Raw genomic sequence first — 121,896 nt, 5'->3', positions numbered from 1 at the left:
GCCAGGAGAGAGAGCCTCACAATGTCAGCCAAAGTGTGTCCAATGTCAGTGTTTCACTAAGAAAGAGAAGCTTTTGGTGATGGCACAAATCTAACAGTTACCTGCTTTTCAGTAGGATGGTAATGAATGTCTTTTTCACCAGCACTCATTAGAAAATCCTATTAAAAGTAACCACACATTTTATTTCTGTCAAACAAAAGAAATCTTAATATTTCAAAATATTACCAAACCACAAGTGACAGAGGAGGATTTGCATTTCTTATTTATACGTTTCAAAGCAAAAGCCTGCTCTGTTTAATTTTATGGCTGTGCCTGTAGGACAATTTGATCATTCTGGTGATTTTTAATTAACAATCCTAAGATAAATGTGTGTCCTCTGCTCCTGTTTGTAATGAGACAGGCCTTGGAAATGAGAGAGAGAGTCTGTGCGAGCCGGCGACACTGCTCTTGATTTATACATGAACGCGGTCTGTGGGACATGAGGAAGGGTGCAGCAGCTTTGGAGAGTGGGTACAGCTCCCCCTCTCCACAGCCGCAATGCAGTGCAATAACTCGCAGCGTTTACCTTTTGGCATCGCACCTCGTAGAATTTCTCTTGACACTTTATTAATCTTCACTTTAATGAGCTGCAGATTTCTGCATACATGAAGAAAAGCCGCCAAGCCTTGTGTGCTTCATTTTTCATTCTTTATTTTTGTGTTTCATATTGCATATTCTCAGCAGTTTATACAGAGCACAGTCATCATTGTCCTAACACTGCAGACTAGAAGAGTGAGACACTCCAGTTCACCCGTAAGGAGAAGCTGCATTAAGGTGCACAACAAGCAAAATTCAAGTCTTCCTTATTTATTCATTTGTAAATATAAGTTTTCATATTCAATATCTGTGACAATCTTTAGCTAGACATTGGTTTGACATCTCTACCCTTGAAGGCTTGCGTAGGTGCAGCAGGGTCCTCCTGCCCCCATCAGCGGGAATCCTGTTTAAATGCACTTGATATTGATTAAGGGCAGTTGTCACATTCTGATAAAGAGTTTAAGAGCATTCTGTATTCACTACAGTCATACATCAGAAGCATCAGGGGCATATAATGGCCATACGTAGGGAGCGGGGGGGTATTTGCTACAGAAATCACTATTGCTTACATACTGTTACCTGCTTGGCTTTGGGCATTTTATTGCCCATCTGAACTGCTGGGTACATCCAGCTTCTCTTTCTCTTCAGTCACTTTTTGCCCTTTCCTCACCTCACCTCCCTCCATCACAGATCTTTGGCATCTCCTCCTCTAGCCCTGAAACGCAGCATTTTTGTCTTACTTCTTGGGTTTCTCCTCCTTGCTTTCCTTTGACTCAGTGCCAGAAGATTTCTCAGCCTTCTCCATCTTTGCTCCTTCCTTCACCTCTTTACTAGCCTCCTTTTTCTCCTCTGGCTTCTTCTCCTCTTTCTTGCTATCTTTTTTCTCAGGCTCTGCTTTAGGCTTCTCTTCTGGCTTCTTCTCCTCTGTTTTTTTCTCCTCTGGTTTCTTCTCCTCTGGCTTCTTCTCCTCCTTCTTGCTCTCTGTTTTCTCAGGCTCTGCTTTAGCAGCTGGCTTTGCCTCAGGTTCGGCCTTCTCTGATTTAGGAGCAGAGGGCTTCTCCTCCTCCTTGGCAGGGGGAGTACTCTCTTTAGCCTCAGACTTGGGGGCTGGCTTGTCCTCAGCAGGCTTGCTGGGAGTTACAGGTTTTGAAGCCTCTTCCTTTTTTGGTGTTTCCTCTTCTTTGCTTTCTTTCTTTGTTTCAGGTTTGTCCACCTTCTCTGGTTCTTTCTCTTTGGGTTCCTGCTTCTTCTCCTCCTTCACAGGCTGCTCTTTCTCCTTCTTTTCCTCTTTGACAGGCTGAGGCTTCTCTTTTTTCTCCTCTTTTTCCTCCTTTTTAGGGGTGTCTTTGGCAGAAAATGGTTTGGCCTTCTCCTTCTCTGGAGACTTTGGTTCAGGGCTCTTGGGAGGAGGAGATTTGGACTCAGGAGACTTGCTGGGTGGGGATTTGGACACGGGTGACTTTGACTCATCTCCTGCAGGAGACTTGGCTGCAGGGGATTTGGCTGCTGGTGATTTGGCTTCTGGTGATTTTTGTGGCGATTTAGATTCTGGTGATTTGACAGTAGGAGATTTAGATTGAGGAGATTTTGAAGGAGGGGAAGCAGCTTTTTCTGGAGATTTGGACTTTTCTTCTTCTTCACCTGCCTTTTCTTCCTCTCCTTTCTCCTCTTCCTCTCCCTCTTCTTCCTTTTCCTCCTCTTTTTCTTCCTCTCCCTCTCCTTCCTGCTTCTCATCTCCTTTTTCCTCACCTTCTTCTTCACCCTCTTCTTCTTTGGTTTCTTCACCCTCTCCTTCCTCTGCTTCTTCTTCATCTTCTTCTTTCTTTTCCTCCTCATCTTCATCTGCTTCCTCTGTCACCTCCGTCACCTGTGTTTCATCTGTCTGTTCCTCTACAATGACTGTATCAGAGATCTCTTCTCCTTTTACTTTCAAGTGGGCAGAGATTCTGCTTTCCAGGTAGGAGTATGGGCCTCCACCTGACACAAAGCGATTCTCCTCTCCCTCCAGTAGTTTCCTGTTTGGAAGACAAGAACACAGAGAATGAAAGTGTTAATCACTTTTAGCATAAAGAAACCAATTTAAAGTTACATTTTTTAGATCCCAACTAACCTGTAAGCAGCAATTTCGATATCCAGAGCCATCTTCACATTCAGAAGCTCCTGGTAATCTTTTAGCTGGCTAGCCATCTCCCATTTTGTAGTTTTTAACTCGTTGTCGAGCTGATTGATGGTTTCCTGCAAAACAAACATAAACATCCTCTCTGGTCACATATCATTCATCAAGTGTCTGAAAAGAGATTTGCAGTATTGGTGCATTTCTGCTTTTTCTGCATGTCTGTGCTGATGCCTTGCCTGTAGTGAGTTGAGGTCGTCTTGGTGTCTGTCTTCACTCTCTATACGCTGCCTCTCCAGTGACTCCTTGGTTCCTCGAAGAGTCTCCAGCTCAATGGTGCGGCTCTGGAGCTTGCGGCGGTATTCTGCAATCTCTTCCTGGGTTCCACGGATTGCATCCTGGTTAGACCGAGCAGCCTCGGACAGATGCTCCATGCGCACTGTGGAAAAAAACGAATTTTAAAAAGTACATGACATGTTTAGAAATCACTTTTAATTAAGATAATCGCCTGAAATATGACACATATGCATACTTTTAAAAGAAAGGGGAACATTTTGAGTCTAAAGACGTAGGCCTTTTTTTTAACTGAAAATATTTAACCAGTCCTGCTTTAGAGAACAGACAGTTACTACAAAGATCCTCTGTAACCTTGACACTGTCCAGCTGCCAGTCAATAGTCTGACTCAGCTCCCTCCTGCATCCAAGCATGAATAAACCACTGCTGCAGTCAGCTGGACTCAAAGAAGGTCAATTTGTTTGTACCTTTTACTAGCTGTACCAGGTCAAAATGTACACCTACTGAGAGGGATTGGGTATAGACCAATATGTCCTTTGACATACCCAAAACTACAATGCGCAGGAAACCCTTCTGGGCCTTCAAAGTTGTCAGCAGTGTGTTTATGTAGCACCATAAAAGTCAGCAGTGCTGTGTCTAAGTGCTGCTCACAGTGGCTGTAAGATCATGTCTCACTTATTGCTTTGCTAGTAATTCTATGCATCAGATCTACGTCCAGGTGCTTTTATTAATCACATCAGCCAGGAGAAGATGGCTGTAAAAAGCACGACCGACTGATGAAACATTATCAGCCCGCCGCGACCTTGAAAGGTACTTTTCTACTCGTGGAAGTCCAGGGTCAGATCCATCAGCACAGCAAAAAGAGAAACAGGTAGTGAACACCCACTGCTAGTCGGCAAGAGTGCAAATTAATCGTAGTCTCTTCGCTGTGTGCCACCTCACCTCTGCAGGGCTGGCCTTTAATTTTTTTAAATATTCTTTTAAAAGGTCACTATGCCGCAACTGCGCAGTCATAGAAAAGGGCACCAACTAAGATAAAAGGCAAATTATTGATATTATTTAAGTGATTATTATTATTTTCTGTATTTATTTGCGCATTTCCAAACTGGTTACCTTGCTTCTTTCGCGTAATTCGTCACTTGTAATTTAACCTCTAAAGTTTTCGATGTGATAGATTAATAAATGTTATCAACCAACATTCCAACGTAACAGTCGGAGACGCCTCAAATAAATCCCGATCTGGATCCATGAGGCACACTTCAGCACCACGGACAGCGGACAAACGTGACTTTACGCACGGAGACTTTTGATCGTTTCAATAAACTTTCCTCCTCTTTTTTGATCGGACTCACCTTTGAACCACTCCTCGGCGTGCACTGAGGTCTTGGATGCGTGACTGTCCAGCTGCGAGCGGATCTCGCGCAGTGCGGTGGTGACATCCGCCTTCAGGGTGTCCCGCATGTCGAAGCTCACCTGCGCGCTCTGAATCTGCTCCAAGAGCTCCGCCACTTCTTCCTCGTGGTTCTTTTTAAGAAAAGCGGCCTCCTCTTCCAGCGCACGGAGCTTCTTGTCTAGCTCCAGGCGTACCAGCCGGCACTCCTCGACATACTTTTTCATAGCGCGAGCGGCAGCCTCCAACTCTTCCCGGTTCCGCGCTTCATCCTCCAGCCTGACCCGCAGGTGCTGGATGTCCTCTTCCAAGTGCTCGTGCTCCACAGCCGCGCGGGCCTTCTCTCCGGTCAGCTGCTGCAGGAGACCCCTGAGGTCACCCAGTTCCCTCTCGTAGTGCTCCCCGACCGAGGCGCGCCCGGCTTGGTTCTGCCGCAGCGCCGCCGCTTCCGCCTCCAGGTTGCGGTTGTGCATCTCCAGGTTGCGCACCTTGTCGATGTAGCCGGCAAACCGGTCGTTCAGAGCTTGCAGGATTTCTTTCTCGCTCTTCCGAGTCATGTCGCCGTTAAAGGTCTCCAAGCTGTCGATTGAGGATGGCTGGCTGTAGGTGAGGCGACGGCGCTGGGAGTGAAAGCCGCTGGAGGACACGGAGGCGGGCCGAGCCTTGCGGTACGAGCTCGGGCCCATGAAGTGATGCTCTACCGTGAAACTCATGTTGGCTGGGCCGGTGAGAACTGACTGCAGTAGGAGGGAGAGCGATCAGCTTTTATAGGAGGGAGGGAAAAGACAGTAGTCAGCACCAAGACACGCTCGTTTTTAAAGAGATACCTTTTCCTCAGAAAACTACCGGCTGCGCAGGAATGGCAAGACGATACTCGCTCCCGTTAGTGTAGGATCCTGATGATAAGTATGTATTTTGAAGGTATTAGAGGTGTTGATGAGGGGATACTTTACTGACGGAACAATCCTAAATATTGGGACTATAACATGCGATATGTTTTTTAAGCATCCAAAACTGCACTTGGAAATATCTAGGCGATGTTTCAAAACAAGATTGTAATATAAATAATTTTAATCATATTCACAAATGCCTGCTTCTGGGTTTCTTTACGCAGTTTAAAAAATATATATTTAAAAACACATGGGAATACTGTGGGCATAGATGTGGCTAAAGTCCTGGTGGACCTTCTTTCTAATATGTTTCTTTAATAGGGACAACTCATCTTAATAATAAATACCACTTTAAAATGTAACAAACTGTAAATGATTTTAGCAAATTTGCTCATTTCCATCTGTGACTGATTGTGTGGGTGTCCACTGTGTTCTGCTGATGCTCTCTGTAGCTTCACTGCTGCAGTGTGAGTTTGCAGATCCACAGCCATACCCCCTGGGACTCAACTCAACTGCTGGGCCATTGACAGACTCCTTCTTTTAGTACAGGCACACACACAAAGAGTATTTCCTTCTTTCCCCTTTTCAGAAAGCAGCTTCCCATCACTTAGTTTCTGCTTCTTTTTGAGAGAGCAATTTTAACATGTGCAGAATCTGATTGCAGGTTGAGTGTGTGATGCACACAAATGACACAGAAACCAAAAACAGCAGCATGAGTTACACTGATACAGCATTCACAGAAACCCCAAACAGCTGTCTCTGCTGATCTAAAGAGATGTCTGCTCTGAGAAGAGGAGCAGTTCTGAAGAGCACATACAGCACCTATTGATCACTCAGGGTGAGTGAGTTTATTCTACCTTAAAGGGAAACTGTAGGCCTCGCCTTTAATATGAGCAAATATTTGGAAGAATCCACCATTTAGCAGACAGCAGCGATTTCTCATTTTCAGCCATTCTTTGTTATTGTAACATTAATGTCATCAGCTCAGTGACACCCATAGATGTGTGACACTTAAGTGCTCTATAGCAGATGCGCTACATTTGTAATGAAACACGCAAAAGTCTCTGTGTGCTTTGCATCACGTCTCACACGTTTGGGGTGGGGTGGTGGGGGTGGGGGTTCTCCAGCATAGGAATTACATGCGTCACAGCCCCTCCATCCACTGGCTGCATGTTTTATAGATGAGGATAATGCAACAGAGATGACAGGATTCTGCTGTGAAAGGCACTTTCTGTAGCGCATGTCAAAATGTAAGTGCACATGAAATATAAGCAGCAGGCCAGATCTGAGGTTTATCAGCAGTTATTGCAGTAACTCAAAACAGGCTGGCCTGAAAGCACGAGTATCTGTTACTTGAAACCAAAAATCTTGTAACAGCCAAACTAAGATATATTGCTTGGAATATGACCTCCAAATAACAGGTCACCTGCAGTCTGTCTCCTGCTTTTGCTTCTCAGAATTAACATAATCCTCTCTCCTGTGCTGTCATAGGTGAATTAATCAGTCACATTTTTCAATATAGCTGAAAGCTTGATGACTGCCACTGCAAAGGCTTTTGATAGAAGAGCACAAAGGATGTTGCCATGTAGCGGCCTTGTCCTTGAAGCGATGGATGGACAGACAGCAGCAGAGTGAGACAGATACAGAGATGGAAAATAGCAGAATCGATGCAGAGGAAAACGTCAGAAAAAAGTGAAACGTGTCCCAGAGGAATGATATCTTGCATTTGCAGGTGCACTGAGTTTAGGCTGTGGAGTTTCCCTTGTTTCAGAGGGGTATATTTAGACATTTCAGTGATTTGAGACTATCAGAGAACAGAAGAGCTGCAAGGCTGTGTTGGAAGGCAGACAACGAAGAACACAGTCGTCAGGGAACAAGTGGATGCACTGAAGGAGGGATGACAGGGTGTGACTGGAACTGGGGGACAAAACAGGGAGTCACCTTGGGAATGACATCCAGAAAAATGGTAGTCCGAAGTCTAACGGATGAATCAGCTGTAATTCAATTAAGGTTTAGATAGTGTTTCCTTACATTAGACTTCTGTGTGTTTGAGTATGTGTGCATGCATGTTTATACATGTAACTGAGGCTGATGCTTTTTTTTTCAGAACTACACAGCAGTCATGCAGATAATAAAAAATAGCTTTGTAACTGTGGAAATTTACTGACCATAGAGAAGTAGCTCACAGCTTGATCATGGCTCTGCCAGACCCAGAGATTGAACTTTCTAGAAAGCATCTAAACTTGACTCCGTTACAGCACCACCTGCTGGTCAGTCAGCAGAATGCCGGTGTCATCCCCACATGTGTCCACAGGGGGCAGCAGAGCCCCGCTGCCACTCAGCCTGTAACGTTTTATTTCCTGTGTTGCTCGCTTCTCTTTCACAAACGAGGGAAAGTTCAAACGAAACCACTCCAGCTTTTTCACCAAACACCGATGTGATGTGTGGTTAAAATGTATCAGCCGCCCTCTTTACTCGAGAAGTGGAGTCAGGAGAACAACGAGTTGGTAAATAAGTGTAAGGTGGGTAAGGCCGGCTAGCAGGTCTACATTTAATCACAGCTCTGCGATTAATTAGCAATACTAACATCAAATAAAACTGTAACTGCGAATAGATTAGATGACCAAAAATCTCATAGTTTAATTCATGTGCTAAAATGTAAAACAGAGCCAGTTTTTCTCCTGACAGACTGAAGTCCTTCTGTGCTGTCTTTTTCTTCAATGATTGTATATTAGCCTCCCTACCGTAACATAATACAGAAATAGAAGAGGTTTGCGTATGTATTAAGGTGTTATACAATTATGTAAAATACTCTACCTGGAGAACAAGTCATGAAGTCTTCTTTATGATATTGTTTTGGATTATTATTGGAGATGTAGAACAGCGTTAAGTTACACAAAGCCACTTATACCAAACATAAGAAAGGAGTAGGGGGTATCCCTCATGATGGTAGTTTGCAATGTGAAGTGCTCTCAAAAATACTCTCATGAAGGTATCTGACATAAATTTATCCAACACTGTGGTACATCCTGATCATGGTGTCATTTTGCTTTCACTTGATTGTTTCAGCAGCAGGAGGCAGCTGGAGGTGCTGTGAGCCGAGACCACAGGCAGTCCAGCCTGAGGTGGTGTTCCTCTGAATTTCACAAACTTTTGAGGAAAATCCAAGGTACTATGTGATATATTTGTCACATTTTATTTTTCAAATCATCACAAATGTTAATATTAGACACAGATAATTTGAGTAAATACAAAAAAGCATTTTTTAAATGTAAATGATTAGTTCATTTATTAAGAGCTATTCAATAAAAAAAGCTATCCAAACCTACCCACCTCGGAAAGCTGAGAATAGGTTCACTAGCCACACCCAGGTCTGATTACTGCCAGACCAGCTGAATCAAGAAATCTCTTAAATTAAAACAGTCTGACAAAGTGAAAAGTTCTCAAAAAGCAACACATCATGCCACGACCCAAAGAACCACCCGAGAAACAAATTCACTGACATCCTTCAGTCCGGAAAGGGCTACAAAGAAATTTCCTATGGCTTTAGGATTCCAGTGAACCACAGTAAGAGCCATCATACACAAATGGAGAAAAACTTGGAACAGTGGGGAAACTTCTCAGGAGTGACCAGGAGGCCAAAATTACTCCAAGAGTGCAGCGACGACTCATCCAGGAGGTCAGAAAATACCCCAGAACAACATTAAAGAACTGCAGACTTCATACGTCAGTTAAGGTCAGAGTTGATGATTCAATAATAAGAAAGAGACTGGGCAACAATGGCATCCATAGGAGAGTTCAAGGAGAAAACCACTGCTCAAACACAAAGACTTCTCGATCCCCAAGACAGGAGAATATTTTGTAGGCTGATGAAATGAAAGGTTGAACTTTTTGAAGGTTTAATAAAAAAAATTTCTGATTTACTCAGTTTATCTTTGTCTAATATTGAAATTAGTTTAATGATCTGAAACATGCAAGTGTGACAAATATATATTTAAAAAAGGAAGTCATGACACCGTATAATTTACCTCAATGCAGCTTCTTTCTACGCGTCTCTCTTCTGCAGGTATTCCTCCTCATGTAGATCACTCGCAGCTGGAGTTGGCATTGGTGTATAATACGTGTGTATGCTTTACTGCTCAGTCTCAATTTTCAGAAGCTGAGCTGCTCCTCAAAGAAGCCACTGAGCGAGGTAGGCCTCTATGTGAAAAAATGGCCATATATGATACGATTCAGGAACTAATGCCACAAATCCAAGTTTTTGTAAGTTCAGAGATTCTCAAGTGTGAATTTTACAGCCTGCCATTCTTCTTTACAGTGTTACAGGTGACAGGAAATAACGCTGATACTTCTGATCCGCTTGTGCTGTGGAGAGCAGGGCTTAAATCAGCGGGAAACACAGCTTTGCATCCTCATGTTTTGTACCTCCTCTGTCTGCAGTGGGCACTATGGCTGGCCAAATGCCAGCTAGAAAATATAGGGGAATTACAGGTAAGATGATTTTTAGGTTATGTCCACGCCTTTCTACTTTCTTTTTAGTTTTAAACAAACTATAGGATCTATGCATTGATTAGCCACATGAGATGCCTGTTTAACTGCTTTATATGGGAAAAATCACTGTGCTGATTTTGACTTGTTCTTTGTCACCTGACACAGAGTTGGTAGAAACTATTTTCCCACAGTTATTTGTTGGATTCATGCTATCCCAGTGTTTTCTGTCACTGCATGTAATACAAACTACATTGATGATACTCCACAGTGTATAAGCATTTAAAGACCTGTGTGCAGTCCCCATCTGTCGAGTGGAGATGGAAGTTTGATCTTGGATTTGTTTTTGTTCTTGTTTAAAATGATTCAGTTATTGTATTTTTTCATGTCATGCAGGAGCAGATGTCTTCTCTTTGTGAGATAGTATGTGATGGAGTTGGGGATTGCAGTCCAAGCGAGGCAAAAGGAAGGTTGTCAAAGAGTCCTCTGTTGGTGATGGAACCGAAAAGGCTTACCGAATTATTACAGATCTGCACTTCCATTGCTCAAGGTTGGCTACATTCATGCTTTTTAGCAATGTATTTTTGAGGCTCAGTTATAGTTGTTTCTGCTCATGCTACCATAATTAATAAGGCATAAGTCATAGTGTAGATTTCTCCTCTCTGCTTTGCAAATTAACATTTCACCTCGGTGATCCCTTGTCAGCAAACTATTATTACATGCTTCCAAAATCAGTATTTGTGACATGTTTAAAGGTTTGTGTGTTGCTAACAGAGACGGGCAGTTACTGTAATCCGATTACTTTTTTCAAGTAACGAGTAAAGTATGGGATTACTATTGCAAAAACGGTAACTAGATTACCGTTACTTTCCCGTAGGAACGCTGCGTTACTGCGTTACTAAAACCGTGATTTTTTTTTGCGAGAGTGTCTCATGACAGTGACATAAGCGAGTGCGACGTTCGTGGCAGCAGCTGTGTGCAGATCAACAATGGATCATATATCGAGTACGGGAGAGAGTATGAGCGTGCAGCGTTTAAAGCGTGGAAGCACTGACCTTACTTTGAGTTTGATTCCATAAAAAGTGACAAAAACATTAATGTCCGTTGTGCGTGGGAAGAAAACTTCTTTTTACAGCGAAAAAAAACCCTAAACTTCCAAGCAAGCACCGAGTGCGCTATGACGTAATGTGAAACTCACAGAGAAACTCGCGGATTCTTCCACTGACCGCTGCGGCACACCTGCACCAGGGTAAACCTCCGCCTACCCAACTCCTGCTTTACAGGTGAAAATAGAGCAAAAGGACCGCTAGTCTTTGACTTTATTTATTTTCTGCTGTGTTTTACTTGCATCTATTTGAAAGAGTGAGTGTAAACACACACAAAAAAAATTATTTTATGTGCTGGAATGTGCACAAAATAGGTTTAAATATTAAACAAATTTCTTCCAGTCAGAGAATGTTGCATTTAATTAAATTTTTGCTTGATGCATAAAGTTAAAAGATTAAAACTAATAAAACAAGTTTTAAAAAGGGACTTTTCCATTTGATTACATTTTGTATGATGGATTATGTAGAAAAAGTAGAATTGGGCTGAAAGATCTATCGCTTTATCACCTATTCAGGTTGTAAATCGTGTTTTTAAAAAGTAACTAAGTAATTAATTACTTTTGAAAATAAGTAATCAGTAAAGTAACGGGATTACTTTTTTGGGGAAGTAATCAGTAATTAGTTACTGATTACTTTTTTCAAGTAACTTGACCAACACTGGTTGCTAATGTGTCTTTTTACACTAGCGACAGCTATGAACACTGATGATGGTGAAATATGACTGTGATGTATTCATAGACTTCCTCTGTGTGACTCCACATGTTTAAAAAAGGTGCAGAAAAGCTGAATGAGGGTCGGAGTTCAGAAGCGTTGTCTGATCTACAGGCGGCTTCTGCCCTGCCAGCTACCAGGGCTCTAGTGGCATATACACACCTTCTTTCAGGCTCCTGCCTCGCTCATATGGTATACACATGCACTGTAATCATATAAACAAAAGAGCAGCCTTTAAGCAGTTGTCTTAAGTTAATGTTTGTCTTTCCGATTGTCTCTAGAACCGCCCACAGATGGCACTGCAGTGTTACAAGAGGGCACTCGAGACAGACTCCCGTTGTGTGTGTGCTCTGTACCGAAGCATGCTCATCTATAGACAGCTGGGAAACACACAGGCTGAGATACAGGCTCTTCGCCTACTGCACTCAGTGAGTGATGCACATACACTCTCCACATAAAGGCCATACATGCAGACGAGAGAAAGGATGCCGGTAATCCCTGCATGTACATATATTTTTAAGTTAGAAGCCTCACAGATGAAGATAAAGAAGTTTATTTTGATCACTGACATATTTTCAGTTAAATTCAGGCCTGCATCAAACATCAGACCTATCTTTTCCCACAGACTTTGATGTTGCCCCCTGCTACAGAGCCCGTTCTGGGAGGTATCCAACCCCTCTCTCCGTCCTTACTCCTCAGTAGCCAATCACTAAGCAGGCTGCTTTCAGTCCCGTCTGCCCTAAGTGTCCTTTACAGCCTTGCCCTCAAATGTGTGCTCAGTGGCAGGTAAGAAGAGCAGCAGGGATGCTTGCTGACCTCTACTCCAAAACAGAAAATGCCAATAGAGAGGAGGACAAAAGTATACTTGTATTAACAGTGGAGTGTTGCTGATGTTTCTGCAGGGTTACTGAGGGTGTTGAACATTATCTGGATCTGCTGGCTGCTCTTCACTCAGAGGATCAACATGCAGTAAGAGTGAAAATAATAACAAACAAAATCACAATTCAATTCTCCTTAATGGGTTCAATGACATGTATTTGTTTGCCTCAGGTTGATGCTGAGGTTTCTGTCCTACCCAGGATGCCGGAGCTTTACCTGGAGGCTGGCACTGCCTTGCTCTTTACCCGGCGTCCTGCAGATTGTATGGCGTTCTGCAATGAAGTCATCAGCACGACACTGGAGCTGGTACCAGAGAAAGTGGTGTTGGAAGAGCCAGAGGAAGGAATTGGAGGAGACGCGAGGGGTCTGAGTGTGGAGGGTGAAGATAAAGTGGCGATGCTCCTCTGGGCTGCAGCTGCCTACCTCGTCCAGGGTCACTGCCACGCTCACTTGAAGGACTGGAAACAAGCTGTGACTCATTACACGAGGTGTGAGAGATGAAAGTAATTTTACTTGTTTCAGCGTAATTCAGTTATTAAAACAAAACAAAACACTGCATTCTGTATTACAGGTGCATCAACCTGCTGGTGAAGGTGCACTTAAAAAACAGAGGTGAATACCTTAATGAGTTTATAAATACTTGGGAGACTTTTGCCTTTTTTTCTGTCTTTCTGTTATTTTCTGTATTTTATGGTCGATTACAGATTTCCAACCACAGATCCCTGCTGCAGATGTGAATGTTAAGCATGGGAAAGATCTCTGCACCCTGCAAAGAATGAAGGGGCTTTCACTAGCATGGAGGGGTATCAGCTTCACCCAGATGGACCAGCTGAGAGAGGCGCTGAGGGACCTCCAGCTCAGCCTGCAGGCCTTCCCAGGTATACACGCCACAGCTGTAACTTAATCCTGTGAATAGCAGAAGTTGAAGCTATTTCTGACATTTGATATATCAGCAGTACTCTGTCATTGTAGCTAGCTGGTCATACAAAGAGAAAATAATATAAGTCATAGACTCCTAATCTTATACATCAGTGTATTTAATACTTTTTTTCTTATATGTAACATTTATCACATTGTTCTTCACTATTGGCCCACACTCAGTGACAAATAGGGGACACAAGACAAGTTGTATTGCTCATCATTGTTTTATTTACCATAAAGAAAACTAATAAACATGAGGTATGAGGAGTCAGAAGTATCAGTCATTACATGGATGCACGGATGAGCATTACATGTATGTGCTGATGTTGGCATCGGTGTGAAAGAGGAAACAAAAACAAAATCTGGAGGTGTCATTCCTAGGAGCTCAGGCCTGCTTAAACCATGTGGAATATGCTACACATGTGTAAACCAGTTATCCCAATGACCCTCTCCACTACTGTCCTCTGCAGGAGGAAACCCTGCAGAGACAAAAAGGGGAGGGGCCATAACACTGTAGACCACAGGATTGTATTGAGTGTGGATTTGATTTACATGGTATTGTGCTATAACACGTTGTTGTGCTGTATGTGTTGTCTCAGATTATACAGGAGCTGGGCTGTGGTGCGGTGAGGTGCTATGGAGGCTTGGCAGGAAGCACGAGGCAGCAGCTTGCTGGGAAAAGACCTGGAGCCTCACGACTCAGACCTCAGTGGAGTAAGGCTTTCATTCTTGTATTGTTAAATGCCGTCGCTACATTTGAAGTTTATAATGTTAACTGCTGTACGTCATACTGTAGAAGATATTTGATCCTATGGTGACTGGAACTCCGGGACACAGTTGGGGAGCATGATAAGGTCAAGGTTAGAGGTCAAGTTTTCTGAATATCTTGTGAACACAACAGCTCGAAAAGGATGTCACCTAGGTTTTTTGGTTTTTTTTCTTAAAACTGGGTCATTGATGTTTTTATCCAGGAAGGATGTCATACTGGCCTCTCATACTGATATCTTAGCTGCATCTACTGACAGGCACTCACACCTTGGAATTTGGCAAGTTTTATACAATTCATGCATTTTTATTTTTATTTTGCAGGTTTCTCAATACCACAGTATAATATGTAGCTATACCAGTGCCACTGTTTCAGTCTTTTGATAAAGTCACATTCAAAGCTTTTCCTCAATTTGCATTCAGTGAATTTTCATAATGTTAATAACCCTTCTGCTGTCAGATTGCTGTAACCACATAGATTTCCAGGCTAGGGCACAACTCGATAGCAGAATCATTTCAACATTAATTTCAATAGATGTGGACATCTTTTAACTCCTATTCACAGCAATATTTATAAAGCATTAGATGTGCTTTATATATCCCATAAGTTGGGAAATTCCTGAGTTACAACAGCCTTCAGTATTTCAAGAAAATCTGAATAATGCATTAAGGTAGAAATGATAGAAAGTTAAATAAAGATAAAGAGAAAAAAAGAAACTCGGTAGGTAAAAATATAACTCGAAAGAAATTTAAATAGTACAAATGTAAAATGCTTATTATAACAATAATAACAATACAACATCACACAATTGCACCACACAATAATAAAATGGATCAAAATCAATAAAATAAAATGAACCAGTAATGGTGTAAATGTAGTAAGTACATCAAATGTCAGACAGTGTAAAATATGGTGGACGGTTAGATCAGCTAGTCAGATGTATTGTGATCTGGAGATACTGGGTGAGCTTTAAAGATTTCCTTTATCTGTGTTTATGGCGAGGACCTACATTAGCCTGTTTGGATAAGGTTTTCAGCTGCATGTCCTGTAAATTCTGCAGGGGTGGTCAGGATTATCCGTGGTGGATCACAGTTTGTTCAATAACCTTCTCTACAGCACAGTTTCAGATGTGTCCAAAATACTGCTGTGCCATTTTTTTGTTGCTAGTATACACAAAAAAATGTTACCAGGTAATATAAGGTCAAATGTGTATTAAAGAGTTAGCCTTAACATTGCCATCGCTAGTCCTCTGTGGTTCAGTCAATTTCTCTCGCTATGTGCAAATGTTTTCCGGCTGTTTGTATATTCCTTCCACTCTCATGAAAGCAATTTCTCTCAAATGCCTTGAGGAGATTTCTTCAACTTAGACACAAACGTTTAGTTAGGGTCAAGGACGAGCTAAATAAATCAGGAATTTGTGCTGTAGCTACACGGTGCAGTTTCTCAATAAATTGCACAGGGATTGACACTCCTTCAGGTGTTGGTCTGTAGCTTATTGCTAAAAAAAGTTGGAGACAAATAAAGTGGCTTAGAAAGCTTAAAGATGAATTAAAATTAAGTGATTACATCTTATGGCTTAATAGAGCATGAATGAAACAGCAACTTCATTGTTGTTGGTTGACAGTCAGTCACAAGGTGACAATTTGTTTGTTCTCGCTCTTGTTGTTTTTTGTTGGAAATTGCATGTAAATAAGAACAAGCACTCAAAAGGGATTTGAGATCATTTCTAATTACACACACAAAGTGGAGTTTGATTTAGCTGGATTGCCAAGCAGGAGTTTAACATACTTGGCCCGACCAGGATGTTATTCCAGTGGTTATCAGAGGTCAGCACTGTCACCTCACAAAATACAAGCTGACAGTTTGCAGGCTCTCTCTCTGGGTATTCTGGCTTCCTCCCACAGACACACATGTTATGTTAATTTGTGATGAAACTACGTGGAAGGTTGTCTGACCTCACCAGGGTCTTCCCTGCCTCTTTCCCTAGGATTGATAGTTTAATCACTTCTCTATATGCAGATACATTAGCTATGCAATGATGACTCTAATCTTTGTCTGTGTTGCAGAAAACTGCCTTTGTACCTACAGGATCCTCAGTCTGGCCCTTTGTTGGACTCTGTGGAGTTGCGCTTTAGAATACAGGAACTTGGCCTTACCTAATCAGACTGGAGACAAAAGAAGAATTACTTGTGACTTAATGAGCTGGATCGATTTTGCTATGGGTTTCATTTCACACGCCATACAAACATGGACCTACAGGGACAATAAAATAAAGCTTACTGTAAGCATTTGAAACTAAGGATGGGCACAGTGTATGTGTATTGTATGCATGAAATGATGGAAGATTAGGGCATGCATTGTTTGGAGTTGCTGAACTGCCTTTAAGAAAGAAAAGTCTGGTGAGGTGATCTAGCCAATAAAGTTCTCTCTACATCAGCAAACCTTTAATATGCTGTACATGCACTGTCAGCTGAATTTTCAAAAACGGTTAAGCAAAAAAAACTACGAGCTACACTGCAGTCCCCCCTCCACACACCATACAGGGAAAAGTATCTGTCATGCCAGTTCCTCCAGTATAATACTCAGCTTAGTTACCATACCACACTCTAGCTGACAACGGTTCCATCAGCATCTCCATTAAGATAAACTGGACATTGATCATTACATGATGGACTGCCTTGATAAATGATGTATACCATATATCAGACTGTGTGATGGCTGGTGTTAAAAAAGTTTGGAATGAGGTGTTGTGGATGGGTTAGCCGACAATCCATTAAGGGAACATAATTTACTTAGGATGTCTTTGATCAAATTTCAAGCTACAAAAATGTATTGCTATCTAACATCTTGTCTCATTTTTTTTTTTTAATTGAATAAATGAAGTATATCCTGTTGTTTTTCTTGGAAAAAATGCATTATTTACCTTGAAAGTGTGTGTATACATGTGTTATCTGTCTTCCATAAATTTAATCTTACACATTTGCTGTTACCAACAGAAAGAGTCAATTTCATATTTTGGTGATTATTCTATATCAACGCGGTGAAAGTTAATTGGGTGGCTGAATTCAGTCGAAGGACCAATAAGAAGAAAAACCTTCGTCCAAAAGACTCGGTAACAACAAACTCCAATTTTTTGATTGGTTGATGGGTTTGACAGACAACCGCTAGCCAATCAGAATGAAGGATGCATCCAGTTCATGGTATAAGTGTAAAGAAAGCACGGAAACCGCTGCTCTTTCGCGTGAAATCACAGAGAAGGTTGAGCAGAGAACCGGTTAAGCTTCTTAAACATTTAGCTAGAATTTATTTATTAATTGTAATCCAGGTTGGACGACCATGGCTTCGGGAGGGGAGTGAGTATAATTATCATAGTGTATTCAGACAATGTTTATTTCGAAAAAAAGACCAACCAACAAATCCCTTTTAATTACCTAATGTAAGTTAAAATACGTTAGTTTATTAAAGTTAGCTGGAATGCTAATACATTGCTAACAGGGTAGCTAATGGGGTCAGTCACTTCATCCTCCGCACTTTTGTCCGTTGGTTAACGTAACAGTGTAGTTCTCACAATTGTACAATTCCCTATGATTGTTGACATTTGTCTAACTGTTGTCATTCAGGCCGTTGTCGTTGACCGGTTAACGGTGCTGAGCGTTAGCCAGCTGTGTGACAAAGCGCAGTCATCGCTGTCGTGTTTGAATGCTAACATTAGCTTAGCAGCACTGGCAAGGCCACAGCCATCCACCATCACACATCATACCGACACAGTGGCCTACCCACCGGTGAATGGCCCGTTTTTAGATTGGTTATCAGATTTTCATTACAGCGAATATAAATGAGCTCAGTAAATGGCATAAACCCATGTTACCTGTTAAAGGCTTTAGTAAAGAAAACGCTAGGCAGCTAAATGGCTATCTTTAAAGCTATAGCTGCACAGTACAAACAAGCTAGCAGGCTAACAGTGTTGGACACTCATTTCAAATGCCTCTCAGTTTAGTTGGATTCTATTTGCCGTTAGCTGAACAGTAATGAAATAATACATGTAAGCAATATGTACCCCACGATTACGTTGGTAGCTAACGTCTGAAAACTCACGCTACATTTGTAGCATGAGTGCTTAGGGAGGACCTAGCTAACAAAGTTTTTCTAATTCTTTTGCTGTGTCATCTGGGCTCGCTTACTCGCCAGTGTGTTAGCGCAAAAGCTACGGTTAGCGTGCTAACAACATGAAAGAGAAACCATATAAACTGTCCCGGACTTTTACAGAATCATATTGGTGATATTATACCCATATATTTTATTTTAATATTTTGAATGTACGAATGATGGCGTGAATTATCCGTATGTAGCACTGAATCACAATCGGCGAGTTGTGTAAACGACCTGTTTGCACTGAATACCTCAAAGTTGGTCATAAGTGCTTAATTACAAGAGTTAATGTAGAAACATGGGCATGGAATATAAAATGGGGGTTTCTGCCACATCCTGTAAATTACATTTATAATACTTATTTCTGTGGGTCATTATAAAAGTCTACAAACAATACACTGACGTACACAACTTAAGCATTTGCAGTAACAACACAAGGTACCAAAATTTTATTGTACAAGAACTCCCATTTGAGTACTAGACATGCCAGTGTGGTTTTTACAGTGTTGCACAAGCAACTTTTGAAGGAGTTCACATTATTGACTCCATTATTAAAGTTTCTTTCAAAACAGGGTAGAAAAAAGTGCTTTGCATTTCCCCAAAGACAAAGCCAGAAACTGTTACAAGTTTCACAGTGTGCACAGTAATTTTTGAGCCAGTTTCATCAACTTTATTAATGATGTTACTACACTTAAAATTGACTTGTTCTATGACATGGTAATGATAACATTTGACTGTTTTTATTTACTAGTTTTCCTTTTCTATTTATTGTAATGTATATAATATGCGTGGGCTTGAAAAAAAATTGCCAGGCAAAGCGTCGTTAACATTTCAATTGATTATCTCAGAAAAAAATCAAGATTTTGAGATGGTAACCTCAAATTTTGACTTGGTCAGCACTTTTTTTTCCTTCAGTGGTGGAAACTACACATGAGACCTTAAAGGTACTGAAATATTGTGTTTGACCTTTTTATTTTGCGTTCCTCATAGATCCAAAAATGATGATCTTGCAACTGCAATTCTGAAACAGAAGAACAGACCCAACAGACTGATTGTTGATGAATCCATCAATGAAGACAACAGCGTGGTCTCCCTCTCTCAGGTAAATAGTTGGAATGGTTTATCGCTTTATTAACAAGTTCAAGACTTTGATTTGTCATGAAAGGTAGTAACACTGATATTCACAAAATAATGGTTTAATGTGTTTAAAGACCAAAATGGATGAGCTGCAGCTCTTCCGTGGAGACACAGTGCTGATGAAAGGAAAGAAGAGGCGCGAGACTGTGTGTATTGTGCTGTCTGATGACACCTGTTCTGACGAAAAAGTTCGCATGAACAGGGTGGTCCGCAACAATCTGAGGGTCCGCCTGGGTGACGTCATCAGGTATGTAAAAGCACACAACTTTATAAAAAAAATTTAACAACTTTTGAAAAATTTGTGTTTTTAAGGCTATTATCTCCCTCAGCATTCAGCCATGTCCTGATGTGAAGTATGGAAAGAGGATTCATGTTCTTCCAATAGATGACACAGTAGAAGGAATTACTGGCAACCTGTTTGAGGTCTACCTGAAGCCATATTTCTTGGAGGCTTACAGGCCAATCCGCAAAGGTGAGTACCAGTTTCTTTTGTCAGACCAGAGGTTTTATTTGCATATTTTATCTCTTTCAGGGTACACCAGCTTACCACTCTATTGAAACTGTATGTTTTCAACTTTTACCTTGTCAAGGTGACATTTTCCTGGTCAGAGGAGGAATGCGTGCTGTGGAGTTCAAGGTGGTAGAGACTGACCCATCCCCTTACTGCATCGTTGCTCCTGATACTGTCATTCACTGTGAGGGAGAGCCAATTCGGAGAGAGGTAGGTAGCAGCAACTGTGTGTGGTTTAACTTGTACCGAAAAGAAATGGAAAAAATCAACTGCACAAAAATGTGAACAGCTTGTGTTTGAACATGCAGGATGAGGAAGAGTCCCTGAATGAAGTGGGCTACGATGACATTGGAGGAGTAAGGAAGCAGTTGGCTCAGATCAAAGAGATGGTGGAACTGCCACTCAGGCACCCAGCCCTGTTTAAGGCCATAGGAGTCAAGGTGAGACTGCTGGGGCTATTTCTTTCTTTCTTTTTTTTAAGTTAACTTAAAAAAATGTAAATTGAAAATCCGGTTTAGCTTTCTTCTAGAATTGTAAAGTAAGAATTTTAACTGTATTTTTGGAAAAAAATGAGGCCAATTTTCCCACTCAGCTAAACAATTTATACAGCCTAGAGATCCTAATCTGTTCCAGTAAAAGTATACCTGTGCAGGAATGACCTGTGGAAAATACCTACTGGTAATGACACGGACTTTTAGAGTATTCTTCATCTGTGTGTATGTGTGTTGTTGTTTTTTTTTCTGTTTGTTTGTTTTATTTTTTGTTCTTTTTTTTTTGGGCTGCTGTGCTATGCTTATCATATCTAGTATGCATTTCTAGTATTTCATCAAAGTATAGTAAGAGTGCTTTCTATATTTTGTTTGAGTTTCAGTTTGTTTCATGTAATGGTTGACTAGAGGTTCAAAGTTCAAAGAGATTCAGTCTGCCGCCTTTATATCAGTCATAAAATACTTTCAATTTAAGAGAAAAAAAAATCTTGTCTTAAATTTGATTTCATTCCTCACCCCCCTTATTTACAGCCACCGCGTGGAATTCTGCTTTACGGACCCCCTGGAACTGGAAAAACTTTGATTGCCAGAGCTGTGGCCAATGAAACGGGAGCTTTCTTCTTTCTGATTAATGGTGTGAACGTTAATTTATTTCTTCTATACCTACGTAATCCTAGTTAGGACTGTTTGATGCTGGAGTGGATTTAGATAGGGTTTGCTGTTTTTGTTTTTTAATGTCTGTGATTGATTTAAATGAGTATTTATGAGAGTCCTATCAGTAGCTGATACTATGGGTGGGGTTGCTTTTCAAACTGTTTGCCCGTGTCTTAGGCCCTGAGATCATGAGTAAGCTGGCTGGAGAAAGTGAGAGTAACCTGAGAAAGGCCTTTGAGGAAGCTGAAAAGAATGCTCCTGCCATCATCTTTATCGATGAGCTTGATGCAATTGCTCCAAAGAGAGAAAAGGTAAACAAGATCATGGAACTGAATAGGTGGCTAAATACACACACACACACACACACACATACACACACACACAGAGTCAGTTTTATTATGTGACTCTTGTGAAATAAATGCAAAAGTTTATAGACCTTGGAAATGAAAACAAAATGTTTAGCAATTATTTATGTATTTATTGAAGTTTATTTTTTACTGTGTTAAAAATCTAGCAGCTGCGACCTGAACCAAAACTCTGTCGTATTGATGACTACCTGATTAAGTACTCTAATTCAGTCAGCACTCTAATTTCTACATGGGATTTAAAATGTCCTGTTTTGTTTTTTTTTTTAAATAGACTCATGGAGAGGTGGAGAGGCGCATTGTTTCTCAGCTTCTGACTCTTATGGATGGCCTGAAACAGAGAGCTCATGTCATTGTCATGGCTGCCACCAACAGACCCAACAGCATTGATCCGGCTCTCAGGAGATTTGGTAAACTGTATTTAAAGCATGTCTTTAATTTACTTTATGGGCCAAAACCTAAAGAAACATCCACTTTGTGTGTGTCTGTTTGTCATAAAATGTTAAGTCAGCAACACACCAGCAATTTAATTTATAACATCTCACCATTTCACTACAAATTTGTGTGAAGAGTAATTTTAAACAATATTTAGGCTTAAATTTAAGACTTTAATCATTTATTTATGTATTTATTTTTGCATAATATTCAGCAGTGTCAGAATATGTTCGTTACAGCTTCTCTTCAGGCAAATTAAAATATAATTTTTCAAGTTAAATCATTACTTGAACAGATTCGTGCACATGAAGTTGTTAGATTTTTAGATAACATGAAGAGTACTGTTTGAATGCCTAAAACCTTGTCGTTGCAGTTTTAAAACTGCTGGTGTGTTGATTTTGTGGGGTCTGCAGTTTAATTGTGGGTCACTTTCTCACAACTCTGCACTTCAGTTTGTCAAAGCTGTCAGAAACATCCTAACAAAGGCTTTTCAAAGAGTTAGACATGGATGTTTTCTGAACATTCAAATATGAATGCTGTTAAATGGAATGATTTATGCTGGTCTTCATACTAAAATACTTCTGTAACATCAGCAGATAGTGTTGTACTTCTCTGTTAGCGAGGCGCTAAACATGGGGTGTAAATGTTTTATTTATTTATTTATTTTAACAATGTTCAGTGAACTATGATGGGGGGATGCATCAGCTGCAATATGTGCTCAACAGGAAGTTAAGATGGGTTGTTACTGTGCAAACACATCAGTCATGAATTCCCACACCATGTTTCCACATTCCTGAAACATGGTGTATGCACCAATGCAAAAAACCAATTTTTCTTGTTTGTATTTAAATAAACAGCTAGTTTTACTTTTGAGTTTACTCTTGGACTTTAATAATCTTATTCATGTAACGGTTTCTCATTAAAACTAATACTTGGGTTTAATCTTTGTCACTTTCAGGGCGTTTTGACAGGGAAGTTGACATTGGTATCCCTGATGCTACTGGAAGGTTGGAGATTCTCCAGATTCACACCAAGAACATGAAGCTGGCTGATGATGTTGACTTGGAACAGGTTTGTACACATAACTCCTTTCTTGTAATTGGTGTGGTTTAAAGATACAACACACGGATTCCTTGAACGATGGGTATAGCCATATGGTTATTATTGCCTGAGACTAAGAAGTAAAATTGTACTACATGTTTTAAGTAATTATATGTAACTATTGTTAATCTGCTGTTATACTATCTAATGAAGAGCTACTTTCACATTACTCAGTTCCCAAGCTAACCTTAGTGACTGTACTTGGCCTGGCATTCAGTGTATTATAATTGTTCCTTGTGACACAGTCATCCATTATCAAGTAGCTGAGTTGCATAAAGCTACAGATGTAGGTCTTTGTCACATGTAAGGCACATTGCTTGGAAACCTAGGGAAGAATTCCTAAGTGTTGAGCTCTCTGTTTCCAATTTTAGGTAGCCAATGAGACTCACGGGCATGTGGGTGCAGATCTGGCAGCTCTGTGCTCTGAGGCTGCTCTGCAGGCCATTAGGAAGAAGATGGACCTGATTGACCTGGAGGATGAGACCATTGATGCTGAAGTCATGAACTCTCTTGCTGTCACCATGGATGACTTCAAGGTAAGCAATCTGATACTCCTTCGTTAACTGGGGTTACTGTTACATACAGGGTTGCTGTCATGGTAGGGACAGTACTATGTATCTGAGTCTGGAGTTGGCTTGATGCAAATTTCATTAGGGGCTATGCCAGGTTCTGTGTTCAAGAAAGTGCATGTCTGATGTCTTCAGCAGTTCCGGCCTAAGATGGTATTCACATAGCCAGTAGTTGCCTTTTGGCGTCAATACTAACACGATCAACTCTGTTATCCAGTGGGCTCTGAGCCAGAGCAACCCATCAGCCCTGAGAGAGACTGTTGTTGAGGTTCCCAACATTACCTGGGAGGATATTGGTGGTCTGGATGATGTCAAGAGGGAGCTGCAAGAGTTGGTGCAGGTATGAGCCTCATTTAGAAATGTCTGAAACAACTGATACATTGTAAACTGAAGGCTTAGTGTTGTCTCTAACTGTTTCCCCCCTTACTTGTACTTAATTTAGTACCCAGTGGAGCACCCAGACAAGTTCCTCAAGTTTGGCATGACCCCATCCAAGGGTGTGCTATTCTATGGTCCCCCTGGATGTGGTAAGACTCTGTTGGCCAAAGCCATTGCCAACGAGTGCCAGGCAAACTTCATATCTATCAAAGGACCTGAGCTGCTCACTATGTGGTTTGGAGAGTCTGAGGCTAATGTCAGAGAGATCTTCGACAAGGTGAGACTTTGTAGGATATCTGTCGTTACATTTGGATGTCAGAGAATTTGAATGTTGTTAAATCAGAGTTGTCACATTTAACAGTTTGGTGCTGGATAGGACAGATTTCTTTGTATATTTGATGTGTGTGCTCATCTTCTACATGTAGGCTCGTCAAGCAGCCCCATGCGTTCTCTTCTTTGATGAGCTGGACTCCATAGCCAAGGCCCGTGGTGGCAACGTGGGAGATGGCGGTGGAGCCGCAGACCGCGTCATCAACCAGATCCTGACTGAGATGGATGGAATGTCAAGCAAGAAAAACGTCTTTATCATTGGAGCCACAAACAGACCAGACATCATCGACCCTGCCATCCTGAGACCTGGCCGTCTGGATCAGCTCATCTACATCCCCCTGCCTGACGAGAAGAGCAGGGTCAGCATCCTGAAGGCCAACCTCCGCAAGAGTCCCATCAGCAAGGTGACAAAGCTGCTACTTACTCACACAACTGACATACCCACTTAACTCTTGTGTTGTTTTTTTGTTTGTTTTTTTCTTGGTGTAGTTACTGTAGCATAAAGTAGCATACAAACAGTTGATGCTGAATTCCTGTAAAATGTTGTCATTTTGTTAAAAATTTAAAATTTGCTTCTAATTACTTCAGGATTGTTTATTAGAACAATGATAGATGTTAAGAAATGGTCTTACAAGCAATTTAGAACATTAATAGAAATGTCCCCTTTGAGGTTTCATCAGGAGTGGCATCTGGTGTAAAAACTGCCAAATGAAACCTCAGCAGAGATGCCCAATATGATGGCCCTCTTGTGACAAGGGGAGCAGCCAAAAGTAGCTAACAAAAAATGTGACTTACTAATTGTAACTGAATAGAAGTTAAAATTTGACATTGTCTCCGTTTGATAGGATGTGGACTTGGACTTCCTGGCTAAGATGACCAACGGCTTCTCTGGAGCTGATCTCACAGAGATCTGCCAGCGGGCGTGTAAACTGGCCATCAGGGAGAGCATTGAAAACGAGATCCGCAGAGAGAGGGAGAGGCAGACCAACCCATCAGCTATGGTCAGCACTTGTTTTATCTCCGTGTTCACTTTTTCATATCAGGATGAGCATCTTCAAACTATTGCAATGCTGCTGCCTCTGATCTCTCATGTATAAAATGTTGATTTCATAGGAGGTAGAAGAGGATGATCCTGTACCGGAGATCAGGAAGGACCACTTTGAAGAGGCAATGCGATTTGCTCGCCGCTCCGTCAGTGACAATGACATTCGCAAATACGAGATGTTCGCTCAGACACTGCAGCAGAGCCGTGGCTTTGGCAGCTTCAGGTACTTTCATTTCATACTAAATTTTGAAAGTCATGTAGTTTTAAGTTTTGCAGAAAAGAACCATTAATGTGGATGCTATTCCTTCTAAGTTCTCATTGATTGTACTGTAATTAGAGCTGGGCGATAGAACAATATGTATTGCGAAATAACTTTTTCTCGATAGAAAAATGAAACTAGAGATTGTCGAAAGGAAAGGCCAGAGAAATTCCGTAGTGTGGAGGTATTTCGGCTATTTGAAGTCTGACCAAAAAAACAGAGTAACACGCACTGTAAATTGCGCCAAAAGCATGTTCCCACAAAGTCTGGAAATACAACAAACCTTTTTTATCAACTGAAGCAGTGTCACCCACTAGAGCACGCTCAATCTCTGACTGAAAGCGCTAATTCGTCATCGAAAACAACCAGGGGAATCCCTGCGAAGCAGCAACAGTCAATTAAGTCTGCTTTCTCCAGCGTCTTACCATATGACAAAAAAGCTGAGAGACATAACGAATGCCACAGCTTACTGTCTTGCTAAAGACATGCTACCAATAAACACGGTCGAAAATGAAGGATTCAAGCAGCTAATTAAGGTAATGGATCCTTGTTACCAACTCCGTTGACATAAACATTTATCTCAGACAGCACTTCCAAAGCAATATTATATAAGTTAGTCAATTTTGTCTCTTCTTCTGTAAAATAAACTAAGATTAATTTTTAGAATTAATATTTTGTTTCTAAGTGACAATTTAGTAGTCTTTTTGTTTGTTCTATTTTGAAACTTAAATGCTTTAGTGGCTCATATCATGATATGAAAAAATCTTATATCGCCCAGCTCTAACTGTAATATGACTATTTTGAATAGAGTAGATTCTTTAATACACTCAAAAGCTGAAACCAGCTGTGTATTTAAAGGATATCTGGAGAAGTTTCCTCTGAATGTAAGAATAAAGAATAAATAAAAATGTTTCCTTTCAGGTTTCCCTCCAGTGCTGCAGGCGGCAGTGGTCCAAGCCATGGTTCTGGTGGAACTGGCACCGGTCCAGTGTTCAATGAAGATAATGATGATGACCTGTATGGATAAACATACACTGCCCCACAGTGGTCAGTACTGGGATCACACCTGTACAAATCTCACCAGATTCCACATTTTTAGGACTTTGTGCTTCTTTCATGTGTTCCTTTTTTTTCTTTTGTATGGTTTGTTTTTTTTCCCCTCTTTTTTTCTTTTTTCTTTTTTTTTCCCCCCTTGGAGAAAGCATGTAGCTGCTTGGTTTGCCCTGGCTTTGATGTGGGTGGGGTAAGGGGATGTTGGAATTGGAAGGTGGAAAAACTGACTGTGGATTTCTTTTTCCTGGGGTGGGGGGTGATGTTTGAGTGGCCTCATTCTCAGTATATCACAACCAACATGAATGACTATAGTGATGGAATTCTATGCTAGAAAGAAAAGAGAAAAAAAACACAAACATATTGCTAATGACTTCCTTTTTTTGTTTTGTTTTTTTAAATAAACAGTAGCATATAATGTATTACAAATTTGTCAAGGTTATGTTGTTGGAAAATAAAATCTCACGAAACAGAACTGTTGTCAGTTTCTATTAAGCTTTTTTATTGCTTGTATATTAGGCATTACAAAATTAAGTTAAACAGATACTTGATTCATCAGAGTGAGGTTAAATCATCTGCATTTATGGTACCTGGTATTATTTGCCATTTATCTGCCTGTTTGACAGAGATGTAAATCTTGCAGAAAGACGGCATGTAACAAAGTTTTTGTTTGGTTCACCCCCCTCCCCCCCCCTCCTACTTCTTCTACCAGACACTAAAACTCTTTACAGGGCAGTTTGTAGTTGATGAGATCTGTCTGTTCTCTGCTGCCAGCAGAGTGAAAGTATAAAGACGTGATCAGTAGTGCTGTCACTGGGCTAAGATACTGTTCAGTTTCTGTCCACACAGTGTCACTGTAACTGTGAGAGAAACACTGCTGCTTGGATTTTTTTTCTTTTTCTTTCTTTTTTTCTTCCCCCATACTGAAAATGTAACGGGGGTGAAAATTGATCAAAATTACTGAACTAAAATTGCTATGAAATTAATCATAGTGACAACTCTTCTTAAAAAGTATACATCGACTTTGCTAGAGACTCAGTAAGCATCATGGAAGGGGAAATGAGGATGTTCAGCATCTCTCCACACTCTCTCTCTGTAGAAACAAATGCAAATTGTAGTTAGTGGTTTATTTTAATAATTTGCCTATTAATGTACTACTATACCCAACTAACTCCAAACACTTCTGAGAAACTGTTTAAAATCCAAGACCTACTGAAATCACCAGCTGTGAGCCTTCTCCAGAGGGAGACTACAATAGTTCATGCTTTGGTATATAAACATCTAAATATTTAGGCTCTGGGGGAAGAAGCAGTTCAGAATTGTTTTTAGGTGCCAAGGAGACTTGGTGACTTACCTCGACTGTTGGAGCGATGAAACGCTTGTTGTGATTGAAGGATTCAATGCTCTTCGTGTCCTCTTCTGACAAGGAAAAGTCAAACACGTTCAAGTTCTGCTGGATTCTGGAAGGCGTCACGCTTTTGGGAATACACACAACACCCCTCTGAATGTGCCACCTGCAAATGAGTCATTGAGTCATGTGATTAGTCAAATAAATGGAGGACACCGTTAAAGGGATTAGTGGTGATTGTATTACTTTGAGTTTTCCTGGGCCGGTGTCTTCTTGTATCTTTGGGCTATGGCTCCCAGTCAAGGATCTGCTAGCAGACTTGGTTCATTAGCGGAGGCCCAGGGTCTGTCTCCACTGCCCAGAGGACTGTAAGCTGTCACACAAACTCCCACTGAGCTGAGATGGAGGTGTGAAACCTGTTACTTTGACATATTAATCTCAGAAAGGATGACTGCCAGTTTGAATGTTAAACAATCATTAAACTGACCGACAGTGTGAGAGGAGATCTGCTTGAGACAAATATGGATGGCATTCAACCTGTAACACAGACACACAATTATTAGTTACAGTTTACTGACTTGTTTGAACAGAGCTGAAAAAATGTAGCTGCACGTGGTTTACTACAGGTTTGTGTCTGGCCATGCTTATGATGTCATCAGTCTGCCTGGCATTGAAGTTGGACAGACCTATAGCCTTGACTAGCCCTCTATCTATGAGGCTCTCCATGGCAGTCCAAGTATCCCTGTATTGTGTGTCAGAATAACAAATGCTTCCATCTTCCTTTCGAGGCATCAGTTCCTTCCCCCTCCTGAAACGCCCACACCTGAATAGCTGCTTCAGGTAAAGTGACAATTCAATCTCTGCTCAGTTACAGCCAGATGGAGACGTATTAACATTACTGAGTGTGTGTAGTCACTCACTGAAATGCAATGGGCCAGTGCATGAGGTAAAGGTCCAGGTAGGAGAGACCCAGATCTGCTAAACTGGTCCTGCATGCCTCTTCAACATCCTGGGGGTCATGTTTGGTGTTCCACAGTTTGGAAGTCACAAACACTTCTTCACGCTGCAGAGCCTGGAGCGGAAAGTATGACACGGATACAAACCAATGACTGCTCTGAATACAGGGAAACACTTGAACAGGGCACATTACAGACAGTGACAAGTTTGAGCCTGATGGTAGTGAACTGCAGACTTGAACCTATGTTAAAACCAATCTTCATCTACATGTTTTGGCTTACAGACCAAATATTAACCACTTCTTCAAAACCATTTGCTGACACAGTGATTTGTATACACTCTTTGGACTCTTCTTTAAAGAAACATTATGTTATTTGGGTTTCTGAAATTTATTTGAAAAAAACAAACAAAAAGCAACAAAAAACCCACGAGAGAAGTATAGATGAAAAAACATCTTGGCAGAGCTTCCTAACCTCAGAAATATAACTAAAACTGTCATACATCTCTCACCCTGCAGTGGCCCTCAGGTTTAATAAACAACAGCAACAATCAACAGAAAAACACTTCACAGGTAAGATAAGGAGCAGATATCTTGTTTGTTTATGTGACTAAACTGAAAATATTTATCCGTTTTTTATCTGAATGTCAGTAGATTTATCAGTTAACACTGTAAAGCCTGAAACATGAAATAACTGCCAGGAAATTCTATTTAATTGTAAATAAATAAATAAATAATAATAATAATAATAATAATTAATTTGCTCACAGTAGCACTGCATGTGTCTGATAGGCTACCCTATTACATGGTCCAGCAGATAGCTCCTACAATTCTTAATATCATTCTAAAGCTCACTTTTAAAGCTCTGAGTCAAGAAAGCATGTGGACTGCTTTGAAAAGTTCGGCTAAATATTTGTAGTTTTTACTTTTGTATGTATTTTTATGGCACATGTCCACACCAGCCTACTGATGTGGCTGACGTGAAGAGAATAAAGGCACCTGGAGCTGATTAAAAGACCACCAAAGCTCACCTTTCCTGGACCCACCCAGAGAGCCAGAGCCTCTCCAACCTCCTTTTCATTCTCATAAGCAGCAGCACAATCAAAGTGCCTGTATCCACACTCTAAAGCTGTATGCACCGCCTGCTTCACCTGAGAACACACAGAGACAGACGTAAGCTTTAAAATTCCACCATGTCCAAAAACATTTGTTGGACCTGCTAACTCTGTGTGAGTGTTTATGTCCCTGCCTGTCCCGAGGTACTTTTCCATGTGCCGAGTCCAATCACGGGCATCCTCTGCCGTGTCGAGAGAGTCACAAAGGTGTTCATCCTCCAACTCTGAGAACCCGGCGGAGAAAAGACAAAGAGGAGTGTGTGAGGTCTTCACTCGCGAGCTTATATGAGGCTTAGTTGTCTGGTCATCATGACCAAGTCCTAACACTGAGTTACTGATTAAAACACATATGAGTTCATGATCTGCACTACAGCTGGGGTCATGTGTATGAATCATATACTCTACATATGCAAATTCCTTTAACAAGCAATCGTCTTGCTTGCTGACCCACTTTTCTGTTATTAGCTGTTCTTTTGCCATTTGAGCTTAAAACTGTGTTTCGGTGAAAATATAAACTCTTTGTGAACTCAGCCCCGTCGCAAGAAATGGCTGATGCGGCTAGATGCCATTCGTCACAGTGCAGAGTTACTGGAGCACATCTCAGGCAGCCTTTCCATGGTTCACTAATTGCCTGTTTTATCCTCAACATGTGGGGCGCACACACAGACTTTGCTCATCAGGCACTGCAGTTGTTTCGCGTGATCTCCCAGCACAGATCACCTTCCCTTTGCTCTGCCCAGGGTGCAGGAGAAAACATTTAAACCAGTAACCATCAAACACAACCAGCATTTGAATAAAAAGTCTTTCTTCTCGTACCTGGAATTGCTTCAGAAGATGAACCAGTGATCAGTTGAAGGTTGAGTCCATCAGAATTTTAGCACGCTGAGGTCAGTCTGTCTTCATATGTTTATCTGTAACTACGGCTGATGGAAAATGTCCAAATTCCACCATGCACACTGTTAAACATTCATGACCAGGGTCACAAGGCAGATTTATTTGTTTAGAGGTGCTGGTGGCTGCTCAATTTTTACTTCCATATTACTTTCAGAATTTGGAGTCTTATTCCAGTTTTGATCTTGCTAACCTTAAATGCCCAATCAAATCAATAATCTATCCATCTATCTACGTCTGAGAAGATGAATGCAGCAGGGAAGATGAAAAAATAGTTTTGATACAGAGATTTGTTTACATTCTTTTGACTATTTTCTCTAAAGAAATGTCGGATAATTTAGTCTTCAAACATGAAGTTAAACAAAACCATGACTGAAGATTACACGAACAAATCTTGATGGATCTTGTTAACCTTACAACTGTAATAAAAACTGTCAGATAAATGTATTACAGTGGCCTTCATGCGCAAAGCAAAAATACAAATACACAAAACCCAACAATTTTAACTTTGCAAGCAAGGTAAGGACAGGCAGGTGTCACGGTGGTAAAGTGGTTAACAAGACAGTTACTGGTTCATGTTGGATGGCTGGGGCCTTTCTGTGTGGAGCTTGCATGTTTTCCCTGTGCCTGCATGGTACTCCTGAGGGTCCGAATAACATTCGTCAAACTTAAGTAACGATTCTAAATTGGTCATACCCGTGAATGTCTTTCTATGCTGTCCACTCTTGCCTCTGTACGCAACCACAGAAGATTTCAGATCAAACAGAACTCGAACAGTGTGACTGAAGTGCAAATTTTTAGCTTTAACTCAAAGCATTTTACAAAAGTATTGCATTAACTTTTAAGAAATTACAGCCATTTATAGTCTCCCATTTTCCAATACTTAAAAATTATCGTCTGACACGCAGTTTCATGGCCAGGTGAGATCTGTTCCTTTGTTATTTAATGATAAATGGTGCAGATAGAAGATATGGAGTTGGAATGGACTCCAAGTGATGAACTTGCTTGAGGTACCACAGGAGACAAATATGGTGCTCAAAGACAGAATTGTGTGCATGGTTAAGAGAAACAACATCTAACAAAGTCAAGAACACTCTCTGGTAGGCCTATTCTTCAAACGTCTACATTTGATTATGAAAATAAATACAGAAGGTCTACAACACAGTGAAAACTACTCGTATTTGGTTTTTCAGTCTTATGGCATCCTCCTTCATTTCCATCAATATATCCTTGGATCTCATATTACGGTTTATCCTGGAATAATGAGAAAACAGGCCTCAGTTGGACATGAAACTGGTTGTCAGCCAATGGTCATAATTGTTAAGCAGTGAATGGAGGTGTTTTGTAAAACCCCTTTAATGAAATCAGAGAATCTGCACTTCAAACATCTTTATGCCTGGTTTAAACTCCACTGTGGTGGTGTAAAAGAGGCAAAATTAACAGGTTAAGGTATGTTTGTTGTTGCTGTTGTGCGCTGAGAAAGGTTTTAATCTTATATAATGTTGCATGTTGGTCTTTTCTCCTCCCCCCTCCTTGAGGTTTTCTTCTTTCCCACTGTTGCCAAGTGCTTGCTCATAGGAGTTCTGAGATTATCAGTTTTTCTTAGACTGTAAAGCACTTTGAGGTGAATGTTATTAGGAACTGGTACTTGTTCTCAAGCAGCAATAAATGAAAATGAAGCAAACTTCACACATTTGGTTTATTTGTTTTCATTTTGAAAAATTCATAGATATTGGCATATGCACAATAAGCAGTGTAAGTGAGTCTTTGATTAGCAGCAGCAGCACTTGTTAAGCCTGGTTGTTGCCACAGGACCATCACACAAGTCATTCAAGTCTCTCCCCAAAGAGAAAAAACAACAACATATCTTATAGTTTTGTCTTTCACAATATAAAAGAGAATTTATCAAACACGAAGCATTCAAATATTTTCCTGTACACCTCATTTATTCGACCTACTAGGACTGTCAGCATAACCCACACATATTCTCACCACTGCTGCAAATTACAGCGAGGAAGAGCTCAAGGGCGTCCCCTGCAGCTGAGACAGAGAACAGTTTTTCTATTTGCACTACGTACAGTTTGTAACGTTTGATGTACAGCTGTTAGGGAACAGAGGCATTTATCACATCGGAAACTGAGGACTCCATGTAACCAAAAAAGTAGACAACAATGCGGTCTACTTTTTGGCATTGCTCACAGTAGCACCGAGACATGGCCTTCAAATGCCACAAGAGAAAGCAGAATATCCCACAACAAAGCTGGCTTTCCCACAGGAATCGGTCTAACGTCACGCTTGCATTCCTCTGGGAAATCCAGCAATTACTTGTATGGCACTTTACAAAGACGAATTGGCAAAAATCATCAGTCTTGTATCAAATCACTTCCTATAAATGATCCTTCTTACATACAGTACAGTAAGGTGAATTACTTTACATAGCTTGCTTACCGTTTTTTTAAAATTACCAGGTCCTGGTGGTAACGCCTAACACAGCATAGGGCATCATGTGTTGTGTTCATGGCTATTTGTCTTTATTATAGTGTGACCTGTATGTGTGTTCACATATGTGGTGTGACACCGGGCTAAGGCACCTAAATGTCCCTCAGATATTGAGCCAGGCTATTCAGTTCACAGCTCAGAAGGGAAAGCACCGATATTATGTGCAGATATCTAAACTTACACTGCTGTTACAGTTACGTGATTGTCATTCCCAGATTCTTCCATTGCAGCTAAACTATGCTAATATTATTGGAGTAATGCAAGAGTTTTTAGAGCTCTGTGGCACTGCACGTCTAGGGATATTTTAGGGGAGACAGATCATACTAATGGCCTACAGATTTTCAAGCATAATTCTTTATTAGATTGAAAGCATGGGGGAGAAAAAAGAAGAAAAACTCTGGCATGTGCCAAAGGAAAGGCTATGCTAAAAACCACTGAAGCTGCTGGTACACTTAATGTAAACATTAAGCAATCCTTTTTTGACATGTTTGGAAAACAAAATCCTGTTCTTGTTATAAAATATTTCACGCTTTATCCTATCACAAAAAGACGAGGATCAGAGTCGGACGGCATATAAAACCACTGATAAATCCGTATAAAACAGTTAAGAAAAGAGGTTCCCTTAAAAACCAGAATCGTGCTGAGCCCATCCTCAGCACCGCTCTGCTGCTCAGGGTGCTTGTGTGTATGTATTTGTGGGTCTGTGTGTGTCTGTGTGCGCGCGCGTTTGGGCTGAAAGACAAAATAAATATGAGTACTTTACATCCTGATACTGCCATTCTTCCTTTTGTGAAGTCCCTAAATTATCACAGCACATGTTCAAAGCTGTATTCATTCACAGGGACATGAGGGTAACTACAAACAAAGAAGGAGTAGATGAAGGAGTGTAGTTTTTTTCCTCAGGTTTAGTCTGGAGTTTGTGGTGGAGGAGTTAGAGATGTGTCTTTCTAGGACTGGGGGAGGTGTTGTCTGATAATTTCTCTGGACTGAGGGGGGATCCTGTCGGGAAAACGGACCGAAAACTCCACGATGAGGTCACCACGCTGTGAAGGGTTCTTTGGAAAAGGCAGGCCTTCGCCTCTGAGTCGTTTCACCGTCCCTGGCTTGATGATGTCGTGACAAGGGAGGGAGATAACGCGGTTTTCCAGCGTGGGAATGCTAACTGTGCAGCCACACAACGCCTGGAGAAGAGAGGAGATTGAAAGGGTTAATATCATTAATAGGAATAAAATGCCAAATCCATGAATATCTCGGTGATGTAATGTTTCGTTAAAGTCTGCAGTGTTCATATCTTCCCCCAGTACGCTATCGGGAGGCAGTATTTGTTGTGCTTTCGGTGTGGTGTGTGTAAAAGTATGTGAAGAAAAGAAGTTGTACTGACAGCACTGCGGGGGTCGAAAGAGCAGTATTTGGAACAGGAACATTTAGGAAAACATGACTTGGCAGTGGGAAAGTTTTCTAGTCTTTGTTTGCAAGTGTGTGTGTGTGTGTGTGTGTGTGTGTGTGTGCGCATGTGTGTTAGGGAGTGTGTGTAAGTGTGTCAGCATTGCAGGGCCCCACATTGCACAGGGGACTAATTTTAGCAACGGTCTCATAGCTGGGACTAATGAAGTGAGGCAGGAATCGGCTGAGCTCGTAAATAGTTGGAGGGCCTGTCAGATCCCCACATGCACACAAACACACACATGCACAGACGCACACTCACTCACATGCCTCACCTCCTTATCACAGTGCCTGATGCATCCAGTCCGTGTAGAGAGCGCTAAACTAAACACAGAGACTTTCCGGTTATCACGACTTCACAGGCTTTCCAGTGAGCATCATTCACCAGATTTGCACTTAATGGAAAGAACTATTTAAATCCACAACAGTGTGAATGGACTTCCCTTTTCTTTTTTCTTTAAATATAACACTTGAAAAATACATCACTACAAATAAAACAGTAAATAAATACTATAAAAAAGTGTGGAAAAGAGAGAGAAAACCAGTGAGAATGACCAGCAGTAGAATTCACTGTGAGCTAAAGGGTTAGGTTAAATAATGAAGACGGGGAGACAGAAGCTTAATTTGGAGATTCCTCAAACTACTCTAAGACAAAGAAAGATATAGAAATTAAAATTAAACATTTTAAAGTTGTTAAAGGGTCGGCTTTCTTATGCCATTTGTTACTGGCTCCATTAACCTTTAGCCGAGGAGATAAAAAAATGTTACTGTTCATCAGGTATAGACCAATTTTAACAGCATGTTGCTATTGTTACTGTGCTACTTTTAAATGCATTTACAGCTAAGGCTGATGAAATACACTCACCAGCCACTTTATTAGATATGGCAGCAACTCAATGCATTTGCAGTTCAAACAGAGCATCAGAATGAGGAAGAAATGTGATTTAAATGACTCTGAACGTGACACGTGGTTGTTGCTGTCAGACAGGCTGGTCTGAATATTTCAGAAACTGCTGATCTACTGGGATTTTCCAACACAACCATCCCTAGTGTTTACAGGCCGTGTTCCAAAAAAGAGAAAATATCCAGTGAGTGTCAGTTTTCTGAGTGAAAATGTCTTGTCGAAGCCAGAGATCAGCAGAGAAGTGCTTTGATCTAATAAGAAGGAAAAAACAACTCAAATAACCACGCATTACAAATAAGGTATGCAAGAGAGCATCTCTGAATGCACAACGCATTGTACCTTGAAGCAGATGGGCTACAGCAGCAGGAACACCACACTCATGTCAGCTAAGAACAAAAAACTAAAGCTACAATTTACAAGGGCTCACCAAAATTGAACAATAGAAGAATGGAAAAACATTCAGTCTGATAAATCTCTATTTATGGCACGATATTCACATGGTAGGGTCCAAATTTGGCATGAACAACATGAAAGCATGGATTCATCCTTCCTTTTATTAACCGTTCACGCTGCTGGTGTGGGAGATATTTTCCTGGCACACTTTGGGCTTGTACCCACTGAGCATCACTTAAACCACAGCCATCCCTTTATGACCACAGTATGCCCGTCTTCTGATGGCTGCTTCCAGCAGGATAACACACCATGTCACAAAGCTCAAATAATCTAATACAGGATTCTTAAACACTGTACTCAAATGGCTTTCTCAATCCAACATAGTGGCTCTGGGATGTTGTGGAACTGGATTTCATATCATGGATGTGCAGCTGACAAATCTGCAGTATCTGTCTGATGCTGTCATGTCAATATGGACTAAAATCTCCAGCACCTCTGTTTCCAGCAGACTTATAGCAAACCAAAAGCGTGTCCAATCCAGTACTACATACCTACCTAATAAAGCAGTGAGTGTGCATCTAGTACAGGTAACTATAGTGGTGCTAGATATAAAAAGGGAGATCACTTATATCACCTGGGTATCATAAAAGATCAAATCCCTGAAGGATTAAGATACTCAATAGCTAGAGATGTATAAATTCTATCCCCTTCTGGTGTAATTGTGATTTTTGCCCAGAATAATAGCTCCAAGATCCAATCCATGCGCTTAGACACTATTGTACTAATTGGAAGATTTTCAGGCTGTGCCTGTTTCTTTGAAAAGAAACTGGGGTGTAAATGTGGCCTGGAGAGCAGCTGCTTCACAGGACCAAGTTTTCCAGCCATGACATCATCATCATCCTTTAACCCATCACATACATTAGAGGGTGATTTCTTTGACTGCAGTGGAGAGCAGTGGCTCATCCTTCAGTTATGGACAGCTCCATTGACTAACACACGTCTCGCACACAGACAGGTTGCCATGACGCTCAACACACATTGCCAGCTGATCCGAGGGCCCACTGATTGCGTAAGCCTCAGCACAGACAAGGCTTTAGAAACTGACACAGACACACAGTCACTTTTTGCTATATTTGAAAGAACATTTTCTAGACTTGTATTACTGAGGGCCATATGCTAATGTTAACTTTCACTGTTAAAACCCAACAGTTTTGTTACATTTAGCTGTCAGAGCCAGCTTAAGGCGTGCTCATAGTCCGAAGTGTCCTTACAAGTGTGGGCCGCCTGTCACAGAGCCTGTCCTGAAATACTGGTTGCTAATGCTACACACAACAGATGCTGCAAAATGCAAATGCTGTCTTACTCCCATAGATTCAGCAGTTATTTGCCAGAGAGCTGCAAAAAAGCTGTCCACGCTGCCTTCAGAGCCCAGCAGCTACAGTTGTCCTGGATGTGGATTTTACAGCAATGACAGGAGCTAGACAACTCAGAGGCTTCATTATTGCCATAGAGCCTACCTACAGATCCCAATATAGACTGGTTTCAGGGAAGCCAGTGTGTCATATTTGAGGTAAACTCTCAAATTGCTTCTGACTGTAACTGTGAAAAGACAGCGGGGCTGAATGTTACCTCTGCTAATGTCTCCCAGGAGTTTATAGCATAGCCAAACAAACTTGGAGACACTAAACTGAGCCGCTGATCAGGGCATGCTTCAGGCAGAAAGCAAAACTGAACAGCCAAATATCTGGAGACTCATACAGCAGCCAAAAATATGACTAAATAGAGATACCTGCTTCAGAAAGGCGATTGCAAATATCAGCATGCCTCAGTCTCACCCCTTTTGGTTTTTACTTTGTAATGAGCACTTGCAGAGATTTTTGCTAATATAATCAATCATCTGATTCGTGAAGCTATATTCTCTACTGAAGAACTGGATAACATTTGCCACATTATGCGTGGTAGGTTTTCTAGCATGCGGCATGCATCTGGTGCTGTGATTTTACTGCAGTATTTAGCATCACATCTTCAAGAGAGCAGTGGAATATGAGCTCTTATTTGCTTTGGATACTGAATCATCTGACCCACTTCCCTAATATTCCCTAGATACCCCCCCGACACACATCCCAGCCACAGTTCCCCTTCGCTTCCTCATCTCAACTTTAGCTGCGTCAGAAATTAAGTCTCTTATCTGGCTGCTGTGGGAGCAGAGGGTTTTAGCTGTGGGAGTTCTGCAGTGCAAACCTAATCACTGTGCTGGTTTGATCAAGTACCATCCCCTGCTTAATGTGACTCAACAAACTCTAATGTGCTCTCGTCAACTTAGGCTTCATTGTCTTTCCGTGTGCAGACGCACTTATTTTCCAGCGCATTAACTGCACGGTGCGAGAGTCAGTGCTGCTTTTAGAGGAAACCTGCTAAAAAAACAAAACAAAAAAAAAAACAAAAAACACAGGCCCGAGTTGAGTAAAAACAACATCTCCCCTGACATCTCCAGCTATTTGAGAACACCTGCCATTAAGCAGCAGATCACGTCGAGAGCAGGCCAGTGAGTGGCAACGCTATTAGAAACATTAAAGTTTGTCTAATATAGAGCCAGAGCAGAGCTGGTGCTGGACTCTCTGCCCTCTAATTAAATGTCCTGCCAGTCACAGTAATAACAGCCTGGATCATCACCAATGTCACACTGCAATCCGTCTTTAACGGAGTGTGTTGGCAAATACGCTTGAAGATGGAGAGTGTGTGCACACACACTTGCTTGTGTGCAGCTTTGTGCTTGTGTGTCTATTTATGTATTGATGCATATGTTTTCATACAGTGTGCAGAACAAGTGAGGATAATGGCTTTGTGCCAGTCGCACAAATACACCACATTCTGGCTTCCTCTATCACATTGCAGTGGCAGAGACTCTGATGCACACACTCTCCCACCTTGGTATGTTTGATATGACCACCCACCCAGCACTGTTAAATTACAGACACACCTCTCTGGGCTGAATGACATGAATAATTTGTATTTTTAGTTCAAACTTTGCACATCTTCATTAAAAATTAACCTGGGACTGCTCCACTGGGAATCAACATCAGAAGCTTGGCAGCATTATCTACAACTACATGTAGAACAGCAACAAAGAGAGTTCAACTGGTGACAGAGGGAAAATCAGAAGACAAGACAGATGAGAGAGGGAGGTTAAATCGAAGGAGACAGGCGCACCTCTTTTAGGCTGATCTTGCAGTTATAGATTATGTTGGAACCGTCTCTTTTGAAGTGGGCGTGCCCTTTGTCTTTAAGCACAAACGCTATGTCGGCGGGAATGTTCTCAGGGGTCTCGTCCCCTTCCTTTGGGAAAGTAATCTTGGTCCCCTCCTTCCAGCCTTTCTTGATGACAATGTTGAGGATCTTGTCCTCCGTCCTCATGCTCCGTCCGTCTGGGTTCAACCTGCGGCGCGTGATCTTCATGCGCTTGGTGCAGCCGTGGAAGATCTCTTCCAGCGAGACCTTCAGCTCGTGGACGACCGGAGGATCCTGCTGCTTTCGGTTGGTCCCGAGGCGCTCTGATGGTACGCCTCTCCTCCTGCGGCCTTCCCCTGGGAAGCCATTGTTCATCCCCCCCGGAAAGCCAAACTGCCTCCCAAAATGGGTAAAGGGATCATCCTCGTCCATTTCCGCGTCCTGCTCCGTGTCATTGCTGTGGTCGTTGTGGAAGGAAAAGCCGTTGGAGCGACTGTGACTGCGGTTGGAGCCGAAAAACATATCAAAGGGGTTGGAGCCACCGAAGAAGGAGGCAAAGGTGGCATGGGGATCTCCATGAAAAGTGTAGTGGTACGATGAACTTCCGGGAGGACCCGAAGAGCTGCTGCCTCCTGTTTTTAAGCCTGAGAGATTTAAAAAAAAGAGAGTGAGAGAAAGAGAACAAGAACGTGAGACCTCACATGCACACACTCAAACACCCACCAGCCAAAATACACACAATAATATGAATTCAGATACCAGACGTAGGACCTAAACACAAAGTGTGGGTAACAGTAGAGAGAAGAGTGGTGCCCGCGTAGGTGGGAAAAATCCCACAGCATCACCGGTCTTCCAAAAGCACTGCTGTTGGAGAAACTCAGGTCACTCCATCCAACACACTCGCACAGAAACACACACTTACACGCACACGTTTTCAGCAGAGACACATGCACAGAACACCCACAAATGCAAACTACAGCAGTCGCTGCTATTCATATCTGAACCACGTAATAGTCTTATGCCATCTGTCTGTCATCTAGCACACCACACAGACACGCACACAGAGTTACATACACACTCTACGGGCAGCTGAGGTAGACTATAAGGTATTAGAGCTGGTAAGTGTTGTTGACACCGAAGACAACAACAGAAAATTAAACATGTGCCAGCACATAAACATGAAAACATGGAAGAGACGGCATTATTACTTCAGTGACTGAAACCCACCAAGCTGCGATATGAGATGGTTCCTGAGCTATTTCAATAACAACTTAATCCATCATAACCCCGGCTTAATAAGGCTTCACTAACAAAGCCTGCACTCTCTGACCCCTTGCACTCAAATGATCCAGAACACCCTCTCCTTACCTTCCTCTCCCAGCTGATCATAGACCACCCTCTTCTTGGGGTCACTCAGCACCTCATAGGCTTCTGCGATCTCCTTGAACTTCTCCTCTGCGCTAGGATCCTTGTTCTTGTCTGGGTGAAAGCGGAGCGCCATGCGCCGGTAGGCCTTCTTGATTTCCTCCTCGTTGGAGCCCTTGGGGATGCCCAAGGTCTTGTAGTAGTCCTTCCCCATGTTGGCACTCTCAGGAATGGGACCCCCTCTTCAGCTCAGGCTGTTGTCAGTCACTGGTGAGATACAAGACTACTTTAGAGTCTTAAGATGGATACTACGCTGAAGGAGAGGTTATATTTGAGTTGGCAAAGGTGCAGAGTGGACTGCATCCATTAGGGTTTTACTGTGAACACTATTTAATGATGCTGTAGCTGGAAATAGAAGGTGCTGCTTTCACTGCTGAAAAATCAAGAGTGCCGAGGAATCCCCCTTCATCTAATTCATCACAGGGCTTCTGGCGACCAGCTCAGCCTGTTAGGCAGGGTATAGATAATACTTTAATAATAATGGTGATGATTATCTGCCTCCATCCCAGTTTTGTTTAACCATCCGGGCATAAAAACCCAAATGGACAGGCAGAAGCGCTTCGCCGAAGCACTGCGGTGGACACAGCGGGAGCGCACACGGCAGGGGGAAAGCCTGGTTTCATCTGTAACACTAAAACACCCTGACTATCTGCTGCTACAGAAACCGTTCGCTATTACAGTAAAGCCCACTCCCACGGGAAAAAAAAAAACCCTTTAGCGTGACAATTTCAGCTTTATTTGTGCCACTGTAAAAACCAACAGCGGGTTTAATCTGATTCACATTCCGACAGAAAGGAAAAGCCTAAAAAATAAAAAACGAATAAATGGACAGTGAGAAGAAATACAAGCAAAATCCTACCAGGAAGCTTTGCAATTAATGAAGAATCAGAACAGCATGGCCCGGCTTCTCCCCGTCTCTCTGTCTTTCTTCCCTTCAGCCCCTGCTGTCTGCCTGCCTGCTGCTCTGATGCTGCTGGGTCCTTATAAATTGACGTCAGGACGCCGGGAGGATCACTGGCTCTGAAATAACCGGTGACCAAACACCGAGATCCCCCTGACGTTTCTCTGAAAAATCTCGGACAAATGTCCGTGAACCTTCGAGTCCACATCCACCATGGGTAATAATAATAATACTAATATATATTTTTTAAAAGCAGGGTACCGTTCTCTAAAAAATGGATTAAAGCATGGGTGCGCAAGGAATCTATGAAAAAGTTACTAAGTGATTGTAACTTCTTTGATACGGGGCTGTGTTCGGTTTTTAATAACTCCTTTCACTCTGGTGATGGTTGATAAACCTAACCCCGCTTCTCGTCCGCAGTCGTGTTCTTTTCTGGTCCACCCGACTTTGAAATTTGCGCAAATATAGAAAGCTTTTCCTTAAAAAGCGTCAAAACATTTCCTTACCGAGCCTGCTCCTCCTGCTGCTGCTGCTGCCTTGTTTCCGATTCTGGTCCTGTGTCTGAAAATTGCAGCCGGGAGAGCAGACCCAACCCTCTGTCAGCCAGCAGCGCTCTTTGTTCAGGGTCTGCTCACATACACACAAACAGCACAGGCTGATTTCTATTTAGGATTAAGTTAAATTAGTGGCATTGGTTTAACTTTTTGATTTATGGGCAGTCGAAGCTGGCAGGTCTGGGGCTTGGGTGGACATATTTGGACAGGCGTCGTCCTGATACCTTTCTTTAATTTTTTTTCTTTTTAAAGGAAAAAGAAAGCGGTGTGTGTTAATGCGTGTGATCCTGCAGTCGTGCCTGGATTTAATCGGTATAAACACTGACTGCTGAGTCATGTGATGACTCCCCTCTTCCCCACACACGCATTTTCATCTTCTATCTTTGTGAAAAGTTAACATCTATTCACAGTCACATCCTACTTTCTCAACACCAAACCTCAACTTTCACGCTTTCCCATCCCTCAAAAACCCATTACATCCTCAACCCAAATCTTATTTTTAATATTTTCACTTTTACACTTAACCTCACCCCCAACACAGATTACCTTTTTCCCTCCCAACCTTTAAGCCTTTCACCTATTATTATAAATCCAAGTTTAGCCATTTCCAAAATAATCCATCTGACCCCAAACCTTGACCCAGAGCTGCTTGGAGATTGTTGGAGAGTGAAAATGGCTCCATCAAGGTTGATGTTTGGTAGAGATTCAACACATACACAGCTTCTAAATAATGTCTTATTAGAATAAGTATATAAGTATATATAATAAGTCTTAATTTGAACAAATCAGTAAGCAATAAGCATCCACATTTAGGCCTTCATCAGGTTACGTGCTTTACTAGTGAGGATTCCCAAACAAATAGTTAAACTTACCCAAACCTGTTGACAAATGGTCTTAAAGCTCAGAGTGACCCCTAGACTGTCCTTGTGTACAAGTGAACCTGATATTACAAGATTTCACATCTTGTAATATGTGAAATCTATTAATCTTCACATTAATATGAACTCAGATACCAGATGTAGGACCTAAAGACAAAGTGTGGGTAACAGTAGAGAAGAGTGGTGGCCACGTGCTTAAAATCCCCAGAGATACATTAAATAGATCTTGTTCAATAAAATTTACCTTATTTGGAGTTTTTTTTTCCGTCTTTCACTGCAGGGAGATTTCATTCCACACATCACATCTCAAAGGAGAAATATTCCTTTGTGCAGATCAGATCAAGGAGCAGCCTACCTAGCTTTAAAAAAAAAAAAAGTAGAAGAAAATTGCATGTAATGTGGAGGTCTGAGTCATTATTGATGACTTTTAGCATTAAGTGCACAGGAAAGTACACCCAGCAGGGTGAAACGCTTCTTGTCGAATTGAGACGGGGAGAGATAATGAGAGAGAAATAAAGGCTCATTTAGGTTTGAGTCATCACTCCCCACTGGACTGGCGAGGAGGTGCGAGAAAAGTGGGCGTCTCAATGGAGGAGTCTGTCTGACACACGCTTAACATTCAAAATAAAGCAAGCACGAAGAGAACTGGCGTATAGCTGTGCAGGGCACTGGGGAGACATTCCTGTGCGTCTCGATAGGTGTGTGTGTTTTGGCAGTGGGGAGGGACTTTGAGCCATTGCAGCTGTCCCACAAGAACAACTGGTTAGTGGTGGAGTGCTATTCGTGCTTGGGAATGTGACTGCCACTGAAACATGTTGAAGCTGACTGCAATGCAACATCCGGTTAGGTGAAGATCTGCATCTGTCTGTATCAAATCACTGAACTGGTTACACAATCGACTATTCTTATTCATTACAGGCAGGAGGTCTTGCATAACTGGTGAGCTTTCAGAGAACAGAGTCACATTTCTGCTGCCGTGCACCATGTGTGTGTTTGTTTGCAAACTAATAGCCATTGATGACTGCCTGGGAGCTCATCCACGTGCTCCTCTGATGCTGAGTGTGCACCGAAACGGGGTGATGCTGGGTTTCCATGGTGACACAGGGATCTGCCAGACAGTGATGTGTCTGCTAAGAATATCAGCAACGGGTCCCGCCGAGCATGTGCATGTGTATGCGGGTCGGATGGGATGGAGGACACGGTGAATGGGTTTGGGAGGAGAAATTTTATGAGGCTAATGTTTCCAGAGCAAACTCTCTCACATTAGTACCGACCACTCCACAGCACTTCACCACCTGAGCTGAGAGACGGGAGAACAGAAGGTCGAATTAGACGGTGAGAGACAAACACACACGGCTTCACAGAACGCACCGAAGGCCGTTTTTGAGAGCCAAGAGGAGACGGTGAGTGTCTGCAAGCATCTCCCACCTCCCCTTCTTTTCTCCCGTCGTCTCCACCTCCTCTCTCACTTCCACCCTTCCAGTAACCATAGAGACCACAGTTGCCCGAAGAGAGGTTTTTCTCTGAGACAGAAGTGGTGGTGTCAAATGCTGGATGTATGCATGCACACAAAAGCTCATTTTCAACACCCCCTGCTTTTTAAAGGCTCTATTTATAGGGGAAGAGTACTTTTTTCAAAACATTTTTTTAGTGGTGGGCATGTACTGTTACTTTGTGCATATGAAGAGAATAGGAGGATGTGGCTGTCCATGAAAATCAGTCCACAATAGGTTCTGTCATAACTGCCTTCTTTGACGAGGAAGATGCAGTTTAAGTCTATCCGTCGGGAGCATTATGAGCAGAATGTGAAGATAAAGACAACTTTGTTTTGTTGTAGAGGCTGAACAATGCATTGTACCTCTAATTGCTGTCTGGACCGGTCCTGTTTGTGCTTTCAGCGGCTCCATGTGCAACATCTGGTCCCAGATTGCTGCGTTATATTGATAAATACCAGCTGTGAGGTGTTCAGTTCCCTTTATTGAGCAGTCATGTCTCTTTTGTTCTGCTTGGCTACGGAGTACACCTCCTGCAGCAGTCCTTACAGACCCATTCCTGATCACTGACTCATAAAAAAGAAACGCTTTTGACATTAACAGTCACCACATAATACCAGCGATAAGGCGAGCTGCAGGCTGCTGAAGTGCAGCTCGATGATTACTGAGATGGCACAGAGCAACAGAAGTGGTGAGTTGACAGGAGTAATTAAAGTAAGAAAGCTGTCCAGTTCTGTTCTAGCTTCAACAGCATTAAAACCTCCTTATACCATTAGCAATTTGAATAACACTGTACATACAATTCTACAAGGAAGACAAGTTGTACTTCGCTTTTCCAGACTGTAGTTTTGGACTTAACGGACACTGATGACACAACCAGAGATCACGGTTAAGGAGGTTTAAGTAGCTAAGCAGATGAAAATAACATCTCTTTGGCAGAACAAGGAAAGCACTTTTGGCTGGAAATGAACATAATACTGGCAAATGTGCTGTTACTAGACATGATCACCTCCTACTGTATACAGCACCTTGGATTGAAATATTTCAGACTGCGGATCATGGATATGCAAGCATCAGCAGCAAAAAACAAGACTTGTGTTAAGCAATGAACCCCAACTACCAGCATTCCTGGTATGTCCCACACCCTATTTTAAGAAGGTACTACCAAACCTATAGGTCTATTAAATGAGTCCTTTAACATCCTCTAAATAATCTGTGGACCCTTCATCTTTTTTTCCTGTTAGATTCCATGTACAGGTGTGAAACTCACACCCACAGAGCCTGCTGCTGAATTCTGATTCATGAGTTCTACTTCAATAAATACATGCAACATCCTCTCAAATCAAGAACAGAACCGATGGAGCTGAAAATCAACAGGCAACTTATGCAAAAAGCAACAAGGCATGAACATCAGAAGAAAATAAAGTGCCTAAATGTCAAAGATTAGCACACATGATTGCTTAAACTTCTGACGGTCTGTGTTCCTTCACTGTACTCTAGCAGTCAAGAGGTTTGTTCCTCACAAATGTTCAGTCAGCTTTAATGAGTAAGTTTCTGTCACACAAGTCCCCCGCTGACACAATAAAAAGGCAATTCAGAACAAGTGTCTTCATCACTTAAAACTTTTGTGCTCCTTCAGGATTTTTGACTCTATTGAACAATTGTTTACTCTCAGGTAGAAGGTGAGTTCACAGTCAGCGGATAATGTGCAGGTATCTGAGGTCGGGGTATAGGAGGTTAGCTAGGAGGGCCAGCAGCCGGGGTCCATCTTTGAGACAATGTCCTGGGTAGCGAATGAACTGGACGGCTTTATTCACAGAGTCCTCTAACTCGGCGTACTGCTTATTACTGGGCATGGCTTCCAGCGTCCCCAACATCTGAAACCATCGGAAAGGAAAAAAAAGAAGTTATTTTTAGGTGATAATTACAAACTAGAAAATGAAACACTTCAAGTTTTTGCATACTTGCTGTGCTTTTGCAGAGAGCTGCAAGTCAGTGGTGGGTTGAAGTCGAAGCTCGCTCTCTGATGGCACTTGAATGGACAGAAAAGCTGCCAGACTGCGTACCACCACCCTGAACCTAAAGCATTGTATACATAAACAGTTAGGTTATGAACATTTGTGAATTTGTTTTTACACATTTTTTACTCTTTATGGACTACAGGTGTTTTGATTTACTAATAATGTGCAAGCCAGCTCACCTATTAGAGACAGGAGACCTTTTTCCAAGGCCTATAGCTCCGAGCAGGCCGGAGTTCAGTCTTTCTTCTCCCAGTTGAAGCAGCCTAGTTTGAAACCTCATCAGGCCCAAGACCACACCTGATACTTCAGTCAAGCCTGCCTGTGGCTGTAGCTGCTCCGCTGAAAGATTCAGGGATTTGTGCCACCACAGAAACAGCTTGGCTTCATCAGCCGGACCGCTAGAGACAAATGAAACATGTTCATATCTTTACAGCTCACAGAGGACAAACGCTACATGCTACACAAGAGCGAGTGAAAGGGACAAACCTGGGAAAGACCTGATTGGTCCAAGTGTTAATTAGAGCCAGAGTCCTCCTCTCATTGGCTGCTGTGTATTCACTGTTGAGACGCTGCAGAATAAAGGCGTAGAGCGTCAGGAAACTGCCTCCTGATTGGCTCTCAGAAAGGAAGTCATCTACTGTGAGCTCGGGCACCTGCAGCGATGCCAACACAGGTCCCCACCTTACAGACTCTTCCTCGGCTGAATTGAAATCACGGATGTGGAAAAAAAAAATTAGCCAATTTTCGGACATCCTTCAAATGTTTTGAAAAGAAAAGGACTAAACCAACTTTCAGGGGAAATGGTAGCACTGAAGTAGCATACCCTAAACTGCTACTTACCATGGTTGAAGTACCCTGTAATGCATGCCTCCATGATGCGTGTCATGTGTCGCACTGATGCAAGGCAACGGGAGCAGGCTGTGAGAAGGGGAAGAGTTGGAAAGCCCCTCCCTTTCCTGTCCAGCCAGGTAATGACATGGGCAGCGAGTGCCTCGCCTGTTGAGACGCCCACGCCGTTGAGCAAAGCCAAAGCATCACTGAAGAGACTGCAGAACGCCATGTGCCTCTGCTCCAAATCCACCTCTGAAAGGGAACAGGAAGGAGTAGAAATAAGGCTGTAGAAATGGAGTGTCAAACATAAGGCCCAGGGCCAGAATTGGCCTGGCAAGGACTCCAATTCGGCCCAGCATTGAAAAAAAGAAGGAGGGCATACAGTTTGGACTTTTAACTGTATTTTTATAAGTTTAGCAGCTTCTCCTACTGATAAAGACCTCCCCCGTGACCAATCATACTACACCAAAGTAATTAAGCAATACAATAAAAAAAAAAACAATTAAAATCACAGAAAGGTTCCTGTTTTGTTTTGTTTGTTTGTTTGTTTTTAACAATTCTTTACAATAGAAAGTTCTGTTTTAATAAAAAAGCTTCAGAGTAAAAAGCAAAGGGATATTTTCTGCAAGCTAACAGACTCTTTCTTTCTTTTACTGAAATTTTACACATTTATTTCTTCCAATTACATTTACTACATTCACTGCACTTCTTTTTCTTATATTTAGATATTTGAGAGATTAAATGCTCAGTTAAACTTTCTTACGCTGACAGAAAGGAGAGTTTCACTGGTCTGGCCCACTTAGCATCAAAGTGGGCTGTATATGTGGCCCACCACGTAAAATGAGTTTGACATCTCTGTTATAGAAGACTGTTTTTACTGATGGTTGAAGCTTTTGATTAGCAAGATGGTGAGGACAATTCACCTGGTGGGTTGAAGGTTATGATACTCTCCAAAAGTGTTTCCAGTTGAGCCTCCAGGCTGGTGAGGGTGATGCTGCCTCCTTGCTCCAGAGTCACCAGAGATTGCACACACCAGCAAATGTAGGCTCCAGCCTTTAGCGTCTCTTCCTGATATGAAAAACAAACAAACAAAAAACGAAAGAAATTGTAGGGTTTTTTCATATTTTTTTATTTGTTGTTATACTATTGACTATAAAATATATATCAGTTCTCTGTAAACTAAAGGTTCCTGACTGCTAAAACAGATGAAACACTTTAAATGAATTCAGGCCGAAAATGGACGTGATTATTTTACATCATTAACTCCTATTCTTGTTTTTTTTTTTAAGTTATTAAAGATGCTGTACAATCATTCCACCCTTGGAAAATTACTGTTTAAAGAAAATTGTTAAAAGCCCCAAATTACCAAGCCCACAATAAATGGAAGTAAACGACCGCATTTTGTCAAAAATTAGACTATTTTTTAGACTAGTGAGGAACTGTTTATTGCTCCTTACTGTGAGAGGAAAACCTTGTAGATAATAAGTAAAATATGTCTGTTTTAAATTTACAGTGAGTTTCATGCTTTATGTTAAATGTATTCTTCTTTTCCACAGCTTTTGCCACGTATTTCTGTTAGATCCTGAAACAGTCGTATGTAAAGTTAGAAGGATTGTACAGAGCTTGCCAATATATTTTTTTGGACATTGGATATTTTGGGAAAAATATCACATGATGTATAAAATGTCGTACTGCAAACATACATCTAAAGCAGCTACACAGATTGAGTGTTATTGACAGCACAGTGGCTCTGTGGTAGGATTCTGGGTCAAGGAGCTCTGCCATGAAACACGCGAGTTTTCCTGTCAATCTGCCCCAGACCAAGGCTCTGACTTACATCCTGAGTTCCCCGAACGCAGCAACTGCTTACGTTTAAGTTTCATGTGTATGTTCCAAACCTTGCACTTTTATAGCAGGCATGCCAGTTTAGTGAACTCAAGATGCTGACAGAAATAGAAGTTGTTCAAAAATTCCTATATTCTTCAACACAAGCCATATATTTTATACAGCATAATACTATTCTAATAATTATATTTTATAATTTTCTGTCATTGGTTTGATCAAGTCAAAAGCAAGAGTTGAAACGTTCTCAGAGTAATCCATTTGCTGGTTTAACCTGCCTTAAGAGATTTACGCCACCTTAACAAATCTGATGCAGAAAACAAACAGGATTGTAACGTCTCACCTGGTGTGGAGCTTCACCGGGGCAGGGGTGGAGCCCAGCAGCACTACGGAGTGATTTCAGCAGCAGCTGAGGTGCAGAATCAGCACTGAGAAGCAAAGAGGGAGGGTAGTGGGTGCTAACGTATCCCAGAATGCTCTGGTACGAGGACAGGTCCAGTTTGTGCCAGGGTAGAGATGTGGACTGAACCAGCAGACTGAACAGAGGTGAGTCCTGGAGGTTAAACAGGAAAAAAAGAAAGAAAAATGACTGAAAAAAGGAAACAGGTCTGATTCTTGATTCTGATATGATACCACACTAGCCTGAACTCACCTGCTGACTCAGGAGTTGTTCCTCCTTTGCCAGAAAAACGAGCATGTAGAGCAGGTATACCAACATAGTGTGCGACTCTTTCTGTGTGGCCATTTCTGACACAGCTGGATATGTTGTGGAGCCGGGAGGTGTTTGTAAGTGGTCACTCAGGATGCTGACCCAGTTAACTTCACATAACACTTCTCCCATAAACAGGAAGCAGCTCTTGGGACTTCCTCTCTCCACCTGTAGGCACAAGAAGCACAAGTAATCGAAAAAGCACCAAACACATCAAACCCTTTTGCTTTGGACTGTATTCAAAGTATCAGTTACAACATCTACTTAATGCAAGGTAAATGTAAAATGCACATTTTAGGCTCCTGTTACTGTGAAAGTAGCTATAACAGTGTAAATATCAAGACACTGATGAATTTATTTATGATAAATCATTAAACATCTCCGTAGTAGGAGTATTAAACCCCATAATGATGCACACATATCAAAAGTGTTTAAAGTTTAATATATTAGCTTGAATAATGTAAGAGGTTGCTTGGTAACCTTCTTCATGCTTCCAATATCAATTTCTGCTGCTCTTCAGTGTTCACAGATAAGCATGCATTCTTATCAATCTTTCAATCAGACCTTTATTATTATGAATTCAAGTATCCTATCTATGCCAATAGATTCCACAGGATAGCCTTCAAAGAATGATTGATAGGGGCTTTGAGACACAGCTGTTTTCCAAGAACAAGGAGCTGTGACTGTATTTCTGTAAGTGCAGGCTACTAATAGAAACTGGGGCCAAGGATCATGGTCTCAGGTTAACAAGCTTCCCTGTGACATACATGTCTAAATCAGTGTGAGGTGTTAGGGGTCTAGGGGCAAAGTATCTCACACTGAAGAGTTGCTCCATGAGCTTAGTGTCAGGGTGCAGGTGTCTCCAGGGCAGGCTGCGTAGGTGTGTGTGATACAAGTAGAGCAGGTACTCCGGTGTGCGTGGTGAGGTACAGCTCTCACAGTACTGCATCATACACAGCCACAGAGCACCCCTCTGACCAGGCAGCAGACGATCTGCAACATAAACACACACACAACGTGTAAGTAAACACATCCTTTATGGTTCTAGCTTCTCCGTGTTATTACAGCACAGACGACAAAGATCACTGTAGATTAAACTGTTACTTGCCTCTGAACTTGTGATGAAGCAGGTCAGTGATCTGAATGTAGAGGCCAACCATACATCCTGCTGCACTCGCATCCGTCTCCAGCCAGGGGTAACACTTGATGTTACTGAGATAAAGATGCAGTTATTGAGATTATTTGTCCATAATTTGCTGTTCCTCTGGTTTGTCCTCTAAAATTAGAATCAAACTGCAAATTCACCTATCAGGTCCCTTCTATTAATGACAATGAGATGTAAAAGGACATACTTTATTGACATTCTTGTGTGCCATTCAATAAATAATTAATGCATTCTTTTTTTTTTCTGAACAATGCTACAGCAGTGCTTTATTCTGGGTAATGTATAGTGTGATTCAGAGGTTTGAAAGATTAAATTCAGTTAAGTAATGACTGTAACCTTTAATGACTGCCCTGTGAAAAGAAACTAAGAAAACTAAGAAAGATCAGCTTATATAACTGCCCCGTCTAAAATTTGCTCTATGCTCACATCTGTTTTAACTCTTGCTAACTGATAGCAGATCTTTGTTCCTGTCTGAGATGTGAGACACTTACCCGCCCTCGCCAGCGTCCACAGGAAAGATCCATGGCTTAAATAACTTCACAGTCTTACTGTGCAGGTCCTGCAGAGCTGTGAGAGTGCCATATTTCTTTTTCACAATGATGCATTACAACCGATATGCACAAAACTAGAAGTTAAACTCAGAGGTTTGACATAAATGTAAGTTAATAATCTGCAGCTACCTTTCATTATTTTGCTGCTGCCCACTGACTCTCGGGCGCAGCTGTTGAGCTGCACATTGATGAGGCAACTGATCAAATGGTCCCAGAAGGAAACGACGTCCTCAATGTAGGGAGTCCAGGAAGCATAGAGGCCGAAGCTGCGGAGGTCCGTCTTACTGAGACGACTTCGTAAAAAGTAGTCACTCAGCCAATCGACTGTCTCATCCACCTGTTAGCAACAAATAAAATACAAAAACGAAGATTTAAACGTCATAAAACTGAACAAAAACAAACTTGCATTTTGCAAGAAACTTCGGCTTAACGCGCAGCATGCTGACTCTTAATAGAGATGTGAATCACATATTTACAACGCCAAGACATCCCTGCCTACAAGCCTACAAGCTAGGCAGGGATAGCTCAGTAGGTAGAGTGGTGGCCCCATGATCGGAAGGTCGGTGGTTCGACTCCACTGAACGGCTACCCTGAGGTACCCCTGAGCAAGGTACCGTCCCTACACACTGCTCCCCGGGCGCTGCATTGGTGGCTGCCCACTGCTTCACTGGGTGAATGGGTTAAATGCAGAGGAACTATTTCCCTACGGGGACTAACATGCACACTTTACACTTTTAAGACTACCTGCTGAGGAGAGAGGGTGATGGGGGACCTGTAGGGGGAGGCTGGGGGTGCGACACCACGGGTGGAGACTTCAGTGCTGCACACAGCTGCTTCAGCTTTGCCCTTGGTGCTGCGGGATGGAGGTAAACAGCCGAGCACTCGCAGAGTCACTTTCCAGCACTCCGGACTGAGCAGCTGGTTGGATGAGCCTGAGGAGGTTAAAAAAAAATCCTTCTGTTGAAGAAGTTCCCAACAAAACACCCAAACTGATTATTCTTGATTAGTTCTGTAATCACAGCTGACATCAGCGGCTCCATTTGGAATAATCTCTTAACAAAAACCAGAAAAACAAAAGCCAAACAATGATGAACCACTCACTGACACTAAATTTGCATCTGTTGTTCAAAATGAACTGACTTCATTTTTCATTAATCAGTTTAATCGTAACTTGCATCCTTTCAGGAAGATTAATGCATTTTCTTAGATTCATTTTCTAGAATAAATAGCAGTCAGGGTCTAACGTGATGTGCAAGAAGGGAAAAATGGCTGCTTAATATAAGAGTCCAAGAAAGATGTCTCTTAAGGAAATTTTCATTCTTTACTACACTGAAGGGAAAGAAATGACAAAAAAATAAATAAATAAATCGAGGGTAATCGCAATTTATCACTTCAGAACAGATCAACTCACTGGTCATGAGGAGGCGAAGGCAATCGCTGTAATGGTCGGGGAAATGATGCCGTAAAAGCCAGGTCCAGTGTTTGGTGAAAAGGTGAAAAGGCGTGAGAAACTCAGGCTCGGGGTCTCGGCCGCAGACGCAGAGAGCTCCATGGACCAATTCCAGCAAACGTGTCCTCTCCGAAAACACGGGATGGGCTTCATTCAGCCACTGAGACAAATCAAACTGCAGGGGAAAAGAGTCAGAAGTGGACATTGTAACTGGCACGTGGTTTGCGGCGTATACATCCCATTTCTTCATTCCACTTGCACGTGGACTAACCTTAGTGAGCAGCATGAAAACGACATCGGCGCTGTCGAGGGACAGCGATGTCACGACGTCTTGGTAGAGAAACACCAGCTGACTGGGCGCTGCGTTGGGAGTGAAGAAGGGGGAAATGAGAGGGCAAAGCCGCCGCTGCTCCAGGATAGTCTTCAGGACACGGCCACACTCCTCTGCATTTCCCTGGATAAATACCTACACACAAAATTAAATACACTTTAATTTGAGTAGTTAATCGCAGCTAATCCATCCAACATATCTATGATGTGTGTTCTTTATGTACACAATAATGCTTTATGCCCTCTATTCAAGGTGGTTATGGTTATTCTCTAGTATTCCAGCTGGCTCAAATACCCATTTTTTGTACTTATATATTCCACACAACAATAAATAAAAACACTGCTACTCTGCAATATGTGCATGTATTTGTTAGAGCATATACACACCTGTCCCAGTACCTCCACACATGAAGACAGGTACTGACGAGTTGGTGGATGACGGAGCGTGTCCTCACATACAAAGGAGACCACCTTGTAAAAAGCAGACACACCAACTTTCTGGACTGCAGGAGATTTTTGTGCTTTGTGCATATTCACCAAAGCCCTAAGACCATGAAACAAGGTGCACTTGAGTCAAGACATTCCCCATCTACCTTCATATATGTCAATATAATGCATCTTGATATGAATGATATAAAATCTGATTGCACTGACGTGATGAAGTTTTCAGTGTGAACGGCAGCCTGGGCCAGGATTTCAGGTGGCGGAGCCATAGCATCGGTTTGAAGCTTTTTGATGTCCCTGCGCAGTGATGTTATCTGAGTCTGCACTGCCTCCTGCTTCTGCACAAGCTCACACTACAAATTTTTACACACACACACACACACACACACACACACACACACACACACACACACACACACACACACACACACACACACACACACACACACACACAGATTAATAAAACATACCAAAGCTGTAACTTAAAACGTGGCTAGCCTGCAGTGTGAGAGGTCTTACCGTGACAGTGATGTTTGCAGCTCCTTGGCATGGCTGTCCACCCTTCCCTTTACACTCCAGGGCCATGGTGACTTGCTCTGGTCGGTTCTTAAACAGTACAGGAAGGCTCTCCAGCAGCTCCTGCTCCATTGCCACCTGCTGGGCTTCACGTGCTACAGCAATCCTGGTGCCAAGATAAATTACTTGGGAATCTGCATGCGACTTGTTTATGTTTATAGATAATTCAAAATAAAAGCTTTTATTTTATGATTTACACATACCTGGCTTGATCTTGCAAAATGCTGAGGTCCTGCTCTAACAGTTTACAGGCAGCTTTACAGTCAGTGAGACAGGCGGAAGGCACTTCAGGTACTGGTGCCTTCAGCTTATGCAGTTCAGGAGCTAAACGGGGAACTGGATGTTTCTGCAGATTGGACAGGATACGCTCCCTTGCTGAATTAAGACAATATCAAATGCAAGCATTTTTAGATTTGGAAGTAGAAGTAGATTGTGGCACATATGAAAAGTGAAACAAATACACTTGTGTATAGTTGGTCTACATAATTTTGGTCTCAAAGACAAAGGAGAAAAGGGAATTAAATCAACAAGAGAACAATTCTTTATTACAGGAGTTTCTGACATGTAATAGCAGGAAAAACACTAACAAATAAAAAGTGAAAATGTCTCCTGTGAAAAATATCTCGAACAGAGAATATATTATTTATTGTTCTGAAGCTGACACACAGTATATAAACTTCTTACAGAATTGCATTTTTGGTATCTGTATATTTTCTTTTTAATTAACCCCTGCTTAATCGTTTGGCTATAAAGCTTGGCTCCGTACCATTGCTGAGGCTGGTGTAGTCAGTGAAACCAGAGGTTTGAGTCTGGAGGAATGTTGGCTCACTCTGCACCTTCTTCCAAAGAGACAAAACTTCCCTCTGATCATATTGTAGACGCTCCTGGTCCACATATTCCAGCCAAAGTTCCTACAAAAAACCCCCCAAAAAACAACACAAAACAAAAACAATTAATAAATGAATCATATATTATAATATATATATATTAAAAAAAATTATACTCACCTGATGCCACTGCATGACCTGTGCCAGTCTGTGTGGTTCATACTCTGGAGGAAGAGAGGGAAGATACACTTCTTGCTTCTGCAGAGTCTCGTCATCCAGCCACACAGAAAATACTCCAAACAACCTGCAGACAAACAAACAAGCAGCTGAGAATTTAGAGCCTGCCATAGCCTGGAATATAGGAAATGATCTTTAAACAAAAAATAAGAAAGATTTTATAAAAGCTCTGTCTCAGGATCAGCACCATACCTGACCAGTTCTGTATGTAGCTGAGGAGAAGTGAGGTAAGGTGGTCCGGGATTATTGGGGGTTTCGTCACCCTGGTCTGATGAGGGTGTGTTCGGTGGGAGTACCCGGAGGGCCTGACTGGCAGCGTGGTGGAAGTCAGACACTTCCTGTATTCTCTGCCTCAGATCTCGGAGGAAAGCAGCCTGGGAAGAGGCCTGGAAGAACCTCTTGCCGATACATCCTCCTGCAGCCAGCCTGTTAGAGACACATGGACAGATAGATACAGATTCTGCCTATTCTCTGCTTTCTTTGACTGGGGATCATAACACATGAGCATGTTTATCATACCCGTACTCAGGTCCAGGCTGTCTAAGGTAGAGCTGCAGGAATTTCTGCCAGATGAGGGGTAGGAGGGGGTGATCAGGTGGTGTAGCTGCGGCCTGATATGCCCAACGATATACCTGAAGCCTCTGCAGAGACGGGGCTACCGGCAACTTAAGCCTCTGTTGAGCCTTCTGGCTCAGAAACAGAAATATTGTTAACATCATCTAAACACAACACTCCAAATCATTGAACAGCAGTAGACCAGGATCCTAAGTACTTTCTATGATATTTCTGCTCTTTAGTTTTGCAAATAGTCTGTTCACTTTTATTCAAAGGTCATAGAATACATCTTCTCTGAACAAGGATGTAAAATGTCACATTATGTAATGAGATAATGAACCTTTTACTGATAAACTGTCTACCTTTAAGGCTTGTTCGGGGGAGATATTAAGCTCTGACAGGAGTTCATGCTCAACACAGCGCCTCAGCTGAGAATCTTCCTCAAACACACCCTCCATATTCAGCACCACCCAGGCAAACCAGATCTAAAGAAAACATAAATGTTAACAGGCCAGTGAGGATGGAGAATTCTACTAATGTGATCAATTGTATTTACACATGTGGTTGTTGCTTTGTTGTCTCTCACCTCAGCACTCAAGGATTGGCCCTCGATGAAGGAGGGTGTGGCATTTCCAGAAATCCAACCAACCAGAGAAGAGAGCAGACCCCGGTCTCCATGATAACCCAAAGCAGTCTGCAGAGGGTATGAAAAACAGTAAAAAAAAAAACAGAACCCCCCCCAAAACATTGCTGCTAATTAGCTTTCCTCACCTTATTCCCGGTCTGTTTGGTTTGTGTCTCATTAAATATTAATGTGAAGTTCAGAGGTTGCTTAATCATGCAAATCAAACACCACTTTGTAAATACCTTATGTTGCTGGTACAGGAGTTTTTGGACACATTCCTCCTGGTGGTAAGTGAAGGCAGCGCAGCAGATCTGATCCATGAGGAACAGGACTGTTTTGTCTCGGTACCACAAGTTCTGTTGAGTCAGAATTCCCACCCAAAACTCCAGAACTGCTGCAGCTCCGACAAGGCCTGGTTTCGAACTTTCTACCACATGACTCTGAAAGATGAGTTAAAAAATGAGTAATGAGTCCCAAAGTAATGAGGACTGAATTATTGAGTGTGTTTACATGTAAAAACAAAAAAAAAGTAAGATAAAACAAAACCCCTTCTAACATGGTTTGGCTGGCTCAAAATTTGTTCAACTACCCCGAATAATTAAATTAAATAAAACTTTATTTATATAGTGCCAATTCACTACCACAGTCAGCTCAAGGTGCTTTATATTATAAGGTGTTGACCCTATAATAATAGAGAGAAAACCCTAACAACCAGATGACCCCCTATGAGCAATATTTGGTGACAGTGGGAAGGAAAAATTCCCTTTTAACAGGAAGAAACCTCCAGAAAAGGCTTAGAGAGGGGCAGCAATGTTGAGGGTGAGGAAAATACTTGGTAATTTAATTACCGTACTGTTTCATAGTAATTTAAACAACCAAAAAATAAATGCACATTATTGCATTTTTTCCTGGACACACAATAATTAAAATCTGCTTCTTTTCCATATTTTTTTTTTTCATTGTTTCTCATATAAATTCAGGAATCTTGCACACAACATGCACAAAAGTTTCACCATGCACCTGAATGACACTGTTCAGCAGACGGACGTTGTCTCCATAACTGGTTCCAGTGAGAAGTGGCGCCACTCGATGCGTGACCTGCTGCGTCATGCCCTGAGGACACACGCTGTCGTACTGCAAGAACAACTGAATACAGCTTACAAACCTGCCATTAACAAAGAGCAAGACAAGAGGTGTCGGAATAAAGTCAGTGCTCGAGTTAGCTGCAGATTTTACATGTGTTACGAAGGATGCCTGTTTCTTACTGAGCGTTGTTGAGCAGGTAGTAGCTAAGAGGATAGGTTGGGGGTAGGATGTTATCTAACAGATGCACAGCAGCTCTCAGATGGCGAGACTGAATCAGACTTTTCAACAAGCCAACACCATCAGTACAGAAATGTTCCAGGCTGAAAAAATAAAGACAAAATCCACACAAGATTATTCAACTTATACATGTGATTGCCATACAACTAAAGTTAGAAACCTCGCGCATCTACACCTTACATAATATACTGTAGCTATATTAGCCCCTGATACACATTTGCTGAAAAGCAAGAGTTCTATTTGCAACATTAATTGATTAATATTTGTATATCAAATTGTGTTAAATTATTTTATCATATTTTGTATTATTTTCAAATTGTTTTTGCCTTTCTTGGGTAAAACAAGGCTGAGTTTTCCAAAAACTACACCCATCTCTAACCAGTTCAATCCTTCACAATGTGTAAGTCAGCTGTAAATGTTCTCCTAGTGTGTGAATACAAACCTATGTCCCACGGTTGTCATTGCAATGGACAGGTAGCATCCAATCGGTATGCCTGCTTTTACAGCCCTCAGAACAGAGTGCATGCTAGGAGAGTGCGTAAGCTCTGGAGGTGGGTTGGATGCCAAAGCAGGGACCACCCAGGCTCCTTTAGGGTTCTGAGAATTGCCATGAAGCTTCAGCCTCAGCAGCAGCTGCCATGCCCACTGACTAAAGGATGCTTCAGGAGATACGCCCAAACGAAGGACACTTGCAAGGTAAGAGACCTGAAAGGAGATAGAAAGAGAGAGAATGATGTGTAATGCAGAAATAAGCATTAAAGAATTCAGCAGATGTGAGGCAAGTGTAAATGTGCCACCTGTTTGATTCCCTCTGATATGAGCCCACTGTATGGTTTGTCTGTAAGGTACTTCTGATAGGCTTCAGCCACCAGCAGTGCCACCTCATTGTGGAGAATTGAAGGCAGGAACAAAGAGCCATCCTACATAAGGAAACAAGGTTAGTGAAGGTTGGTTGTGACAAACTCACGAATGCACTGTCAGGAGTCTAAGACATCCTCTCTACCTGAGTGTTGAACCCCCAGTTCAGACCCTCAAGGATGACACAGGCCAGCCGGTTCTCTACAGCTGACAGAGGATGCTGAAGGAGCCACGCTCCAATCACGCATATTTCTTCTTGCTGCGGCTGCCAAAGACTCAGAGGCAGCTCTTTACACAAGTACAAAGCCACCTACACACAAACGAAACATGCAAATAAAAACACACGAGTGGATGGATCATGGATCAAATTAAACATTTGATGACTAAAAATCATGTACAGCTAAAACCTTTATTATGGAATCACAATACCAACCATTCCCACAGTCTGTATGGTGTCCCTCAGTCTCTCAAGGAGCACCGAGATAACATATGGGTGGGCTGCTGCTATAGCAGCCAGTAACTCCCTCCCCACCTTGGAGTAGGTTTCTCTGGTGGACACACTCACATAAGAGACCTGAAGCAAAAATGAGGAAATGGATGTCAGACGGAGACAGTACAGATCCTAATCAGGGATGATGAATTGTGTTGTGTTACAAAGTTGATACTAGTTTCAGAAAAATTAGCCCCCCCTACCTGGTAAATCAGGAGAGTTATAGTGGTGATGAATTGTGAGTCAGAGCGCTGAGTGGGTGTCGCCATTTGTGCTAATGCAGTGAGGAGCGAGATGCCGTCAGAGCTGTTCACCTCACACAGCCACTGTTCAAAACTCGCCTGATGCTGTGGGTCTGTATCCGAGAGAAAAAAATAAAATCACAATGACAATTCCAGACTAAGAAGACCGACATGATGCAACTTTAGATCCAGGAAAGAAGTACAATAGAAAATGAGTTTGTTCAAAGCTCAAATTGAATGTTTTTGGGATATTTTAAAAAGTTCCTTTTTAATATGATGATGAAACTGAGTGGACACTTCTGAGCATTAACATATTCAACAGGCAAGTTTTAAGGATGTGAAAGCTTTGTGTATCTTATGTGTGTTTAATTGTACCTCTGAGAGCCTGAATGCAGGAGTATGTGTCACCAGCTGTGCTGAGTGTTTCTAGCCCTGCAGTCTCTGCGCTCTGCATAACATAAAGAATCTTCCAGAGCATGGAGCTGGACAAAGTCCCATATGGCATCTCAGACATAAACAACCAAATGCCCAACCTGTAGAGGATGAACACACAAAATTAATAACAAATATCAAAGTCTGTAAAGTAAATTGCTCCCAGTTAAAATGGAAACTTGAGGCTAACTCCTCACCTTTTGTTTCTGAGTACATGTAAAACAGCTCGGAGGAAAAGATGATCATATTCTATCTGCAGTTTTTCCAAAGACAGAGAGTGTACTTGAGAGCTAGATCCAGCGGCATCAGTCACACTCACGTACTGGGCCCAGTGATCACTCACATAGCAAACTGTCATTCTGGGGGAGAGCAGAAAAGAAAAGCCAAACATAACATTTTATTAATGCATCCTCTGACTTTGTGATATGGCCTGAGAAGTGTCAGGACATAGAAGCTGCTTATGTGCTTGGCGAACTGACCGTATGATGTGCCCTATTCGTTTGACTAGCTGTCTGTATCGGGATCTGTTATAGGTTTGTAGACCGAGAGCGAGAATTTCAATGAGCGAGGAAGCGAAAGCAAACACCCGCATCATCTTCTGACTGGAGCAGGCCTGGGGCTCATACACACCTGGGGACAGACGCACCTGTTAGTTCACACCGTGAGTCAAACAAACTAACACACAGATGGGTCAGACTGACTCTCTTACCCTGCTTGCTCATCCCAAGCATGTATGAGTAGAGCTGCTGGAAGGGGAACTGGGTAATCAATAAAATCAGATCTTCCTCACATAGTAGCAACCAGCTGGTTTCTGGGTCCTCATCCTAAACACAGAAGACAACAATGTCGTTAGGGGCCGACTTACTACATGTTGCGTGTATTTGCAATATGCTACGACTGGCATTTTTTAATTTTTGTTTTTTTGGCAAAATATAAAGCAGAAGCTACTTGCTTTTTTTTTTTTTAACAGTACAACAGTAATAACATGTTGAAAAAAAAATCACAAATGTGTTTTTTAAAATAATGTGACTTTTAAAAGCTTTGAAAACACCACAGTTCCTAGTGTTGGATTATAATATTATTTTATGCCATGTTAGACCCCTAATTAAAGATTGTGAATTATTATGTAGTTTTAGTTTGCATTATTCTCCTGAATTAGAAGGTGATAACTATTGCCTTTGTTAAACTGATTTGCATTACATTAGACTGCTGATTTATTGTGAATGAATGATATTGTTTTATGATGCATTATACTGCTGAGTTATAAGAAATACTGTTCGCAGAAAGTCATCGCCTTATTTGTCTGATTAGAAGAGAACAGAACATACTGGAGTTTTCTGCCCCATCTCAGCAGGAGCAGATAAACAGGGAGCCAAGGTCGTAGCTTAGGCGCTGAGTGAGAGAAAGCATGTGAATGTTCAGGCTTTTATGATAAGGTGGGGGCCACTAGAGGCTATAAGAGTTTGATCAATGCTCCACCATTTTGAGATCTGATGCTGTCTGCGTACGGTGTCCATCTCCCACGCGTGTGATCATTAAAATCATCGTTTGAATCAACCCGGCCGGACCAGTGTTGTTATTGTGGTTTTTCCTCTTGTATCCACCCCCAATATTTGAATCCGTAACACTAGGCAACACATTAGTACTGGCAGCAGTTGTGGTTTTAAGCCAGCAGACTGATATTTAAATGGTCATAGGTGTTCATTTAGCACAATTTCTCCACAGATCATTGATGTGACTCAAGATTAGAAGACAGACAAGAACATTTTGTTTTAAAAAGCACTCTCTACAAATTTACAATCTGTGACAGCTCTTCTTTACAAACAAGCAGACTGAATATTTATTATCGCCTGCATCATAACTGGTGAAAGAAAACAAGAAAAAAGAGACCCTATTTTCAGAGACTATAACATTTTGATGCTTCTTAAAAACATATTGGTTATTTCCAATAAATGTGGTTATTTACAAATAAAGCACACCCTCTTTAACATCTAACATTTTATATATCAAGACATAATAGAAAATGTATCTGATTTTAAGACCTGTTGCTTAGCAGGTCCTAAAATAAGATAAATACAACCTCAGATGACCCACTACACCATGTCATTGTTTATTTAACAAAACCAAAGCTAAAATGGAGAAGCAGTGTCTAAAAATATCAAGTAGACCCTCACTGCTTCCACAGGAATTGAAAGGGTAAGTAGCAGTCAGGTCCAGCTAATCAAATGCACTTGATTAACTGATCATCGGCAAGTATGAGCACCTTTATAAAAACAGAAGTTCTGGCAGTTAGCTGGTCTGGAGCGTTCAGGTGTGTTAACACAATGTCAAGGAGGTAAGACGTCAGCATTGATTAAAAAAAAAAAAGAAAAGGAAAGAAAAAAGGACTTGTTTCTACTAATTAACCTGGGAAAAGAAATCCATTATTCAGTAAGAAAGTTCATGACAGTACAACAAGACGACTGAACAGGCATGGAGTGTTTACGGAGGAAAGCGTTTCCTCTCTAAAAAAAGAGCAGGATGGCTGAGGTTTGTAGAGTGCTAATTTTAAGACCTGCTGACTTCCTGTAATTTTTTTTATGTGTTCTGATACATAAAACCTTAAAAATAAAAGAGGGTGAAGTTTCTTTCTCTTATTTTGTAAGCATGTATGCACCAAAACTGGCCACATTTCACCTAGAGGGCACCAAGGAACTATCTACGGGGCAGACAATAGTCAGTGAGGAGTTAATGTACCTACATTTATTTACAGCTGCTTCTGAATTTTATATAATAATTTTACATTTTATTTTCACAAATAAGCTAACAATACTGCATGAGAAGTTAAATTAAAAAAATATAAATTTACTTTTGTTTTTCTTACAGGGAAACCAATTTAGCTTACAAAGCACTAGCATTCCCTGTTATAGTCACTCATTTGGATCACATTTTTGATATAAAAACTATTTTCTTTTTATTGCCATGTCATGTTTACAATTTCTATGGTACAAATGTATATCGGAAATGGTGAACTTGCACCTCGTACTTTAAATGATTCACTGTTGTTGTTTATTGCAAAAAGAAGTGAACTGTGCCTCTTTCTTCAAAATGAAATTGTTACATTAATAAACTTACCTCCTCTCCACCTTCATCCACTAAGGTCCAGTTGCCAGATTCTTGTCCAGAAGCACCTGAGCTCTGGCTCTCACACGGCTTCATGTGGCCCAGGAACTCTGCACGATGTCTGAGTCAAAACAAGCAAAAAAAAAGTTCCACATTCTGAGATCTTAGACTGTTGGCCCTTAAAAAGATGACCTGGATTCTCATAAAAGCCAAAAGCATAATTTGCAGTGTATAGCTCACAGTCAGTGGGTGAAAAGAAGAAACTCATGTAGAGACTTGCATTTTTACCTGGCAGGTGACATTAGAATGGCCAGAGCTTGCATAAATTGCTGAACTCCAGAGGTGTTCCCCCAAACTTGGATCTGGGTAAGATAATAAAGAAGAACTCTACTCCTCTGTATGTATAGCAATTGACGTGATAAAATGATAAATGACAGGCGTGTGTTCCTAACTAACCTGAAGGAAGTGTGCAGCCCACTTTCCCACCCCAGCAGGACAGCAGAGAAGGTGGCACAGGAGGTACAGGTGCTCCCCTGACCCTCCAACATGCAGCAGGACGGCAACCTGGAGAATAGACCAGGAACACACAAGGATTGCAACAACAAATTGCCTTGACCACTGGGGCAGTACGTTTAAAAAATGGTTTGGGGTTTGTGTGTATACCAATCTCTCAAGCCAGTGATGGATGTCTGACTGGAACTGTGTGTCATCAAGGACTCTTCGTGTGAAACTAAACAGGACGCTGATGGCCTCTTTCAGAGGTTGGAGAGAACACGGCTGTGTTTGGCCATCTAACTGAAAATCTGAGACAGCAACAGACAAAACTGATGTAACACATACATTTTACACTAGTAATATCAGAAGTACAGGTAAAATAATTCTTCCCACCTTTTATAAGACTGTACAGGTATGATTCCACCTGCAGGCGTGACAGCAGAGCGGTGTACGCATGCAGCACGACCTTTTGATGGAGCAGCTCACTGCAAGCTTCAAACAGTCTTCTCAGCTCAGCCTGCACACTCTCACTAAACTCTGCCTGCTGGAAGCGGTGATACCCACATACCTTTGTCTGATCTGCACACACACCCTGTAAGATAGAAATTATAAGTGTGAAAGCAATAGTGGGACATTTGATCTTTCTGTACTATAGATGTTTTGTAAAACACACCTGAAGTGTGAGCTGTTCATCTCTGAAGCTCCACAGACGATTCTGTGTGCTTTTGCACTCAGATGACTGTGTGTGAAGCTGTGTGTGCGACTGGGTCAGCTGTCTGCGGCAACGCCAGTAGTTTTGCAACAGTTCAGTCAGTTCGTGTTTCTCCTGCCGCGCCAGAGCACAAAACTGTGCTGCACAAACCTCAACCCCCTCCAGCCATGCTCGCAACCCTCCGCCTGGCTCCCAAACACTCAGCTGCTCCAGTGAGAACGGCTACAGAGCAAAAAGATTAAATAATACAGTAATACAGACCATTTTATTGTAAATAAAACTTAGCATTAGCAATAAATTTGATCTCATGGTACATTAGATCACCTGAACCTCTAAAGCTGTTTTGGGTAATTCTGGGTAGAGTTTGCTCCGAGAAAGGTCGGCCACGGACTCCAAAGGCCGCAAACTTGGAGGAGAAGATTCCTGATCAGGAAGTGCCAAAACTGCAGGTTCCTTTCCACATGTTTCCACAGCTTCCCCACAGAACTGTATCACTGAACCTTCTTCTAGTGTAGGAAGAGACGGATACAGTGCTGGGGCACTTGGGACATTTGAAGCTTCAAACTGAGTTAAAACACACAGCTGATTCCATGACTGTTCATCCTTTTCAAGCTCAGTGGTTTGTGGCACAATTTTAAGCCCAGCCCCCTGAGCTTCCTGCACATCAGCCTCCTCTTCCTCCTTTTTGGTCTCTTGCGCTGTGACCTGTGATGTCACTGTTGAGGAGTTCAGACTTGGCTGTAGAGTCTTACTCAGCAATGATGCTGTGTTTTCTGCCTGTTGCTTCTCAGAAGGCAGGTCTGATGACTGTGCTGTGGCTTCAGGATTCTGAACAGTGTCTAGCTTATTCTCCTCCTCCTCCTTTTCCTGATAGGGCAGACTCAGGGGGATCTCAGTGAAGTCAGAAGTGGAGGCCTCAGGTACAGCTGAGGGAGCTGGGGCTCTTTTGTCTTCCTCTGCCTGCTTCTGCTTCCTGACCAGCTGTGTGCAAAAAAAAAAAAAAAAAAAAAAAAAAAAAAAAAAAAACGAAAAAGAAAAAGAAAAAGAAAAAAAATCAACAATGACACATCAATTTCTCTTTGGAGGAAAACCAAGCTTGTGTAACAGCTTTTTACATGTGACCATAGTCATGTGAGTACAGAACAAACACTGCTATGAATGTGCCAAAAAGAATCTGCATTTGTAATCATGGATATTTTTGTTGTTTGGATCATGGTGGTATGTTAAATTTATGTGTTTTGCAAGTCATTTGATTTATTATCAATCTCTAAAGAATAAAAGTACAGACTGAAAGAAAAAAAAAGAAAAAGGAAAAACAAAGTGCCTTCACAACAGCTTCAACTTGCATTGGTACATGCTCCAAGTCTCTGGGAGGATCAAGCAGGGATCAAGCTGTTTTTTCATAGGATAGCTACTCGTGTGGTGTTTTGGTGACTGGGGCAGAGTGTCTAATATTTCAGTTTTCAGTTTAAAATCTCCCAAAAAGGTTTAACAGGGATGAGACCTGGCCACTGCAAAAAACCACAGCATATGACTCACATCATCTACAAAATAATCAAACCAATTTACTGAACCTCTCTGGTTCCATGGATGGGGTTACTATACTTACTGACTATAACTGATAGTTCCTCTTTGCTTTGTGATTTGTTTTACCCTCAGATGGCAGGAAATTGCATGTTCAGCAACAACCCAGGAACCACCAAAACTCACATGGCTCTGCCATGAATGGGAAAGTGTTAGAACACTAGTGTCACTGTCCACAGTGAAGTGAGTTTTACATTGTCATTGCGAGGGTGCCGACCAAGAAAGAAGCTCCTGTTCTAAAATCGACACCTTCAAGATCAACTGAAATTTGTAGCTGCCTACATGGAGAGGCCAAATACTCTCTGGTTTTAAAGTAAGATGAGACAAAATTGACTTATTTGGACAACATGAGAAGAGGTATGTTTGGAGAAGTCAAGGTGAAGCTTTCGACCTGAAGAACACTGTATCAACTGTCAAGTCTTGTGGAGGTAGCATCATGCTCTGGGGCAGTTTTGCTGCCAGTGGTACTGGTACATTGCACAAAGTGGATGGAATAATGAAGGAGGACCACTTCAAAATACTTCAACTTCATCTCAAATCGACAGCTAGATGGCTGAAACTTGACAATGCTGGGTGTTCCAAATGGACAATGATCCCAAATACACATCCAAATTTGTTTTAGAATGGATAAAGCAGGTTAATATTAAGCTTCTGGAATTGGCTCCCGAAAGCCCCAAACTTGACCTTACTGAAAATTTGTGGACTAAGCTTAAAAGAACAGGAAACTAGGTAACTTAAATGAACTCTACCAATTCTGCCAAGAAGAGTCGTCAAATATTCAGCCAGAATTATCCCCGAATCTTTGTTGATAGGCACAACAAGTGTCTGGTTGAGGTGTAATTTGCTAATATTATTTGGATATGTAAGAGCCTGTATGTAAAATTTCGACATTCTGTGGATTAGTGAAAATCTAAAATAAATTCAAGTGTGTGTACCTAATTCTTGATTTTTTCTAAACTCATTTAAGATGTATTCTGTACAATCATCAAACCTGAAAAAGAACAGTTCAAAAAAACAAAAAACAAACATTAAAAGCTCAAAACTACAATGACAATCATGCCCATGATGAGTGATTATAAACTGTCAAGGGAAAGCAGCAGATCCCCTCTCTAGATGGTTCACAGGTTCAATACTTTCATTCTTGTCACCTGTCTGTATCGAAGTGGATACCTGCAACTGTCCCTACATGTGAAGAGAAATGTATTTTACTGGGGTGTTCACTCTGTTTGGGACGTTTATACTTTGAAGGCCCTTCATTCCCTCGTGAAAAGAGAAGAAGGTAAAGAATACCTGTAAGGTACTTGATTTAATCACCTGAGATTTTCCGCTGGCCTTTGCTTTGTTCTTCTTTGGTCTCACAGCCTCCATTTTTAGTGTCTGTTCGTGTCCGCATCAGCTGTTTTTACAGCTCAGATCACTCTCACAAACAGCTGACTGAGGAGTTTCCTGGTGGAAATGATGCCGATCACCTGAAAACCGCTGATCATCTGAGCAGTCATTATAGGTGATCTAAATATACCAAAAACAACAGGCGACCATTAGCTGGAACAAACAGCGAGGTATTTCCTGTGATAAGCACCCCGTGGCTGGTTGTGCTGACAAGATAAACACAGTCACTGACTGTAAACAAAACACACTTTTATATTCCGTTGACAGGATTCATCTGCGGAGAATATCAAGGTTAGCAGGCCACCTAGCGTGAACAAAATATTCAGACAGCACATTTTGGGGAAAACGAAACCATGAAGCCCCACGGAGGTACAGTTGGTGACACTGTACGAAGGCTAAGCTACGCTAACGCCGAGCCACTCGCCCGTTAGGCGGTGTTTCTATTGAGTTGTTTATTTACCAGCGGCTCTCGGTTTTCCGTGCTGCTGCTCACATAATAAGAAATCAAATTTCCACTCGTCCCAGAGAGTGAGACGCAGTGACAGCCACGTCCGCTGCCAGGCTGCAGTTTGTTTTGTTTGTTCCAGGAACTCCTCGATCAAAATCTCTGATCACGTGACTGCTCCACCTCTCTACGGAGTAGCAGATAGGCCACACCTAATAGGCAAAGACGATTTTCTGTCAAATGTTCATACTTTAGTGACGGGTGTCAAACTCATTTTACATCGCGGCCCGACCAGTGAAACTCCCCTTTCTGTCAGTGTAAAGAAGTTACATATTTAACTGTTTTTCTACACGATAAAGAAAAATCTGCTGTGACAAACAAAGAATCGTGTCAGCACGGCTCTTTGGACTTCAACTGTAAGAAACTGTAAGACACTGCGTCAAATGGCTCTAAGCTACATGCAGACATTTATGAATCGCTCGTGTTCAAAGATACCTTGTATATAGTTTATTTTATGTAATATTCATACAACTGCAATGTAAATTGAGTCTTTTTCAAGGCAGCAAATGTTTATTAAGTGTTTTCCTAAAAGCCTTATTTTTATGCATTTACTACTGGGGACAACACGTGAGGTTTAAGGTATGGACAAGTGTAAAACCTTTAGCTCTCCACAATGGAAAATGGCTAAAAATAAAAACGGGTATCATTGTATCCAGCTCTGAATTTTTTAAATTCTGCACTCAGCTTTGCAGTCTACGATATCATTGAAATACAGCCAGTTGCTGATTATTTTACGTTTTTGCTAGAGATAGGCAGATATCGATAAAAGATACCAATGCTGGTATTGGTATCAGATCTATATTATTGCAATAGAATCGATACTTTGTTTCAATCCTTTAAGTTCGGCATGTAGCCCACTTAATTGTGTTAAATAGATCATTTTTTAGGAAATAAATAAATATACCTCAAACATGCACTATGAAAAATATCTGAAAGTGAGTCATGTCTATTTTATTTATGTCCTATAACACATTTAAACTACAGAAGAGGACCCAAAGTGCTTTAGAAGCAATCTAAGGAACTTGGAAAGAAAAGCGACTGGACTTCTTTAAGTTTCTTGAAGATATTTCATCTCTCGTCCAAGAAGATTCTTTAATCCTAAGAGCAGTTGGTGAAGAGTCCCAGATTTTTAAGCCTTATTGGGAGTGTCCCTAGGAGGGTCATTGACCCATTATTGATCATCAGCCTAATCATAAATCATAAACATTTACATTCCAAGTCTCAATAAACCCAGTTTCAAAATATATGAAAAGCTGAGGGGTGTGTTTTGTTGTGTTAACTAATTGTTCACAGTGATTTAGTTGTAGTTAAAATCAGAATTTGCAAATTCATCATGATTTATCTCATAAATCATTACACAGCACTCTTCCCTACATAAACTGCCTTTATAAGTTAAAAGTGTCGGTATCAGTATTGGTATTGGCAATACTGGCCCTCTATTTATTTGGTATCTTCAATACCTAAATTTACAGTATCGCACACCACTGGTCTTCGCTCGTTTTTTCACCTTTTTCCGACACCCTTGCATTTAAATCCAACTTCGGTCGCCTTGTGTACCTGGCCTATAAGACTGAACATCAGTCCCTATTCCTTGTTTCGCATAATGGTATGATGACAGTCTGTCTTTGCATGGTGTGCCTATCAATGTAAAGTCTCACCCCTGCCTGCTCCTACATACTGATGGGCCATTGATAATTGACATATGAAATTCTCTGGCAGGCCGGATGTGGTCCGCTGGCTGTACGTGTGACACTCCTGCCTTAGATAATTATTTTCACTCACTACAAAGTCATAAATGTCTTTATCTGCAAGTTAGTGGAATCACTGCATAATTTCCTCCATCAACATACTTAAAATCTAAAATTTGACTAATGCATTATGACATAATCAAATTATCACAGTCTGAAATGACACATAGGATATTTAAAAACAAACAAACCCCCAAACAAACAAAAAAAGTCACAGGTTATGAGGGCAGAAAAAAACATTCATTTTGAAATGTACTTTTAAAATGACGAAATTAACGTTTCCCCTGAACTATGCATTTGCTATGTGTCCTTTATCAATGTAAAACAATCAAATAACATGTAATAGGTCAGGATCTTTCACTGTTCTTAAAAAAACTGACACATTACATGGCAGCCTAGACATGCAGGGAGGAGTGAAGCAGGGAGAACAAGTTTACATACAGTCATGTGAAAAAGAGTGTCTAAGCCTTCTATGATTTCCCGTGGAAAACTAAGGACAGCTTGACTGCTTCCATAGGAACTAAAAGGGTGAGCGGCAGCCAGGTGCTGTTAATCAAATGCATTTGATTAACTGACAAACAGAAAGACTCCACTGGCCTCAGTATGTTCAGTGTTACAATTAAAGAAAGACAGAAAGAGTATAAGTTGTTTGGAAAGTTTGCCAGGGGAAAGCCTATTCTGTCTAAAAAGAACATGACAGCACAAGTTGCATCAGAACAAATGACAAATCTTCTTGAGAGATGAGTCCAAGGTGGAGCTATTTGTTCATAATGTGCAGCACTACATTTGGCAAAGCCCAAACGCAGCATATCAGCACAAACACAACTGTCACCACATGGGGGAAGGGTGATAGTTTAAGCTTGTTTTGCAGTCACAGGACCTAGGCACCTTGCAGTCCCTGAGTCCACAATGAACTCTAAAACTTTTATCAAATTGTGTCACGTGCCAGGACAATGATTCCAAGCACAACAGCAAATCTACAACAGAATAGCTGAAAAAGGAAAGAATCAATGTGTTTAGTGGCCAAGTCAAAGTCCAGACCTAAACCTGATTGAAATACTGCAGGTGGACTTCAAGAGAGCTGTAGATAACAAATGTTAACAAACTTAAATGAACCAAAGCAAAGTTGTAAAAAAAAAGACTGATAAAGTCAAGTTACTGCTACTAGAGGTGCTTTAGGTAGGACTGCATAGAGTGCTATGAAAATGCTCTTTTGTGACTGTGCATGCTACATTGCTACAAGAATGTGCATAAATAAAATGTAGGACAGTGACAGAGTGCTCTTCATAAAAACCCCCAAAAACAAACAAAAAATTGAGGTCCACGTTAAAAATGTAATTAAGTTTTCTACTATTTAATCTAAATCACTTGAATGCTACATTTATTGTTGTTAAAGCTGCTTATACATTACAGTGAGCCATACTTTTATAGTCACAAACTAAATTGTATGTTAATTAATAATGGTCGGGCATCATAATAACACCTCAACCCAATTTTGTAAAACCTCTTTTTAAACTCTCAGTCATGCTGACAAAAAACATTCTAGTTGCCTTCTGTGTAGCAAATGTAGATGTAGAAGATTTTTTTAGCTGCATAGGCAAAGAATACCCTCACTAACTTCTCATATGTAAAATATGACAGAAAACACTTCAGAAAAGAGCTTCATGGTTAATCCTAGTGGGCCTTTAGGAGGTATAGAGTTAAATGGCAATATGTTTTGCCCATCCTCTACTTTGTGATTCAGTTTATTCAAAGTCATCTAAAGGCTCAAATGTTTGCTCTGAGCATGGTGAAGGACTATCAGAGAGTCCAGAGGCTTCACAGACTGTTTGCTGTGTGTTTTTATGGACCGGTGGCAAATGGCTTAAGGGTGGGGCTCGCTGGGCTTCTGTTTCCTGGCTGTAAAATGTGTCTAAAGGCAGATGCTCTTGCTTGTATTTGCGACTCAGCGAATGGCTGAAGACCTCAGGTGTGTGGTGAATGTATGCTTGGCTGAGAGCCAAGCTAAGGATCTCTGTTTTTTCCTTGTAGAAGCGCAGCTCTACGCCTCGACGCCGGGCCAACACTAGCTCCCTCTGTGCCACCTGCAACTCAGCTCCGATGAGACCCGGTGATCTCTGCTCCCGTGCGAGCCAATCCAGAGCCATATTGCTGCGCACGTACTCATCAAGTCCTCGCTGAGAGTAATATCTAATCACACTCTGAGATGGAGGAGAGAAAATAGGCCATCATCACTTCATAGATACGGAGATGCTGACACTTAATCAAGCAGGACCCATACCTGTCGAGAGCACTGTCTTTCCCTCAGAGCTTTCAGAGTCCCGTTCCAGTGCAACAACTGAAAAATTGTCATCATCTCCTACAGAAAGATGAGGTTGAGAAAGAAACACAGTCAGAAAGGAAAGTTTAATGCACCTCCACGAGTACTGAGTTAAACCTAACAAACCAGATTAGCGTTGTAAGTTTGACAAAGACAAAAATATGAATATTTATTACATGTAAGTGGTTGGTTTGACAAAACTATCACAAATCCTCAAGCACAAGGTATGTTTCACCTCGATTTATAAAACACCAACTGGGTGAACAGCTGCCATGTGTTGGGAAACTAGTGACATTACTGTTAAACAGAGAGTCCATACATTAACTTAAACCAACATAATTAGACGCAGATGGAAAGTTGTTTCAGGTTGACATCCGTGTTGTACCTGCTGCTCTGTTTACAATTCTGCTGCACTATGAAACCATTTGACACCTCCTGCATTAACTGCAATTATAAATTATACATTCTAGTGACAGCTGCAAAGCTTATACTCAATGCTGCGTGCAGACCGGTGCACAAGTGTGACTACATTTCAGCCCATGTGCATGTGGATAGTGTGTGTATTACTTGGACACAATCCATCTCTATGAGTTGAGTTTTAGCAGGAATGATAATGACCCCATTTCCTTCTACTAATAACCCCTCTGTCTGCAGGCATGTGCTTATTTATACAAAAGGTAGAAATATTAGGTGTTTAATAACACATGTCTCTGCCAGGGTCTGAGAGATATGTAAGAGCAGAACAGAGGGGTAAACGATTCCAAGGAAGGGCAGAATTGCCACCCTGTGGGTGGCCTTTTCTTTTTTTTTTTTGATGTTTGCCTTATAATAAACTGTTGATACTTAAATTGTGGGTGTTATTATAAACACTCTATTTATAGTGCAAAGTGGCACTTTACATTGTAAGTGTAATGCTTGGAATCTTTCAGTCTATCTAGTCATGAAGCCATATTTATGTAAAGCAAAAGAAATGAGTGTTTCTTTGTCCTTTACCTGGAACTCCAGCATGCTCCTTCCAATGTAGGAGTGAAGCAGCAAACTGTAGGTTCCTATACTGGTACCCGAATCACATGCATCTTCTACAGAAACCTTTAAACGCATCACAAAGCCTGTTAATACTGAGACATACAAGTTGTAATAATGTGTGTTTGAACTAGCTTACACATACAGCACTGTCTCTGGCCGCCTGACGCAAACTATGAGCGATGAACTCAGGGTCAATGCGTCGACATGGCAACTCATTCACAAGTGAGTTCATCAGAGCCACACGAGCCGCGTCCCTCCGAGCTTCTGCTTGAGTTTCACACACCTGAGTATGAGCAGAAAACCAGCAGAGTGCGTCAAAAGGAGTGTGTGGGCCTCAGGCTGCGTCCACATGTCCATAAATGGGCACCCAGTCTTGTATTTTTTTTGATAATTTTGCACTTGACTGCAGCTAATCATGGGATCTGAACTCACATCACTATTGAGATTAGGAATTCACAGATACCCAATCATATGCTGCCTCTGAGCTGGGGGCTGCTGTCTGGATCACAATGAGCCCATTGAGAAGCATCATGAGATTTAAACTGAACAACATCATTTTAAAACGACTTTTAAAGTCAGTGTGAAAATGTGAAATTTGATTCTATAACACTTCTATAAAACCAAAAGAATAACATTTTGTTTAAAAGCTTGCTATGGCTTTTATTTGCTGGTAATTTTGTTGAATTGTGCTGGTGCAAAGCAATTTTGTAATACTATTAAAAGGTGAAACAAGTGATAATGTAGCATAAGTTAATACTGTTATTACTATTACTTGCTCTAATTCTGTTATTTATGTACTCAACCTTTAGCATATAGTGGTATATTTCCTGTAGGGCTTTAAGGATAACAGCTGTTTATTCATATAAGCACATTAGATGAAAGTGTCGTTAGAGCACTGTTGATGTCAAACACACCTTATAGTTACCAAAACAGCTTCCTCCAGGAAGCGTGACATAGCAGACATACGGAGGTCCAGGAGAAGGTGCAGATTCGTACAACAGCAGGCTCTCTGTCTGGCCAGCTCCCTTCCCACCAAAACCATCCGAGTCACTGGAGGAACCATTCAGCTGCTTCTGCTCCCAGAAGTTATGAAGAATGGCCACCACGTTTACTGCACATACATGCATGTCAGCACGAAGATTGAAAATGTTTGTGAAAGGCCACTGTTAGGAATTCTTGCATTTGTATTAAGGAGATGTTATTCATCTGTCTGGGGTTCCCTTATATCATTCTGCTAACTCTCCTGTGTCATCACACTTGCTGAGCAGAAATTTTGACTTAAAAATAGAAATCAGACATCTGTGTTTATCTGCATACCCAGACAGCTTATATTGAAGTAGACTCTGGAACTGAAGGGAAGCACCTCACCACTTGACAATATTAGTATTTCCGAATACTTTTGTGCTCACTCTGACCCAGAAATGGGTTTAAAAGTTCCCAGAGTCCTTTACTTCGTGGCAGGAAAGTCACTTTAGGGCCATTTATGGCAACAGGGAGAACTTAACTCGCATTTATTTGAGCTATGGAGGAAATGTTACAAAGTAAAACAATGAAACACTCCCCTGACTTTCTTTTAATGTGATGCATTATTGCCTTGCTAGTGGTAAAAACCACTGTTAAGCAGTAAGACTTGTAGCTGTGCTCTCATATCTTCTTTGCTGTAAAAACTAACCTGTAAGTTTGTCACAAAGTTTCTTGCCTACTCACAGTCTTTGGGGCCGGCGCCAGTCTCAGTTTGTGATAAATACGACATGATGCTCTCCTCCACTTTCACGTCACTCATCTTCTCTCAGCATTTAGTTCCTGCTGCCTCAAACACGTTCAGACCATTCTCTTATTAAAATGATCCACCAAAACAGCACGTCTGACTCTGAGTAGCTAAGTAGAGTAATAACTGAGTAGCCACCACCGTCACCATGGCTCAAAATTAGAAGGAACCTCCACTCCCCTTTCTCCACCTCCCCAAATCCCCCCCCTCCTCCTCGTCTGTTTGACCATCTCGTCAGGGCTTCTCTTTTGAAGCAGACCACCTTTGTCACCCTCTCTGCCAATTAGCTCAGAGGGCCCCTCGGTCCTCTTGTACATGCACACACACAGAGGTGCAGAGCTGGAATGCTGAGCCCCTCCTCTGGGGCTGTGCAGCTGCCTAATCCTTGAGCACAGTCGGACGGTTTAAACTCGACCTAGCAGCCAAGTTGAAACCACAATTTTTTATAATGAAAAAAACATAAGAGGAAATTATGTGAAGAGGTCCAGCTTAAAAAAAAAAAAAATGCCCGTTCTCAGGATTACAGCGAAAATTTTTACCCAGGCCTTTTTTGGATATGTGGGGGGTGGGATATTTTTGACTTCACACGCAAATTTGGGCCCACTGAGCTTCACTCACTCTGTTCACTATGAAAGGCCATTGTTCATGTGTGAATTCAGACGCTCTCTGAAAGCCTCCTACGCATAAATTAACTGAATTTGAAGAAAAACATGTTTCGTTTTCTTCCTTCGGACTGCCTCAATATGTAGCCCATCCATTTCCGTCACTCTTTCATGATTAATGCGTTGGTGTGTGCTCTCTGTGAATGTGCACCATTTGAATTTTAAATCCCTGTCCACGTTAGTCACTTTGTAAGCAGCACATCCAGACTGAGCAGGAACCTTTGACTCTGTAACAGGAAGCTAATTAACATTGTTCAATCTGTTGTAGAGCTCATGTAGGTATCAGCACACACACAAAAATGAAGCACTAATACAGTGATAAATAAGTGTTTTGTGAAAACAAGTGCCTTTATTTAATAAGAAAAACACTTCCATAGTTTAATCATACTGTTTTGCTATATTAAGCAGTCCATATTTGTGTATGCAAGCAACAAAATTTTACTTAAGTTTAAAAAGAAAACCAAGAGATTTTATGAGAACAGCATCCAAAACAGTTTTCACTTTATGTGACCTCCACTTTGATTTCTCTGTGATGATTCAAATAAGCTGAGTTTTTGAATAAATACACAGTATTTATTAATTGTGTTTACAACTTCAGACAAAAAAAATTCAAAAAGTCAAAAAAAGAAAAGAAAAAAGGGTGTAAACATGAATTTCATCAATGCTGTTCTCTTTATCCCCAGAATTCGCTGGTCTCCATGCTAGACTTGATGTTATTTTGGTTTTCCCTCCTGGATTTGGTTTCCAAGTTGGCCTCACCCTTCTGTAGACGTCTCCTCTGCGCCGCCTTCTGCTGTTTGGTGAGCTGCCTCCGCACCTTCTGACGGATTACCTCCTGCAGGACACACGATAACAACAACAGGTCATAACAGATGAATATACTCACCTCCTGTCTCTGAAAGCCAGACACAACACTGTGCTGGCATGTTGTTTCTGTGTTAATTCACCTTCTTACAAACTGAAGCTCTTTAGCAACACCTACGGGACATTTTAAGATTTTCCCCAAAACTGTATAATGTGTCTGCTGCAGCACTGGCTGAAACTTCCAAATAATGAAGACATCAAATCTGTCACCATGTTTCTGGTTACTGGGTAGATTAGCAGAGTGTCCCTGTCAACCAGATATATCAACAGTGTAAATCTATGTTATACTTACTGGTGGTATGGTAGAGCAGCTCCCTGTGCTTCCCATCGTGGCCTCACTGTCTGTCCTTTTCCTCCTGTGCTCTACAATTTGTAGAAGACTATCTGCATCTCTGCAGGGAGATAAAAATTACATCATAGCAAAGCACATAAATGTACTGTAATGTACATACTTCATTAAACCAGCTTAATTTGACACAAATTAGCATAGATTTTGATTCATTGTCTCTATAATTCACTAACAATTCAGAAAAAAATATTTCTGGCTTGTCTCAATAATACTTTGCCAAACAATCCTATTAAAGCCTCAGATCCACGGGATAAGAGACTGCTTTGGTTACTAGGGAAAAACGTATATTCTCTGACAGGTTGCAGAGTGGTTGTTGCCTGCCGTTAGGCTGCTTTGCTGCACCAGAAAGAAACCTTTTAACTCTTTTAGCTCTGATCGCTAGCAGGTTGCTGCAGTTGCCTGTAGTTTGCATGGAAGACACAGACTTGTCCTCAAACACTCACCATTTACTCTGAGCTGTACTGAAACTTGAAAAAGCATGGGACAAACCAAAAACGAATGCACAGCTTCAAGGTTTACGATGCAGATTACTGTTACCACCAACACGTTTCAAAAGGAAAATATTCCATTAGTCTTACATAGTTTCACTACCGTAGTTGGCATCTTTTGTCTAAAGTACTTGTAAATGTAGCAGTGACCAAAGCAATAACAAGAAGGTTTCAGTGCAGTACTATACCTCTTTACAACCGATTTCACACTAGTGAGTGCCAGCAAACATTTGCCGACCGATTGCAGAAAACACCCTTTTCCCTTGCAAGTGGCAGCTGCCAGAGGATCACAGACAAGTCTCTAGCCCTGAGTCAATAAGGTTTAGCAACTGATTTTAGATTACCAGCAACCCCCACAACTACTTGTCAACCTGTCAGGTACAACAAAATTTACTAACCAGTGGTTGCCAGAAGGTCTGTGACTGGTCTTTAGACTGCTATGATTGGGGCTTTATTAGCCAGCTGCAGACTTATTTGAACATTACAAAACACAAATGGTCACATAAAAGGACATACCACACAGATGAGCTAAGCAGTTCATCAGCAGTTGTCTTATATTTCCCATATGCCGTTTTCCTGCAGTACCATTTATCTAATAGTGGTACATAATCATCAAAGAATAATCTTCATTTTGGGGGTTTTATTGTGTTGGCTATTCACTGCTTTTACCTGAAAGGTTTAAACTCCTTGTTGGAGGCAGAAAGGTCTGCCAGCTCTGGGAACTCATCCTCTGCTTCCTCCAACTCTTCATCTAACTGCTTCTCTGTTTCTTCATCACCTGGAGGCGAAGATGCAGTCTCAGTCTCTTGATCCTCTTGAACCTTGTTCTTACTCTTTTCACCGTCCTGATCTTGTGTCTCTGCAGGTGTTTCGCTGATTCGTAATCCCTCCAGTTCCAGCATTGCATGTTTATATTCCTCCATGTCCACAGCCTCCTCTCTTTCCTCATCTGTTGCCTCTTTGGCATCCTCGTCATCATTGTCACCGTCATCGTCGTCCTCCTCCTCCTCCTCCTCATCGTCCTCCTCCTCCTCCTCATCGTCCTCAGGTCCAGCTGGGTGTAGCAATGCACCATCTCGCTCCATGTCTTTCGTAAAGCCACTGGCTGAGACTTCAACATCTAGAGAATATGACCGCCTTTGGAAAGAAACAGGAGATCATGTTAGAACTGCTTTTCAGTTCAGAGTCTGGCCTCCACATTTACCATTTAAAATGTAATTCAGTTCCCTGTATTCATACATGTTTGTTATGTTTTAACTAGGGATGGGTACCGGTATCCGGTGCCATGATGGCACCGGTTCTGACATAAATGGTAGTAACCAGACCGAAAAGCAGCGCACATTTCGGTGCTTTAATTTTCCTGAGATGTGATACACTTTAGATTCTAGCCAATAATTTTACGTTTCCGAGGATAGTAGGCGGGTCCAGGTACGTACGTTCTTTTAGAGCAGAGCTACAGATTAAAAATGCCCAAGGCGAAGCGGTCAAAAGCCTGTCTGTACTTCACAGCAAAATATGCAAACTCAGCAGCCTGCAACAAGTGCTTTAAGCTGATACTGTGATACTGTCAAAGGAGGTAACACCTCAAATCCGATGAAACACCTGGCGACGCCGAGTGGTTTTTTTTTAAAAGCCGAAAAATGCGCCGTATTTGATAGCTTGCTGCGAGACCTCACACCGAGCACATCTACTGCGGGTGTGGTGCCTGTTATCGGACCCGGAGTTAGCAACATACCCAAAAACACGAAGAGGAGAGTCCTGGCCCCTAGCCCTGCCAGTGCAGCAGAAATGATGACGGATGATGATGCAGCAGCAGCCGTTCTTCTCTGCGTGAGTAGCTTAATGTTGTTCGTGTGTAATTTACGTTGAGTAGGCTAACCACGTTATTACATTAATGCAGGTAAGGTGAACTAGCAAACATCATCATAGCTACATGCGGCTGTCTTCTTGTTTGATGGCAGATACTCCCTTCACCCTGGCCAAAAAGGCTAAAATGACCAAAGAAAAAGTGGAAAACAGTGGAAAACATGAGAAGTTTTTGGATAAAGTTTGTGTTTTTTCCATTGTTTAAGCACTGCTTCCAGCCAAGAGTGATGCCCTAAATCCCCTATAGCTGCAGAAAAGGCTAACATTGTTATCTTTTTACAAAAAAAACAGCTGAACATTAGAGGTTTTTGGACCAATTTTGTGTTCTCCATTCTTTAAGCACCGGTTTGAGCACCGTTTAAGCACCGTTTCAAAAGTACCGGTTTGGCACCAGTATCGGATAAAACCTAAACGATACCCATCCCTAGTTTTGACTAAAATAAAGTACAAGCAGTTACCTGATGTCTTTGAAAGTTGGAAAGAGCTCGCTTTCATAATTGAATCGCTTTGCAAAGAAGTCGCGGATACATTTGACGTCTCGATCAAAGTACCTACAAAAAGGAGTCGTAAAAGTAGACAATTATAAGTTGTATGCTTTGATACTTTTAACTGCCAACTTTAAAAATCGAGCAAATAAACCCACCATTCAGCATTGGGGTGTGATGTAGACACCATCTGAGGGAAGTCAATCATTGTTATGTGGTCCTGGTCATCCAACATGAGGTTGAACTCGTTAAAATCTCCATGAATCAGGCCATGATTGGCCAGTTTGACTATGAGGTCCATGAACTCACTGTACAAGGCTGATGGATCCTGTAATTCATGAACCTGACACCTAGTAGAGTGAGACAATGCACACAAATTATGGAAGAAACCCCCCCCCCAGTAGGAACAGTACGTTATTTCTATTTTAATATACAAATAAAAAGAGGAAATCAATGGCTTGTTAACATACAGCGGATATCCATTGATGAGCTCCATCACTACAGCATGTCTGTTATAATCCACAGGTTTGGGAACTGGAAAGCCTCGATCGTACAATGCCTGGGATTAAAGAGGAGACAGACATTAAAATCCTCCAACAAAACAGTTTTTTCTATCACACTTGTAAGTGGTCCAGAACAGACTCTCACTCATTTGGTTCATTACCTTCATGTAGGCAAACTCCTTCATGGCAGAGAGGCGGGAGAGATAGAGCCAGGACATGTTCTTCCTGTGTTTGTGGTAATCTCTCTTGTTCTTCAGATTCCTGAAAGATGTACGCCCCAACCTGTGCAGCTTCAGAGCATACTGCTCTCCGCTTGGACTCGCCACAATATATATATCTACATGCAAGGTGAACAGAAAGAAAGAAATATTTATATAAACATGAGCACATAAAAGATTGACGGTAAAAGCCTGAAAACCTGAAAGAAAACACATTATGATTATAAATTAAAAAAAAAAACCCAAACACTTACCCGACTCTTTGCCAACACCCATTTGGTTGCCAACAGAAATGATTATTTCTCTGGCGCACAAAGTCTTTAAGGCCAAGTAGTCATATCCTCCATAATTCAACTTGTAACCCTGGACAGCTGAGATCAACACACGCCATCATGTTAGAAAGCTAATCACTTACATCATAACTTGTGAGACAAAGCTAGTGTTTTTAGAATAGATAGAATAGAATAGAATAGATAGAATACGTTTTTGTAAGTTTTCTTACTCTTGGTGCGCTCATAGACCACGAGCTTGTGTTTCACAAGCTCTCTGAGGATCTTGTTGCAGCCACCGTGCTTGAGGCTTGCAATGGAAGACAGAAGACTTACTGGAACAATCTCATGGTTTTTCATCCCCATCTCAACCTGCGTGAAAAATTATCATCATTGTCATCAAAATTATCATCACCAGTGAGCTGACAGATTAAATTACAAGCTTATCTGCGTTGTAATGTATATTTCAGGAAAAACAGCCTTTGCTCATTCCTTCTATGTCCTTAAAATTCCCATGCTAAATTCTTCTTCCAGTTACTTCCTTCAGGGGTCACCACAACAGATCATATGCCTCCATCTCACCCTATTCCTAGCATCCTCCATTGACTCACCAATCTTTGCTTGTCCTCCTTCACTAGATCCATACTCTGTGGTCATCTTCTTTACCTCCTGGCTGGCCACTCCATATTCAACATCCTTCGCTCAATATATCTACACATGTATCAAGTTTGCCTCACCACCTTAGTCTCCAAACTGCTCAGCCTGAGCTGTCCCTTTGATGTAATGATTAGATGTTTCTAATCCTGTCCTTCCTGGTCACTCCCAACAACAATATTAGTCTCTTCAGGTATGCCACCTCCAGCTCAGCTTCCTGTCTGTTTTTAGTGCCACTATCTCCAAATCATACATTATAGCAGGTCCTACTGTAAACCTCCCCTTTCCCTTAACCTGGAGAGCTGTTCCCACCATTTTGCTACCTCTTTTGCTACCTCTCCAGACTCTTCCACCTGCTCCCTACTTTCACTACAGAGTTCATAATATCATCTGCAGATATCATAGGTCACGATAATCCATAGATCAATGAAGGAGGGCATGCAGCAAAACCCAGGACCCTAATTTTGTGCCTAAAAGACTGAAAACAAACACTAACTTTAGAAGAAAGCTGCTTTAATGGTCTAACACATATCACAAGGAACATATTAGCCTCAATGGCAGACAAATCCCTATAGGGCAACTGAAGTGCTGCAGCAGCAATTTCATATTACAGATATTAGGTAGATAACGCAAGGATTAATACATATGCAGATCAAGCGACTCTTCAGAGCTAGTGTGCACAGGACAAGTACTTATGCTTGGCAACCAATGTCGCCAGTGGTTTGTTTGTTACTAATGACAGATCCCAAACTCAGAATATTTCTACCACTGACACTCATATTTTGAAATTAATTGTTTTAAATATGCGTCTTGTGAATCCACCATCAGTCACTAAACCACAGGAGTACAGTGAAACGATGTTCCGTTTACCTGACATGAACTATGAATGCCTGTGTATGTGTGCTCGCCTTCATTACAACTACATTAACATCTCGCATGCTGCTGTAACAGTGGCATGTGTAAAAGTTAATGAGCAATAACCAGCTGACCAAGCGCTGGCTTAGCACAGGCTAACCAACTGGGACCGAATTAGCAGTTAGCTTTGTACTTACCGCAGTAAGGACTCGGAAGTCATCTCGGGATAAATATCTCAATATCACAACATTTAACTTTCCCATATTTTAGCCGACACATACACGGTTACACTGAGCTAGCTCTTCAAACTTTTTTTAACCTAAAGGTGCCACATTTCTTGTAAACACACGTGCAAGGCGGAAGTTCTAGGAACGGAAAAGACGTCACTTCTGGCTCTAGAAAAACTGACGCCGGATTGGACGCTGCGGCAAGTACCCTGACCTCCAATCACAGCAGAGTCCACTGTGTCCCGCCGGCAGATGGAAACGTGCCAGAATGGATCTGCTGGAGGGACAAAGTTTTAACTCTTATTAGCCAAAACAGGGGCGCATCTACTGCATCTACTGTAGGGGCATATGATGGGATGTGCCACCCTAAAATAATCTCTTGTCCCCCCTAGTGTCACCCTAGTTTTCCATATTACAATGTTGTCTATTTATAATAAAACAAGGAATAAAAACAGTCATGGCCAGGGGGCAACAGAAATTAAAATATAACTATAAAAATAAAATTCTAGTAGACACAATCTGCACAAATCCTGAAAAACACTAAAAGTCTGTTTAAAATATTAAAACAGCCAGTGTCCCAAACATCCTCTTCAATCCCTTACTTCAGTCCCAAACTACTAATAGAAAGAAGAACATTGACTGTCATTTATTTTTTAAAATACTAGTCTTATCTCATTTGTCAGTTGGGTCAGTACTTACCCTGGGTGAGCAGAACTCTCAACTCTACCCGCCACTGATCAGAACGCTCCCCTGCCACCTCCAGGCACTCACCTGACGGGTGTCCCTGCACTTCACCATCCTCTGCAGCCTTTTTTCTTGGTGAATCGAAGCAAATCAACAATAATAATCAAAAATAAGTAAAAAAGCAAGGGAATACAAATGAGCTGTGATTCACCTTCACAGTGGCTTACTGGAAGACAGAATAAGGTCACTGGTAATGTTATTAGTAACCAGTGTTGGTCAAGTTACTTTAAAAAAGTAATCAGTAACTAATTACTGATTACTTCACCCCAAAAGTAATCCTGTTACTTTACTGATTACTTATTTTTGAAAGTAATTAGTTACTTAGTTACTTTTTAAAAACATTTTACACCCTTTTTCTGCATAGTCCACCATATAAAATGTAATCAAATGAAAAAGTCTCTTTTTTAAAACTTGTTTTATTAGTTTTAATCTTTTAACTTTATGCATCAAGCAAAAATTAAATTATATGCAACATTCTCTGACTGGAAGAAATTTGTTTAACATTTAAACCTATTTTCTGCACATTCCAGCACATAAAATAAAATAGTTTTTTGTGTTTACACTCACTCTTTCAAATAGATGCAAGTAAAACACACCAGAAAATAAACAAAATCAAAGAATCAGCAGTGCTCTTGCTCTATTTTCACCTGTTTAGTAGGAGTGGGGCAGGCGGAGGTTTGCCCTGGTGCAGGTGTGTCGCAGCCGTCATGTCAGTGGAAGAATCCGTGAGTTTCTCTGTGAATTTCACATTCCCATGGCAGCGTACTCAGTGCTTGTGCGGAAGTTTAGGGGTTTATTTTTCGCTGTAAAAAGAAGTTTTCTTCGAACAGCAGACGCTAATGTTTTTGTCACTTTTTCCAGAATCAAACTCAAAGTAAGGTCAGTACTTCCACACTTTAAATGCTGCACGCTCATACTCTCTCCCACACTTGATATATTATCCATTGTTGATCTGCACACAGCTGATGCCACGAACGTAGCACTCGCTCGTCATTGTCATGAGACACTCTAGCAAAAAAATCACGGTTTTAGTAACGCAGTAACGCAGCGTGCTCACGGGAAAGTAACGGTAATCTAATTACCTTTTTTGCTATAGTAATCCCTTACTTTGCTCGTTAATTGAAAAAAGTAATCGGATTACAGCAACGCGCTACTGCCCATCTCTGTTAGTAACACTTGTGTTTTCCCTATTATTCAACTCTGGTAAACGGACTGGTACTTTCATAGAGCCTTTCTACACAGTTAAGCATGCAAAGTGGTTTCCTCAACATTCACCCAAACACACACACACACACACACACACACACACACACACACACACACACACACACACACACACACACACGCCCCTTTTATCTACGCCTAAGCACTTTCTAACACACACACAGTCATGCTGTTGTTGATGCTTCAGGGGTAAATCAGGATTCAGTATTTTATCTGAGGATGCCTTGGTAGACAAGTAGATGACTCAGGGCTCAAATCACTGACCTTCCAATTGGTAGACAACTCACTCTATCAACGATCGGTCCAATATCACCCAAACCTTTTTCTCACCTGATGAAAAGGCCAGATAAATGTTTTGTAAAAGAGTATAGAATAAAAATATGGCAGTAGGTTTGAATGTTGAGTGGTATGGAGTCCTGCTGTCATGATAGCTCACTGCTGTGAATAAGAGACAGGTTTTGCACAGGAGCAATAAAGCATAGCGCATTTTATTGAAAAAAGTAAGAAATATCTGTAAAAGCTGAACTGCAGGAAACACTGTGTCAACCCTGTGAAATCTGAAGGTCAGGTGTGTGTGTGGGAGAAAGTGTTGAACAGAGATTTACTGGCAGGTTTTTGAATGCCCTACAGCAGGTTAGGTACACAGACACATTACTCATCCTGCTCTCCCACACACTGGAGCCTCTTTGGGAAAGTTGAGTATAGAACTACACAGTAAGACTGACAGAAAGCTCTAGAAAAAGATGTTTCAAGGTGCAGGAACCTCTCTGGCAACACATATGATAACACGCACAGAACCACTTTAGCAAAGGGTACATGAATGTGCTTCCTTAATAATAGCACCTATGCATTTACAATTATATCATGTTTTGACCATTTGTTCTAAAGCTTTCCTGTAAATCCAAACACTATAGAAACTCATCATCATTATATAAACAAAAAGATAGTTTGTTCACAAACTGTGAACAATATTATGTAGTTCATAATAGTTTTTGTCTTTTGTTAAATGGAAGCCTGAGTCTGGATTATCACTGAATTACTTACATTAACCAAGACCGGAAGGCTGGAGTTCAGCTTGCTGGTAAGTTTGTCTCCAAATTGTCTTCTTGTTTTATGTAATTCCTTCTGGGATTTGGATCCAACAAGTTAAGCATGTATATTATGCACACACACAAACACACATGCAGCTATTGTTGAATGAAGACATTGATCTGACACATGTAAAATGTGGCCCATTGTGTTTATTGTTCCCCCCATCTCCCAACCCTGTGTTCTCAAAAGGGAACAGAGGATTAGGAGATGATGGAGGAAATTGAAAGTTGGGGGGAGGTTGCAAGTTTCTTGCAACTTTTCTCCACGTCTTCTAATTGTGCTTGTTTTTCTTCAAGCTTGTCTTTCAGTTCTTTAAATGTTGCCTCCTCTATTAGCTTTGCCTTGTTTATATCTGTATTTATCTGTTCTACTTTCTTGTGCATGTCTTCTAAGTGCTGGTTTCTCTTCTGGATTTCTTGAAGTGTACACTGCAGGTCTTCATGTGTTTTCTGTTATTGTTGCTTTTGCGCCTGGATTTCAGTGTATTTGTACTTCAAGTTGTTAGAAAGTTCCTCAAGTTCTGTGTTTTTTCTCAGCATTTCATTGATGCTACTCTGCATCTCTGAGCATTGTTTTTCCAGTTTTTTCTTTTCTCCTTCCAGTTCAGTTGCTTTGTACTTCATTTCATTATAATATTTTTGGAGTTTTTAATTTTTCCTCTGGAGAATAAGTGTTTCTTCTTTCTGTTGTATGTCCTGTTGCTTCTTCTCTTGAAGCAACTCTTGATTTTGGAGCAGTGTTTCATTAAGAGTTGTTTGGAGCATTTTGTATTTTTCCTCCATGTCTTCAAGTTTGCAATCCATTTCTTCCTCTTTTATGTCCTGCTGTTCTTTCTCATGAAGAAACTCTTTATTTCTGTGCAGTGTTTTATCGAGCCTCATTTGCAGCACTCTGAATTTTTCCTCCATGTCTTCAAGCTTGCAGTTCATTTCTTTCTATTTTATGTCCAGTTGCTTCTTCTCTTGAAGCAACTGTTGTTTTATTGTGCTTCATCTGCAGCGCTCTGTATTTTTCCTGCATGCCTTGGAGTTTGCACTGCATGTCTCTTGGTTCTACAGGCAGTGCAGAATTATTAGGCAAGTTGTATTTTTGAGGAATAATGTTATTATTGAACAACAACCATGTTCTCAATGAATCCAAAAAGCTCATTAATATCAAAGCTGAATGTTTTTGGAAGTAGTTTTTAGTTTTAGCTATCTTAGGGGGATATCTGTGTGTGCAGGTGACTATTACTGTGCATAATTATTAGGCAACTTAACAAAAAACAAATATATACCCATTTCAATTATTTATTTTCACCAGTGAAACCAATATAACATCTCCACATTCACAAATATACATTTCTGACATTCAAAAACAAAACAAAAACAAATCAGCGACCAATATAGCCACCTTTCTTTGCAAGGACACTCAAAAGCCTGCCATCCATGGATTCTGTCAGTGTTTTGATCTGTTCACCATCAACATTGCGTGCAGCAGCAACCACAGCCTCCCAGACACTGTTCAGAGAGGTGTACTGTTTTCCCTCCTTGTAAATCTCACATTTGATGATGGACCACAGGTTCTCAATGGGGTTCAGATCAGGTGAACAAGGTGGCCATGTCATTAGTTTTTCTTCTTTTATACCCTTTCTTGCCAGCCACGCTGTGGAGTACTTGGACGCGTGTGATGGAGCATTGTCCTGCATGAAAATCATGTTTTTCTTGAAGGATGCAGACTTCTTCCTGTACCACTGCTTGAAGAAGGTGTCTTCCAGAAACTGGCAGTAGGACTGGGAGTTGAGCTTGACTCCATCCTCAACCCGAAAAGGCCCCACAAGCTCATCTTTGATGATACCAGCCCAAACCAGTACTCCACCTCCACCTTGCTGGCGTCTGAGTCGGACTGGAGCTCTCTGCCCTTTACCAATCCAGCCACGGGCCCATCCATCTGGCCCATCAAGACTCACTCTCATTTCATCAGTCCATAAAACCTTAGAAAAACCAGTCTTGAGATATTTCTTGGCCCAGTCTTGACGTTTCAGCTTGTGTGTCTTGTTCAGTGGTGGTCGTCTTTCAGCCTTTCTTACCTTGGCCATGTCTCTGAGTATTGCACACCTTGTGCTTTTGGGCACTCCAGTGATGTTGCAGCCCTGAAATATGACCAAACTGGTGGCAAGTGGCATCTTGGCAGCTGCACGCTTGACTTTTCTCAGTTCATGGGCAGTTATTTTGCACCTTGGTTTTTCCACACGCTTCTTGCGACCCTGTTGACTATTTTGAATGAAACGCTTGATTGTTCGATGATCACACTTCAGAAGCTTTGCAATTTTGAGACTGCTGCATCCCTCTGCAAGATATCTCACTATTTTTGACTTTTCTGAGCCTGTCAAGTCCTTCTTTTGACCCATTTTGCCAAAGGCAAGGACGTTGCCTAATAATTATGCACACCTGATATAGGGTGTTGATGTCATTAGACCACACCCCTTCTCATTACAGAGATGCACATCACCTAATATGCTTAATTGGTAGTAGGCTTTCGAGCCTATACAGCTTGGAGTAAGACAACATGCATGAAGAGGATGATGTGGACAAAATACTCATTTGCCTAATAATTCTGCACTCCCTGTATGTTCTCCTGTTCTTTCTCTTGGAGGATCTCTCTTTTTTGTGTGTTTCTTAGTTTTAAACTAGTTGATTAGTCTACTTGTTTCCCCCCCTTGTGTAGCCGACTAAAAAATTAATTGCCAGGAGCATCCTTGGTGTGCAGGGTTACCACTGCCATTTCCGGCTGAGGGTTTTTTTTTTAATCTGAGTGGAGATATTGTCATTAGGAAACTGATACTGCAAATCTGAGCCACCACTAGGCAGAGGTTGGAAGCAATGTACAAATACTTCATTATTGTGCTAAAGTAGAATTTTCAGGTAGCTGTACTTTACTTTAGTCATTTTTCTGTCAACTTTGTGCTTTTACTCCTTACAGTTCCAAAATGGGCTTGTTACTTTTGTTTTAAGGCATTTGAGGGAAGTTATTATTTCGTCTCTGCGGGCCAATGAGAAAAAAAAAAGATATTTCAAATTGTTAAATTGATATTTTGAATAACCTGAAATTTTGACTTAATGATTCCAAAAAATGTTGCTTTTTTAGCATCTTCCATAATTTATACAAACAGTCCATTTTAAAGGTTCAGTTTAATGATATTTAAATCTCACTGTATAAAAACAGACTGTGCTATCAATTAATACATTGCAGTTTTTCATGTTTCAGCTAGATGGCACTGTGACACAGGGCGCTCTGAAGATTCTGAGCTGCTGTCCTTTGTCTCAAACGTGTCTGTGTATCGACTCTGTCTTGAGTTATAAACACACTGTGTCTGGAAAAAAAAGGCAGACCTTCCATTTAAGGAGAGAAACGACGGGTAATTTAACATTGCTATTTTGGTGAAATTTTCTTAGTTAAGCTCATAGATAATGCTGATATCATTTTAATTGTCTTGAACAATGATGATGAATGCTCCTTTATAATCCTGACATTTTCCAAAAATGTTTGGATTCTTGTTACCTGCTTTTCGTACTTTGCTCTTTTTTTTTCCCTTTCTGGAATCAAACTAAAGCACATGACAACTCTCTAAGTTCACTGGATAATCATAGACCATCTCTGTTTTAGATTAGATCATCATACCATCCTATAACTCAATTTCTCGAGGGAATTCTCTTCATATTCTGGTGCTGCAATAGGTAGAAATTTGATTGATGGAGAGGCTGAATGTGTTGTATCATTAATAAAACTTACAGATTGCTTGTTTGGCTCTCAGTTGTGGCAAACCTAAAGTCTTGTTGCATATGTTCTTGGTAAAAAAGAAAAGAAAAAAGAGCTGGTTAAGCAGCCAATAGCAGACAGACTTGACAGTTATACACAAGTCCAGACAATGTGGTCAGTAGTGTGTCCGTCCATGCAGACTGGGAGCACAGTGGGAGAGTGTGGCCCCGCCTGAATGTGGAATTAACTGGAATGTAGTGAAACAGCCATTCTTGCATGCACACCTGAGCACACACACACACACACACACACACACACACACACACACACACACACACACACACACACACACACACACACACACACACACACACACGCGGAAACAGTGAGATAGTGTCTTCTTTCCAGATGTGGTGAGGGAACATTTTACTATGTTTCAACACAAAGCAGCTCATTTTTCAATTCTAGCCCCATTCCACCCCCCTGGCCATCTCCTTTTTTCTCCTTCTTTCCAATGTTGGGAGTATAGAATTTAATACATTAAAGTGTTTTAAATACTGGATCACCTCCAGGTAACGTGTTTTGTTGTGCAAAGTGGAATTCAAATGTATTGTTTGAAATGTGTTCAACTGATCTTTTTTTCCGTGTATACAGAGCTGGTTTATTGTCAGTGGATCTGCAGTGAACCAGCTTCCTTTGATATTAAATTAATGAGCCCCTCGTTAGCGTAAGATGAAAGTTAAAGTTGGATAGGTCAAAATGATGAAAGGACCTTTGGAGTACTGACTGAAGTGAAATGAAGTACACGTAGTCTATCAAAGCTATGAACCCCCACCCCTAGCATGTACATAAAGAAAGAAATTACTGATGGAGTTTTAATAATGTATGAGAACTTAAAAGTGAGAGCATACCTACCATAGATTTAAGGATAAGCACAGACTACAGAGACAACTAAACTAGCTGCAAACCTTATTGCAAATGTTATTAGTTCATTTCTGTACATATTTGACCACGTGGGCCAAAATGAAATGCATCACTGGCCACTCTTTTGGGTACATCTGTTCAACTGTTGAATGCTAAATGATAACATAAATATTACATCACATTAGCCAATCACATGGCAGGAACTCAGTGTGCTTAGGCATATAGGCGTGATCATGATGCATACTCAAGATCAAACTGAGCACCAGAATGCGAAAGAAAGGTGATTTAAGTTGTTGGCAACAGACAGGCTGGTTTGAATGTTTAAGTAAGAAAGTGCTGATCTTCTGAGCTTTTCCCCACATGACCATCTCTAGAGATTACAGAGAATGACCTGAAAAAGAGAAAAATATCTAGGAAGTGGTAATCTGGGAGAAAACGTCTTATTGATGAAAAATATCATGTCAACATGAACCAGAATTGTTGGACATTGTTTAGAGCACCCTGTTGGAGTTATGCAATGAAGACCCCATTGTTCCTATTAAAGAGGTGTATATTTAAAGGGTTGATGTCTTTGTGGTGTTTGTAGTAGTTTTACGTTTCCTTGTTGTGTTTCTACAGAGTAAACATGGGATCATGACAGACTTATCTCCATCATCCCGCAGAGGATCCCTGCTACCTACCACCACCACCACACACACACACACACACACACACACACACACACACACACACACACACACACACACACACACACACACACACACAGAGAGAGAGAGGCCGATAAATTGTTTTCCAGCTCTAAGCTTCAGGGAGGGAACGCTAAATTGAGGCAGGAATTGGAGAAGCTTAGGTAAGTCTCCAACAACAAGCGTGGGCTTTGTCCCTGGGTTATCATCACTGTGCCTTTAGCCAGCTGCTGTGTGTTTAGAAACATCAAATTTGATTAGATTAGAGGAGAGCAGATCCACTTTCTTTGCCTTTTTGCTGCCAGTCTCTTAAACAATAATCTGCTCTCAGGTGCTGGTACAAGCATCCAGCAAATGAAGGGCCTGAGGAAAAATATGTGGAGGGGAAACATAATCTAGTCTGGAGATACACACAGACACATAGACCCATGAAAGGCTGACAGAAAACCTCCATATGTTTTATGTCTTCCTAAAACATCAGCTCTATAAACACTTTACAATTTAGACGTGCAGGGAGCCTTTATCACCCTCATACACAGTCAAACAAGTGATAAGTTAATTTCACACCTCACAGCTTTTATATCTGAAACTTTATGATTTCTTTTGTGCAAACTGCATGTGTGTTTCTTCTACTGTTAAAATGCACATAAAGCATAATATGTAGCCATCCACTATAAAGATACCTCCTGCGTAATATATGTATAAAATTATTACATTGTTATCACTGTTATCACTTCTGTGAGGACAGCATTGTGCCATCACGCACCAGGGTGAGTTATAACAATGACAAACCCTGGTTTACTCCTAAACTCAAAAAGCTGTGGCTGGAAAAGAGAAAGGCGTTCAGAAGCGGAGACAGGGACTGCTACAGAGAGGCCAAGTACAGGTTCACTAAAGAAGTGGACATTGCTAAACATCAGCACTCTGAGAAGATGCAGCAGCAGATCTCAGAGAATGACTCGGCCTCTGTGTGGAAAGGTTTTAGGAATATCACAAACTACAAGCCTAAAACCCCCCACTCCACTGATGACTTGCTCTTAGCCAACACCCTTAACGACTTTTACTGCCGTTTTGACGAGCCATCAGGCAGCCTTCACACCTCCAACGGCCCCAACAATAGAGGCACTTTAGACACTAATTCCCCCACCTCTCCCCCCTCCATAGAGCCATCACCACCTTCAAACTGTTCACCTACAACACCCCCCTCCTCACCCCACACAAAAGAGGATTTCACACCACCTCCTCCCACCACAACTCTTCATATTCATGAAGCAGATGTGAGGAAGCAGTTTAAGAGTCTGAATGCTCGAAAAGCTCCCGGCCCAGACGGCGTGTCTCCTGCCACCCTCAGACACTGTGCAAACGAGCTGGCCCCAGTGTTTTCTGGCATTTTCAACTCCTCACTGCAGGCATGTCATGTGCCTGCCTGCTTCAAGTCCTCCACCATAATCCCTGTCCCCAAGAAACCTAGGATCACTGGACTAAATGACTACAGACCCATGGCTCTGACATCTGTGGTCATGAAGTCTTTTGAGCGCCTAGTTCTCTCCCATCTCAAGACCCTCACGGCCCCCCTCCTGGACCCCCTGCAGTTTGCATATAGAGCCAACAGGTCTGTAGACGACGCCATCAACATGGCCCTACACTTCATCCTGCAGCATCTGGACTCCCCAGGAACCTACGCCAGGATCCTGTTTGTGGACTTCAGCTCTGCCTTCAACACCATCCTTCCAGACCATCTCCGAGACAAGCTTTCCCAGATGAATGTGCCTGATCCCATCTGCCGGTGGATCACTGACTTCCTGACGGACAGGAAGCAGCATGTGAGGCTGGGAAAGAATGTCTCGGACTCCCGGACCATCAGCACCGGCTCCCCTCAGGGCTGTGTTCTTTCTCCTCTGCTCTTCTCCCTGTACACCAACTGCTGCACCTCCACCCACCAGTCTGTCAAGCTAATCAAGTTTGCAGATGACACCACCGTTATTGGACTCATCTCGGACGGGGACGAGTCTGCCTACAGGAGGGAGGTTGAACGTCTGGTGTCCTGGTGCAGCCACAACAACCTGGTGCTGAATGCCCAGAAGACAGTGGAGATTATTGTGGACTTCAGGAAGCACACAGCCCCACTCCCCCCCATCATCCTGACTGACACCCCTATCACCTCTGTGGACTCATTCCGCTTCCTGGGTACCACCATCACCCAGGACCTGAAGTGGGAGCCCACCATCACCTCCGTCATCAAGAAAGCCCAGCAGAGGATGTACTTCCTGAGGCAGCTGAAGAAATTCAACCTGCCAACACGGACGATGATGCAGTTCTACACTGCAATCATCGAGTCCATCCTCACCTCCTCCATCACCGTGTGGTACGCTGGAGCCACTATCAGGGACAAACAGAGACTGCAGCGTGTTATGCGCTCTGCTGAGAAGGTGATTGGCTGCAGACTCCCATCTTTGCAGGACCTGTACACCTCCAGGACATTGCGGCGTGCAGCTCGGATCTCAGCTGACCCTTCTCACCTTGGACACAGTCTGTTTGACCTGCTCCCCTCAGGCAGGAGGCTCCGGTCCATTCGCACCAGAACCTCTCGCCATAAGAACAGTTTCTTCCCCTCTGCTGTTGGACTCATGAACAATAACCATATGACTGTTCCCACCACTAACACATGACCCTACGTTGTGTCACTGCATCATTCTATGTTTGGCACTGATCACCACCTGCACTCATGTATATATCTTTCTACGTAGCACTCTTAATTCTTATTCTCATGTATATATCTCATGTATAGCTCATGCACATATCTTTCTACGTAGCACTTTTAATTCTTATCCCTACTTTTATTTTTTCATGTCTATTTAAGTGCTATTTATGACACTATGTTTGCACTGAAGCACCGCAGCAATTTCCTAATGTTGTAAACCTGCTCAACATTTGGCAATAAACCCCTTTCTGATTCTGATTCTGATTCTGTGTTTGCACTTTATGTGAGTGGATGTCTCTACGTCTCATTTAAGTGTCTCTCTGTCGGAGCTGTCTGGTGAAGCAGGGCTCCAATCTCTCTTGAATCTGCACAAGAAAAATAAGATACTGGGAGGTCAGGTTTGCAGAGTAACAAGCTGGGAGTACAGTTCAGACACAGTGCCACACCAGTTGTTATAATTTTGTATTTTCCAGTTTTCCAATGGTTTTTACTTTGGTTTCATTTTGACTTTTTGTTTTCAAGTCAGTTCAGCTTCACTTGGTTTCCTGTGTGAATTTTCTTGTTTCACTTTAGTTTTTATTGTTTGAAAATGTCTTTAGTTTAGTTTTATTCGTTTTAGTCTTAGTTTGAATTATTAGTGCATGGAGGGCATATGTCAGAAGTAACATTTAGGAGAATCAGTTCAGGTTTTACAATAAAAACTGTAGGAAAACAGTTGGCTTACATACTTCTAGACATCTAGAGTCTCAATAAACATGTCCATAAATACCTCATCAGGCAAGATGTAATATATATATATATATATATATATATATATATATATATATATATATATATATATATATATATATATATAAAAAAAAAAAAAAAACACCCAGCACGCCCCTGCGGGCGGTTTATCCTTCAAGCTCGGGTCCTCTACCAGAGGCCTGGGAGCTTGAGGGTCCTGCGCAGTATCTTAGCTGTTCCCAGGACTGCGCTCTTCTGGACAGAGATCTCCGATGTTATTCCCGGGATCTGCTGGAGCCACTCGCCTAGCTTGGGAGTCACCGCACCTAGTGCTCCGATTACCACGGGGACCACCGTTACCTTCACCCTCCACATCCTCTCGAGCTCTTCTCTGAGCCCTTGGTATTTCTCCAGCTTCTCGTGTTCCTTCTTCCTGATATTGCTGTCATTCGGAACCGCTACATCGATCACTACGGCCGTCTTCTTCTGTTTGTCTACCACCACTATGTCCGGTTGGTTAGCCACCACCATTTTGTCCGTCTGTATCTGGAAGTCCCACAGGATCTTAGCTCGGTCATTCTCCACCACCCTTGGGGGCATCTCCCATTTTGACCTCGGGACTTCTAGGTTATACTCGGCACAGATGTTCCTGTACACTATGCCGGCCACTTGGTTATGGCGTTCCATGTATGCCTTGCCTGCTAGCATCTTGCACCCTGCTGTTATGTGCTGGATTGTCTCTGGGGCATCTTTACACAGTCTGCACCTGGGGTCTTGCCTGGTGTGATAGACCCCAGCCTCTATGGATCTTGTACTCAGAGCTTGTTCTTGTGCTGCCATGATTAGTGCCTCTGTGCTGTCTTTCAGTCCAGCTTTGTCCAGCCACTGGTAGGATTTCTGGATATCAGCCACCTCCTCTATCTGCCGGTGGTACATACCGTGCAGGGGCCTGTCCTTCCATGATGGTTCCTCGTCTCCCTCCTCTTTCTTGGGTTTCTGCTGCCTGAGGTATTCACTGAGCACTCGGTCAGTTGGGGCCATCTTCCCAATGTATTCTTGGATGTTCCTTGTCTCATCCTGGACTGTGGTGCTGACACTCACCAGTCCCCGGCCCCCTTCCTTCCGCTTAGCGTACAGCCTCAGGGTGCTGGACTTGGGGTGAAATCCTCCATGCATGGTCAGGAGCTTTCTTGTCTTTATGTCAGTGGCTTCTATCTCCTCCTTTGGCCAGCCTATTACCCCAGCAGGGTACCTGATCACGGGCAGGGCGTATGTGTTGATGGCCCGGATCTTGTTCTTACCATTCAGCTGACTCCTCAGGACTTGCCTGACCCTCTGCAGGTACTTGGTGGTTGCAGCCTTTCTAGCGGCCTCTTCATGGTTCCCATTTGCCTGCGGGATCCCCAGGTACTTGTAACTGTCCTCTATGTCTGCAATGTTGCCTTCTGGTAGTTCAATCCCCTCACTTCTGACTACCTTCCCTCTCTTTGTTACCATCCGACTACACTTCTCCAGTCCGAACGACATTCCAATGTCATTGCTGTATAGCCTATATATATATATATATATATATATATATATATATATATACCAAACTAACAACTATTAAAACTCAGGATTCTTCCTCTGCTTTTTAGTTTTAAGTTTAGATATAGTTGTTTAGAATCACACTCAGCATTTAGGCCCCTGTTTTATTGTTGTTAAATGTTATAATTGTGTAAATTTATACAAATGCCTTGTTTGGTTGCTGACTAATTAGATCAGTCTCTATAATCTAAGTTCTGGAAGAATCTTTGTTTACATTACCAACAACTAGGAGATCATTTTTGAGCCTCTGTGACACATGTTCAGTCTCCCAAAATGATAATGACCATTTTGGAGATTAAAATTTTATTTCACTGATTATAGAGTTTCAACAAGTAAGCTTCAGTCAGTTTTACTGGGACTTACATGCTGGCACATGTCTTTGCCAAGACTACCAGCCTAACAGTGGAGATGCTAAAAAGCCACTGGGGCTGGCCAAGAAACGGTCCCAGTTTGTAACTCCCTTTATAAACACATATGATCATGTTGATTAAACAAATGAGTACAGCTTTTGGACAGAGCCGTGACAGCTTTCTTTTCCCATCCTGGATCATATCCAGGATGGTGGCTATATCTCCTTGATTCAAGGTCCATAATAACTTATTATTTGTCCCTCTGGTGCACAAAAAATGCAGTCATATTCTCTGTTTCATTCATTTACAGCTATCACTATGCTTGCAGTGCAAAACACAATTTCCTTTAAATGTTCAGCTCTTCTGTTTTAGCTGTGAAAGCAGACTAAACCTTCCTAATATTGAAAAATGGAGATTGTGTCATTAAAAAAAGAGTTTTATGTTTGCATTTTGCTCCCTCTGAGAGCTTCTGAAATTGACAGCTATATTAAAACTTGGAGATCTACCTATTCATATATAATAGAGAGGTAAGTGAGCGGTGGCAGTCAATTAATCTAAGTCTTGACCATAAAACTAAAAGGTGGTTTTCCCAACACATGAAAAGAGAGGATTTGGTGACTGGAGAGTATATACAAAAATATCAAGACAAATCTGTTTCTGTTTGACTGTAGATGTGCATGTTTTTATGTGCGGACAGGCACACATGTGTGTTTGTGTGTAAGCATGAGTGATGTCACATAGGCTTTTGCCAGATAATAACATGCCACAGTGATCGAGAATGCTGCTAACTAACAGCATTTCTGAGCTGATTTTCCCCATCACTCACACACTTGCAACCCTTGCGTGGCAGACTCTTGTAATGGGATCAGTGAGGGATTGGTCCTGCATCAGTCACAGCACAGATGCAAATTTGTGCTCACACACACAAATATATGTACAGACATATCATCTAGAGGCTAAAAATGGCTGTGAGTGACTGGAACAGGAAAGCTGCCATGCTGAGGGAACATCAGGATCTGAACAACTGCGACTGAGGTTGCAGCTACATCGTATTGGTGTGTTCTTGGGCACACGTGTCTGTCTGTTTGAATGTATGCACATGTGAGTGTAACTGTGTGTCAAGTTTTATAGCATTAACTCCATCAAGCGTGAAATGAGATGGTCTCCCACTATCTGTCTTTAAGAGGGGAGCACAAAGAGCAAAGGATGAACTGAAGTGATGGATCATGCAGGCCGTCTGTGAGATGAGCCTTTTAGCTGTAAAGAAACTGGAGAAGAGAGTCATCCCACACTGAACCAGAAAAAACCATACATAACCATGCATGTTACGTTATTATGGACAACATGAGATGTACCTCTGACTGTCAACAGACTGCATCCAGTTTATTTCAAAATTGTGAGGCCACGGCTTCAGTTTTCACACACGAGCCAGCATAGTTTCATTGTATTTTTCTAGCATAAATCAATATATACTCAAGTTCAGATTGTTAAAGAGAATGCATCTTGTGTGATATTAGCTTTCACTGCTGAGAAGTGTAAACACTAGATTTTTACATTGTCGTAAATTCAAAGAAGTGCTGGCACTCCTAACCGGAGCCTTGGCATGCAATCAATGACATTACCACATAAAACCTTAAACATGTTGTCTGGGCCTCCTCTGCATGTCTGATATCTGCCAGAGACAGTAGAAATCAGACAAATTCATCCCCAAAACACTTATTTTTTTCTTGTCTGTTAGTCTCAAATGTTGCTTGTTCTGTCCAAATCCATCTCCCTGTTCTGCAAGAGCTGCTGCCCTGTGAGTAGTGAATTAACACACACACACACACACACACACACACACACACACACACACACACACACACACACACACACACACACACACACACACACACACACACAGAGAAATGCACATTTTACACACAAGCACAGACTGCATTACAGTAATCACAGCGCAAGGGATGCTGGGTAATTTGGTTAAAGATGTCAGGAACGTAAATCAACTCCAATCACTCCTGCTCTCTCATTGGTCATTCCTTCCGCCTCCAGAAGAACTGCATTGGTCACTTGTTTATCTCTGTAGGTCTTGTATCAGCTGTTGCTCACCAGGGCATATAAGTGATATAACGGCCTCCAGGCTCCTGTGTGAAAGTAAAAATAGAAATAACTTCATATGAGCTGGCTAATTAAATTGTGAAAAGAGCAATTTGGGTAAATTGAAACAATTCAATTCAGTTTTATTTATATAGAGCCTAGTTACAACGACAGTCCCCTTCAGGTATTTTATATTGTAAGTAAACTGTAAACTGTACAATAATTCAAAGAAAACCTTGACAGTCACACGGCCCCCTTTAAGGAGGCACTTGGTGACAGTGGGAAGGAAAAACTCCCTTTTAACAAGAAGAAACTTCAATCAGACCCAGGCTCAGGGAGGGCAGCCATCTACCGCACGCAGCGTGACATCTACAGGACATAAGAGAGCCAGAGATAAATAATAACTAATGACTGAATGTAAAGTGGTGTCCAAAAATAAGTGAGTGAAGAAGAAATGCTTGGCGCATCATGGGAAGAATAACACTTGGATTACTCGTTAAGGAATGATTAAACTTTTTCTGAAATATTAGTATTCACTTTCTAACAGAGAGGAGTGCTTAAGTGTGATGCCAGCCTTTCGTGTAGCTAACCAATTAGTAGATCGTTAGCTTGACATATAGCGTGAACACATAAGGTCACTTGCTTTTTAAATGCAATTAGCCAAGCTTGACAGGACTCCTTCTTCAGCGATATGGCCTCCCTTCCTTTCTGGTGTCCATTATTTGGTTTAGAGGTTACAGCAATGTTACAGTCATAGCTCTGTGCAGCTGTCACAGCAATACAGATGCAGAACATGGACTTTTTGAAATCCTGCTATCCTTTTTGAAACACCAGGCCTGTCATGTATCCTCCCCTGACACCTGATCCAGCTTTGTCCACAAAATATGCCTGCAAATCTAATTATATGATTACAAAGTCAATTACCAGCCTTTGGCCTAGAGTAAACACCCTTTTGCTCGAACATGGTGTTCTTTATGGACAATTTGATTAGCACATAAGTCCAATAACACTGCACTGCTTAGGTTCATTTGGGGCAGACTGTTCCTCCCAGTAGGTTCATGTTCTCCAGTGGAGTCTCCAGCTGGGGCAGCTTCCAGCACCCAAACCAGGGACTTGATATTACTACAACTGATCTTCAGCAATTCGAAACAAAAGTCGTGACTTGTTCCCTGATTCATAAGTGTATAGAAACAAGTCTTCCATCACCTGAGGAAGATGCTAACATACAGACAGTAAACTGGTGCCCTCAGATATACTCATGTCTGGTCCTTGCCTCTCACCGAGGGCAATTCCAGAGTGGAATAGAGTACCAGTTTATTAAAACTTGAGCTGTGTATTGAAGTGATCAGAACTATAGTATCTATCTCTTAATGGGCTTCTTCGCAAGCTGAGAAGTGATATTATATGTCCCAAAAGAAGATCCTCTTGACTGCCAAGATTCGATTAATTGACCAGCTGTGTTTTATTTGTTTAATCCATACAAAACCAAAATGCAAAAACAACTTGAACTGGCATTACCGAGATGATTTGTGAACAAATAAGATATAAACTGTTAAAGTGTTTTTCGCTCAGTCTATTTTCTACCTATCCTGGAGAAAGAAACAAAATAAGCTGAAACCATTGATTTCATGAACTCTTCTCACATTCTGTGCTGGTGTTTCAAGTTCACTGTGAATATTAGTCGGCTACTTTATGCATTGTAACTGACTTTCACTTGGTGGTTAAAGCCCAAAACAAACAGAAAAACAACTCATTTATAATTTTAAAACAGCTCTTGCATCAAATTTGTATTAAATTTCAGATGCATTTGAAAAATCCCGTTATGAAAACCTCTAAAACCTTCGCAAAGCGGTTTGTTACTAACTTAGAATGCAGTGATTGAATCAAATATTAAAATTAACTGTACTGTTTGCTGACTGCCTTAGACTGTAAAACAGGTGCTGGACAACCTTCAGCCCCCTTTTTCTGTCTGTGCCCTGCAGGGGGATGCTGGAAGACCTCTCTCTCTCTCTCTCTCTCTCTCTCACACACACACACACACACACACACACACACACACACACACACACACACACACACACACACACACACACACCGCTTTGATTTTCTGGAATCTGCACTACAGGGTAAGCATCTAGAGAGCTTAAAAAAACGCTCTCACACCTTCACTGGGTATCTAGTGCTAATGATTACTTGTTAAGCACAACATTCACACAGCACTCACACACAAACACACAGACATGAGCTCAGATTTAGCAATTCTGTGAGCACTGCACATCTCAAAGCCTTTTCCAGTTGGTCAATCCCTCCAGGCAAGGACCTTCATCAAAACACTGGCCATTGATTGGGATGATACACAGCATTAGTAAATAAAACAAGCACATTTACCTGAGAGAAGACACAGTCACACAGGTAGAAATATGTTTGACATTTCCAGTTCTGCTGAAAATTATGATGTGAACATCAAAATGTGACAGCGAGTATTTGCTTTCCTGGACAGGGGCAGTGGAGGTGATGGACAGTGAAAGGGGCATACAAATGAACAGCCACCCACGGGGAAAATCATCCCACCTTCGATGTTTACTGCACAGGGACTGTACTGTGCGAGACTGCGGTTCACACTAAATATTCTTGGTATGTGTGCATGTGGTACCTTCTACCCCTGGGAGGAGGTGCTGTGTGGAGGTCTAGAAATGCTGTGAAAAAAGAGACGCTGTGTGCGTGTGTGTGTGTGTGCCCTGTCCAGGTGGACGTATTCTAGGTCAGGCTGTTTGTCAGAGCTGAGACCAGATCGATGTGGCTCTAATCTAAGGCCATATGATGTGATTGATTACCTCATATTCTGAAGGCCTACACATAGACCTCCACTGGGTTTGATGGACACACACACAAAAACACACATGAACACATACACAAACACATGGAGACACACTCTACGGTCAGTTCATCCAAGCACAAGAATAAGAGCAGATTGGTTTTGCTGGGCACAAGATTGGACAGTCTATCCAATAGGGTCAGAAAAGATGATGGGAGCAGAAAATGTTCATTGATACCATCTTTCATGTGTGAGATGTTGATATGTGTGTGTTGTTTCCTGAAATTGGCTTTCCCTAGAAGCAGTGGTTGTGCTATTTTTTTGTCTGTCTTGCCACCCCTGATGTCTGCTTGTGTGTTAATGTAAATGCGAGAGTGCACGATGTTGACAAGATATTTGTTTTTGTGGAACATTGACAGATGAGAAAAGGGTTCCGTCTGAGCGGCTGGAGGAGTGTGTTAAATGAGCAGAGCTGCTTGCCCCCACAGCGTGGCAGGGTGTTTGCATAATTTTTCACGTTTGAAATGTTAATGACACCTGTGGGCTATGTTATAGTGAATCTGCTCAAAAGTGAATAAAACGAGATAGTGAAGTGCATGCGTAATTATGGGTATTTTTGAGAGTTGCCTGATTTTTTGTCAGTGAGAGTGTTCGCGTCCTTGTCTGAGTGTGCTGGGACAGTGTGTGTGTGCATGTCTGTGTTTTCACACACTGCCTCTCTTCATTGACATGCATGGTGTCAGGGACCTCATTTGAACTACTGGTAATGGGTTTTACTGCGTATTTGCCTGCTGGGCTGCACTGCCCCTCACAACTGAGAACTAAAGTATTGTTTGAAAATTCACCACACCTAATCCAATTTTAACTTTGCACCGAAACATGTTTTTTCCTTCACTTGAAGTAAATGCAAACTGTAATTATTTAATGTTTTATTTCAAATATCTACTTTCAAGTGCACTAAGCTATAGCATGCTATATGTTCATGTAAAAACTGCTTATAGATCTGACAGTACAGCAGCTGAGGTATGGAGTCTGTCATACATTCACTGGCCAGATAATTAGCTATAACTTACTACAGGGAGTGCAGAATTATTAGGCAAGTTGTATTTTTGAGGAATCATTTTATTATTGAACAACAACCATGTTCTCAATGAATCCAAAAAACTCATTAATATCAAAGCTGAATGTTTTTGGAAGTAGTTTCTAGTTTGTTTTTAGTTTTAGCTATTTTAGGGGGATATCTGTGTGTGCAGGTGACTATTACTGTGCATAATTATTAGGCAACTTAACAAAAAACAAATATATACCCATTTCAATTATTTCTTTTCACCAGTGAAACCAATATAACATCTCCACATTCACAAATATACATTTCTGACATTCAAAAACAAAACAAAAACAAATCAGCGACCAATATAGCCACCTTTCTTTGCAAGGACACTCAAAAGCCTGCCATCCATGGATTCTGTCAGTGTTTTGATCTGTTCACCATCAACATTGCGTGCAGCAGCAACCACAGCCTCCCAGACACTGTTCAGAGAGGTGTACTGTTTTCCCTCCTTGTAAATCTCACATTTGATGATAGACCACAGGTTCTCAATGGGGTTCAGATCAGGTGAACAAGGTGGCCATGTCATTAGTTTTTCTTCTTTTATACCCTTTCTTGCCAGCCACGCTGTGGAGTACTTGGATGCATGTGATGGAGCATTGTCCTGCATGAAAATCATGTTTTTCTTGAAGGATGCAGACTTCTTCCTGTACCACTGCTTGAAGAAGGTGTCTTCCAGAAACTGGCAGTAGGACTGGGAGTTGAGCTTGACTCCATCCTCAACCCGAAAAGGCCCCACAAGCTCATCTTTGATGATACCAGCCCAAACCAGTACTCCACCTCCACCTTGCTGGTGTCTGAGTCGGACTGGAGCTCTCTGCCCTTTACCAATCCAGCCACGGGCCCATCCATCTGGCCCATCAAGACTCACTCTCATTTCATCAGTCCATAAAACCTTAGAAAAACCAGTCTTGAGATATTTCTTGGCCCAGTCTGGACGTTTCAGCTTGTGTGTCTTGTTCAGTGGTGGTCGTCTTTCAGCCTTTCTTACCTTGGCCATGTCTCTGAGTATTGCACACCTTGTGCTTTTGGGCACTCCAGTGATGTTGCAGCTCTGAAATATGGCCAAACTGGTGGCAAGTGGCATCTTGGCAGCTGCACGCTTGACTTTTCTCAGTTCATGGGCAGTTATTTTGCGCCTTGGTTTTTCCACACGCTTCTTGCAACCCTGTTGACTATTTTGAATGAAACGCTTGATTGCTCGATGATCACGCTTCAGAAGCTTTGCAATTTTGAGACTGCTGCATCCCTCTGCAAGATATCTCACTATTTTTGACTTTTCTGAGCCTGTCAAGTCCTTCTTTTGACCCATTTTGCCAAAGGCAAGGACGTTGCCTAATAATTATGCACACCTGATATAGGGTGTTGGTGTCATTAGACCACACCCCTTCTCATTACAGAGATGCACATCACCTAATATGCTTAATTGGTAGTAGGCTTTTGAGCCTATACAGCTTGGAGTAAGACAACATGCATGAAGAGGATGATGTGGACAAAATACTTATTTGCCTAATAATTCTGCACTCCCTGTAGTACTGGCTTAGACACAGTTTTGCTCTCAGAACTGCTTTAATTCAGTGAGGTGTTGGAAATGTTCCTCATAGAGTTTGGTCCATGCTGACATGATAGCATCACACAGTCGCTGCAGCTTTGTCAGTTGCACTTCCATGATGATAATCTTCCGTTCCACCACATCCTAAAGGAGCTCTATGGGACTGAGATCTGGTGACTGTGGAGGGCATATGAGAACAGTAAAGTCATTGTCATGTTTAATAAATCAGTTTGAGTTGATCTGAGCTTTGGGATATAGTGTGTTATCCTACTGAAGCTGCCATGGTCATAAATGAATGAACAGATGGAATACTCAGACTTTTGTGTTTAAACTATGCTCAACTAGTACTAAGTGGCCCAAAGTGTACCAAGAAAATATTTTCCATACCATTAGATAACCAGCAGCAGCCTGAACTGTATATAAAAAACAGGACAAATCTATATTTTCATGTTGTTTAAGACAAATTCCGACTCTACCATCTGAATTTTGCAGCTAAAATTGAGACTCAGACCAGGTCATGTTTTTGCATTCTTCAATTGTCTAATTATGGTGAGCCCCGCATGAAATGTCGCCTCAGTTTGGTCAGTGTGGTCATCTGTTGTTATAGCCCATCTACTTCAAGGTTCAATGTGTTGCACATTCAGAGATGCTCTTCTGCATACCTTTGTTGGTTATTTGACTTACTGTTACCTTCCTATTGGCTCATAACAGTCTGGCTACTCGCCTCTGACTTTAAGACGTTTTCAATCAGGGAAGTGATTCTCATTAGATATTCTCTCCTTTTCAGACTGTAGAGATGGTTGTGTGGTACAGAAAGAAATGCATCTATCCATGCCACGTTAGAAATAGTTTAAATCACCTATCCGCCTTCTTCTTATGCTCGTTTGAACTTCAGCAGCTCATCTTTATTGTGTACATGCCGGAATGCGCTGAGCTGCTGCCATGTGATTGGCTGATTAGACATTTGCATTAACATGCAGAATAGATGCACTTGATGAACTGTATGCGTCATTCATAAAGCATTCAAGCAATAGTTTAATGTTTTGGGAAACGTATAATAGTTTTCTTGTAGAGTTTTATAGGATTATCATATTTAAAACTAACAGATGGTTAGCTCAGCTTAGCATAAAAACAGGATGTCTGACTCAACCCATCAGTAATAAAATCTGATTATCAACACCCCTAAATCTGACTAATTAATACATTATATCTTATTTGTTAAATGAGAATAATACACAGTATAAAAATTGGAGATAGCTACTGTGATAACTGCTGTAAAGCCTTGAATACAGCAAATCTAATCACTGCTGTCTTGTTTTTTTTAAACAATAACAACAACAATAACATTTGAGGGGTAGACCTGACTGAGAAACAAAGGACAATGTGTTCTTGTAGGGTTGCAACTTGTCAATCAAAAGGTAGACATTCCCTAATGCATACACGCTTTATCATGCATTTTTTTCATTATACGGGACCATAATTTATAATATAAAATGATTGTGCTGTTTGAAGAAGACTTAGCAATGGAGACCATAAGCTCATTGGATAAGTGTTTTCTGTTTACACTTTTCTAAGAAATCAACTTTTTACAACCCAGCATCTGACTGCCAATGGTTTCTTTTTTTCAGCTCAACAAACACAATGCAAATGCAATAAGAGCATAGCTGAATAGAAAAACATACAACTGAACACCATAAATCATGGATTGGCCTCCAGAGAGCCCAGACCTCGACATTATTGAAGCAGTGTGGGATCAGCTCATATTTGCCATATTTTGGTAGATTGTGACCCCATTCTCTATTTTAAAAATTCTAAGCAAAATATAAAGAAATAACTTGTGACTGAAGACTACTGTATTGGTAGAGCACAGGTAATCAAACTTGGATGTGTGTTTGAATGAAAGAGAGGGAGTCAGCTGTGTGTCCGACTGCAAGTTCTGTCTATTGGATTTTTTCTTCTGCCTGAAATACTAAAAATGAGATAGTTTGAGTATTCATTCATAGCTTAATTTGAAGTCTGACACTTGCAATCTTATCTTGGACTAATAAATGTTCGAAATCAAAAACAACATCACAGGAATCAGGTCCAGTCTCAGGCGCTGACATGTAAGCGCTGTGATATATATCACTGTCTGGCCTGTAGCTGGACAGATCTGCTCCCTTAGCCATACAGGACAACACGCACCACAGGGAAACACACAAGTGAACACAGATAAGCCCAGTCTTGTGGATTTATCACGGCTAGTTTCACTTGCCAAATCTGCCAAATACTCCCTGTCTGTCCACGTTTGTCCATCTCTCTCTTCTCCCCCTCTCCCTTTGGACCTGCATCGATGGGTCCATATTGTTCTTTTATCTGAATCCCATTCCTTCCTTTCCCATCAGTCACTCTGCCTCTTTGCACCATGGGAGGAGGAGGATGTCCCTTCATGTTGTGCCCAGCTTTGCCTCTCTGAAGTAGCTGTATGTGTGTGTGGGCATGAAAGTGACAGAGGGAGCAAAACACCATTACAGAGCAGGTGTCCGTCCATCTGTGCTGATCACAGTTTACTTTTTCCCCCTCTCCCTCTGTCTGTCACACACATCCACACATTTACACAAAGACATTTGCTACAGGACAGCGTGACATTACTGAGTGAAAATGAGAAAATGTGAAAATATGTGAAGGCGAAGGAAAGGGGTGCAGAGTGGAGAGTAGAGGGGTGATATTAAAGGGGAAGAAAAAGCGACAGGCTGAGCAGAGTGATAAGGGACAAAAGGAAGGCCGAGACAAAAAAAGATGCTACGGAGAGGAAAAATAACCAGCTTTTACAGGAGGCGAGATGTGAGCTTTTATGTGGAAGAAACATGTTTTTCTGAATAAAGAAATGGGGAAGAAGAGAAATGAGGAGACTAGAAATGAGGCAGAGATATGTGTGAGGTCACCGCTGCTGATATGCAGTGCGTGCAATTTTTCTGCAGTAATGTACAGCAAAATAAAATACATTGCAAACCATTGCATCCTGCACGGTTTTATTTCAATTTCAGACAGCTTTCAAACTTTCTCTCTATGTGTTGGGGGAACAAGAGGAGCCCAAATTTCAGGCTTGGCATTAAAATATGACTGAAGGCTGCAGGAAGCAGCTATGCCTCTCCCAGGGGAGAGCAGCTCACTGCCTTCACTGCCTGCATGAATGAACTGATTCTACGAATGTTTCCGCACATGCATGCATGGATGAACAGTATTCATTGGTAGTTATTTTTCAGGTCTGTCAGAATAGCTGTTATTTACAGTCATGTAGTTTCAGTACTTAGCCGCACTGTCCTCTGTAGTAGTGCTATCAGTAGCACGGCTATCAAAGGCATACATGAGCCTGAAAGTGGCCGTCAGTGTTTTGTGTAGTGATCCTTGCTGAGTTGCTTTTTGCAGTGTTCTTCCTGGAGATCAATAAAATGTGCTCTCAACTGTGTTGTGCTGATGTTTTTTTGTTTTTAAATCTGAAATCTAAGTTTCTTTGTATCTGGGATTTTCGTCTGTTTATCCATTTATGGCACTGCTGGCGAGAGCATTCATTGTGCCTTTGTTTCAAAAACCCTGCCAGCAAACTGTATTATGCTTGAGTTGACTTTAGAGTGCTACATTATATTACACATATCTGCGTAAAATTTTTGCATGCAACAATAAAACACAGAGTTATTTACAGGTTTACCACCAGTAAACAGGTACACCCAATGTACACCCAATTATGTCACGTTTATGTCTATGACCTGGTATATGAAATAATGCCAAGTCAAGGTGCTGTTTGGCTCAGTTTGACTCACTGTGATGGCGAAGCATCTGTCCACGATTCATAAGAACTGCTGCCAGCTTTGGGCAATTTCATTTTCCTCAATTAGGTCCTAATTGTATCATTTACTCTTACTAGTAGCAGTTTATGAAGAAACACAATTAATATCGAATAGATGGGAAATTTTGATGTCGATCCCTGTCTGAGAGTATTTTTGTGAAACCTACACACAGTGGTCACCTGATGTATTTTCACCCAAACTGTGCATTTGTCTTGGACATGGCTGTTTTTGAGTCTCTACTTCTTAGGAGATAGCAACAGAAGTAGAGCGCCTGAATTTCAAAGCAGCGAAGGGATCTTTAGGAGGTGTACAAATTAGAGATGGCACGATACCACTTTTTTATGTCCGATACCGATACCGTTATCATAAATTTGGATATCTGCCGATACCGATATGAATCCGATATAGTGTTTTTTAATCAACAAAACTGTTTTTTAAATATCTTGCTGCATTTTGTATAAGTTCATACTCAAGTTTAAAACAACAACTACACTAAAGCTATTCTGTTATACCTGTATGCAAAAAAAAAAAATTTCATACTTCAGCAATACTGATCAATCTAATAAACTTAAACCTACACCATCCTCCCTATTCTGGTATTTTAAAGAGTACTTAGCGTAAATATTAAGCAACCTAACTAATAGGGTTCCAACTCCCAGCAACAACAAAAATAAATAAATAAAAAATAGGGAACCACCCCTCACACTCCACCTCATGATGCTTAATCGACGTAATCAACCTTAATTTGATGCAGTGTGAAAAAAAATGCACAGAAATCAATTATTTTTCAAGAAATATTAAATAGATTCAACATCTTTCTTCAACAGAATTGCAGACTGCACAGATGGTACCTTCCCAAAGGAAAAAGTACTATAGCTTACTAGGGTATATATATTAGACTTAATAGTCACTATATACAGTAATTGACTTCTATTCATTTTACATCAAATTAAAACTTTGGGTGTCAGATAATTATTTATTAAAAGCTAGACATTTTAAATGAGAATAAGAAAGAAAAGTATGTCTTTGTGCCCCCTTTTCCCTGTTAATGCTCTATCGGCCCCCCTGGCTAAACTTTGCTAGATCCGCCCCTGCACAGTTACCAGCGTCAGCTATGTAGAAAAAGATCCTGGAGTAGAAAGTAATATTAAATACATTCTAACAACAGCTGATCAAGCTTAAACGTGCTGCTGTTGTTCAGCCGCTGGTTTCCTCTTTCTGGTGCAACGTGGGCCAAAAGCAAACAAGAGAGACGGACTCGCGACAGAAAAGCCGATCAGCTGATCGTTAAGCAGTTTCATGATTGAAGTAGCAGCAAGAAGAGGCAGTCGCTTGTTAAGCTTAACGTAGGAATGCTTTACAAACATTCAGAGATGGACTTACACACTTGCTTTACTTCTCTCGGGGATAACTTTGTCAGAGATGAAATGCCAGGTTGCTAGCGAAGCTCCACATGCTATCCAGACCACCGACAGGTCCCCATGCCACAGCCGCTCTATCACGTGATGCATACTGCGCCGACGTGCTAACGTTCTGAGGTGAGTTACGGCGTGTTGCAAGTTTTGTGAGGTGCTTTCGTGATATTTAATGGATCGGATTACATTTTTAATTTTTCTCCGATATCCGATCCAGTAATTTAGGTCAGTATCGGACCGATACCGATACGTAATATCGGATCGGTCCATCTCTAGTACAAATGAGCATTTTCACCTTGAAGCATTGTGGCATTGTGGAACAGCTCTGAATACATTTGTCACACAAGCAGCCAATTTTCACAATCACACACTTTCCCCACAACAATGGCGTGCAGGCTCTTGCCCCACTTTTTTCTCCCTTAAGCATAAAAATGCCCACCAATCCAAACATGTTACTGTAACATTGAACATTGTGCCATTTCACGTGTAGCTCTCCTCAGAATCTCTAGACTCACAGCAGCTCCAGGTCACCCAGAGGCCAGCCAGTCACAGAGCTTGTAGTAAAGTCCTCACCAGACCTCCCCCTGGCAGAAACAGCATAACAGTGTATCATCTAAATCAAACGGAGAAGCTGCAGCTATTAGATTCATCTGTCATATGTCTGGGTTTTCTAAATGGTATATATCTGGTAAATTGTGCCTTACACCTTATTTGATCTGAATAATCCTACTCTCAAGGAAGCAAAAAATAATAACAATTCTCCCTAAAGGATGATTTAAGGGAGCAAGTAGCTCTTACAATCCATGAGCCCTACAGCCAGACATCTGGATGTATCCACTCATCCGTGTTTGTGTATGACTGAATGTGTAATTCTGTGTGATGTACTGTAGCAGGCACCTGCTGGTGCACTTTTATGGGATTGACCTCACAGACACACTCGCTGTGCTCCAGACGCAGGTTTAATGCACTCAGTTTGTTGGTGGTAGTGAGGTGGAAAAACAGCATGTGCAGCCTGAAGCAGAGCAGTTTGTTTTATTTGACATCATTGTGCAAATAAGTTTACTCGTTCGTGGTTCCAGACACTGATTGTTCTGTTTTAAGGCATTTAAAAGGCAGCGAGGTGCTTTTGAGATTACTGTGTAGCTGTATTGTTTGGGATTTTAAGAGTACTGCACAGACTGAGCAATGTTCTTATACTGTCAATCTTGGGATTGACAGCAGAGTGAAAAGTATCAAAATGAATGCAGGAAAACCAGAAATATTGCCTTTATTAATTCCTGTTAATGTTGTGGTTTTTGTCTACATTAAAATAATAAACTCCCCAGATGGAGAAAGAAACTGCTCCATGATGGTCTAAAAAACACCTTGTTGTTATAATTAGTGGCTAAATTCAGAACAAGTCTAATTTCTGTAACATAAGCAAACTATCAGAAGCTAAAAAGAAAACAAGATTCATGTTGTCCCAAACTTTGATATCAAAAACCAACCATAGCCCCCAGCAACACAAACCTAGAGACTTGTGTCATGAGGGAAAAATTTCTTTTCCCCAACTGGTTGCAAGTCGTTGCTGGCAGTCGCTGTGAAATGGACTGATATAAAGCCTTATTCACTCAAGCCTATAAACTTGTCAGTGACCATATGACAGCCAGTGGTTGTTACGGAAAAATGTGGATTTTGTGACCGGTTGGCAACTGGTTCCTGACACCTAGTGTGAAACTAGCTGCAAAGAGGCGCACAAAGCTTCCTCTCTCCAATTGTTTTGATTGCTTGTAGGTTGCTGCAGTCACTTGTATACATGGCAGACTCCATTCAGGTGACACCGACTTGGCTGCAAATGCATTTGCAATAAAATAGTGTGACTGATCTCACCCAGAGCCAGCCAGAAACCTCCAGCAACCACTCGCAGCAGTTGCCAGATGGTCACTGTGTGTATGAGGCCAAAGAGTTGGAGACAATATATGTCAAAGCAATGAGTAACTCTCCTCATTGTTACTCTTACTTTGTTCTCACAGATTTAGAATTGCGAACGTTACATTATTGGCATGCTTTGGTTTGATGTTAAGGGCAAAGCTGTCACCAAATTATTAAGTCCCTTTGTGTTTCTGCTGGATCCAATACCTCAGTGAAAACAAAAAGCATGAAAGGTCAAATTAGACAGCTGTTCTTTGCAATGTTTGTTCCCAGTCTCTCCAAACCTTGTTGCTACTGTCAAACGATTGTAGGAAACATGCTAGTGAAATGACTGCTAGAGAGCTAATGTACATAATCTGACTTAAGGTGATTAAGACTGCTACAAGATGGTTCTTTGTGGTTCTGCAGCTAAAAGACTTCTTTTTAAAAGGAAAGAACCAGTCTCAGGGTGTTAGCCATCTCACAATGTAAAGAAAGAAATAAGAAACGTATAGAAAAAACACACATTAGTGTACTCTCCTCAAACCATTTCAGGTTGTAGAGTGATTTTCAAATTTCAAGTTATCAGGGTTTTTTTAAATTGTTTTTTTTTTATTACATGTGAAGTAGTACTCTATAAGCAGACTATGTAAAGTCAGTGAAATCCTCCTTAAAACAAATTGTATTAAGACATTGTTTGGTTTTATCAGTGTTTGACAGTGATTGTGCATTTGATTGCACTTCTTTTAGTGTTTTTTGTATGTGGAAAAACTTTAATAGCAACATTTATCATGAACATGTGCCTTGCGGCGGTTACTTGAGCCCAATCACAGCAATTAAAAATTCTATTATTGGAGGGGAAATTAGTTAGTTGAATCTAATTGGAATTTAATTAATTACACATTTTAATTACTGCCAGACAAAAAATTGGCATGTCAAACTTAAAATTAGCACGATTGGTTTTTTTTTTAAATGCAGCGCTATTACCTTAATGTTCCATAAAATATTAGCCTGAAGGTTTCTAACTGCTGCACAGATGACTACTTTCCAGCTATGTGCTGCTGGTGGTGGCGATATAATTTTCATGTCTGATTAGATATTGTCTTATTTTCGTCGCGTTTCTATATTAATATTTGCATGACAATTGTTAGCTTTAAATTTGTGAGATTTTCTAAAAGACCAAGACAGCCAATTTGTCCCCAGTTTCCTGAAATGTAATTTAGACCTGACCACAGTAATAACAGTATAACAGCATGTTGCTCATTTGTTTTGGGATGTCACACAATTTGCTGTCCTCATTTAACCCATCTGCCTCCCAGTAGCTCTTTCTTAGCCTCTCACCACCCATTTTCATTTCCTTTGCTTGGCCTTTCCATAAATGTTCCCCCTTGTCTACTTCCCTTTCTTTCCCTGTCCTCTGCTTGACTGGGACTCCTCCAGTTCCCTACATTGCTGTCCTCTGTCTGACAGCCTCAGAATGGAAACAAAAGGCAGAGCAGAAGATGGAGGGAGAGAGATAAAACAGCAAAAAGCCAAGTGAAGTCTTACACACACACACACACACACACACACACACACACACACACACACACACACACACACACACACACACACACACACACTTCCTTCCATTGCCATCCTCTCTTTTCTCTTTTGCTTAATGTTTGAAAGAGCTTTTATTTCGCAAATTCTCCTTGCTCTCATGAATAACACATGAGAATCAACGGCAAACTCTTATCCCCGCCCTGTCCTACTCTTTCTTCCTCGCTAAAGCACACACACACGCACTTCACTCACAGATGGCCTGGTCCAGGTCATTTCCTCTGTGGATGGAGGATAACTGGATTTGCCAGTCTGTTGTGTTCTGTTGTTCTGACAGATCTGTTATGGACAGAAAAACACAAAAAAATAAGAAGCTAATAAACTGTACCCTTGTGTGTGTGTGTGTGTGTGTGTGTGTGTGTGTGTGTGTATAAATCCCTCAGGACTTTAACTTTTGCAGCCACAGAGCCCCTACAGATGATCATACTGCCCCTACAGTTCAGTAATAGTGGTGGATGTTAATAGCGTATCAACCACCTTGTGACAGTATAATGTTTAGTTAATGTGTTTAGCGGATTATTCCATTACGGCCCTCTGTGTTTTCCCGAGAAGGCATAATGGTGTTATTTCTCATTTCTGTCACTGTGTGTGGTTTCCATTTTTTTTCTTTTTTGCTGCAGTACGTACTTACAGTTCCCCATGCACATTACATTACTCTGCTGAAAAAGCTATTTTACCCATCAGGTTTGATAGAGTTTCCAATAATACCTCTGGCCCTGTTCAAAACTCAGAAATGTCACTTTGCAGAAAATGTTTCGCCATGTAAAAAGTAATGTGCCGCATCCCTTTAGAGCTAAATGAATAAAGCTCCCCAGGAGATTTTTCTATCTATTGAACACTTTTTGAATCTCTAAGGGAACAATTTGGCTGCAGTAGCTGAACACTCTTCCATTGGTTTCCGCAGACAGACATGTTTTCCATACTTGAAAAAGGAGATTAGTGTCATATGAGTATCTCAAGACTGCATGACAGTGTGTCACATCAGTACAGCTCTCATATGCCAGTAGTAAAGTTTGGAAGTAACATCTGGCTCGAAGAGACTTTATGTTTAGGTTTCAGCATGTGTGTGTGTTGCTTGTGTGTGTGTGTGTGTGTGTGTGTGGTAGATCCAGGTCTGCCCGTGGAAGTAAGCGTCGCACGGAAATAACCGAGTTGGCCAATTAACTGTGCGTGAAGTCATCAGCCCACACAGCCCTGCTGCAGTTTGAATGCCCTCATGCTTCAAAATAAACACATGCAGGAACACACACGCACATACACACACATACACACCTCCAAACCAAACAAACCATTAAGGTTAACTATCCTTCCCCAGCGTGGCGACTGTCAGGAAGTGCTAAAACATAACATATTTCATGTTCTTTGACTTCAGCTGTCAGTCAGCTGCCAGTTTTACTGTAAAGCAGCACCGTTCCAGTCTGAGATCATGGATCAGCTGACAGGCATGGAGGCGCAAAGACGCACCGGCCTGCACTGCCAGAGGTTTTCTGTGTATGATTTAAACAGGGTAGGTGTCATGCTGTGCAAAAGTAATGCGGACATCATAAAGTCAGTTCTTAATATCGTTGAAGTTCTGTGTCCTTTGTCATTTGAGTGATGGGGCTCAGGGCCGTTCGATTTGATGGCTATTTTGTGTGCCAGGTGGAAATAGGGCTGGTTGAAATCAGATTGATTACTATATGTCCTCTGAGCACCTGCTTAAACACGCACGCACGCACGCACACACACACACACACACAAGTGGATGAATTCCCAGTCCTGTGTTTGAGCTGCATTACAAATGCATACATAGTGTTTAGAGTGGCAAAGAGCCCTTTTCATATGGAGATGTAGCTAACGACTTCAGGCTTGGACCTGCCACTGCATATATGGTACAGCATTACACCTGCAGCCGCCCCCTCTGTCTTCCTCTCTTCCTCCTCTGTTAGGCTGTTTTCCTTTGTGTCTGCTCCATATATATTAATAACAACACGCAGCGCAGAGGAACCTCTATTAATAGTGATGACAGTGATGCTGTCCCAGTTGTTTGCCTTTGTTGGTAGCCTAGATACTAAATTAGTGATTCTAAATCCAGCAACTGTGAATAAGGCAGCACGATAAAGGCCTGAAATGTAAATGTGCAGTACAGAGAAAATGAGAAGAAAAGAGGTCCCAGATAGAAGAGCAGACCGCGTTTTTCTAGTCCTTCAGGAGATAAATATGATGGAGATGAATGTCAGCAAGGCTCATTGTTTGGCTGCCATGGGAGGTTTGCGACTCATCATGTATGTCAGTCTGCGCTTTGTGTGCGCGCGTGCTAATTATATGCACGCTTCGAGCTCCAAGTCTGATTGTCAGTCTGACATGTGCTCACCTTTGTCTGAGGGAGGAGCGCAGACGGAGAGCAGCGGGAGCGTGAGAGAGATGAAGATTTGGACGAAGTTTAAGAGGAAGCAGGAGGCTCTGATCAAGCTTTTTCTTTTTGTGTGTCTATGTGTGTGCGTCAGAGACAGAACAAGAGGGAAGCAGCTTTGCCATGACAATATATCCGTTGCTTAGCAGGTGCAGGCTGACCTGCCGCACTCTCCCCACTGCATCACTCTGGTTTTCCTATTTTATTCCCCCCCCCCCCCCCCCCCCCCCGACAAACAAAGGCAAGGAAGTCAGTTTCTCCTGATGTCAGGCTGAACAAAGACACAGGATGAAACACTCTTTTGTAGTAGCACTGCCTTTTGTGCACACAGCTTCAAAAACCCACTTTTCCACCTACTTTTCTGTGATACATGCTACCATCGTTTTGCGTCCATGCTGATTTTTATTTCCTAAGTAGGACACTGTCTGAAGTTTTGAAAGCATGTGCAGCATTTTATAACAGCCAAACCCAACTGATTTTTAACCATGTATACAGTTATATTTGCTCTTTGCCCCACTTACAGGGGAACACACATGACCTTGCTCAAAGATCAGTCATTGATCTTCTCTAGCTCCCCAGCCTGGGCAATTATCTCCCTAATTATTCAAAATCCATCTTCAGCTCAGTGTAGGCCATCAAACTAGCAGAGTCTGCATATACGTGTGTGTGTGCGTGTGTGTGCGCACGGTGATGTGTCACACGGTAGGACAGAAACTGTTTCCCTAATTGCTTGAAAAAGACAGGAAGCCTGCTTTGGCTGACATTTGCTTGCACCCTGCAAACAGCTGCCTGCAGTGTAAATCAGGTAACAGTGTATGCGCAGGCCTCTCTGTTCATTATACACACATACTCACACATGCACACACAAACACAGGACCACCACACGGACAATATGTCAAGCCTGTCATATTTAGAGAGCCATTAAGGGAGAGTCAGCATCCTGGCTTTTATTAATGATGTCACAGTGGACAGTATGTCGTATTAATGATGTCACAGCTGGGAGTGAGTTACAGCAGCGGGCATTTATCAGCCTACATGTGTGTTTATGTGTGTGTGCGTGCGGGGTGGATAAGAGAAAGGTGGAGCAGTGTTTCATTTGTAACGTGGCCCGACCTTGGTGACTGGAAATAAAGGATGGGGGAAGGGATGAGAGTTGCAGGAGGAGGTGGAGGAGGATAGACAGAGAGGTGTAACATCTCTTTGTCATCACCCTTCTTTTCCGCACGAACCTGACGCTCCGCTCGGTGTGTTTATGGTGGCAGAGGTGTACTTTGCGTGCATGTGTGTGTTTTTGTATGGACAGGCTCACAGCATCACAGCATTCCTCTGCCCTGATTGGGATTACATTATGCAGTCATGCAGGGGAAAGGGAGGGCAGAATAAACAAAAAGCGAAAGAGGAAAAGTTAAACAGGAGCATAAAAATAAAGGTGTCTAATGAATGAATTCACCTCAGCTTCACTTCAGTAACAGCTGAGATAAAACAACAAATATTCCAGCTCTGTAGCATAAAATGTTTAGCTGTGACAAGAAAAAAAATGCTTTGGATTAAATATTTAGGCCTCTAAAAGCGGATGTCAGAGCTTTACATTAGGCCAATGTCAGTTTTGAGTGTTGAGGTCAGGTTGTGAAGACATAATCTATTTATACAGCCACATTGTGTGTGTGTGTGTGTGTGTGTGTGGGGGGGGGGGGGGGGGGGGGGGGGGGGCTATTGGCTTTTCTTTTATGGACAAACAGCAAGCTCAGCATGAACTGTTTAAAGCTTGTTTAAAGTTGGGTTAAGATTAGGTTCAAATGTAGAGTTTTGATTAAGAAAGCAGCAATGATGGTTTCCAGTAGGTGATGAATATGAGATAGTGTGAGGACCTCTAAATGAATGGAAAGTCATCTGAATGGGTGGGAATAGTGCTGGATGTGTATGTTTGTGTGTATGTATGAGGTGATGGTGTGCACATAGGTGCTGACTGCACTGTTTCACGCCTCACCAAGGTGAACGAACACAATGAAGAGTGATTTATGCTTTGATTCGTTACAACTCAGTTTTGTGGCTTTGTCAAAGCTGAAACAACAGACGTAGCACAGGTCTGTTCTTGCCTCCTCTTTGTCTTTATCAGTTTCATAAAAAATATGTAATTTAAAAATGCTTCTGTGAGTTTATGTGCATCAAAGAGAAGTGATGCTTTTCCTACTGCGTGTTGAGCGATTGCCTGACTGGGTCTCACTGCGGTACAGAGCCCCTGCTGGCATCAGTATTAGCATCTGGGGAAACAGTGTGTGTTCAACGTGTATGAGTGTGGGTGTCCTGTAGTCTCAGACTAATGATGTTTTTGACCCGCTCTTTGTCTCAAAACAAAGAGCAGCTTGTGGCCACGCTCCTTGTGGTCACGCACATACTAATACACACTTTTGAAAAGACAGCTCTAACTGTGAGTGTGTGTGTGTCTGTCTGTGTGTATGCCTTTGACAGCTGCGTCCATGTTAAGGACTCTTCATTGAGATGCATTGCAATTATTGGCAATGTTTTCTGAAGCAGCTCTTCAAACAGGCCCCAGACCTCCTCAAATCACCTCTACTTCGGTTCGCGCTTGTTAAAGAGACGCGTGCGCATGTGTATTATTGCACAGAACATGTCTGGGGATGGAATCTACATAAGTGATGACTCAAGAGCGCAGACACATTTTGAGGTAATTATGCCTATTGGTCAATGTTGCCTGCACACACACACACACACACACACACACACACACACACTCGCACTCAGTGGGGGTCGGCATATGTGCTTCAATTATCTCCCATGTCACAGTGTGCTCTCACAAACCAGAGCTGGAAATACCTCAGCAAATAGCTGTGGACAAACAGATGTGGGCAAATGTCATATTCGCACATTTAGTGAGTGATCAGCTCCAAACATAAGCCTCATTAACACATTTGCATTTGCATACTCACACACACGCTAAACAACTATGTCTGAGATGTAGATATAAAGAGGTGATTTTCTTATTGGGTGTCAAGCAGACCTTCCAGGTCCAACCTGAAACTCAAGTCAAGGTCATTGTTGTTAGCTGCTTGTATACAGTGTACAATGTACATTGTAGCAAAGCACTGCGTATATGGTGCAAGGAAAACATTAACATGTAGGTGAATTGAAATATATTCGTTTTTTAATGCTTGCCTGTTTTATAAATTTAATCAGCAAGTCAAATCATTTCAGAGCTTCCTTAGTTGTTATTCAAACACTGACTTCCATTACTGTCTTCTCAGCCAGTTCCAACAGATGTGTGTGGTAAACTCCAGCTTTCATGCAGCTTGTGCGACGTGACTTGCCAATAGCTTCTGTTTACACCTTTTCACCCAGTACTAACAAACTAATCCAACTCAAAAACAGGTCAGTCAATCGATAAACTTTTTTCCCCCAGGTTTCTTCCCATTAAAAGGGTGTTTTTCCTTCCCACTATCACCAAGTGCTTGGTTATAGAAGGTTGTCTCATTGTTGGGCTTTAGTATTGCAGGGTCTTTACCTTACAATAAAAAGAACCTTGATGTGACTGTTGCTGTGATTTCTGCTAAATAAGAAAATAAATTAATTAATCAAACTGAGCTCACAGAAGCATCTTAGGCTCCTGGAGGTTTTTCTTTATATCAGATATTAAGATGTTATCATGTTGCCTAGCAACCACATAGTAACCTACTCACAAGCTTTGTAATGTTTTTGCACCTACAACACCTGAGAAAAGCATTGTGTCATTTTAATTTCCCAACAGCGACATCTCATTTGTAGCCACAAAACCTTCATTATGCATGATTATATTATGATATCACCACGTTGCCTAGCAATCACCTAACAGCAGTTTGTAAAACTCAAATCAAGCTCATTCAACAGGACCATTTAATGTTTGTTAAATGCAAGGATTTGTAATTGAATATTAATTTGAATAATTTAGTTTATTGAGCTATTAGTTTAGAATGTACCACCACATAAGTTTATTATGATTGATGGCATGTAACGTTGCTCTGTAATAATTTATTTTTTATTTATGTTGATTACATAGCCACACACAGTCTGCTATCACCCACATCTAATACAGGAGAAATGTAGGAGGTGGCTTTACAGTTTGAGCACCTGTAGAAGATTTGACTGGTTCGATGGCAGTTTTATAAGATGATCTAAGCAAATAGTAAGAACTGTAACAAACTGAAATCATCACTTTTGATTGAAGGGGACTATGATCACAGAATCAGAACTGCATTTGGCAAATTTAAGGGTCAATGCCATGCAGTGATATGTTTTAAATGACCAGGGCATCCATAGATGTTGTTTTGCAATGTTGCAAATTTACCAAACGTAAAAATGTAAAATATTTTTAACATTCGATTGCCAAAAAAATAGAATCAGGGATTTCCTACTTGTTACAAAGCATATATTTCACAGTTTAATCAAACCAAACAAGTTGGCTTCATAGGCTAGAATCTAGCTTTACTGTTAAGCAATATACTTTATTGCTCATGCTTCTTTTGTCACGATAATTTCACTGTGTGCACAATTAATTATGCAATGAAATTATCTTGATAAGTACTACTTAAAAGATGATGCAGACTTTTGTTGGAGTTGTGTTGCATTGGGTGTGCCGGTTTGGGTTGTACAAGGGCTTCTAACGCACATTTAACAATATTAAACACACACACACACACTATTTTCTTAAGGGTCTGGCAGCTAGTCGCCCATCTGGGACTGAAGATAACCCTCCGGTACCCACTGGTGTAGCAGTGTGGAGTGTATGTGTGTATATGTGTGTGTTGTATGAGCTTGTGTGCACAGCTAACCCTTTCTTTCTCTCCGTCTCTCCCTCTTTCTTTCTCTGTCGTCTGGGGTTGCAGAGGACACAATGTGTTGCTGAGCACCGGACTTCAACATCTGTGCAGAAATCTGTGTGTGTCTATATGTGTAGTCAGGGATAGCTATGGGAAAGGATTAGGACAGCTTTAAACAGGCTTTGTTTAATAAGCAGCACAACGGCTGCTCCGGGTGGGAAACCACCTACTCCCGTACACACACACATATACACACATATGCACACACACACCCATGCAGAACACTACACCCACATAGTAAAGATATGAATATAGGCTAAAAAAATTTGGACCACTGGTTTCTTATGGTGGAATCTGGGTTATGGTCAGTGCACTGTATTTATGTGTGCATGTGATGGTGTGTGTGTCGGTGTGTGTTTTAGTGTGTTGAGGTTCTGTTCCAGGGATTGGGGTGCCTGGCTGTGGTAATTGGGACCGATGGAGCTGAAAGCAAGGGATGAACCAGGGGATAAAGGATGGATAAAGGAAAGGATGGAACTGTGCACATTGCCCAAGGAGCTTTTTGCTGATTGGCTCAGAGTGACCGCCTCTGTGTGTATTCATGTGTATGTGTGTATGTACGTGTGCATTTTTGTGCGTATGTATCCCTGCAGATGTGCGAAGCTTAGCAATTTTCTCAGCGGACCAATTAGATGCAAGGAGTTTGGTCCCCAGGTGTGAAAGCCTCTTCCTGGTAATTCGGGAGCTTGATTAGTGGGTGTTTTAACTGTGTTTTAACCAATGTGGCTGTGGGTGTGTGAATTTGCTCACGCCCTCTTCTGTGTGTGTGTATAGGAGAGAGATTAAAGTTGGTTTTCAGCAATTTGTGCTTACTTTTGAGGCTAAATCTTTGCGCCCGATTCTAGTCAGTGAAGTATTGCTAATTCAGCTAACGTAGCCCCAAAGAGGAGGAGATGAAACCCATCCCTCTACTTAATGCATGCAAATGGATTCCTCATTCAGAGATTTCACTATCAGAACATTGTTTCTCAACTAGGTCAGTGGAATCAGACAGGCATAGATATGGAGCTAAAGGCATAGAAGGACTTAAAGGAAGAACTGCAGCAGTGCTGTTATCCCACAGAAGCAGCATGCCAGAAACAAGCCCTCGAATAAAGGTAATAGTTAATGAAAGTGTGATGGGGCTGTGTAGGAAAGAAGGAAGAGGAGGCAATGATAGGAATGAAGAGGGCCAGATGAGAGAGGTGAGGCCTGCCTCTGAACACCACTCCTGGGAACATAAATGCTTCTTCTTCAGTAAACAGTGAATAATTCATCTAGTTACACATATGCACGCACACACACACACACACACACACACACACACACACACACACACACACACACACACACACACACACACACACACACACACACACAAACTCAAAAATCATATTCATGTCATAGACAGGCCATTTTTACAGCAGACAGACAGCCCAAGTCAGTGTGGAGCTTTTATTATTCACTAGCTCATGAACTCTGCAGGACCCTTCACTTTTTGACTGTCTGCACGTGTGCACATGTGTGTATTTGGGCCTGGGTGTGCGTGTGCACGCGTGCACAATTTGTGTTTGTGCGTATTTGTGGCATGTAGCAGTTCCATTTCTCCACATCTGTGAGGGTGAAAAGGAGGACAGAGAAGAGAGGCACGCAACGTTCCCCTATCCGTAACCCCGAGGCGTGCTCATGCAACACGCGCATGCACGCAGAAATGGCTTCTCTGGCTTTATCCCAGAAGCAAGTATGAACTTCCATTTTGCCAGGACCTCCTGTATATATAACAGCAAAAAAAATATCAATCCAGGGTTCCACAATTTACCCACATATTTCTCACATATGAACATGTGTTCACAAACACATGGCATGCAGACACAAACAGCGCAGAGGCAGCATTGTGAAGGTGGAATTCTTTTGGACACTCAAATACTTTAATTCCAGCTAAAACTTTAATTCCTATTTGTTACATGCAGATAACTTATTGTAATTCTGCTGCAGAATAAAAAAACATTTTAAAAATATCTATTTTATTCCTAACTTCAGTCTGTGAATTGTTGTTATGCTAATGTCGAGAAAATCACCACAGCTGTGTGCTAAGGTGTCAGACTCTGTCTCTTTGCAAAGCGAATGAGGAACACTGTGAGAGACAATAAACGCTAGTGTCTTTCATTGCTTTTTGTTCAGTATTTGATCACAGGAGTATTTCACATTTTAAACTGAACCAAATATGAAGCGAGTGCCTTGACATGGTAATGAGGTACATGAGGAGGAAATGAGTTTGACTCTGAGTAAGTTCAGTCTTGTCTGTATGTGTGTGTGTGTGTGTGTTGTATAAAATGAGTGATGTGT

At 41.6% G+C, this 121,896-nt stretch overlaps 8 protein-coding genes across 14 annotated transcripts; 2 read left to right on the top strand and 6 right to left on the bottom strand.

Annotated features, from left to right (window-relative positions):
• Positions 1-673: 673 nt before the first annotated feature.
• Positions 674-5,120, bottom strand: LOC101477809 (neurofilament heavy). The gene is made up of 4 exons (XM_004544722.6): positions 4,337-5,120; positions 2,929-3,128; positions 2,687-2,811; positions 674-2,591 (listed from the first exon to the last, which is right to left on the bottom strand). Exons 1-4 carry the CDS (start codon positions 5,085-5,087, stop codon positions 1,313-1,315), a joined length of 2,355 nt encoding a protein of 784 aa, XP_004544779.3. The 5' UTR covers positions 5,088-5,120; the 3' UTR covers positions 674-1,312.
• A 2,486-nt stretch (positions 5,121-7,606) lies between these two features.
• On the top strand, positions 7,607-17,028 carry fancg (FA complementation group G). 2 transcript variants are annotated; one of them, XM_023155427.3, is made up of 14 exons: positions 7,607-7,786; positions 8,337-8,433; positions 9,331-9,456; positions 9,583-9,755; positions 10,149-10,302; positions 11,631-11,761; positions 11,851-11,997; positions 12,195-12,355; positions 12,472-12,538; positions 12,620-12,936; positions 13,020-13,060; positions 13,153-13,326; positions 13,969-14,083; positions 16,202-17,028. In XM_023155427.3, the coding sequence occupies exons 1-14, from the start codon at positions 7,718-7,720 to the stop codon at positions 16,293-16,295; spliced, it is 1,866 nt and encodes a 621-aa protein (XP_023011195.3). In that variant the 5' UTR covers positions 7,607-7,717; the 3' UTR covers positions 16,296-17,028. The 2 variants fall into 2 exon arrangements, with proteins under 2 accessions (XP_023011195.3, XP_004544554.3); XM_004544497.4 differs by having other exon boundaries at positions 8,334-8,433.
• Positions 17,029-17,331: 303 nt separating this feature from the next.
• On the top strand, positions 17,332-27,081 carry vcp (valosin containing protein). Its single transcript, XM_004544496.3, has 17 exons — positions 17,332-17,488; positions 19,275-19,386; positions 19,496-19,668; positions 19,751-19,893; positions 20,012-20,142; positions 20,241-20,372; positions 20,952-21,054; positions 21,252-21,385; positions 21,714-21,849; positions 22,833-22,945; positions 23,347-23,511; positions 23,762-23,884; positions 23,987-24,199; positions 24,348-24,656; positions 25,098-25,253; positions 25,366-25,520; positions 26,478-27,081. Exons 1-17 carry the CDS (start codon positions 17,472-17,474, stop codon positions 26,581-26,583), a joined length of 2,421 nt encoding a protein of 806 aa, XP_004544553.3. The 5' UTR covers positions 17,332-17,471; the 3' UTR covers positions 26,584-27,081.
• Positions 26,701-30,283, bottom strand: akr1a1a (aldo-keto reductase family 1, member A1a (aldehyde reductase)). The gene is given in 8 exon segments (XM_076890818.1): positions 26,701-27,695; positions 27,949-28,120; positions 28,201-28,350; positions 28,442-28,491; positions 28,567-28,762; positions 28,875-29,026; positions 29,941-30,060; positions 30,159-30,283. Coding segments are annotated over 8 exon segments (975 nt in total). The 5' UTR covers positions 30,240-30,283; the 3' UTR covers positions 26,701-27,641.
• A 2,317-nt stretch (positions 30,284-32,600) lies between these two features.
• On the bottom strand, positions 32,601-43,970 carry dnajb5 (DnaJ heat shock protein family (Hsp40) member B5). Of its 3 annotated transcripts, XM_004544490.4 has the most exons (5): positions 43,385-43,970; positions 42,215-42,335; positions 40,751-41,014; positions 39,365-40,026; positions 32,601-34,595 (listed from the first exon to the last, which is right to left on the bottom strand). In XM_004544490.4, the coding sequence occupies exons 3-5, from the start codon at positions 40,959-40,961 to the stop codon at positions 34,362-34,364; spliced, it is 1,107 nt and encodes a 368-aa protein (XP_004544547.1). In that variant the 5' UTR covers positions 40,962-41,014; positions 42,215-42,335; positions 43,385-43,970; the 3' UTR covers positions 32,601-34,361. The 3 variants fall into 3 exon arrangements, with proteins under 3 accessions (XP_004544547.1, XP_012772718.1, XP_004544548.1); XM_012917264.5 differs by lacking the exon at positions 43,385-43,970 and having other exon boundaries at positions 42,215-42,478; XM_004544491.5 differs by lacking the exons at positions 42,215-42,335; positions 43,385-43,970 and adding an exon at positions 41,667-41,810.
• Positions 43,971-45,097: 1,127 nt separating this feature from the next.
• Positions 45,098-68,047, bottom strand: epg5 (ectopic P-granules autophagy protein 5 homolog (C. elegans)). 4 transcript variants are annotated; one of them, XM_004544494.3, is made up of 46 exons: positions 67,884-68,047; positions 67,349-67,543; positions 64,781-65,431; positions 64,412-64,672; positions 64,132-64,330; positions 63,907-64,046; positions 63,700-63,807; positions 63,532-63,605; positions 63,256-63,364; positions 60,851-60,965; positions 60,621-60,771; positions 60,339-60,500; positions 60,085-60,242; positions 59,671-59,822; positions 59,411-59,551; positions 59,123-59,287; positions 58,917-59,039; positions 58,562-58,824; positions 58,062-58,202; positions 57,817-57,961; positions 57,039-57,236; positions 56,758-56,865; positions 56,534-56,656; positions 56,136-56,302; positions 55,809-56,042; positions 55,560-55,683; positions 55,319-55,463; positions 54,756-54,927; positions 54,496-54,658; positions 54,187-54,329; positions 53,920-54,076; positions 53,474-53,668; positions 53,164-53,377; positions 52,497-52,684; positions 51,882-52,089; positions 51,693-51,768; positions 51,145-51,248; positions 50,854-51,029; positions 49,980-50,204; positions 49,671-49,880; positions 48,409-48,553; positions 47,495-47,737; positions 47,141-47,354; positions 46,834-47,052; positions 46,598-46,712; positions 45,098-46,510 (listed from the first exon to the last, which is right to left on the bottom strand). In XM_004544494.3, the coding sequence occupies exons 2-46, from the start codon at positions 67,400-67,402 to the stop codon at positions 46,328-46,330; spliced, it is 7,761 nt and encodes a 2,586-aa protein (XP_004544551.3). In that variant the 5' UTR covers positions 67,403-67,543; positions 67,884-68,047; the 3' UTR covers positions 45,098-46,327. The 4 variants fall into 4 exon arrangements, with proteins under 4 accessions (XP_004544551.3, XP_004544549.3, XP_004544550.3 ...); XM_004544492.3 differs by having other exon boundaries at positions 64,775-65,431; positions 67,884-68,046; XM_004544493.6 differs by lacking the exon at positions 67,884-68,047 and adding an exon at positions 67,672-67,868 and having other exon boundaries at positions 64,775-65,431.
• Positions 68,048-69,710: 1,663 nt separating this feature from the next.
• On the bottom strand, positions 69,711-74,987 carry LOC101466305 (protein limb expression 1). Its single transcript, XM_004544489.3, has 6 exons — positions 74,730-74,987; positions 73,937-74,133; positions 73,165-73,305; positions 72,990-73,085; positions 71,958-72,035; positions 69,711-71,877 (listed from the first exon to the last, which is right to left on the bottom strand). The coding sequence occupies exons 1-6, from the start codon at positions 74,803-74,805 to the stop codon at positions 71,422-71,424; spliced, it is 1,044 nt and encodes a 347-aa protein (XP_004544546.2). The 5' UTR covers positions 74,806-74,987; the 3' UTR covers positions 69,711-71,421.
• Positions 74,988-75,779: 792 nt separating this feature from the next.
• On the bottom strand, positions 75,780-82,400 carry riok2 (RIO kinase 2 (yeast)). The gene is made up of 10 exons (XM_004544488.4): positions 82,201-82,400; positions 80,728-80,866; positions 80,480-80,596; positions 80,169-80,344; positions 79,975-80,063; positions 79,663-79,854; positions 79,478-79,570; positions 77,823-78,290; positions 76,609-76,708; positions 75,780-76,287 (listed from the first exon to the last, which is right to left on the bottom strand). The coding sequence occupies exons 1-10, from the start codon at positions 82,264-82,266 to the stop codon at positions 76,126-76,128; spliced, it is 1,602 nt and encodes a 533-aa protein (XP_004544545.3). The 5' UTR covers positions 82,267-82,400; the 3' UTR covers positions 75,780-76,125.
• Between the last annotated feature and the right edge of the window lie 39,496 nt (positions 82,401-121,896).

Source organism: Maylandia zebra, linkage group LG12 (genome assembly GCF_041146795.1).
Source record: "Maylandia zebra isolate NMK-2024a linkage group LG12, Mzebra_GT3a, whole genome shotgun sequence".
Lineage (NCBI taxonomy): Eukaryota > Metazoa > Chordata > Actinopteri > Cichliformes > Cichlidae > Maylandia > Maylandia zebra.
This window is presented reverse-complemented; position numbering and strand designations above follow the sequence as displayed.

What these genes read in the sequence shown, in the direction of transcription:
- dnajb5 (XM_004544490.4), bottom strand. Translation starts at nt 40,961, where the DNA reads ATGGGGAAGGACTACTACAAGACCTTGGGCATCCCCAAGGGCTCCAAC. An exon ending in TGATCAGCTGGGAGAGGAAG is followed by an intron (nt 40,027 to 40,750) that starts GTAAGGAGAGGG and finishes TAAATCTCTCAG; the next exon opens with GCTTAAAAACAGGAGGCAGC. An exon ending in GCAAGATCAGCCTAAAAGAG is followed by an intron (nt 34,596 to 39,364) that starts GTGCGCCTGTCT and finishes TCTCTTCTCCAG; the next exon opens with GCGTTGTGTGGCTGCACAGT.
- fancg (XM_004544497.4), top strand. Translation starts at nt 7,718, where the DNA reads ATGTATCAGCCGCCCTCTTTACTCGAGAAGTGGAGTCAGGAGAACAAC. An exon ending in CTGCACTTCCATTGCTCAAG is followed by an intron (nt 10,303 to 11,630) that starts GTTGGCTACATT and finishes TGTTTAAAAAAG; the next exon opens with GTGCAGAAAAGCTGAATGAG. An exon ending in GCTCCTGCCTCGCTCATATG is followed by an intron (nt 11,762 to 11,850) that starts GTATACACATGC and finishes GATTGTCTCTAG; the next exon opens with AACCGCCCACAGATGGCACT.
- riok2 (XM_004544488.4), bottom strand. Translation starts at nt 82,266, where the DNA reads ATGGGAAAGTTAAATGTTGTGATATTGAGATATTTATCCCGAGATGAC. An exon ending in TCACACCCCAATGCTGAATG is followed by an intron (nt 79,571 to 79,662) that starts GTGGGTTTATTT and finishes TCCTTTTTGTAG; the next exon opens with GTACTTTGATCGAGACGTCA. An exon ending in AAGGAGTTTAAACCTTTCAG is followed by an intron (nt 76,709 to 77,822) that starts GTAAAAGCAGTG and finishes ATCTCCCTGCAG; the next exon opens with AGATGCAGATAGTCTTCTAC.
- epg5 (XM_004544492.3), bottom strand. Translation starts at nt 67,402, where the DNA reads ATGGAGGCTGTGAGACCAAAGAAGAACAAAGCAAAGGCCAGCGGAAAA. An exon ending in ATTCTAATGTCACCTGCCAG is followed by an intron (nt 63,365 to 63,531) that starts GTAAAAATGCAA and finishes GTTTTGACTCAG; the next exon opens with ACATCGTGCAGAGTTCCTGG. An exon ending in TATCAGAGGGAATCAAACAG is followed by an intron (nt 58,825 to 58,916) that starts GTGGCACATTTA and finishes ATCTCCTTTCAG; the next exon opens with GTCTCTTACCTTGCAAGTGT.
- LOC101477809 (XM_004544722.6), bottom strand. Translation starts at nt 5,087, where the DNA reads ATGAGTTTCACGGTAGAGCATCACTTCATGGGCCCGAGCTCGTACCGC. An exon ending in CGCCGAGGAGTGGTTCAAAG is followed by an intron (nt 3,129 to 4,336) that starts GTGAGTCCGATC and finishes TTTTTTCCACAG; the next exon opens with TGCGCATGGAGCATCTGTCC. An exon ending in ATCGAAATTGCTGCTTACAG is followed by an intron (nt 2,592 to 2,686) that starts GTTAGTTGGGAT and finishes TCTTCCAAACAG; the next exon opens with GAAACTACTGGAGGGAGAGG.
- vcp (XM_004544496.3), top strand. An exon ending in TTTCTTCTTTCTGATTAATG is followed by an intron (nt 21,055 to 21,251) that starts GTGTGAACGTTA and finishes CCCGTGTCTTAG; the next exon opens with GCCCTGAGATCATGAGTAAG. An exon ending in AGCTGCAAGAGTTGGTGCAG is followed by an intron (nt 23,885 to 23,986) that starts GTATGAGCCTCA and finishes TACTTAATTTAG; the next exon opens with TACCCAGTGGAGCACCCAGA.
- LOC101466305 (XM_004544489.3), bottom strand. Translation starts at nt 74,805, where the DNA reads ATGAGTGACGTGAAAGTGGAGGAGAGCATCATGTCGTATTTATCACAA. An exon ending in AGGCGGCCAGAGACAGTGCT is followed by an intron (nt 73,086 to 73,164) that starts GTATGTGTAAGC and finishes ATGCGTTTAAAG; the next exon opens with GTTTCTGTAGAAGATGCATG. An exon ending in GGAGCATGCTGGAGTTCCAG is followed by an intron (nt 72,036 to 72,989) that starts GTAAAGGACAAA and finishes ATCTTTCTGTAG; the next exon opens with GAGATGATGACAATTTTTCA.